The sequence below is a fragment of the Ambystoma mexicanum genome, chromosome 3p, assembly GCF_040938575.1.
Source record: "Ambystoma mexicanum isolate Mex_15411 chromosome 3p, UKY_AmexF1_1, whole genome shotgun sequence".
In the NCBI taxonomy this organism is placed as follows: Eukaryota; Metazoa; Chordata; class Amphibia; order Caudata; family Ambystomatidae; genus Ambystoma; species Ambystoma mexicanum.
Genome location: NC_090925.1, coordinates 765,369,227 through 765,513,405, shown reverse-complemented (window position 1 = coordinate 765,513,405; position 144,179 = coordinate 765,369,227). Strand labels below are relative to the sequence as shown.

General features: G+C 45.9%; 1 long non-coding RNA gene across 1 annotated transcript; it reads left to right on the top strand.

The window, feature by feature from the left end:
* Positions 1–42,735: 42,735 nt before the first annotated feature.
* Positions 42,736–122,830, top strand: LOC138579600 (uncharacterized). Its single transcript, XR_011304091.1, has 3 exons — positions 42,736–42,791; positions 42,980–43,106; positions 121,133–122,830. It is a non-coding gene; the product is annotated as an uncharacterized lncRNA (long non-coding RNA).
* The last annotated feature ends 21,349 nt before the right edge of the window (positions 122,831–144,179 follow it).

The following is a 144,179-nucleotide window of genomic DNA, read 5'->3' as shown; positions in this document are numbered from 1 at the left end:
CCTGCTTTTCTGGGCCTATTTGCAAAAGCAACTTCCATGATATAAAAAGGATATCAATACATCATTCAAATGTAAGAAATCTAGTGTATAAAATATACTATGCAAAATGTCAAGCTTCAGAATTAGCAATTAAAATAACACTCTTCTGCATGGTACACCCAAATACTTACAAGAAGAAATTGACCGTATTCAGAGAAAGTATTTTGGAAGTGAAAGCCACTTTAGAACATAGTAGCAACAATTCTGCACATTGCAACCTTCTATTATATACATACAAAAAAGAAATAGTAAAATTTAAAAGATCATCGGCTGAAGTACCAAACCATGTGTGTTGCCGCAGAACGTTTTACAAAAGGAACACAAAAAATGTAAACATGGCATACATGATAGAAGACAATGAAGATTCTAAATGGTTTGAATTAGCTCTCTACCTTTTAGCAGAAAACACATATGAACTAACCGAATGCCTAATATGTTGCAGTTACTGTACTACAAAATTAGACAACCACACTCCTTCACGTACTATTACAAATAATTTGGAATTGTTCCCACTACCAAACATCCTGCAACAACTCAATTTGTATGAGAGCATAATAATTCACAGAGTTCACCCATTTCAAGCAATTATACGCCTTCATCCAAAAACAGCAAAATTACCTTCCTCTGAATTGGTGAAAGGCATGCATGGCAAAGTAGTTTATTTGCCATTAGATCTAACGGAAAATGTACACACTCTAGGAGTGCAACGTTCAATAGAGCATTTTTAATAGTCTTGGTAAATGGTGTACCAACAAAGGACAAAAAAATTTGGCAAATGGTGGATTTACATAAAGGCATTGCAATATCTAAAAGACAATAACGAGTACTACAAGGAAATAAATATTGATGAAAGCTTAAGGGAAACAACTGAAATAATTCAAGAGCCATCAGAAACTGGACAATTCGAACTTCTGGATCCTGCTACAGTATCCACTCTTTTGGACCATTACACAATTCATCCATTGCATTCCAATAAAAGCATAGATGATGCACTAGAAACTTACCAAATGCGACAAACCAAAGGGTCACCAATAAGTATATGGCGAAAAAAGTATAGAAGCATGTGCTTTTCCACTGCTATTTCCTACTGGCAAAGGTGGAAGATACGATGTAGAACCACTCAGATTGGTGCATCAGAAAACCGCTCTTTATGAATGTATTTGCAAGATCCCAGATTTAGACAAAATGTGGAATACATATTCCACCTACTCTATGAAAGTGAATTAGCAACACTGTTACAGAGTTGCACACATTTTGATATCTGGAACCCACTTTCAAAATATGTCAGCTATGCAGTTAATACAAAAGGTTCAGGAAAAAGATGAGGTTTTACAGTCAAGTATAACAAATTTGTTTGCAAAAGTGCGTGGTACAAAGGAATACTGGTTCCGACGGCACGGAGACGTGCGTTGTATGATCAGACACCTTGGACCACCGACTTGGTTTGTTACGCTAAGTTGTGCAGAATATGCACAGGAAGATTTACATGAGTTCCTACGCATAGCAAACAACAACAAAAACATTGATATATTAACACCTGAAGAACTTTGCTCTCTAGATCCAGTTAATGTGTCACGATATTTCCATCATCGTTTCATTGCCATGCTATACTTTATTTGCAATAAAACTGTCTCTCCCCTCGGAGAAGTGCAACACTTCTTTTGGAGAAAAGAATATCAAGCGAGAGGAGCACCACATATTCACATGCTGTTATGGATCAAAGGTCACGACAGTGATAGCACTGTTTTGCAGTTTCTCCAAAAATATGTCACTTGTGAAATCCCTTCACAACAGACACATAGTGAGCTGCATGGGCAGATTTTACAATTTCAAAGACACAAATGTGGCAAATACTGTCACCGCAAATACAAAAACAAAGGTAAATACTACACCAAATGCCGCTTTGGTTTCTCTAGACGAGTTACAGAAACAGGTGAAGTAAACAACTTCATGTCTTCAGTTCGACATAGTGTTAAAGGTAAATCACCTAAGAACACATATTACATAAAAAGAAGGGAAGAATCAAAATATATCAATGATAACAATGCAATCATTGCCCTCTTATGGAATGCAAACATAGATGTGCAGTGCATTGCAGACAATTCAACTGCTGTTGCACGATATGTTACAGCCTACTTAACAAAAGCAGAAAAAACAGAGCTTTAAGACCTCCGGGATGACCTAGCATCAGACAAAACATTATCACAGAAATTGTACAGCCTAGGCATAAAAATGCTCTCTCATAGAGAATGTGGCACCTATGAAGCAGCAGATTGTTTAGCCAGTACTGCTTTGTATGGAAAATCAGACCACATAGTATGGCTAAATCTTGGTCCTGCAAAATCTGAAAGAGTGCTGAAATCATATGAGGACATAGAAACAATTGCTAGAAATGATTCCAACAGCCAAGACATTCTAAAAAAACAATTTACTGGACACATACTATCCGAACAGAAGTAGCAATTTGGAAAGCATGTGTCTATACCACATAGCTCAAAACTTTGCATACAAAAATAATGTAAAACCCGATGAAAGCAAACGTAGATATAGTGACTGTTTTTTTTATTTTTATTTATTTATAATATATACAGAAATACAGAAACATATAATATATCAACAAGCAAAACTACAGAAAAAGAATGCACTAAAACAAAAATTAAAAGAAATCGTTAAACACGTTCCAGATCTTCTCATATGAAGACAATTTACATTTCAATTTGTAAATCAACTTTTCCGTCCTCGACGGGCTGTGCATCTCCTGGATCCATTCCTCGAAGGAAGGAGCGACCCGACCTTTCCACCCATAAAGAATCAGCCTCTTGGCCACAATGAATGCCCGAAGAATCCACTTTTTAAGGGTGGAGCTGACCTCATCCAACCCAGAATCATCACCCAGGACTACCGTCCTAAAATCAAGGACACACCCTCCACCAACAATCCTGACACACACATCACAGACCTTACTCCAAAAATCTCTGCCCCTCAGACAGCTCCACAGCATGTGTTCCAGTGTCCCAACTTCCTGAACGCAACCCCAACAGTCTTTACTGTCAGACATGCCTCTCTTATGAAGTGTTTCAGGACACCAATACTCGCGATTCAGGATCTTGATTTGTCGAGACCTTTCACTCGGATTCAGCGAACACAGAGACGTTACCACACATATTCTGCCAAGCATCGATATCAATCTCAGATACAATCATCTCACTCCAAACTCTCCGTAAATTGTCATTCCGATAATGTGACACAATTGGCTTGTAAAGCCTACTGGCCAGACCACCACTCTTCCCACTGGAATCAGTCAGAAAGGCACTCAAATCCAAAGAGTCAGACCAGTCCACCTCACCAACAGCCCTCTTCAGGCGTCTATAAGCGGAGTCTGATAAACCATCAAAATTCCATCTCTCTCTCAGCAGCAGTCAACCACCGATCATCATTCCCCAAATCGGAGACCTGTTTAATATCCATCAAAAACCATTCGGGACAAAAAACTGTCCTTGAATTATCTGTAATCCTTGGATTTAACCAGATGGAGGCACTCCTAGACTTAAATGTGTCACGACAAAGCAATGACAAGACTGCAATCCATGAATTGCGCAAAAATGATGTTGCCAACATACTACCACCAGGAACCTTTGTATTAGTGGTTAACAAGGCTTCCGGGCCCAGCGGCCCCTAGGCACTCGACTCCCCCACCGCCCAGCTGTCCAATTCACCTATCAAAAATGGAACAAAAGAATGAACAGAAAAGGCCAAATGGTAGGCCTGAAGGTTCGGTACCCCTAAACCACCCAAATGGACTGGAAGCTGCAACTTCCATAGACTAAGTCTTGGAGGTTTTTCGTCCCATAAAAATTCCTGAACAAGACTGTCCAAATCATTCCAATAACTCTTAATTTTCAATGGAAGCATGCTAGATACAAAGTTAATCCTGGGTGTTGTATTCATTTTCAGGGCATTGACTTTACCCCATAGGGAAAGATTAAGCAAAGACCACATTTCCAAATCCAATTTACAATCTCGAATAACCACACATGTTCTCATCAACCATCCTGGAAAGAGGATACGTAAACCATACCCCCAAATAACGCAAGCGTACATCACACCAAGTAAACCCCAGCCCCATAACCAGAGTCTTATCACACCTATTCGACAGAGGCAACACTTCTGACTTCAAGCGATTAATTTTGTAGCCTGAACAATCATGATAATCAGACAAAATCCGCATCAGACAGGGCAAGGCCACTTCCAAGTCCTTCAGCACCAACAGGAGATTGTCCGCATAAAGCAAAGCCTTTTGAACACCCCAACAATCGACACCTTGCAAATTCGGTTAATTTTTGATGCAAATGGCAAGAGGCTCGATCGCTAAAATGAACAGAGGAGAAAAAGGACAACCTTGACGCGTGCCGCGCTCCAAACAAAAAGGTTCCGAAACCACCCCATTAGTCTTAACGTCAGCCGTTGGTCTGGCATACAGAAGAGCAACCCAAGATATGAAATCCTCACCCAGATTCAGCCTCAGTACCGAATACAAGTAATCCCAACTAACCCTGTTGAAAGCTTTATCTGCATCAAGGGAAAGGACAGCGGCATCACAGCCCCTCCTATCCGCGATTTCCATGGTCAGTAACAACCTCCTGATATTACTAGATGTACATCGATTTTTCATGAATCCAGACTGTTCCTCATCAATCAAAGCAGGTAAGAACTGCACCAAACGCATAGCAAGGACCTTAGCAAGAATCTTATTTTCGGTATTGATAAAACTGATCGGACGATAACTTGCAGGAAGATTACAGTCCTTTCCTTTTTAAAAGAAAACGATATAGAAGCATGATTAGTACTTTTAGGCAATACGCCATCCAGTCTGCTAGAAACAAACATATCTCTCAAAAGCTCTAATGCCGAGTTCGGGAGGACCCTATAAAACTCTCAAGGGAGACCATCTGGGCCCAGGGATTTACTCACATTCATCCCTGAAATCACACTTTTAATCTCATCAACCGTTATATTACCACCAAGAAGATCACGCTCATCATCTTGAATCTTAGGCAGGTTCAAATTGCCAAAGAAGTCCTCACCCCTATCAGTGATACCAGCCTCATTTCTATATAGATCCACGTAAAAGTCACGAGAAATTGAGTTAATTTTTTTCAGATCAAATGTAATTCTACCCTCCCGGTCTACCATAGAAGCAATTGCAGTCTCCGAGATTCTTTTCTTCAACCGGTATGCCAGCCATCTGTCACAACGTCCACCCTTTTCGAAATAAGAACATTTAGAATAGAACAAACCACGCTCTGCCCTCAGCGACAAAAAGTCTTCCATTTCTTTTCTAAGTTTTTTCAAAGCCGCTAATTTTACTGAGTCAGTTGGATCAAGCATCAGATCCTGAGATCCCACCAATACGTAGATCAAGATCTTGCCTTTTACGCTCCTCCTTTTTCCGTTTACCACTACACAGCCATAAACAGACACTGCACATACAGCATTTAAAGGCTTCCCATGTGTTCGCCACACTGACGACTTCTGAGCGGTTCTCCACAACAAAATAGTTGGCTTCTGAAACAATCCGCTCCAATATATCATCCAATAAGATAGAGGTGTTCAGTTTCCATGAAAAAGTCCTCTCACATCGAAATTTAAGTCTCAAATGTATCATAACAGGGGCATGATCACTCAACAAAATATTACCAATATCACTTGAGACAATACTTTCCGACACATTCCCACCAGTAAAAAGCATGTCTAGTCTAGAAAACGCACCATGAGCACTAGAAAAGAAACTGTATTGACATTTGTCCTGGTTCTCCAGACGCCACGCATCCTTCAAATTATGTTCCTCCAAGAGCGATCTAAGCGCCCGATAATGATAATCACAACGTAGGACTCGCCTGACCTGACTTCTATCTAGCATAGGATCAACTACAGTATTAAAGTCGCCCCCAAGTAGAATATTAGAATTATTCAAATCTAAAAGGGACTGCGCTACCATTCTAAAAAAGGAGCCATCTACTGTAGGAGCATACACATTGCAGAGTGTCAACAATTCCCCCTGAATCTCAACCAACAAGGCAATCATCTGACCATCCTTATCCGCACAATCTCTCAAAACTTTAATAGGTAGTTTCTTCGACACTGGTCTGCGAACACACATCTTTCGGAGAGGAAGAAGAACTTATGTGGTGGAACAGGTTAATGTCGGGAGAAAAAACCAGATGGACAATCGCGACTGTCAAAATCCTGGAGTCTGCCTTTGAAATGATCAGTTCCAGTTCACAAACCACGAACGAGAGCAATACCTCCAAAGCCACCACTTTATCACCATAATGGTAATCAGGGAGACTAAGCTTCCTCTGGTATCTTTTACGCATTCGGCCCTTTACGTCCGCTTGAGCCCAACCAACTCCATCTAAACATTACATTGACCTGGAAGAGGTAATCCTATTCTCACCAGGAATCTGACATAACTACATGAAAGCTCGCGGCGCATCTCATTAAGGGTTGCTGTCGCTCTCAACTGTTTGTAAAAATTCATTTCATTGAATTGTAAACAAATAAATAAAAAAAAAAAAAAAATAGGTAGTTTCTTCTGAAACAAAATTACCACGCCCCTTGACCTTGATGAAAAGGAAGCGCCATAAGCAGAACCAACCCACTCCTTTTCCAACCTAGAAATTTCATCCACCAAAATATGAGTCTCCTGTAAGAAACAGATGTTAGCATCCATGTCCTGTAACTTGTGAAACACTTTTTTTCTATAGCAAATTATTGACCCCATTCACATTCCAAGAGCAACACATAGATCATTGGCTTCACGCACAGGTGGGGCAGTCATCATTAAACCATGTAGGTCAAAAACCTCAAAAGCATTAACAGAACAAAAAAAACCTGAAAAATAACGCACATTAACATATAAACAAAAAACAAAAAGTAAAAAACAAACAGAACAGATAAGACTGCAAAGTCTATTCAGCCGAAAGAACAATTTAAACAACATTCAGAACCATCCCCAGGACCCCTCCCAAGGGACCCAGAATCCAAAAATATCGCATAAAAAAAAAAGTTAAGTCCAAAGAAAAGATTATCAGAAAAAGTGCAGAAGCAAAAACCCAGGAAGAAAAATCACAAACACACCCAAGAGCCCCCCCCCCACCAAAAACCAAAAGAACATTTTGAATCAGGCACCAAACTGAATCTACGAAATAGTTGAATGACAAAAATCTACTGTGATATAACATGAATCACACCAAAAAAAAACTAAAAAGGTGAGCCTAGTACTGTAACCAAAAATACATAAAGAAAAACATGCAAAAGAGTAAAGAAAATGTAGTGTAAAACCCCATATATGAGGCAGAAATCTGTAGTCCTCCTCTGTCATCGCTCCAAAACACGTAAACATCCAATTAGGCCAAACTTGGAAACCAAATCCCAAAACCAGCATCCTTGTCCCTTGTCCAAAGAACAAGATGATCCACAGTTGCTGCAACTGTCAACGGTGCCAGAATGCACTTGTCAGTGTGGCAGCCATAGGCGAGGGCCTTGCATGCAGCACAAGAAGCCCTTCCAAGCGAAGGATGAAATGGATCAGATCTGTTACTAAAGAAATGTGATGCAAGAAACATGACGCTACAAAATTTCACTTCAATCCATGCACCGTAAAACTTGCGTAATGATGCAGATGTATTTCCAAGCCCTTGTAGTGTCTGGGGCATGTCCAGTTATGACACCATCCCGCTCCACCTCACGAGTCAGGCAGACTGTGAGCTTCACCAACTGCACAGCCGACCATGATCCAAGCGCTCCACTGTTGTGCGGCCGGCCCGAACAGCTGACTTGGGCCTCGGAAGTGTGTGGTTACGTCACAAAACTCCAAAGAAAGGTCCTTTACTCAAACAGTGGCGAAAGCTGCATGAAGCATGGACCGAGTCTCGAGAAGGAATCCTGAGCAAGACGTAAATCCACATGACAAACAAAGGCAAGATGAAGTTCCAAAGCCTTATTTGAAACACCAAAACGTTAACTGTCATCCATACACGGCGCCATTTTAAAAGTCCAAACGTACAGTAAACATTGTGAAAATAAACATGTTAAGAGAACAAAAAACCAAAATACCATGAGGGGGATGGTGGAGGGGGGCGTAAGCAGGTCCCAAGTCACTCCATAGTAAGGGAAGGCACAGGAAGGCCCCTCTTATGTTTCCAGCCACTCTAGCACAAGTGCAATTTGTTGTGCTTTTCTCACCATAAGGAAAGGCAATAGTAAAGGCATTATTCTTACTAAGAAAAGCCCTCGGTGCAAGCTGCCTGGCCAATTCTTTAGCCCCCCGAAAGGATCTCCTCAGAATCAGGATTTCCTTAGGAAAGTCAGGATAAACAAAGACAGCTTTACCTTTAAATGTAGCATTCCCAACCATCCTGGCAGCTTTCATCAAGCGTTCCTTAGATCTGAGATTCAAAAAAGATAACAAGATATGCCTTGCTTTGTCACTCAGGTGTTTACCAATCCTAAAGAAGTTATCAATGTCTTCCAACTTGATAGTAGTGTGATGAAAACTTTCCCAAAAAACTTGAAAAACCAAGGAAGACAAGTCTTCACCATCATCAGCAGAGTCCTCCACACCACCCAATCTGATGTTTCTTGCCCTGATCCTCAACTCCAAATCCAGGCGCTGTTCCTTCTTTCTTCAAATCAGACCTCTCTCAGAGCTCATAGTCAGAGAGGACTTTTCCAAATCAGTGACCCTGCCATCTAGATGCCCAGTTTTCAAATTAAGCTCAGCCATGGTCAGCTTAATATCACTGACATCTTGGGCCACCTGAAGAATAGTCTTGTAGACATCTGAAAGGCTGGGGGTATCCTCCATCCCAGGAACCTGCTTGGGTTTCTTCGAGGCAGGGTTTTCAGCTTCACCAATTTTTTTTTCTTGGAACTACTTACAAATCCTTTATAAATATCTTCAGGGAGAGGTCCAGAGCAGTTGAGTTAAGCTGCTACTCCGCTGCCAGCCATTCTAGAATCCTAGAGTGACCGATTGTGAAGGGAGCTTAGTGAAACTTACCAAACGAAGCTTAATTAATCATGTAAAATTGTCATTAAAAACTCCTCAACATAAAGAACTATATTATGTCTCCGTTACAACTTTTCAAACCATGGAGAGAAGAGGAAGACATAATAGAAAACTATGACTACTATGAAGATGCTTTCAAAGCAAATGAAAGCGCTATCACCGATGTGAACTTTACGCAGTACAAAACACAATGAGCAGCAACAGGAAGAACTTCAGGCCCAACTAGATGAGGACTCTTCCGACAGTAGCCAACCTTCTGTAACAGGAAGTCAAGAACCACTAGGACAACCACTAATAGCAAATGAGGCTGAAGTAGCTATGGCAGAAGTAGAAAACACCATGTTTCAGTATCAAGAAGCTACAGAAGACTTAAAAGTACAACAAGCAAAACTTAACAAAGATCAGGACACCATTTTTGAAGATGTAACCAAACAAATTGTACATGGTGTACAACACGAAAATAAAGAATGTACCTGCCAAAATTACAAACCTATACTGCCGTATGTGAGTGGTGAAGCTGGATCAGGGAAAACATTCTTAATCAAAATCATCAGCAGGCTCCTTCAACAATTGACAAGCAAAAAACTGTCAGCTGTTGTAACGGCCTACAACATAGGCGGTGTCACTTTACACCCATTACTACTGCTTCTAGTAGAGCATCAAAATAAATTAGACTATTACAAACTTTCTGCAGAAGCTGCAATGGAATTATGCAGAGTACTAAAATAAATGAAAATGCTACTAATAGATGAAGTGAGCATGGTCTCCAACCTAATGTTGACTTTGATTCACCTCAGATTGCAAGAAGTACTTAAAAGGAACAACGAAGAACTCTTTTTAGGGAAACACATTATCGTTTTCAGAGATCTTCTACAATTGACACCGGTGAAAGGTGAACCTATTTTTAAAACCTTAGGCCACAAACTCTGCCGGAAAACTGTTGGTAGCATAGGTAATGTCAACCTTTGGCAACATTTCCAATACAGAGAATTCACTGAGAACATGCAGCAATCTGCAGATCTCACCTATGCCAACATCTTAAAAAGTATTAGAGTTGGTGTACTGTCACAAGACGCACAAGTTGGATTGAAAAACCCGCACATCCATGCATTTTATGGGGATAATGCATGTGCAACTGATGTTATGGAACAAATAGCGCACAAAAATGTCAATTGTATGGCCTTACTGCAAACTCTTGCAAGCTGTTTCAAATTCAATGAAACAATGTTAAATAAAGAAATGCAACCAATAATGGAAATTAGCGCCACAGACAAACTAGACGTACATGTTATGACAGCACCCATGTGTGAGCAAGCCACAACAAGACTAAATAGTTTAGAAAATTCAATCTCCAACACAGCTGGGTTGGAAAAAATATTAAAATTATCCTCTCGCTCTTCCTGGGGCTCCAGACTCTCGGAGCTCACATAATGGTTCCCCAGCAGAACGGCTCTATGAGGACTAAGTTTTTTGGTTTGTTCCTTTTTCGGGGGGGTGGGGATGTTTGGGGTGGGGGAGGGGGGGGGGTTTGGGCCTGTTACTTGCACAATCTGTAAAAATGTTCTGCGCCCTTTCGTTATATTATGAAAATGCCAATAAAACAAAGTTGAAAAAAAAAAAAATTATCCTTAAATTGTAGAGTAATGCTTAACCGTAACCTTGACGTCAAGCAAGGGCTAGTTAATGGAGCACTAGGTACAGTTGTTGGCTTCCAATTTTTTTTTGTTATTTTTTTTTTTAAAGCGCTTACACAACCTACAGGCATTGAGGCGCTGTTACAGGAATTGTTTGTTTTGTATTTGAGTAATTGTTTTTCTCTTAGTTGCGTATTTATAATGCGCTTAAACACCCAGAGGTTTCAAAGCGCGGACCCGGGGATCAAACCGGTGTTGCTTCGTGTCATCTTGCTTCCAAGGCGCGCACGTTGCCGCTGTGCTATCCTACCGGGACATCAATCATACCCATGTGACAGCAACATTCAGTTTGTCAATATTCGCTTTGATAAAGTTTCAGAAGTGAAAAGGATAGGGCGCTCAGTTGCTCGATTCCTTCTCTTCAAATGAGCTACGTAGCATTATCACGCTTACGTACACTTGACGGTCTATTGCTAATGAACTTTGATGCAAGTGAAGTCAAAGCTGATATTCCTTGCATTCTAGAATACAATAGACTGCGTTCACTGTACACCCCTCATCTGAAACAATATCCTGTTCCAGATAAAGTAAAACGTGGTGAAAGAAAACTAAATGAAACAGAAATGCAACAGAATCCAACAGCAAATTCCTCAAAGAAAAGAAAGAAGCTAAAGTTTCAGCAATTACCACAAACAAAGAAGAACCTATTAGGGAATGTAAACCAGGGACGTCGTCAAAAAAGGAACAAATTCCGAAAAATGCACTCGCATACAGAACTAGCTGGTCCATTCAAATTTGCAAATGAAAGTGGGGTAAGTTGCTATGCAAATATAGCAATGAATATTCTATTTCAATTGCCACCAATTAACAGTATTTACTTGCACAGTACAGACCAATTGTGTTAGCAAATTTTAGTGCTTTGCAGAAATGCAACAAGCAATCCTGACAACACATAGTGTTCATGGAATACGGCATGAATTGGACGACTGTGCTGGGATGTTGAGATTCACTGTGATCTCACAAGAAGATCCACACAAATTTCTAATGTACTTACTATTAGTATTGGAAAACAAAAGCATACCTGTAAATTAAATCTTCCAGATTTCGTACATGTGGAAACATACATGCACTCTCTGTAGCAATGTGATACAGGAAGAAATACCAAATGAGCGATTTGTGTATGTTTCCATACCAAATTTTGAAAACATTCCATTTCAGCAACTTGTACAGAATGCAAACCATGGCAGATTATGTACTATTTGCAATTCAGACAATCGCTCCATGTTAGGGAGAATTCTCTGTTTAGGCTGAATTTCCTAACCTAGTGAGTCCCCCAGCAGCTTTGCTGGATTTTTGGGGTTTATTTATTTCTCCTGCCAAGAGTGAGACTCTTTTACCCTCACTCTTGGGCATGATTTGAGTGTGTTTCTTTGAATCTAGATGTGTTTAATGGGCTATGGGGTCTTTTACTCCATAGGGCTTCATGTGTTTTTGTGATGTGTTACACAGCACCCTCAGTGCAGTGACACAGGGGTGTCATAGTGACCCCCCAGTATAGACTCCATACCCTGGGACTGACTACTGTCTCCCAGGGCATGTAAAGTCACCATTGACTTTACTAGTCTTAAATTCTGAACAGAACCAGTACAAACCATCATATTGTGGACATACTGGCTGGGGCAATTCGATTGCCCCAGGGTCTGTTAGTTGAGGGGGCACGTCTCCGTCCCCCCTGATCGAGTTTTGGCTGGTGGCAGTGGATACTACTTTTTATATCCAACCGCGAATATTTTCCTATGGGATTTCCCATTGTTTTAGGCTACTATCTTTATTTAATTATTTACGGTAGCCTCGAACATACCGCCGGTTTATTTAATTAGTATTAATTCTCCGGTTGGTATTTTTTGCCAAAACTTGATTCTAAAATGGCGTTTGTGTTCTCTTCTGTGACTCCAACCCAAGTCGAGCCCTTTGTTCCACTTTTTGACGGGCTTCTCCACAGAAGCCCTCCAAAGTGGTGCCACTCTGGGGTACTTAGGAGGGGTGAAGGGGGATTTAGGCACCCTGGACTGAGTTGCCTAGGCAACTCAAGTTGCACTCCGTCCTGATTGGCTCAAGTGGTGAGCCGGCCGGCTCACCACTTAGCATGTTTGAGTGACAGCTAGGCTGAGTGAATGGGGGTTTTCTGCATAAAAGCAGGGCTTTGGGGACTGGAACTTCAGAAGTCGCTACAGGACCTAAGGATCCAATGAGGGAGAAGCTGAGCCGACCTGCCACGACACCACCACCGGTGGAGCCCTGCTGGACCACCTCACCACTTTTCCCAACGACAGAGGAGATCTCCCGCCGGAGAGTCTTCTTCCTTTGACTGGTGGGGATAACCAGTTTCACCGCCTTTTCGCCTTCCCAACATACCTCGTGGCTGCCTTGCCTGTGCCAAGCACCCCGGCAACCGGGATACCACGTTTTACCACGACCACGAAACAAAGGTACCACCTTTAACTGGAAAACTCTGCGGCTGGTTTCTTCCCTGGTAGTGCAACGACCTTCATCTCTCCTCCAAGTCGAGATCTTCTCTTCCCCTGGACGATGACGCAACTTGCACCCACTACCAGGAACAACTGCCACCGCTGGAGGATCCTTCCCACTTAAGGTACCGTGTCCCGCCTGGCTTCCCTTGCTACCGACTGTACGGGGTAGATTTAGTCCCCAGCTTTCGAACCTGGGTTAGCCTGGGACACACTGGCTAAATTTTCCTAAGCCTCTCTAAACTCTTTTTGAACTCTCTGCAAGACTTTCTAAGCCTAGTGTAACTGTGTGATCTTGGGTGCATTTGTGCTCTGCTCTCTCTAAGAGTGGGCCCAGCCTTTGGACTTTGGCTCACCAGTGACTTTTGCTCTTCTGCCTTGCTAGCAGTGTTCCTGAACCTTAGAGTGGTGTACCTTTCCATATTCTGCCTTTTTCCCTCCCTTTCTCACAAACTTATTAGAGTGCAATCTAGTTAAGCGCTCACCTCTGTATGAAAATAAGTGGTGTTTTACTGTGACTTATCTGATAAGGAAAAAGGGGTGTACATATTACAATAGTAACTGTGTTTAGAATATTTTACAAGAGTGCTGGAGTGTTTCAGTGTGTTTTTAAATAATTATATACTTTGATACCCAAGCTCTGGTCAGTGTTTGCTTGTATTATTGTATCTGAGTGCCTATTGTGCATACTTTGCATACTGCCTAACTCTCTTGAGGGAAGTCTGACTGCTCAGCCACAGCTACCAGGTAAATCTGGGTGGTACAGACTGCTACCAAGTGGGTTTACTGCCAACATATGTAGTCTTAAATCTTTTGCAGTGTTCCCTAATGGAACTGCACAGGTTTCTGCCTAACACTCCACCTTAATGATACAATCACATAGTTCCTGCATAATACTTATGCTTCTATGTTATAATGCAGATGGCACCAAAAACAACTGAAAACTGACAGGATTCACACACGGTCAAGTGTCACTTGGAAAGAAAACCTTTACAACAATAGGTATAATCTACCATGCAGGAGCTACAACCAATACAGGTCACTACACTGCATATATTAAAAAGAAATGTGGATGGTTCGAATGTAATGATAGCACCATTACTCAAAAGCAGAGATTGCCAGCTAATCTTACAAATGTGTATTTAATCTTCTTAAAGCCAAAATTTAATAAAAAATGTGTATTTCAAGATTGCCAAAAAATTATGTGAAAGACTACAAACAGTTAGAATACGCCAAGAGCTATCTAACTGCCCAAGAGAATATAACGACACAAATAAATGAATATATCAGATTTGTGGGAACAAATGCACAGTTAGAATATGCCTACAGGTATCTAACTGGTGTTCAAAATCAGCAGGAAGGCAACAAACATAACATTAATCAGAAAGATGAAAGAAACACTCAAAGGAAACAAGGAAGTAGTTAGTACCATAGCAAATTAAGGTTTTTTTTAATCCTGAAGGATTGTTTTCCCCAGACCCAATGATTAGAAAAGCAAACACAGAAACCGAGCACAATGCACAGTACACTGGTTTGTAAACTAAATATGAGGGTAAAAAAAAGGTAAACTGACTGTTATGCAATGTAGTAAGTTTTCATAAAATGCAAAGACTAACATACCTTTTTCTTTTGTCACAGAAATTAAAAAAGGGATACTTCCGCCAAGTACGAAAGGCATTTAAAAAATGTATGTCGATTCTGAACATAGTAAGGAGTAAGTATATTGGCAGTCATTTTCCACACATCTAATCTATGGTAGTAATATGCTGCAGTGGCTGTAGGCTGGCCCTTGCATCTTCGGTGTGTAACCTACGACCTACGCCTTACGACCAAGGTACAAAGAGTGTAGTTCCTAGCCACAACCATTGCTGCATATCGAAACCATGGTCCTTGTAAATTAGCTACTTATAAATTTACTTTTGGGACCATTGTCTGCAGCCAAGACATTAGGGTGTGGACACAACTATTGCATTACACCACACCCATATTCACTTATAACTGCACTGCTTATGACTTCAGTCTTGGGTGCATGGCCTTTGGGCATGTAGTCAAGACTCTGGGTGCTCCCAAAATGCTACGCCCTCCCCACAACCATCTTAATGATGTTGCATATTACAAGTGTACCAATAGCTGTGATATGGTGCAGTAGTTTGTAGCCACAGGCTACAGACGTGAGTTTGAGGCCATAGAATTATCAATGTATGGGTGTACAGTATATAAAATGCACAGTTACTTACAACTTCAGTGCGTATTAATTTGTTCAAATACTCTGCATCCTGGCCACTACTACCACACCATATGACATCCATTGCAGCATATAACTACACTACATACAAATGTGCTTTTGGGGGCATGGCCTTCGGCCATGCACCCAAGACTGTACACACACCCCCCACAACCAAGCAATCGATACGCATTACTATGAGTGTATCCATGGGTGTGTCATGCTGCAGTGCTTGTGGCCAGGGCCTAGAGTTTTTTGGAAGTAAGGCCTTCGGCCTTTGGACGACAGCCATGCATCCAAGACTCTAGGCCCTGGCCACAACCACCGTAGCATGTGACACCCATGGCGGCATACTAATGAATACAATACCCATAGGAAAAAGTAATGCAATTACGGCATGTTGGCAATTTCAATGTTCCCTACCACTACGCGTGTCCTTACAACAATTACAAGTTTCCTGTGCACTGCATGGACTGAAATACTGCCCTTATTGAGCCCCTCATTTTGTGTGCGTACAAGGTGGCCATAGAAAATACAACATGAAGAAGTTATAACTTTGTTATTGGGTGCATGGCCTTTGGTCATGCACCCAAGAGTGCAGGGTCTCCCTACAACCACCTCAGTGATGTGTGGTAGTGGGAGTTTTTCTATACGTGTGGTATCCTTCACTGCTTCCGGCCAGAGGCTTCACTCCTAGCTGTATGTCCATAGATATTACATGGGATGGGTGTGCAGTGGCTTGCACGTCCAGTGCTTATAACTTTGTTCTTGGGTGCATGGCCTTCGGCCCGGCCATGCACCCAAGACTGCACACACTCCGCACAACTTGGCAATCGATATGCAATACTACGGGTGTATCCATGGGTGTGACATGCTGCGGTGGTTGTGGCCAGGGCCTACAGTCTTGGAAGCAAGGCCTTCGGTCGACGGCCATGCATCCAAGACTCTAGGCCCTGGCCACAACCACTGTAGCATGTGACACCCATGGCGGCGCACTAATGAATATAATAATACCCATAGGAAAAAGTTATGCAATTATGGCATGTTGTCAATTTCAATGTTCCCTACCACTATGCGTGTCCTTACAACAGTTACAAGTTTCCTGTGCACTGCATGGACTGAAAGGCTACCGTTATTACACCCCACATTTTCTGTGCGTACAAGGTGGCCATAGAAAATACATCATGAAGACCGACCCCCAGAACAAATGCATTCACCCATGTCTTACTGTCTGAACCTGTCCCAACGCTCTGTGACACAGCAAAAGAGTTTTATAAATATAGCATGTGTGCGCTGGTTGTTGCTCCGCTATCGGCGGTTCCAAGATGTCGGGCGCAGCCAAACAATATGACGCAGAACACGTCTTGCAGCAGCCAATCAGCAGAGACGTCGCATGTCCGCGGTCATGATGCCAGCCCCTTAGCCAATCAGTATCTTGTCCGTGGACCGAACAGGGATGTTTGACCACGAAGCGGACATGTATCACAAATCTTTTCAGACCTACTTTTTGGTCATTTTAATGAAAAGTACTGCACGGAAGGTCACCAAATTTACATGCTTTCTGGACCAAGCCCCTGTAACCGCTGCAAATTTCGTGAAAATCCGTCCAGCGGTTTGACCTGTAGCCGTGCGCAAAATGTTTCCCCCATTCAGTCTATGGGAAAAAAAGACCTTTTGGGACCCCCCTTATAACTTTCCCCCCCTGGACCAAACACCACCAAACTTTGCAGAAAAATTCAGAGTGCCCCATATACTTTTTTTGCAAAGTTTGGTGAGGATTCGTGCAGGGGAAGCAGAGTGATAGGCCGCCCAAAAAGTGCTCTTCCTATGGAAACAGCAACTTAACCATAACTACACGGCCACTACCATGGCCGTGTAATATATATATATATATATATATATATATATATATATATATATATATATATATATATATATATATATTCTCTCTGAGGCTTGTGGATCTGCTTAGAATCTAGTAGTAGGCGCAGCGTATTGCATATGTTTTTGAAATTCGAAAAGGGCCATCGACTGGGTGCGTTTGTAATCTTATCCCTGGTGTGACATCTACTGTACCCATGATCCTCGCGCATTGAGGTTCCACAGATTTCCTTCTGCCTCATGGTTAGGCATGTTTTTGCAGAGTCCTATAGCTACACTGCGTTCAAAGTTATTTACCTCTTCAATATTTTAATGGTCACCACTCGAACATTTTGATGGATGACCAATAGCGAATGCAGCAGGGAGAGTGGGGTGACTGATTCCTTTTTTTTATCAAAGAATGCATTCCTCCACTACTTAAACTTGGGGCATTTGTCTTGCTGCCCTTAACATTCACAATCACCATGGAGCAAACTCAATTTTAAATTCTGTCCCAACTGCAACAGAAAATATCTGTGGAAGGACACTTGCGTGTGAAGACCCTAAAGGAACATCGCACTAAGCGGTGGGTGGCACATGCTATGGTGGGCATGTCAGAAACTGCTCCTGGTGTCCTTGAGTCAGATCCGAAAGGCCAGGGCAGAGATGCCTCTGGTTCAGAGCATGAAGACCTTGCAAGGGAACCATCCGGCTCCCACGCGTCAGTCAAGTCCCAAAAGGCATTGGCAGCACTCTGACATGGGGAGAGCCTTTGGCGAGAATGACGCACGCACACGTACACCTAAACACAAAACCCCAGGCTGCTCTTCGGCTGAGCCATCAAATGTAGGCACACGCCGGCGGAAGGCCTTTTGCGGACTACTGACCATATATCAAAGAAGCCCGCTGCGATTCTGTGACTGTTAACGCAAGGCAAAAAAGAACAGGCGGCAATAGTCCTGTGTAAAAATCACTCGCTGGATAATTTGGAGGTGTCGAAAAACAAATGTTGAAAAAGCAAAAAAGTCAGATTTTGACAAACTGCAAGAAAAATCCCACACTCCTGCCACCCCAAACAAGGTGCCATAGTGCAAAGAGGCATGTTCCCCTTTGTCCAAATCTCTTCAGAAGTAGCCTAGAGAAGACTCTGAAGCAATTATGTACCCCTTAACAAACACCAAGAACATGGTCTTCGACAAAAGAATGATCTGAGGAGACCAGGGACATTTCTTATTTTGTTGATTTCATGAGTAAATTCCCCATTCAACAAAAAACATTAAACTTTGAGATGTCTTGCCCTTTAGAAACAGGCTATCCTTTGCCTAAATCTCCAAGGCTCTTTCCTTTACCCTCTCATACAGTCATAGGCACTACCTATGACTCCCTTCAAGGGGATGATCAGGCAGATCAGAATGTATGGTATGTGGACCAGGACATTCCTTGGCAGGCCCCTGATGGTTTTTGCCAAGGGGACAAGCACAACCCACATGTCGCCATTATTGACACTCCAGATGTTGTTGCACCTGAGTGGGCATTTGTCTCCAATTGAAGATCAAATGTTGTACAATGACTTGCTTAAAAATGCAGCCAACCATTTCCATATTCACACCGAAGAGACAGTAGTTGAGAGCAGTGACTTTGTGGAAGACATCCTGAAGGAAAAGAAAGCCATAAACCAGGCTATTGATGTGTTGCAATCCACAAAGAAAATAATTGCCCCAACATTTACTATGCCTTCTCTAACCAGGGCAGTAAACCAGAGTAGAAAAATATTCAGGTTTTACATGTCCTCTATATATTGGAGGACATGTAAAACCGGACTCCCTGGTAGTCACCACCACCGGAAAGAGAGCTGGTGTTGCACTCTCTAGTTCAGAAGTGCTATCTACTTTGTGCAAACTTATAAATAGCTCTGGGGCGTACATAACTAGAATTGTAAACAATACCACACTGCTTGCAAGTTAAAATAATACACATTGGGATGAGGTACTCAAACACCTTGACTCAGTGTCTGAGCCTGCTAAGTCACATGGTATCAAAATCTCTACAGAGGCTAAATAGGTGTCTCAAAACCTACTTAAAACGTTTTAGTTTCGGCTGACACTTCAGGAAGAGTAATTGCTGAAGGGACCCTACTTAAATGGCACTTGTGGCTCTCTGATTCCAGGTTTAGGCCCGAAACTCAAGCATCGCTTATCAATATGCCAATTGAAGATGCCGTCCTATTTGGAAAAGTGGTTGATGTTGAACTTGAGACTTCAAAGGAGCACAAGATGTTAAAGACTTTAGGACAGATTACAAATAACCCTTGTATACAAAAGGCTGCCGTTCAACACACACTGCACTTTTCGCAGCCAAGGAGTTACAAGATCCAACAAATTTGGATTTGGAACATCTTGCTGGTTCTACATTCCCCATATTCAATCATCCTCTGATCAGTTGAACCAACATAGGGGGTTCTGCAGAGGAAAAGGGTAGGACAGAGTTGCCTTTAGAGGCTCAGCTGCTCCCGCCAACAAATGGCATTCCAATTCATGTTCCCTCCCATGCATCCCCAGTAGGGGGTTGTGTATCATACACCCAGGAATGGCCGGGGATAATGTCAGATGGCTGGGTGCTCAATACAGTAGCCAAAGGGAATTCAATAGAATTCCTAAAAACACTACGCCACTGTCCTCTTCGTACAAGAATGTCTTCGGAACATTTCCTTATTCTAGAGGAGGAAATTCAAACTTTACTGGAAAAAGGAGCAATAGAGCTGGTACCGTTTCTAGAGGAAAACTAAGGTATTTATTCGGTGTACTACCTTATGCCAAAGAAAGATCTAACAATGTGCCCAGTTCTGGATCTGTGCCATGCAAACAGGTATGTCAATCCACACAAATTCAGCATGACTATGCTGCAGGAGATCATTACTCTAATAAACCAAGGGATTACATGGCAGCATTGGTCATGAAAGATGCATTCGAAGGGATTGTGTCCTCCGTATTCCTCATCTTTGATATTACCCATTCCAGCTTTCTGGCCTCGGAAATTTTTTCAGTAGAGGGTGCTGCGCGTCGGTGTCCCTCTACAGCCTCCGTATCGGTGCCGACGTCATTGTGCATATAAATAGACTTGCGCAGCGTCCGTGGTTCAGTTCTGTTTTTCCGCGCTTCGTGGGCCTCGGAAATGTGACGCTCAGTTCCTTTCTTCAGGAAAATCCTTCTTATTCTCCGAAGATGATTATCTTAATACGATGGCTTCTTCATCCGAACCATCGACTCCACGGTCCGCCTTCAAAAAATGTTGACTGTGGGAAGAAAATGTCGTTAACGGATCCTCACAGGATCTGTTTGTGGTGCCTGGGATCGGAGCATCACTGTTCGGAATGTGAGAACTGTATGTCCATGACGGCGAAAGCCTTGAAGAAGCGTAAGGGGAAGTTAGAAAGAGGTAAGAGCTTTAAAACTTCTACTCCCTCGAAAGTGTCTCCTCGTCGACAAAAGAAACATTCCCATTCAAGATCTCGAAGCGGTTCTCATCAGTCTTCGAGATCAAAACACTCTAAGAAGAGGTGTTGTAGATCTCCCTCTACTTCCTCTACCTCCCCAGAAAGGGTCACCTGCCCCACGAAACACAGCTCTCCAACTAAGTGGGAGGAATTCGGTAAGAAAATGCTTAGCGTCTTTGAGAAAGCGGCCTCGACCCCCTCGGAGAAGTCTAAAGGTGATACTCTGGGTGAAAGACCTGAAAAATCAAAACGCCGTGAGTCGTTGAACCCAGCGAGAGAAACTACTCGAGCGTCATGAACCCTCGAGTGAAGGTAGTAAGACCGCGTCATCGACGCCGTTGTCGAATGTTTCTTCGACTCACAAATCTGCGTCATCAACGCCTTTGTCGAAGGGTCCTTCGCATAAATCGGTTGCATCGCGCAGTCTTCAACGCCACTGTCGACTCCGATAAAAGACAGACCTACAACTGTCACTACGTCTCAGACAGTAGAGGTGTCGAAGGCTTCGACCATGACGTCAAGGGTGCCATCAACAATCTCGACGACGCAGAGTAGGATCCCAATCCTCTCGAGTACATTGAGGTCTCTTCAAACTTTCTTGATGCCTTTTTCAGGATTGTCAAAGCCTATGATGTCCACGTCGACAACCTCGATGTTTTCTCAGCCAGTGACAACCAATTTGGCTCCTTCTGCTCTAGAAATGGGTTTTAAACCATATCCTAGGTCTGACTACTTTAGAGCCTTGTCTCTATATATGAGGAAGGGGAGGATTTCGACCATGAGATCTTTCGGTTTACAAAGGACTACAATACCCATGCCAGAGGAATTAATCTCTGAAGAGAACAGTTTAAAAGACCTTCAGGACTCTCCACATGAGGCAAGTGGTTTAGATACTTCTCCAGAAGTAGTTTGCTAAACCAGACCCTGGAGAGCATGCTGAGACCCCTTATAGGATTCTGATGGCCAGAATAATTGAATTCATGGGGTGGTCTACACCTACACCTTCTTTTCAGCAGGATGACCTTACTGATATTTTAGATAAAGGTCCACAGGAGGATCCTGTTCCTTTTCATACTGCTCTGCAAAGAAAACATTCTGCAAATTGGGAAACTCCTGAAGTTATCCCTGCAGTAAATAAAAAAACTTTCTGCTAAATACAGGGTATCTGCTTCAGATCCTGAATATCTGAGCAAGCATCCAACTCCAGAGAGTTTAGTTGTACAAGCAGCAACTTCATCAAACAGTAGGTCGGCATACCCTACTATTCCACAGGACAGGGATGATAAAAGATTTGATGCCATGTCAAAAAAGTATTTTCAGCATGTAGCATGGCACTTAAATCTATCAAGGCCACTTGCACGCTAGCAAGATTCAGCCACACACTTTGCGAGTGTGCTTCATCTGTGGCTGACTGTCTCCCAGAAGGAGAAGGGAAGCATTCTTAAACATCAGGGATGGAAAGGATGCAATGTGCGAGTCCTTCCAAACAGGCATTGATTCTGCTGACATCATCAGCAGGGCCATGGCGGCAAGTACCACAATCCGCAGATTTGCGTGGTTGCGGAAGTCTGGTTTTGCTCCAGATGTACAAGCCAGACATCTGAACATGCCCTTTGACGGAACTTATTTATTTGGTAAGAAGGCTGATGACAGCCTGGAGAGATTACAAACATCCAAGGCAGCAGCGGAATCTCTTGGGGCTGCAATCCGGAAGACTCCGAATCGTCCCTCAGGAGCTTCCTGGAGGGGTAGGTCCTTTCGCTTTTACTCTTTACTCCGCATTCGGAAAAGGCAGAGGACAGCCAGCTCAAAGGGGCCAGAAACGATTCACCCGTGGTGGACGGGGAAAAGGTACAAAAGCCGTAGCAGCAGGTGCCACTTTACCCTCGGCATCTGCGTCAGCTGCTTCTAAACCCCTCTGAGGTCTCCTCTCACAAGACACCAGTAGGGGGCAGGTTAACTCAACATCTGGCAGAATGGCCGGCTATTTTGTTAGATGCTTGGGCATTGGAAACAGTTGCCCAAGGTTACTGCCTGCCCTTCCTACACACCCCTTAGTCATCCACCGGGGAACAACTCTTTGAAGTTTCCAGATCCGCTCCTTATGCAGGAGATTGTAGACCTGCTAGAGAAGGGAGCCATAGAACCGGTACCCGTAGCGGAGAGGAACAAGGGTTGGTATTCCCCCCCTACTTCGTAGTACCAAAGAAGGACAGAGGACTGAGACCCATCTTGGACTTGCGAGAATTTAACAAATTCCTCAGGAAAGACAAGTTCAAGATGGTAACCCGTTCTCAGATCCTTCAGGATGCTTATTTCCATGTGCCAATCCATCTCAAACACAGGAAATACCTGAGGTTTGCAATTGGCAACTCTGACTATCAATTTAGAGTTCTGCCATTTGGGCTGACCTCGGCCCGAGGGTCTTTACCAAACTAATGTCGGTAGTGGCTGCAAGTATAAGGAGGGAAGGGATCCACGTCTACCCCTACCTGGACGATTGGTTGATCAGAGCAGTATCTTCGGAACAAGCTCAGATCCAGCTAGATTATGTCTGCCACTTCCTTCACAAGCTGGGCTTCTCCCTCAACTTAAAGAAGTCACAGATGATACCATCACAGAGACTCCAGTTCATTGGAGCAGTCCTGGACACTTCCCTGGGAAAAGCCTCGCCACCAGAGGTGAGGGCTCAAGATATTCTACAGATGGTGACCAAGTTTCAAAATGCCCAACATCTACCAGCCTTTGACTTTTTGAGGTTGCTAGGCCTCATGGCATCCTGCATCTTCCTAGTGCCAGAGGTTCGCCTGAGAATGAGAACCCTCTAGTGGGCACTAAGAACCCAGTGGTCGCAATTCTCAGGAAGAATGTCAGATCTCCTTCAAGTCCCGGACAGAGTAGCTCGAGACCTTCAGTGGTGGGCCTGTCGGGAGAAAATCTTGAAAGGAGAACAGTTTAGGCAACCATGGCCGGAGATAACAGTAGTCACGGATGCCTCACTCACGGGGTGGGGAGCCCATGCCAACGACTTGACCATCAGTGGTCGTTGGTCTCCATTGGAGTCCAGACTACATATCAATCTGTTGGAGCTGAGAGCAATCAGACTAGCGCTGAAAGCTTTTCTGCCATCAGTACAGGGAAAGAATGTCCTGATAATGACGGACAACACAGTGGCAGTGCACTATCTCAACAAAAGAGGAGGCGTAGGGTCACTGCCACTGTGCAAAGAGGCAATGCAGCTCTGGTTTTGGGCAATTCAAGAAGGAATCTCTCTATCGGCAGTTCACCTAGCCGGAGAGAAGAACTTAACGGCGGATGCTCTGAACAGGCAGAGTAAAGTTTCCCACGAGTGGGAGCTAGCTCAGGAAGTCCTTCAAGGGATCTTCTCCCTTTGGGGAACCCCTCAAGTGGATCTGTTTGCCACCAGCATCAACAGGAAGTGCAATCAGTTTTGTTCAAGGGAATTTCCCCCAAGAGGAGCTCTAGGAGACACGTTCGTAGTGGACTGGGAGTTTCCACTCCTGTACGCGTTTCCTCCAGTGCCTGTCATTCCTCAAATGATCACGAGGTTGAGAAGCTTCTGGAAAACCATGATCCTAATTGCCCCGGATTGGGCCAGGAGAACGTGGTACCCGGACTTTCTGGACATGTCCATCTGCCCTCCAATTCGTCTTCCGCAAAGAGAGGATCTTCTCTCGCCGAAGGGAGGTCAAGTTCTCCATCCAGACATCAGAACCCTCAACCTTCACGCTTGGTTTCTGAAAGGTTGAGATACAAGGATTGGGATCTCCTGGATGACGTCATGGAGGTGTTGCTTTCAGCTAGAAGGCCAGCAACAAAGACTTTATACCGCTGCCGTTGGAATACATTTTGCTGCTGGTGTAGAGAAAAGAATATTGAACCCTTTTCATGCAATAAACCAATGGTGTTATCTTTCTTGCTTTACTTAGCAAATTCCGGTCTTCAAATTGGTACGATTAAGGGCTAACTCGCAGCACTGTCAATCTTTAAGCGTACTGCTGAGGAGCCTTCATATTTCAAAATACCCTTGGTAATCCAATTTCTGAAAGGGTTAACTAATGTTTATCCCCCAAAGCCTTTTCACTTTCCATTGTGGGACCTAAATCTAGTCTTAAATTTTCTGATTGGTACTCATTTTGAACCACTCCATTCCTGTTCATTAAGATTTCTCACTCTTAACAGTCTTTTTAGTGGCTCTAACATCTGCCAGAAGAGTGAGCGAATTACAAGCTCTATCTTGCAAACCACCTCATACAATCTTTCATAAAGACCGGGTTGTTTTACAAGTGAAGCCTAATTTTCTCCCAAAGGTGGACTCTGAATTCCACATTACTCAGAAAATAACTTTACCTTTGTTCTATCCTGCTCCCCACCCAGGAAAAGAGGAAGAGAGGTTACATAGGCTGGATTGAAGGCGTGCCTTGAGTTTTTATATTGGCAGACGTGCTAGGATAGGGCAAGCAGACCAACTATTTGTAGGATATGCAGGACACAAATTAGAATTGCCAATCACGAAACAGACCATTTCAAGATGGATTATTTTAACCATTCTAGAATGCTACAAATTGGCAGGAAAAGAACCCCCTCAACATCTTGGGGCTGATTCAACCAGGGGTATCGCAGCCTCTTCGGCTCTCCAAAGAGGAGTTCCAATTCGAGACATATGTGCGGCTCCCACATGGTTGCCCGCACATACCTTTACAAAATTTTACAGCCTGGATTCCTCCTCCTAGGCAGGAGACAAGATTTGGGAAAGCTGTGTTGCATTCTGTATGTTCTTAAAGGGAAATATTCCAATTTTACTCCCACCTCTTCTTTGCACCACTGCTATGGGAATCTATCAAAGATAAGGAATACGTCGGAGGACACAATCCCTTCGAAGAACAGTTACTTTCTTGCCTTGTAATGTTCTTTCGATGGGACGTTCCTCCGTATTCCTTATCGCCCCTCCCATCCATTCCCGCAGTAAAACTTCCCTTGTAGTTGCAGTTTACGCTCCTTCAAGGTCAATAACCAATTCATGCAAAGCAAATTTAATCTTCAAAACGGAACTGAGCAATGGACGCTGCGCAAGTCTATTTATACGCACGATGACGTCAGCGCCGATACGGAGGCTGTCGAGGGACACCGACTGGAGGGAGGTCAACGCGCAGTGCCCTCTACTGAAAACATTTCCGAGGCCAGCAAGCTGGAATGGGTAACATCAAAGATAAGGAATACGTCGGAGGAACATCCCATCGAAAGAACGTTACAAGGTAAGAAAGTAACTTGTTCTTCTTTCATATTTAAATGTTGGTAGCCCACACAAAAATACCTAAGATTCAAAGTGGGGGACAAGCACTACCAGTTCAAAGTGCTACCATTCGGCATAGCCTCAGCATCCAGAGTGTTTACAAAAGTCTTAGCAGTAGTGGCTGCACACTTGCAAAGGCAGTCCATTCCATTGTACCCTTACTTAGACTGGCTAATAACAGGAAACACACCTCAAATGTGTCAGCAAAACCCCCAGCAAACGTCAGCCTACTGTTCCACTTAGGATTTTCCATCAATGCAAAAGTCAAGTCTAGTGCCCAGTGAGCAAGACAAACATGGTTCTCACACCTGCAGATTATGTCCCTTTGTTCTCCCATGTCCAACCAATATGTTGTCACAGGATCAAGGGACAACACTCCACCCGTGCCCTCAGACATTAAATTTTGAAGCCTGTCTCTTCAGGTCATAGTATTTGGTCACTTACAACCGGACCAAAGATGCATGGAAATTCTTATAGGCATGTAAACCAACCACACAACATTGCTATTTTAACAAATCGAAGAGTTGAGTTATGGTGCAAGTCACGTTCACTCGATCCAATTGATCACCATCAAACATAGTTCACTATCTACTATACCTATTGGATTCAGGATTAGTCTTTAACTGACTGAAATTACACCTAGCTGCTCTTTCAGCATGCATCACTTCAGAGAGCAAAGTTTTGTGGTAAGTGCCAGTAGTTAAAGCCTTCTTGGAAGGTGTTAAGAAATTATACCCTCCAATTTCTAATCCTACTTTCGGCTGGGTCCTGAATATTATATATACAAGGCTCATGGGTGCCCCCTTCAAGCCCATGCACAAAGCCACCCTTAAACATCTCGCATATAAGACAGCTTTTCTATCAGAAGGGTCAGTGAACTGCAGGCACCATTGGTACAAGACCCCTTTGTTATTATCCACAAAGACAAGGTAGTACTAAGCACTTGCCCATGGTTTTCCCCAAAATGTATATCTACATTTCATGTAAAATAGTCCATAGAACTTGCTGCGTTTTTCCAAAACCCACAAACTCGGTAGAAAAAAAGCCTTCATACACTAGATGTACGAAGGACTGCCAGGTACTACCTACAGACCCGCAAGAGGAACGGAAACAGCACGACTATCCATCTGGGACGACCTAAAAACCAATGCAGACTCAAACACCTCAGCCCCCATTCCACTCTACCTCTCTGCAGCCTTCCACACAGTCATGACACACCAACCAAAAGACTAGAAGACATGGGCATAACAGACACAGCACTACTCTGGACTAAATCATTCCTAGCAGACAGAACAGAAACCGTATGGATTACACCCTTCAAATCCACTCCAAGAGTTAACAACTGTGGAGTGCCACAAGGATCCTCACTATCACCACTGTACTTCAACACCTACCAGACTCCGGTTATCTGAATCTTCAAAAAGTACAACATTATATGCTACAACTATGCAGATGATACCCAAGTCACATACAAAATCAATGACACCCAAGCTGATCATTCAACCCTAATTAAGTGTCTAAAAGAAGTCTTCAACTGGATGACTGCCAACAACCTGACAATCCAAGAAAGACAGAAATCATGATCATCTCCAAAGACCAAGAGAATGAAGCCGCCATCCCGTGGCCAATGTAAATGGGAACCGCACCATCACCATCTAAGGTAGTAAAAAATCTGGGAGTCCTGATGGACAACACCCTAACCATAGAACCACAAGTAAATGCAACAGTCGAATGTTTTTGCCTCCTCCACACGGCAAGAAGAATCCTACCTTTCCTTTCCTTCACGCACAAACCACACTATCATCGCCCTCATCATGTCAAGTATCGACTATGCAAACGGCCTCTACCTCGGAATTCCAGAATACCTCCTGAAGAAACTACAACGGATCCAAAATGCAGCAGCCAGACTACTCCTCAAACTATCAAGAAGAGAACACATCACTCCTGCCCTAAAAGCACTACACTGGCTCCCAGTAAAACATTGCATCACCTTCAAAGCAATGTGCATAACGCACAGGGCAATCAGTGGACAAGGAGCAGAATTCCTACAAAAGAAAATCTACAAGCCAACAAGACCCCTCAGGTCAAGCAACGAAATCCGCCGGGGAACCCAAACCATACCTCAAGAAGAAACTGGGAGGCACCTCCTTCTACCACTTAGCCGCAAAAACCTGGAACAAAGTCCCAAAAGATATAAGAAACACCAAAAATCACCTAAAATTTAGGAAATTACTAAAATCCTGGCTCTTCAACACCACAGACTCAAACAGGAAACCGAAAGGAAAAGGGATGAATAAACAGGAGTGGACACAGACAACCCCCACTACCGACTTTGGACATCTCCCTATGTGTATAAACTCCAAAGGCACCTGGACGAAGGACGCTGATTAGAGGGGAACACAGGCGACACCCAAACTGAGATGGAGTCAACATCCCACCCAACACCCACACTCGCCCCAGGTTGCTACCAGGTACCACAGTGTAGTGGAATTATCGGGATATTATCAATGACCACACTATCTGAGCTGTGGACGTGGGCAGGTACGCTAGCCGTATGAGTGGGAAGGGAAGACTGGAGGAGGAGGGGGGCCAGATGTGAAAGGGACCTCAAAGGCCAAACAGACCCAGATCAGAACAGAGACGCAGGGATGTCCCGAGCCACACCTGGGGAGATTACAGAAGCCCAATACCTCAATTCAGGATAAAGATGCCAACTAACCAATTGCACTAACAATTTCCCTCCTCTGCATACACCTCTCAAACTCCAACTCAAACACGACCACAAACCTACAGCACAACAAACCGCACAAACTTAACTACATTGCAACAAAACAAACTCATACATAGACTTGCACAACAGTACACGACGACTACCGGCCGCAAAACACCCACGCCGAGCCAACAGACCCACTGGGCGGAGGCCGCTAACAGAACATCACTGCTCTCTTGCACTTTTCCAGCTTCTTCCCACTAACCACCCCTCCCTCCCTCTTTCAGAGCCGCCAGAGTGCCAGGGGACCACCCCGGTGGTGATAGTGTGCGGTACAAATGTCCTTTAACAATAGACAAGCAGACCTTTTTTTTGTGTCCATAGCCACTGACCTAGGTGATCCTGTCTCTAAATTAGCAATTTCAACTGCATCCAACTGTGCTATTCTCTTTCTAAGAGAACATTGCCATTCAAGCCTTGAGCATACTCAACTCGAGGCACAGGGGAAACTCTAGCTTTAATAGCCCATGTGTCCTTGGATGCAGTTTGCAAAGCTGCCACCTGGAGTTCAGTACACACTTTCACCTAATATTACTGTCTAGAGACACATTCCACGGGTGATACAGGTGGGACAAGCAGTGTTAAAACTTCTTTTTGCAGTGCTACCTTCCTTCAAACAACCCACCTCCTTGTCCAAGTATTGCTCACTAATCTATGCAAAGCATGTGATTCTAAGCAGATCCACAAGCCTCCAAAGACACATTACTTACTGTAATCATATTTCTGATACTTGTATCTGCATGGATTCACATGCGTCCTACACTTCCTCCCCTCTTGAAGTTGAAGGTTCTTGGGCAAACTGAATTTTGACACCTTATGTTCTCTACCTACACTCCCTGCTTACACTCCTTCTTGTCAGAAAGAAAAAATCTGAGGGACCTTGACGCGCAAAGGGATCATGGGTACAGTTTGTTCTACAAACCCACCCATTCAACATCCCTTTTTGAACTTTGAAAACTTCATGTGCAATACACTGCAACTACCACTTTATCTAAGCAGATTCAAGCATCAGAAATAAGATTGTGGCAAGTAATGTATGCAGTATATTTCTGAGGCTTGTGGATCGGCTTAGATCACATGCTATGTATAGGCCACCATCTAGTGGGAGTTGCAGAGTATTACATGACTTGTTTTCGAAACTCAAAGGGACGTTGACTGGGTGTGTTTGTAATACGATCACTATTGTGATGTGTACTTTACCCATGGTCCTTCAAATGTAGAGGTCCCTCAGCTTGTTTTTTTTCCCGCCATCATAGTCTGTCACGATTCCTGGCTAAATGCCTTTATTATTACTAAGTTTATTATATCTGCCATTCCATCTCTTGTTCGCCTCTTGCTATCAAGAAACCCTTGATGATGCTTTTGTCCCTCTTGCATTTGCAAGTACCCCTGGAAGGACACACACTGTGTGTGCTGTCACTGTTTTCCACAGGACCATGACGAAAATCATTACAAATCGTGCAAACTTTTCAAACCAAAAACTTTAAAATATCTCTGTACCAAGTACTGGCCTCCCACGCCATGCAGGCGGAGGCGTCCATCGGCGTTACAGGCAAATCTGACAAAGGCAGCTACAGTGCACACAGTGATGCGGCGGGCAATTGAGGTTCTGCGGATCCCCATGTGCTGGCCCCTGACTCCAGTAAGCAGGCCGGTGGCCCTGTAATGGAGACGACACCTGGTGGCAAAAGCACACAGCCATAGACATTAAAGAGACCCCGAGCCATACACTGACCACATCTGGAAAACAAGGCCACGCAGTGTCAAGGGAGAAAGAAAAATCAAAACACCCACTGTCCTCTGGGTCCTTGCGCTTGCGTTCACCACAAGACTGAGCTCCCAGAGAGGTGCCGAATAGGCGTGTTTTTGACACTGCGCCTAAAAAGGCCCTTTTGCACACTGAACAGACGTCAAAACGAAAATCTTTGCACACTTTAGGCCCATTGCAAATGCGACAGTTAATACAAAAACATGTCCCCAAGATACTGCATAAGGGCAAAAACATCAATCTGCAAATATTTAGACAACGAAAAACAAACGACTCAAGAAAAACATTATAGACCTGTCATGGCCACAGGCCCCAGAACACAAAAGCCACAACATCTAGTGCTGGGGGGCAATCAGTCACTTGACTCACTTATGTCACTTTGGGACCTATAAACACAGGGGCCCTGGCTAGACTCAGTCCTGGTGTCTTCGGTGCCAGGCTTCTATAGAGATGTGAGCAGGAACACTTTATTTCAGTGCAGGAGTGCTTTTATTTTACAAGAATTTTCCAGGAGCTGAAAGCCTTTATTCCAGAGAACATCCTCATGTGCTGACTCATCGGGTGTGGCTCGCTAGGCCTGGTCTTCATGTGCTGACTCTTAGCGTGTGGCAGGCAGGCTGAACCTGGTGGGCATGGCTTCAGAAGCTCAGTTATATAAGCTGCTCCATCCTTTAGGCCGGTGCTTCGCGTTACTGTGCACTTGTATGCAACATGACGCTCACCGCCGCTTGGACCAGTTTACTTGCCTTTGAAACCAGGCGTTCTCCTGCATACTCACCTCCAGGAAACCGCTGCTTCATCACTTCATCTGCAGACTCATCTCCTGACATCCAGTGATCTTGATCCCGATGCCGCAGCACCGCACTCCGCATCCACGAACTTGGACCCTGTGAAGAAGAAGAAAGACCAGCTTCGTTCTTCATTCCCTCCGGCTGTCTCCTCGAGCTCCGCAGCTTCTGCCGGGCCGCAACATCACCTGCAAGGGAGGAAAGCAAAAGAGCAAGCTTCAAAATTGGAACGGACAGCAATACAAGACAACGAACTTTACAATACAACAAAAACAGACGAGGAAAGACAAAGGCAAACAGGAACACTTGCCTGTAGTATAATGGCTTAGTCGCAGCAGGACTGGACTACCATGTACAAGGGACCTGTGAGGGAACTCTGTCCAGATCATACAAGCGCCCCTGTCAGAAGCAGCAGGACGGAGTACTCGCCACAGGTCAGCTTTCCAGGGACGATGCATCCCACGGGTACCACGGTTTGGGAGAAAGGGTCTGGAAGGGGATCAGGGGCACAAGCTGGCATACTCACGCCCCCCATTCTCCACGCAGGAGCAGTCCCGAGCAGCATCGCCTATTACCACCAGTCACCACATAAGGGCAGAGGGCGAAGTCTGACCTGAGCGACCTCACCCCCGGGAGGGCTGCAACCGTGCCCCAACGCCTCTGCAAAGACCAGGTGAGCGTAACAGGACCCTCTCAAGACACTTTGACAGAGGCTTTACTCCACACTAAACAGGCTTCTCACCCAGAAACCTCTCACTCGGGGCAATACCCCCATGTCCACGATCCACAGAGTGGACCACTGAAAAGCTGGAGATGGTAATTAAGAGCAGTTCTTGCTTTGTTTATTTTATAGACGGGCATCCAGAAAAATTCCAGCACCCACAGGGTACTGCAATGCTGCAGGGTAGAGGGAAGGCAAGTGGGGATGACCACCTTGCATGGTACAGTGACTAGACAGCTCACAACCCATCGCTTCCCCACGCCACCCCTTCACTAGTCGGTCAGGACATCTCAGATGACCTGTACATTGTTGACCCCTCCCATCAAGGTGGCCAAATCCTGCAAGATGATCAGTCTAACCAGGATCAGTTCTAGGATGACGACGATCCAGACATATATAGATGTCCCCCCGCAGACCACGATCAACCAATTTCTGACTCCCTTATTGATAACCAACTACAATACAATTAACTACTCATTAAAGCTGCCCATCGCTTTAAAATGGATATGCAGGAGAAACAAGATACTTTGTAGATGACATTCTAGGGGACAAAAAAAATCTGTGGGCCAGTTTATTCCCCTTCTCCAGTCTGTACAGAGATGCATTAAACGTCTCTAGCAACTCACACCCTGACGAGTGGTTAACCCCTGCATGGAAAAGATTTTCAGGCCTGCTCCAACTGGCCCCCTTTATCTGGGGTCTACTAAAACGGGACTCTTTAGTGGTAACTACCACAAGAAAAAAGAGCAGGCACTCCGCTTGCTTCTATAGAGGCACCTCAGACAAGGAGAGTTCGAAAATCTATACTTTCAGCAGGAAGGTAGCATCCTCTATGGCATACCAAACCCATATTGCCAATAACACCACCCTATTTGCCAGTTATAACTGCCATTTATTTATTGAGAATTTGCTAGGCGTCTATACAACAAAATAGTGTTTCCAGGCGCTACAAGGCTAGTGGGGAGGGAACAAGGGGTGTTAATAATATTGGTAAAGACATGGCTGGAATACAACACAGCAACACATTGACACTGTTCCTGAGCCCTTAAAATCTCAGCTCCTAAAGACCATCTCAGAAGGAAAGCAGGTTGCCAGCTGTCTTGGGAGGATAGCTCAGGAGCAACCTGCTCGCCTTTGAAACAAGATGACACGGAGCAACACAGGTTCGATCCCCGGGTCCGCGCTTAGAAGCCTCTGGGTATTAAGCGCATTCTAAATACCCAATCGTATATCCTATCCTAAAGAATAATTTAGATCCAGAAGACAATACTCAATGCAATATAGCAGAAGGCACCCTGATAAAATGGCATGCATGGCTACGACAGTCTGGTTTCAAATTAGAAACCCAGGCCACCCTTTTAAATATGCTGATAGAAACCAATGTGCAAGGCAGTCGATGCACTAAAAAGTGCTAAGGGGGCGCATGAAACTTTAAAATCATTGGGCCAGGTAACAAACCCTTTGTTCAACGTGGGGGAAGAGGTGTTCAAAGAGGATATAAATGAACACGAAGTGGTGGTAGAACCTCTGCCACCAGAGGCCACCCTACATCTAAACAATGACACCCTGATACAGGCTACCTCCCATGCAACCACAGTCAGAGGTTGTATTTACCATTTTACCCACGCATGGGAGGGGATCACATCCGATCAGTGGGGCATCATCCACAGTGGCAGGGGGTTACTGCATCGAATTTCTAGAAGAAAAAAAACATCCTCCAAAACATTGGACTGTTGCCACAAGAGAAGCAGAAGGGTGCAATCGAATTAGTCCCAACAGACCAGGTGTAAACAAGGGTATCTATTCAACATACTGCCAAATAAAGACATGATTATGCGCCAGGTATTAGACCTGCATCCAGCAAACATATTTGTCAAGTCTCAAGTTTCGCATGACAAGGCTGCTGGAGATGATCCCTCTGTTGAAACAGGGGGTTTCATGGCAACATTCGATAGGAAAGATGTATACATTAATATTTCAATGTTGCCAGGGCACAGAAAATACCTGTGCTTCAAGATTGCAGACAATCACTACCAATTCAAAGTCCCCCCTTTTGGCATTTCATCAGCACCAAGGGTTTTCACAAAGGTACTAACAGTAGTAGCACCGCACCTATGTAGAGAATCAATCCCAGTGTACCCGTATCTCGACGACTGGCTCATAACGTGGGAAACTGGGAAACGCCACAAATTTGCAAACACAACACCCAAAGAACAATTAATCTTTCGTTCGAATTAGGGTTCTCCGTCAAGTAAAACCATTCCTCTGAGCAATTATGGAAACTCAAGAGGAGTTTGTTTTGCCCTCAAATGAAAGCATGTACCAAACATGTTATTTCAAGTACCTCCCTACATAGCCGGTCGTCGGTTAACTGTGCGCAAGGCAATGTCCCTGCTTGTGATGATGGCTTTGTGCATTTATCTTGTTTCACGCACGCTGCTGCGCAGGCACCCGATGCAAGAGTAGCTAGCGAAACAATGGTCTCGGGCAAGCAGTCAGTGAGATGATCTAGTGGTTGTTTCGCTAACCTTAATATAAGCTCTATGCTGGTGGAAAAAAAAACATGGTGAAAAGGAAACCTTTTTGCGACCCACCTGTACAAGCCACTCAACAGACGCCGCACTATCAGGATGGGGCTCTAATTACCTTCATCACACTGCGTATGGACACACAGCAAAAACCACATAAACCTACTAGAATTGCTAGTCGTTCTCAAAGCCCTGCAAGCTTTTCAGCACTACCTAGTAGGGCAATCATTGTTGGTCCTCACAGACAGTACAACTGCCATGTTCTATCTAAACAAACAGGGCAGGACACCCACTCTAAGTCTGTCAAAATTATCCCAAAAGCTTTGAAAGTGGTCACTCAAACAAAACTTGTTCAGTGTCTCAACACGTTCCAGGGCAATGCAATTCACAAGCAGAGACACTGAGCAGAAGTCTGCAACTACCTGCAGAACAGGAGTGGCAAATTCACAAGGATATTTTAGGCAATATCTTAACGCAGTGGGGGCATCCAACTCTAGAATTGTTTGCAACAAAGCAAAAAGCACAATGCCCAGACTTCGCCTCCAGGTTTCCCCAACCAGAATCCAAGGGGGGGGAACGCCCTGTGGATGAGTTGGTCGGGGAAGTTTGCTTATACTTTTCCACCAACACCACTCCTGAACAAAATAGTGCACAGGATGCACCAGGAACAAGTCACACTAATCATGATAGCTCCAATGTGGGTGTGACAACCCTGGTTTCCACACCTACTCAAACTAGCAATGTGCAAACCAATCAAGCTTCCGTGCCCATTCAACATTCTGTACCAACACAAAGGGACGACATTCCATTCATACCCTCAGACTATGAACTTGGCAGCTTGGCTCCTGAAGTCATAGAATTGGGGCATTTAAATCTTACACAAATGTGTATGGATATTTTTAAAGAAGCATGAAAGCCTAACACTAGACGCTGTTATTTTAACAAGTGGAAAAGATTTGTCATTTGGTGCAGGTCACGCAACATAAATACAATTGACTATTCTCCATCGTGCATGCTTCACTATATGCTTTACTTAGTAGAATCAGGATTAGACTTTAATTCTATTAAAGTATACTTGGCAGCTCTATCTGCTTACACTACTTCTCAGAACAAAATATCTTGGTGGAAAGTACCAGTTCTCAAAGCATTCATGGAAGGAGTAAAAATACTATACCCTCCCATTTCAAATCCACCACCAGGTTGGGACCTCAATGTTATCACAAAACTCATGGGCTCCGTCCAAGGCCAGTCTAAAACATTTAACTTACAAGACTTTCTAGGAGCTATCACTTCAATAAGACGAGTGGTTGAACTGGAAGCACTTTCCGTACAAGACCCTTTCGTTACCATCCACAGTGAAAAGGTGCTTCTTAGAACACATCCTAGGTTTTCACCAAAATTAATTTCAAAATACCATGTTAACCAATATATTAAACTTCCTACTTTTTTTCCAAAATCCTTCAAATTCAGCAGAAAAAGGCCCCCATACCCAAGGTGTAAGAAGTACTACATAGACAAAACTATACCACTAAATCAAACGGATCAACTCTGTTTCCATAGCAGCTGGCAGGGAAAGATCATATTTCTAAACGCAATCTTCTGATGGATAGTCAAATGTATCCAGCTTTACTACCACTGTCAAAAAAGACTACTTTTTACACCAGAGCTCACTCTACACGGGGCACAGGAGCTACTTTGGCATTTGTTGTAAATGTTAATTTAGATAAAATTTGCAAAGCTGCTACTTGAAGTTCCATTCATACTTGGCATTACTGCCTAGACACACACTCTGAAGCAGATTCACAGGTGGGGCCAAGCAGTATTAAAACATCTATTTGCTGCTGTTCCTTCTCACAACCCACCTCCTTCTCCAGGTACTGCTCACTGATCAATGCATAACATGTGATCTAAGCAGATCTACAAGCCTCAGAATGCATATATTACTGACCTATCGTATTTCTGAGATGTTTTTCTATCTTTCCTTTTTACTTTATCTTTCTTGTACTCACACAAACACTTCATGCACCCTCATGTCAGAAACTAAACAATCTGAAGGACCTAGACGCGTGAAGGACAATGGGTACACTAGACGTCACACTAGGGATATTACCTTTTCGAGTTTTGAAAACAATTCATGTAATACTCTGCGACTACCACTAGATGTCTGCCTATGCATAACATGTGAATCTAAGCAGATACAAGCATCAGAAATAAAATTCCGGTGAGTTATGTATGCCATATGCACACTACCTGTTGCGATTCGTGTTCAGAAGGCCTATAATAGTTGTATTTTTATAACAGACTGTCTAAATTGAATTGTGTGCTACACTGTGTGGACTCATTGAGGGCTCTGATCCCATGCACACTTTCCTGTGAAGTCTTGACTGCTCATCCACGTACCTTGATTAGGTTTTGGCAAACCTCCGAGTTACCTGTTCACTATAACTAGGGTGGCCTCCTAAAATCTCTCCACCAGGCCTGATTTTAGAAATCCATCTTAACACAAGACTACTGAGAGGAGAGTCAAGTGGTGCTGCATAAGTTCCTAGCCTAAAGGTAGTGAGATGTATATTAATATTTTGCCCCCTGCTTATCGACAGTACTCATTGATCAACTGATACCACAGTATTTGGTGACGCTTCTTCAGATGACTGAAGTGATTCTTGATGGCTGTCTCGATGGCCCATCACTGGCTTCGGCCTACACCAGCCTGTAGCCTTCACAGTAGGGAGAGTGGGAGGAATCGACATTTCTCTGTATACATTTATACTTCGCTTTTATAACTATTGTCTGGCTGCCCTTATTTTCAGTCCTGGAAAAAACACTAAGTTTTGCCTTTCTTGTAACAGGAAATTTCAGTGGAAGAACACACAACGTGTGCAACCACTGTTTCCCTCGAGATCACTCTTAAAAGTAGTGCTGAACATGTAAACCTTTGTCCAAGGACAATAAAAGATGGATGTACTAAGTGGTGGGCGGCCAAAGCCATGCAGACTGCGGCCTTATCAGATTATCCCACTGACACAGAAGTCTGATGGAGAAGGGTGCAGATACGGCGCATTTAGTGATGCTGACAACACGGAGTCAGCTGACTGTTGCATGCTGGTCTCCAGCTCCGTAGGGCAGGCTTCCAGCTCTGATGTGGAGAAAACACCTTGTGACAAAAGTACCCACAGACACAAACACAGGGTTTCTCATAAGCACACAATCCCCAGCCACACTTCAACAAAGTCATTGAAAGTTGGTGCTACTGTCTCAACGCATCAGATGTCCACTGTGCCTACAACTTCAGGTTTGCCGCATGACTCCAGTATTAAACAGACACTGAGAACGACTGTTACTGCATCAATCATTATAAACGCATATGGTTGCACACGTGTCTTCACCTAAACAGGTGCTGAAACCATTGGTGACTATCACAAGTACGACAAAACATTAGCTGACTGGTGCAAGCATTTCAAAACAGCTGTTGAAAGCAATAGAAGTGGTTTCAAAGACTACTCAGTATATATACAAAAGGCTCATCCACGCTTTCAGAGGCTTTACACAAGGACTCTGATTTACATCCAGAGGACATTGTGTTCCCTTTAAAAGACACAGCCAAGACAGGCACCTGGACCAAGCAATGATTTGAAGAAACAACGGCCAAGGTTTCTTAATTTGTTGATTTAGAAAAACACCCCATTAAACAAAAATGTGTCCATGGAGGAGAAAGGGGAACCTCCAGTAAAATTACCAAGAGTTCACATAGCGTCATTGATGAGAATCAAGATGGATATCTTGATTATCGGGATACAATCTATGATGACCCAGATGAACCGGATGATTACTTACTGCAGTCTCGCGATTTTCCAGATTAACCCACTGCCAATTCCCCAAGAGAAGCCCAGATCCTTTTCAATGATTTGCCAAAGAAAGCTGCAGATCATTTTCAAACACATGAAACTTTTCAAGATAAACTTTTTGTGGATTACCTACTGAACAAAACAGTCTTTGGGACATTATGTCACATTATTATAATCTGTTAAACAAGTTTTGCCATCCTTAATTCCATCTCTTACTAGAGCTATCAATCCTAGAATTGAAAATCTCTTTAAGCCAGCGCCAACAGATCCTTTGTATATTAAGGGACATTTAAACCAAACTCGGTTGTTACTACAACACTAAAGAGAGTTGGTATCCCGTTGGCAACCACAGAAGCTCCTCCAGATAAAGTAAGACTATTTGCTTTAGGAAAGAGAGCTGCAACCCCTGCAGTGTACCAAACAAGAATAGCCAACAACACAACGTGAATGGCTAGCTACAAGAGAGTGCAATGGGAAATAGTACAGCAACAGTTTGACACTGCTCCAGAACCTTTGTGTTCACAAACTTTTAAAACTGTTTCAGAGTGAAAGCAAGTTGCCAATAACCTCATAAAAAATTCATTAGATGCCGCAGATATTGCAGGGAAAGTAGTGGCAGAAGGCACACTACTAAAGCGCTGTTCTTGGCTCAGAAATTCTGAGTTGAAGCCAGAAACCCAAGCCACATTAATATGCCTATAGAAAAGTTTTATTTGGCAAAGCTGTATAGATAACGCCTTTAGAGAATGCTAAAAACAAAAAAGGCATGAGACTTTTAGAACATTAGGCCAAATTACTACTATACCTTACACCCACCATGGGGTTCATAATACCCACTGCTCCTTTCAAAGCCAGGGGTACCGAAGAACATCTGTCAAATTATGGCCGGGGTTCTACATCCTCCCAGTGGTACTTGTCTTGTGGACAAAACACACACTTTCAGTCCTCCTTTCAGATGGGTTATAAGTTAGGAAGGAGTTGGTGTAGAATCCTAGAGGCGCTTCAACCCCTTCTAAGCAATGATGCAAACATTCAGGATCCCTCCCATGTTTTCCCTGTAGGGGGTCACATATCACTATTCACCCACATGTGGCAGGTGATCACAACAGACCAGTGGGTTCTATCCACTGTGTCCAAGGGCTATTCCATAGAATTTTGGGAAATACTGCGCCACAATCTGCTGAGATCCAGAAGAATGTCACAAGAGCATGAGATGATGCTCCAGGCAGATCAAGTCTCTTGTAGAAAAAGGAGTTATAGAGCTGGTTCAACTACACGAGGTAAACAAGGGTAATTATTCAGTGTACTTCCTTGTTCCAAAGAAACACTTAACTATGTTCTCTGTGTTAGACATGTATACTGCAAACACGTGCAAAACCACACCCATTCAGAATGACAACCCTACAGAAAGTAATTCCTTTTTTTTTATTACATGGAACATTAGGCATGAAAAGAAAGATGTATACTTTCATATTTTAATGTGCCCAGCACACCAAAATTATTTGGGTTTCAAAGTAGGGTCCACTCACTACCAGTTCAAAGTGCTACCCTTGGGCATAGCCTTGGCACCTCTGATATTCACCAGTGGACTCCCCCTAACGCAGGCTATCTATCTTAGTGTACCCTTATCTAGACGACTGGCTCATTACTGAGGAGACACAACAGATGGGTCAGTACACTCAGCACACAATCAACCCTCTGTTCCAGTTAGGGTTTTCAACCGAGAACAAATATTCTCGTTCCCAACCAAGTAAAAACAGTGGCATGTGTTTCTAACAAATACTTAAGAAAATGTTGTGTTTTTTATTTTGTGGTGTCCCCACCCAGTGCTCCCTGTTTCCCTAGTTTTATTACCCCCCAAACCTTTCCACCATGTTTAATACCTCAACCCGACCCCCATATTTTTTTCAACCAAAAATGTGACATTTATTTTATTTCTTTTTCATTGTAAAAGCTATTAGTAATTTATTTTTCGTTTATAATAAAAGTATACCATGAAAAACATTGGGTGTGATGATTTGAACAAAAGATGCTGTGGTATTCCCCTCCAACAAGGGGGTTTAGAATAACTGGTCGAATACTATACTGTACTGTATACCAGCATTCCTCAAAATGAGTGTCTGGAAATTCTCAAACTTCATCTAGACAAAAGAACCTCCATCAGAGTCCCTACAGAGTTTATACTAGAATGTACCAGATTAGCACTTACCAAAAACTTATTTCAAACAATGTCACGGTACAAGCACGGGTGCAATCTTCACGCCCGACATAGCTAATTTATATATGGACCATTTTGAATTAACCCATATCTACAGCAACACCAATGCTTTTGTAGGAAAAATAATAACTTGGCATCGCTAAATTGATGACATTTTCCTTATCTGGAGAGGATCCATCCTTGATCTAAATGAATTTTTGCAATGGATTAACTCCCGCAACATTTCCATTTATTTCACTGTTAATTCAAACAAGATGCCTATACCCTTCTTGGATCTCGAAATCTATAGAACCGAGAATAAAAGTCGAAGTCCACTCTATACCGCAAGCCCGCATAAAAAAAAACCTTGCTATCTTTCTCCAGTTTTCACCCTGCGAGCTTGAAAGAAATTTTACCCTACGGGCTGTTTCTTCGAGTAAGACGTAACTGCTCGACTATTACAGACTGTGATGACAAGAGCAAAGACCTCATTACCCGCCTGAAGGACCGCGGCTATCCAGCTCACATCGTACAAAGGGCTCGCAAAAGAGCAAGACATACCAATCGTGATGATTGCCTTACCACCAGACCGAGAGAAGAAAAAACAAATAAAAGGACTTGCGTCACGACTTACACACCAATCAGCAATCAAGTCAAGAAAACTGTTAAAGCATTCTTCACACTGACTCGTTTAAACATGAGAAACCACGTTTCGCCTTTAAAAGAACAAAGAACCGACTTGTCCACACCTATGAAGAACCGCAAGCTCAACCCCATTCACAGACCACCCTATGGCAACTACCACCAGTTATTGCACATTTTTGCTGCGGATCCTGCCCTGCTCAATGTGCTCTCTCACAAAAGACCTCAAAAACATTGACCTTTACGGAATTAATTGGCAATACTGCCATTTTTCGAACTGCAAAACAAAATGGTCAGTCTACAGTATAAAATGCCCGTGCGGACTCCTCTATATAGGCAAATGCAAATGAGAGCTCCGTCAACATATAAGTGAGCATCGTTCTTGCTTAAAAAATGCGGTTGAAGATAAACCGATGGTGGCCCATTTTAAAGCCCTAAGGCATAAATGCACAGAATTCATGTGGTTTGTGATACAAAAGTTTGAAACCCATTCCGGGGTGGCGACCATGATTTGTCTTTAAGAAAACTGGAAGAAAAATGGATTTACTATTTAGACTCGGTTAAGAAAGATCTTAATGTAGCAATAGAGTGGAGTCTCTTTTTTCAATAACTGTCCCCCCTATCGCACCAAGCATATTCCATGCAAATTTTATTCTTGTTATCTTTATATCTAGCAAGCTTTTTATGTATCAGTCATTTGCTTGTATACATCGAAACATCCTTGCAATTTTCCTTGTATGTTAAAAACTCTGTTTAGTCATAACAAATGTACTTTCACATGCTGTTGTAAATCTGTAAAAACAAAAATGTAATAATCTGTGTGTAATAACGTCCTGACAATTGCACACTTAGCATGGTTCCATCCACAATTGTTTTTTGTCCTATCATTTTTAGCCAGCCTTTCCTGAATTATATCACCCCATTTTTTGGCCTCCTTTACAAGCCCCCCAAAAAATGGTGTATCAGCCGTACTACGTAACTCGAAGCACACGCACCAGGTGCTTTTTTGATTGGCTGGTAAAACCAACGCCCACTGCTCGCTGTGCCTCCCATCACTTCTGCATGAATCTGGCTAAAAACTACCTTTCACCGCCGTAGGCCTGTTTTTGAATAACGTCTATTGCATTTTGCTCTTTCAACCAATGGCGTTCCTTACGAGTACCTTTCTCACGGCATTTCGAGCGGCGAAACGTCATCCTATGTAGTTCACTCAAGACGCATCCTGATATCCCAATCAGACCAACTCCCACTCGTAGACGCGTCTCCCTTAGCAACCCATCAAAAATAACTCTTACCAAGGTCTTGCAGGCGACTACGCATGCGTAACAGTCAAGACACCGCTCCTGGTTGCAGCAGCTCGCAGTCAGGTAAATATACGGTGCGCTGCCTCTGCTGCCTTCTAGCCTCCCCCCCGAGTTACTGCTACCTGTGTTTCCACGTAAATTGTTTGCTACTCATTAACTACAGTTTCCCTCTCTTTCATATTTGACTATTAAAACAGTCAATATGTCACTAGACTTCTGTAACATTCTCACACTATGTCCTGACTTTGCAGGGTCCCTTTCACTTCGGTCTCCACTGAAACTGAGGCCACCTGTTGTCTTCAACACTCTGCTAGACACTACACTGCTGCCATATTGCGTTGTGGACCATCCTGAGTTTCATCGATTGCTGAAAACCAGGTACAATGCTTATTTATTTTACATAGATGAGCTAGCAAATTATTGACATCTAAGACTAACTCCAATCCTTCCGACCAGACTATTGCAGGTTATGGTGCATTATTTTTGATCACTCGACGCTTGCCATTACGGACCAACGTCCACAGCCCGAGAGCGCCAAAATCATTCATTAGCGGTATGTTAACATGTTTTCCTTATCCAGAGTACAGCCAACTACTTTGGCAACACACATACTTATTTTATCTTGCCTATATTATTTTTAGATGTTTTGAACAGCACTTCATCGAATAGTATCACTCACCTCTGCGTTCTAAAGAACAAGACCAGTTCTGGTGATAGTTCAGATTTTCTCTAGGAACTTTGTTACTAAACAATCCCCTTCGAGAATTTCTACTTTTCTGAACTTGAAACACCCAATACAGTGTTGACAAGTTTTGCCATGAGTCATGCATTCGTTCTTGATGCATTTAACATCTCAAAATGCATTTTTGCACTGTGAAAAGCTTTGTATGGACCTTTATGTTCACACAAAATGTAATTTACTGTTTTAATGTCCTCTTTTAATGCATAACTTTGTATACCAGACTGTCATTTTTCCACGTGCCTATTCTGTTTTTCTATTTTTAAGTCAGAATTTCTTAATCCAAATTAAAATAGTTTTTCTTATAATTTGTGTGCTCCTCTAGTGTGGTCTAATGTCTCCCACTAAACTCTAGATACATGTTATTTTCTGCTTAGCGCTTGAAAGGAGCGGTAGCTCCGACTCATTTTCCTTGTTCCTAGTGTTCAAAGCCCGACAGGTTTTCAACGTCAACTCTCAGGTAAGGCAGTTTTAGTCCTCACAGAGAACAGCCATGTTTTTACATAGACAACCCTGACTGAACACATTCTCCAAGTCTGTCCAAACTAGCTCAGAAGATTTGGAATTGGTCTCTCAACAAGAGCATCTTCTCCTGTCACATGTTCCAGGGGAACACAACTGTTTAGCAGTGGTGTTCAGCAGAAACATGCAGCTTCTCACAGAACACAAATGGGTTACATTCAGACATTCTACACATCTTCAAAGACTGGGGGCATCCAGACATAGATCTCTTCCCAACACAAGAGAATGCCAGATGCCACGATTGCCCATCTGGATTTCCCCAGATTGGGTCCAACAGTAACGCACTGTGGATCAGTTGGTGAGGGAGATTTGCATACACATCCCTCCAACCCCCAAATGCCTCTTCTCAACAACAAAATAGTTCACAAGATGAACCAGGAGCATCTCACAAAGATCCTAATAGCTACAATGTACGCACATCAAACCTGGTTCTCGCACCTGCTCAAAATGTCTCTTTGCCCACTTTCAACATGTCCCATGATCAAGGACAACCCTCCATCCACAGCCTCATACACTGACCTTTGCTGTTTGGCTCCTGAAGTCCTAGAATATGGACATTTGAACTTGCCTCAAAGATGCATGGACATCTTAAAGGAAGCACATAAACCTTATTTCAACAAGTGGTAACACTTTATTTTATGGTGCAACAGAAGTAATGTCAACCCCTTTGACTGTTCACCTTTTAAAGTAATACACAAACTTCAATACTTACTAGACTCCGTGTTCCACCTAGCTGCGCTCTCTGCATACACCATGTCTCAAAGCAAGGTATCATGGTGGAGGGTTCCTGTGGTTAAAGCTTTCATGGAAGGGGTGAAAAGACTGTATTCCCCAATTAGAAATCCACCCCCAGGGTGGGACTTAAATGTCATTCTTACTAAAATTATGGGGGCCCTTTTTGAGCATAGTCATGAAGCTAGTCTTAAGCATGTCACCTACAAGACTGCTTTTCTTACAGACATCCCTTCAATAAGGATAACCTGTGAACTGCAAGCTCTATCGGTCCAAGATCCATCTGTAACCATTCATAAAGACACGGTAATGTTAAGGCCACATCAATGTTTCTCACCTAAATGTATGTCAAAGTTTCACGTCAATCACCCTAACTTCTGGTGTTCTTTCAAAACCTGCAGAACTCAGCAGAAAGGACCCTCCATACACTAAATGTCACGAGAGCTGTAATGTACTATCTAGATAAAACAAAACCAATAACGAAGACAGATCAATTCTTTGTCTCCTTAGCTGCTGGAAGAGAAGGAGATCCTTTCTCTAAATCGGCTATTTCAAGATGGATTGTAAATTGTACCCAACTTTGCTACTCTGTCCAACAAAACATTGCCATTCATACCCAGAGCGCACTGAACTCAAGGTAACAGAGCTACTCTAGCATTCATACTCTATCAGCAACATGGAGTTCAATCCACACTCTCACACAGCATTACTGCGTAGATACTTGCACAAGTGTTTCTCAGGTGGGACAAGTGGTGTTAAGACAACTTTTTACTGCTGTACCTTCTAACAAGTAATTCCATACTCTACACTTACAACTGGATGTTGGCCTATGCAAAACATGTGAATCTAAGCAGATACATGCATCAGAAAGACTATTACAGGTATGTAATATTTGTCATATTAGTATTTGTTGACTATGCTACTAAATACCCTGTGGCCTTTCCCCTAAGGAACAATACTAGTCAAGAAATATTGTAACGTCTTATTCCTTTCTTCTCCAGGGTGGGCTCCCTGATGGAAAACCTTACTGATCAGGGTACTATGTTTACATTACGGCACATGCAAGAGGTCAAAGAAAAATTAAATATCAAGACCAATTGATAGCATCTCCCCAGAAAAAACCCTCATCCCATCAGTGGCAAGATGTGTCATGCCCAACCTCAATAGAATGGAGAAACATAAACGTGAACAAGAATGGAGAAAAAACTATGACCAAGCCAAAAGAATAAGTTCTCCAAAAACAAATCTGAGCATATGAAAAGTTAACTCCTAAAGCAAAAAAGAAATACTATGACCGTATCACAAAAGCCACCAACAATCAGAACTATTCAACAACGAAATCCCCCCAGATGCATTAACATACTGGTGACTTTCCAAAAATTTCCAATGATCTTGCAGATCATTTAAAGAATAAAATCACCAACATACACCGGATCATTCAAAGTATAGACCAATCAACCAGTCCGTGCAACATCCCCTACCAATCCCAGGACCACAGAACTGACTAAACCGCTTTGCCCAAATGTCAAGAAAAAATCTCCAAAGCTTGGTGAAAAAAAAAATGCAGCAAGGCAGACTCTTCAATCCCCTGCCCACCAGACCTCGATAAGTCAATACTTACACAGGGTACACCATCGGAATGATACCTAAACCTTTTCAATCTATCACTCAATGGGGAGAGTACCGCCAGGCATTCAAATCTGCCTACATCGAACCATTCTGCAAGGATACAATGGACAATGTGATCTTTCAAAACTACAGACCGATCTCAAACATGGTTGCCAGACATTTCGTCGAAAAAAATTGGTCGACCAGACAAATGGTCGAACCAATTTGGTCGAAAACCAAATGGTCGAAATTTTTTTTTATTTTATTTTAACCCTTTTTTTTTTTGGGGGGGGTCCCCCCCAACCCCCTTTTTTTTCTCTAAAAACCCCTTTTTTAACTAAACGAAAACCCGAAAAATAAATATATAAATAAAAAAAAAAATTTCGACCATTTGGTTTTCGACCAAATTGCGTCGACCAAATTGCAGTCGACCAGTTTTTTTTCGACGAGTTGTCTGGACACCCTCAAACATTCCTTATCCAGCAAAACATTTAACCTACTGAGCGGGACAGAGATGACACTTCTCTCTATATGTGACGACCTAAAGACAGACTCCAACATAAACTCGGCACTGATACTACTGGACATCTCCGATGCAATCGACAGTCAACTATAACATCCTCATCAAGAAATGAGGATCACCAACAGAGCGCTGCTCTGTGTTAAATCTTTCCTGTCTGAAAGAACAAACGGTATGGTTTAAACCATTCAAATCTGCACCGCAGGACACCACCTCTGGAGTACCGCAAGGATCCCTTGTCATTCAATATCTATATGACGCCACTACTCACCCTCATCAAAAGACATAACTTCATCTGCTACAGCTATGCAGATGATACCCAAATCATCTACAAAATATGTGATAAACAGGAGGAGAACACAACGCTAATATACTGTCTTAAAGAACTCAAGCAATGGATGAACACCAACAACCTCAAAATCGACCCAGACAAGAAGGAAATCATGATTACATTCAACAACGAAGGAAGCAACCAATACATCATGTGCCCACAGAACTGACCTACACCATCCAAAGTTGTCAAAAATCTTGGATTCCCAATGGTCAAAGAGTTAACCCTAGAACCGCAAGCGAATGCGATCATTAAGAAATGTTTCTTCCGTCTGCATACGATCAAAAAGATTCTTCCATTCCTCTCCTTCACACACACTAATCATCTCCTCCCTCATGTCCCGGATAGACTACGCCAACAGCTTATACCTTGGTATGCCATACTATTTGTTGAGGCAACTACAACTAATGGAGAACGCAGCTGCCAGACTTCTCCTCAAACTCTCGTGAAGGGACCACATCACACCAGCGCTAAGGATATTACATTGGCTCCCAGTCAAAAAATGGATCATCTTTAAAAAAAATGTGTATAATGCACAGCGCAATCCATGGCCTTGGAGTGGAATTCATACAAAAGAAAATCGCTACCTACCAGCCGACTAGAACACTCTGATCCAGCGACGAAATCCACTTAGAACCTAAGCCATACACAAGGAAAACACGTGGTGGATCAGCATTCTCCTGAGTCGCTGGAAAACGTTGGAACTCCCTCGCCAGAGAAATACAACCTACGAAGGAACATCTAACATTGAGAAAACTTCTAATAACCTGGCTTTCAGCTCTGAACGGGATGCAAACGATTGACCAACATCCATGCCCCATGAAGTGAACACACAACTGAGAACGAGTGGGTAGTAGGCCGGACCTGAGTGGAGGGCTGGGGAGAGGAGAGGCGTCTGAATGGAAGGGGTTGTTTTGAGACGTTGGGTGTGCCCATCCCGTTAGAGGGACAAAGGGGAAAAGGGGGCGGGAGATGGGGTTAGCCTTAATTGGACCACTGATCGAGCCTAATACGGAAAGAGACGGGTGTCCCACTCTTACGTGGACGGACCACGGGCACGGAGAACACACCCCCCCCCCTGGAGGAACCCATGGTGTGGTCACTGTGGCACACCAGAATGTACTAAAGGGATATGGGTGGCACTTGGTCAGAACAGCGGGGGTAGAAAATGTACTGCCATTAACTAACCGTACTAAAAACTTGCCATACTGCAAACACCTCTCAAACTGAACTAAACTAAACCATACGTCTACAGCGCAACAAACTGCAGGCACTTCACACCACCACCACCATAACGTTCGGAAAGTTTTCCATTTTATGTGTCATTTTCCATCCAGTTGTGTACCCCCCCAACATTTTGGTTTGTTTAAACACCATAGTCTGACTTTACTAGAGGAGCCCAGACTTCTGCTGCACTCCTATCGGCTTTTCGCTCACTTTTTTATAGGGAATATAGGGAAACTGACATGCCCTTAAGACAGTCAGTACTGGGAGACTTTGTTTCCCTAAGTCCTTTCCAATGTTGAAACATTTCTGCAACATGTAACAAGTGTACAATGTACCTTACAGTGCACTTGGGTCTAATAGTCATTTCCAAAGGCCCTAGATACACTCGGATTTTTTAGGAGAAGTTCAGATGTGCCTTGGACAGGGCTGGTGGCAGCTTATCATTTCACATATCTTTAACCCTTTCTTGCCAGGTAAACCGCGATTAATGTGTTTGGCATGGTTAGGTGGCCTGGCTCCAAAATGGCCATGCCACGAGGTACTTTGTCCTGTCCTTTGGCCATCTTGCCCCTTCACCTTCCCCAGGTAAGCGACCCGGGCAAGTCCTTATTTGGGCATGCATTTTCCCATGAAGCACCAAGCTTTCACAGGCTTCTGCATGCCTTGTGTGCGCGCCCCCAGGATGTAGACTGGAACGTCTGGTTCCAATACACACCCTGGGTGCCAGAGAGTCTGGAGTGCTATGAATGCCTGGGACCACCATGGTCCATGATTGGTCCACGTATGGTATTCCTGTAGGTGAGCAGATCTCCTATTGGGTCCTCTTCGTTTTGGCACGAAGGAGATTCTGGATAAGAGAAGGCCCTAAACACCCATACCATGTCTATCTCTGGAGTTCTCACTGAACGAAGGATAGGATCCAAGTATCCTGAAATTAAGAGGCCGAGTCGAGGAACCGCTGGTGACCCGCTGGAAGGTTTGGCACCCTTAGCCCGCTGTCATCCCGCTGGACCCCTCTGCATCTGGTTGTCCTAGAAGGACTGCGAAGACGCTTCATCCCATTAGAATAGTGGGACCAACTATTCTCTACGCCTTCATCTTAACCTGCAAGTAAGCCTTCTCGGAAGTGTCCCTGGGCTAACCAGTGGACTGACCAGTGTGTGCAGACGTTTTGCCCTAATACTGCTGCCGTTTCAAGGAGGCCCTTGAAACTTGGCAGATCGCAAGCTCTGTGTTCACGGCGCACTCGCACCGAATTTCCTATACTTGGCGTTCCAAGGTCTGGAGTAAAGCGAGTGTGCCCGAACCAGAGTTTGTGGTTGCTGTGTTGCCCAGCCGTGGTGACGAACTTTGCAAGTTCATTGCAGCTTTGGTCCTCTGTACCCTGAAGCCTGCTGAAGTGAAACTGGTCTGATTGTCCACCAGGAGTGGAGAAATCGCCACTGTCGCATGGGGGAATCAACGCTGTATCTTCGTCGCTGAAAGCCACATAGCAGGGAGATTGCCGCACTTGAACATGCAACCAAAGTGGATTCGACTGACGAAGTTTGGTCCGGAGTGCGCTGAAGGTCGGAGAGTAATTGCAACCCTAACCGGTGGCCCCTAGCACATCCATCCATTTTTTTATGCACAAGTGACCCCCGGAGGGCCTCTCTCCTTTCCAATGCTAGTGCGAACTATTCCCAACTCTTGGAATCGACTCTACCCTCAAGTGGAGGCCCTCCTCGAATAGTGGGAACCTATTCTTCATTGCTTCACCCACCTTCCTGAGCTGCTACAGACCCTTGAAGAGACCCCATTTTGCCCATCTGCATTACCGTGTGCACCAGCATTGCAAGTACATTTGAGCACTAGGCTCCACTCTTCTTAGGGATTGGACTGCCTCTTAGTTAGGAGTGTATTAGATGCAGAAGGTCGGAGAGTAATTGCAACCCTAACCGGTGGCCCCTAGCACATCCATCCATTTTTTTATGCACAAGTGACCCCCGGAGGGCCTCTCTCCTTTCCAATGCTAGTGCGAACTATTCCCAACTCTTGGAATCGACTCTACCCTCAAGTGGAGGCCCTCCTCGAATAGTGGGAACCTATTCTTCATTGCTTCACCCACCTTCCTGAGCTGCTACAGACCCTTGAAGAGACCCCATTTTGCCCATCTGCATTACCGTGTGCACCAGCATTGCAAGTACATTTGAGCACTAGGCTCCACTCTTCTTAGGGATTGGACTGCCTCTTAGTTAGGAGTGTATTAGATGCAGAAGGGACTAATGACTATTGGCACTGCCTGTTTCCTTCCCCTTTTAGGTTGTGGACCCATTTCGTGCATTAACCCTTTAGACCCCATTGGTCTTGTGTGTGTGTGTGTGTATACATAAATATATATATATATATGGGTTTATAGACATAATTTCGAAATCAAAAATTTCGAAAGTCAAAAAGTCGGAAAAAAAAATGTCGAATTTATTTTTTCACGTTTTTTTTTTAAATGGGGGGGTTCCACCCCAACCCCCATTTTTTCTTTTTTTTTTTCTTTTTACCTATTTTTTTATATAAACTAGAGCCCAAAAAAAAATATCGAAAAAAAATAAATAATTCGACATTTTATTTTTCGACTTTTTTGGCATTCGAAATTTTGTATTCGATATTATGACTGGACACCATATATATGTATTTAGATAGGATTGTGTTGGCCTAAAAGTATTACTGTGAATTTGTTTGTGCGTTGAAACTCAAAGGCCTTGAAATAAATGTATTTGTATTTTTGATATAAAATAACTCCCAGTCAGGTGTATATATAAGTGTCCTTTGCTCTGCGTGCTCATTGAGGTCTTTCAATCACCCTCATCCCTCCTGAGACCTAGTCTTGACCGCCGCCAAGCTACCTTGATTGGTCTGGCTTGTCCAGAAGGTTACCCTGTTGCAAGAAACTAAGCTGGCCTTCTGAACCTCTGCCCACCAGGCCAGAGTTCAGAAATCAGTCTTAACAAATTGGTGTACAGCGGTGGGAAAGGACTGAAGGTATCCAGTGTTGCACACTAGTGAAGGCATTTCAAGTTATTACTACCCAGGACACAGTGACTTTGGAGTGATAACTGTAAAGGACATAGACCTATCTTATATAATGGAAACAAGGACCTTTTTATAACCTTAAATGCTTGTAGATCAGAAACATTGAGAAAGATGTGGACTGAGAGGGGTTTACCTGCTCAAGGTACAACATTGGAAATGGTCCAGAGTGTCATGGAATGGCAAGAGTTGCAACTCAGTGCCATAGCTTCTGGTGAAGGTGCAGAAGGAGGTGGGGCTGCTCCCACTGGCAGAACTGACAGTTCTGTCGCTACCCTCATCCATGGTGCCCATGAGGATCTGGGTGATGTCCAATGTTTCCTCTGCAAGTGCTAATGCTGAATCCATGCTGGAATTTAAGACGCAAGAGCTGCTGTTTAGGCAGAAGGAGATTGAATTCCACATGGCTAAGCTGAAGATAGAACAGGCAGAAAAAACAGAAAGACAGGGATCACCAGTTGGAACTGGCCAAGCTTCAAGTTTCAAATGCATCCAAGGGATCTGGACATGGGGCTGTGTCCTCTCATCCAAGATTTCCTAAAGATCTGCTCAGTGTGTATGATGAGATGAATGACATAATGGACTGGTGGTTGAATGCATTTGAGTATGCATGTGAGGTTCAAGAGGTTGTAAATGCTGATAAAATTGCATGGTTGCTCAGCAGACTACCCCATTCTGGCTGCAGTGCTATTGTGGAAAGCTGAAGGAGTAGATTTTGCAATGTTAAAGCAAACTCTCATCTTAAAGTTTGGGAAGACTCCTGCCCAATACTTGAAGAGGTGTAGAGCACAATAAGGAAGAAGGAAGTACTTGGGTGTCATATGTGATTGATTCTTTAAATAACTTGACTGGCTGGGTTGAAGGCTATAAGGTCTCCACCTTTGAGCGTATAATATGTCTTGTCAAGCTTGAACATATTTTTGCATCTTGTTCCCCTAAGCTTAAGCAGCATTTGGCAGATTCAAAGGAGTTAGATCATAAGAAGCTGGCCATTGCAGCAGATTTGTGGCTGTCACGGAGTGTCCCATGAGGACAAGACTCCTCCTAGTAAGCAGGAGGAGAGGAAAAGGTCCAAAGATAAAGAGTGTGGGGGATCTGATAAAACTTCCTCCCAAAAGAGCCACGAAAAGAAATTTAAGTGTAAGTCACAAGAGAACGCACAGGGTAGTGAAGGTTATCCTCCAAAACAGAACTCTGGTTACAATAAGCCTCCCTATGTCCAGTGGATCTTGTGTGGCTTGTGGAGCAAGTAACCATGTGAAGATGGACCACAGATGTAAGGTTAAAACCTTGGGGGGTCCACTCTGCTAATCTGGCCTTCTCCTATGAAGAAGAGATTTCAGGGGCATCCTTCTCCTCTGACTCCTTACCCAGTGGGATAGATTCTGAGGTAGTTTGTTTCCCTGGGTTCCTGAGAGCCTAAAGTCTCAGAGGCTTATGCTAGGATGTCAGTTAATACCCAGAGCTCCTTTGTCCTCCACTAAATTGGCCGATGGCCCACCTCTCAAGTTCCCAGTTATGCCTGTAAATCTTACTATAAATGGTACAGTGGTCAGGATTCCAGTGAGCATTCAGAGAGATGTGCCAGGAAAGGTCTTGCCGGGGAATGATCTCGGAGCTTTAGGGCTTGTGGGAGACACAGCAGAATGATCCTGCACAAGGTTACAAACAAGGGCTGCCTTGGCCAAGTCCAATGCCCAGCCCAATCCAAAGGGGAAACCCAAGGCTGAAGGAATTGGAAAATGTCCGGATCAAGCCAATCAGCCCCGGGAGCAGGCATCCGGATATTTATTAAAACCCCAGCAGCCCCGGCTGGGGGCTGTCTGGGTTCAGTCATGGCGCCATAGACGCCAGGCTCATAGGCATTACTTACCTCATGCAGACCATGCTGCAAATGAATCCAAGCCAACGTGAGGCCTGGAAGGGACTATTTTACTACAGGGACTATTTTATACTCGGGTGTGGTTCTTGGGAACTTCCTACCTGGGACTACTTTGGAGGCTATTTAAACCACGCCCGAACAGCAGCACACGCTTCGCGTTATTCTGCACTCAGCAGTGTAACGCTCACCGTGCCTGCAAGTCAGCATCCAGCCATGCCCGTCTTGAATCCGGAGCTCCTAGAAGAAGAGGAAAGAAGAGGCAAGGCTAGAAAACGAACATTATTCCGTTCCTCACCTGATTCCGGATCCATCACGTCTCTGAACCGGGAAAGAAAGTTATTTCTGCACGCGTCGCATCGCCAGCTGCAGCGCCGCGCCATACTCACCAGTCCTCACAGCATCTTTCAATTCGGCGCTGCCTCCATCATTTCTTCGCCGAACTCTGGCACCTAGGGGACAAAAAGAAACAACAAGGTGAGCCGAGAGAGCCAACAAATACAATCTCTTTTACCATCATAGACTTACCTGATTTACCACCAGAGGCATTATTCTTTAACTCTCCACATCCTCATACGCCGCACCTGTAAACGGAGAGAAAACAACACGTCAAATACATGCATCATTTTACCGGACAGCGTCGGGTAATACAGACTCTTACCTGCACGCCATCAGCTGCCATGAGACCAACTTCTCTCGGATTCAGCTGCAAGATAAGATAGGAATGGGACAAGAGTGAACATCGGACATATTGAACTCTATGAACTGTATACTTACTGGTCCTCGCCAGGAACCTGAGAGTCAATACTCATCCGGAACTCTCCCAACGCCTTCGAGCCAGTGAAGTAACTGGTATCTACGCGCCCCTGCAATCCACGCAGGATGGAGAGCTCATCTTTCAAGAATATAAAGTGAGATTACTGAAAGGGAATTTCGGAAGTGATTGGTGGGGAGAACAGCGGGGGGCCATCGCTAGAATCCACGGGTGGCTAAACTCTTCTCTCCACTTCCAGGAGAATACTTCTACGGATCAAGCAGACGAGATTAGGAGGGCCAGTCCAGTCTGTCATCTCTGCACTACGCATCACGTTGGTGGAGTCCGATGCTGTCCGAGTCCGATCGACGCCCCTGTGGGAGCCAGGTGAGCGTAACAGAACGCAAAGCCTTTCTACAAATCCCCACCCGGGCGTTATGGAAACCACAGAAACCGACCAACTGGCCCAATTATTGGGGGAACTTAGAGCGGAAGTACACTCCGCTCGCCAAGAGACTAATGCCCTCAGGAGAGAACTGATTGTCTCAAAGGAACGCACTGATGATCTTGCTAGGCAACTGCTGCAAAACCAAGCTGGGCAAACACCCCTACCTGGACTCGTGTGGGGGGGGGGGACATCCAACTCCTGTTTCATCGAGCAATCCTGTGCAAGTGGTTTTACCAGGGGCTATTCCTTTAGCGCCACCCGTACGCTACGCTGGGGACCCAAAAAGGTTCGCCGTGTTTATGAACCAATGCCGCTTGCACTTTTTATGCAGACCTGGAGCTTTTCCAAATGACCAAGCCAAAGTAGCCTTTGTATTATCATATCTGCGTGGCAGTGCAGCTGATTGGTCAATTCCACTAGTAAACCAGGATGACCCTCTTCTTCGGGATTTTCAGGGTTTTCAATTGAGCATGGAAAGACTATTCGCTAGACATTCACAGGGACAGGCCCTGGATAATGAACTTTTATCCCTATGACAAGGTAACCAGGATCTGCTAACCTATATCGCAACCTTCAATAGGTTGGTGGAAACTGGATGGCCAGAGGTAAAACGAATTACATTATTTCATCGTGGACTTCGGGGAGAACTCAAAGATGTTTTGGCCCAAATTGTGAACCCACCGCAGGATTGCACAGAATATATAGACTTAGTGGTCCAGTTAGACCACCGACTTCAGAATAGAAAGGCTGATCGAGCTAAGTTCGAGAATCGGGTATTGGTTAAACCCAACGTTACCCCCAAAGGAACAGACGCATCAGAACCTATGCAGATCGGGGGGGTTAAAGGACCCTTAACTCAAAAGGAAAGAGAAATGAGACAGCAGATGTAATTGTGTCTGTACTGTGGAACCTTAGGACATTTTCTACGGGATTGCCCTATAAAACCACCCAAGAAAGTGGTCGGAGTTGCTGACAAAAGCCAAATAGAGCCTGATTCAGGAAACGACCACGCCAGACAAGCGTAGAGGTCCGCTTGCCGAGCTTAAAGAAGGAAACTCGGACCTCGCACCTAATCATACCAATGGTCCTTATTGATCCAAAGCAGCCATCAAGTATGCACGCAGTAAGGGCATACATTGATAGCGGGCCGTAGGAAACTATATGGACCACGAATTGGCTTCAACGATGAATCTCCCTCTTTGCAAAAAGACCACTTCGGATGTCATCACAGTCGATGGAACTGAAATTGCCTCTGGGCCTGTAACTCATTCCACTACAGAGATGACACTGTTGGGTCAAGATGGGCATCAAGAGACTATTGTGTTTGATTTAATCAAAGCCCAGCAGTTCCAAATAATACTGGGGATCCCATGGTTGGAAACACATAATCCTTGTATTGAATGGCGAGCGAAGAGAATAACCTTCCCGGATTGTGCACACACCTGTTACCCGGAAAAAACCTTGAACAAAGGCCTGGCCACAGTCGCTACTCCAATCGTGCAGTTACCTCCGGAATATCAAGAATTTCAGGATGTTTTTAAAAGAAAACAGGCAAACACATTACCACCTCACAGATCATACGATTGTCAAATCGACCTCTTACCCGGTGCACAACCCCCATGCAGTAGAATCTACGCCCTTACGGAACCCAAAAATCTTCACCTACGACAATACTTGAACCAATACCTTGCTAGTGGCTTTATTTGTCCCTCCAAATCTCCTGCATCCTCAGCTTTATTCTTCTTGCCTAAAAAGGAAGGTGACCTTCGAATGTGCATAGATTACCACACATTAAATCAGATTACTGTAAAAAAACTGATACCCATTGCCTCTGATCCCCGAATTACTAGACCAAGTAAAGGATGCTTGCATTTACACTAAATTAGATCTCCGAAGGGCATATCATCTGGTACGTGTAAAGAAAGGCGACAAATGGAAGACTGCCTTTCGCACCAAGTACGGATTATTCGAATATCAGGTGATGCCCTTCGGTTGTGCAATGCACCAGCAGCCTTCCAGTATTTTATGAACAATGTCCTTCGAGAACTCATTGACGTCTGTGTTGTCGTATACGTAGACGATATTCTAGTGTACTCCTCCTCAGAATCAGACCATGTTAAGCACGTTCGTGCAGTCCTTGAGAAATTACACCAACACAAGTTATATGCAAAATTGGAAAATGTGTTTTTCATGCTACAGAAATTGAATTCCTTGGATTTATCCTGACTCCAAAAGGAGTCCGAATGGACTCTCGAAAGGTGGATGCACTTCTCAAGTGGCCATCACCCAGTTCAGTTAATGGGGTACAAAGCATGCTTGGATTTGCTAATTTCTACCACAGATTTATTCCTGAATTCTCACATGTTGTACACCCCATCACAACACTTTTGTGAAAAAACTTCTTCTTGTGGACCGAAGAGGCTGCAAAAGCCTTCCAAGAGCTGAAATTGAAATTTACGTCGGCACCTGTCTTAAAGCATCCACGCCCCAAGCTACCATACATAGTTGAAATCGATGCATCCAGTTTAGCCATGGGGGCTGTCCAGTCCCAGAAGGATCCTGAAACCGATCAACTTCATCCAGTAGCATTTTGGTCCAGAAAGTTCTCGGCACTCGAGTTAAACTATGCGGTTACCGATAAAGAGTTGTTGGCCATCAAATCCGCCTTCAACGCTTGGCGGCATTATCTTCTTGGTGCCAGGCATACCATTACTGTAATCACTGATCACAGGAATTTGCAGTATTTAAAAACAGCCAAGGCTCAATCATCGCGTCAACTTCGATGGGCATTATTCTTTGCCGAATTCGATTTCGTGATCACTTATCAACCAGGTTGTAAAAATGGCAAGGCAGATGCCTTATCCCGAATAGGGATGGGAGAAGCATATTCAAACCCGGAACTGGTGCCTATAATTCCAGAACAAAGAATTCTTGGCATAACTACTCTACAGACTCTAGAAGATATTCATTTAAAAATCCAACAACTTTTCGACCCAGCAGCCCTGCAGGACTGGGTAAAGAAAGGCCAAGATTATTCAGTCATCAATTACCTAACTTACTATCAAGGGTGTCTATTTCTACCACACAAGAAACTACAGGAACTAGTCATCTCCAATTATCATGACGCTCTTATGGAAGGACACCCAGGTATCGCAAAAACTGAAGCTAAAATTAAAAGACAATTCTGGTGGCCCACCTGGCGAAAAGACGTAAAGTCATTTGTGATGTCTTGTGGTATCTGCCCCCAAAACAAAAGTCAGAAGAAAAAACCAGCTGGACTTTTACAACCTTTGGATATTCCACCTACACCATGGCACACCTTGTCTTTAGACTTTATTACAGGTCTACCTCCATGTAATGGATTTAACACCATTCTAGTTATTATGGATTTTTTTTCCAAGATGGCCCACTTTATTCCTTTACCCGTATTGGTCTCTGATCGAGGTAGTCAATTAATTTCGCAATTTTGGAAGAAATGCTGTCAATTGGCGCAAATCGACGTAAGGTTATCAACCAGTCACCATCCCCAAACCGATGGTCAGACGGAGAGGACCAACCAGACTCTTGAACATTACCTACGTTGTATGCCACACCAAACCGAAAGCAGTTGGAAGGATATTTTATGGATTTCTGAATACGCATACAATAACTCTGTACATTCAGGAACCGGACAAAGCCCCTTTTATACCATATATGGACATCATCCTCGAACCTCAGAACTCGATTCGCCTTAACACTTAGAAATGCCGGCAGTGACTCATCTGCACTCTACTATTACACAAGCCTTTAAGGAGGCAACAGAACATTTGAAACGAGCAAAAGAGAAATACGAGAAAAATGCTGATCAACATAGAAGTGAAATTCCACAATACCAGATTGGAGATCAAGTTTGGCTAGCTACAAAACACATACCTCTAAAGGGAACTCAGACTTTCAATCCTAGATATTTGGGACCTTACACCATTAAGGCCATTATCAACCCGGTGACCGTCAAATTGGAATTACCCTCTAATATGCGGATTCATCCTGTCTTTCATGTTTCACTTCTAAAACCACTTCAACCCGGGACAAGATTAACCAAACCACCTGACCCCATCCTAATAGATGGAGAACCTGAATTCGAGGTAAAAAATATCCTGGACTCTAAGATGGTTAAATCAAAACTTTTTTATTTAATCAACTGGAAGGGTTACGGACCACAAGAAAGGTCATGGGAGCCTAGTGACCACGTTCATGCACCTCGGTTGGTGAAGAAATTCCATCGGAACTTCCCAGACAAACCAGGACCAAGGGGAAGAACAACTTTAGGAGTTAGGAGGGGCCTTGGGGGGGGGGGGTGTAGGGGAGAGTGCTGTCATTCATGATGCCTACCCCTGGGCATCCGGATCAAGCCCATCAGCCCCGGGAGCAGGCAACCAGATATTTATTAAAACCCCAGCAGCCCCAGGTGGGGGCTGTCTGGGTTCAGTCCTGGCGCCTTGGGCACCAGGCTCATAATAGAATTCAGTCCTGGCGCCACGCCATAGGCGCCAGACTCGTAGGCATTACTTACCTCATGCAGACCATGCTGCAAATGAATCCAAGCCACCGTGAGGCCTGGATGGGACTATTTTACTACAGGGACTACTTTTTTTACTCGGGTGTGGTTCTGGGGAACTTCTTACCTGGGACTACTTTGGAGGCTATTTAAACCACTCCCGAACAGCAGCACACGCTTTGCGTTATTCTGCACTCAGCAGCATAACGCTCACCGTGCCTGCAAGTCAGCATCCAGCCATGCCCGTCTTTAATCCGGAGCTCCTAGAAGAAGAGGAAAGAAGAGGCAAAGTTAGAAAACGAACATTATTCAGTTCCTCACCTGATTTCAGATCCATCACGTCTCTGAACCTGGAAAGAAAGTTATTTCTGCACGCGTCGCATCGCCAGCTGCCTCCATCATTTCTTCGCCGAACTCCGGCACCTAGGGGACAAAAACAAACAACAAGGTGAGCCGAGAGACCTAACAAATACAATCTCTTTTACCACCATAGACTTACCTGATTTACCACCAGAGGCATTATTCTTTAACTCTCCACATCCTCATACGCCGCACCTGTAAACGGAGAGAAAACACGTCAAATACATGCATCATTTTACCGGACAGCGTCGGGTAATACAGACTCTTACCTGCACGCCATCAGCTGCCATGAGACCAACTTCTCTCGGACTCACTGAAAGATAAGATAGGAATGGGACAAGAGTGAACATCGGACATATTGAACTCTATGAACTGTATACTTACTGGTCCTCGCCAGGAACCTCAGAGTCAATACTCATCCGGAACTCTCCCAACACCTTCGAACCAGTGAAGTAACTGGTATCTAAGCGCCCCTGCAATCCACGCAGGATGGAGAGCTCATCTTTCAAGAATATAAGGTGAGATTACTGAAAGGGAATTTCGGAGGTGATTGGTGGGGAGAACAGCGGGGTGCCATCGCTAGAATCCACGGGTGGCTAAACTCCTCTCTCCACTTTCAGGAGAATATTTCTACGGATCAAGCGGACGAGATTAGGAGGTCCAGTCCAGTCTGTCATCTCTGCACTACGCATCACGTTGGTGGAGACCGCAGCTGTCCGGATCCGATCGACGGCCCTATGGGAGCCAGGTGAGCCTAACAGTTACAGAGGGAAAGAAAACATTCCCCACAAACTCACCTACCACTGAGGTGGAGGTAGTTGGCCAAACACCTTAACCTGACAAATGAAGAGATGTTTCCTGAAATTCTCAATCCCCATGATCATCCTGAAATAGAAAGTTTGTTAGTGGAAGGTGGTCCTGACAGGGCTGAGTTCAGTAAGGGCCATCTCTGGAAGGCCTACGGAGACGGGCCTGCTCCCAGCTTGAGGGTGAACCTCCTGGGAAGCGCAGGATTTATTGGGAAGGTGGGCTCCTCTACAGTGGACCTACAGAGTCTGCAGAAGGAGGCCATAGGAGGTTGGTGGTTCCCCTTGCTGTAAGACCCTTCCTCTTGCAGTTGGCACATTAAGTGCCCCTTGCTGGTCACCTTGGCATGAAGAGAATCAAGCAAAGGTTATCCATGCATTTCTACTGGCCACAGATGGGGTTGTAAGTAGAAAGTCACTGCAGGAGTTGTGCCACATGCACCTTATCTGGAAAAAGTGGCACAACAATCCAAGCTCCATTAGTAACACTCAAATAGTTGTGGGGCCTCCATTTGAGAGGGTAGGGATCAACATTGTTGGTCCCCTTGACCCCAAAACATCCTCAGGCAGTAGGTTTATCCTGGTGCTCGTCGACCATACCACCAGGTATCCTGAAGCCATCCCATTGAAGTTTTGACTGACAAGTCAGTTGCAAAAGCTTTACTAGGCATATTTACTAGGGTTGGCTTCCCTAAAGAAGTTGTCTGATAGGGGCAGCAACTTTATGTCAAAGTATATGCATGCCATGTGGAAGGAATGTGGTGTCACCTATGTTTTTATCCGCATACCACCAACAAACCAATGGTCTAGCGAAAAGGTTTAACAGGAGCATGATTGGGGCTCTGGAAGAACCCCAAAGAAGAAAATGGGATCTTCTGTTACCATGCTTATTGTTTGTCTACAGAGAGGTACCACAGGAGGGTGTTGGCTTCAGCCCCTTCGAGCTTCTGTTTGGTCACCCTGTAAGGGGACCCTTAGCCATAGTCAAGGAGGGGTGGGAGATGCCTACTCCCCCAGTCACTACCAATGTAATGTAATGTGCTATGGCTCAGAAAAAGGATGGTACTCCTGATGGGTCTGGCTAGTGAAAAAAGGAAGGCAGGACAACCCCTGGTGAAACATTGGTATGACCTGAAGGCTGCCCTCATCAATTTCACACCTGGTCAGCAAGTACTGATCATGAATACTATAAGGCCTAGAGCTTTACAGGACAAATGGTCAGACCCTTACACAGTGGTGGAGTCACTGGGTGAAGTCAACTATTTAGTGGACCTTGGAAGAGCTTGTCAGGCTACAAAAGTGTTCTATGTAAGTAGACTGAAGACTTTCATCCCAAGAGTTGAAGTCGCTGCACTGCTGCTGGCTTCAGATGATGAGGAGGAGGAGTCAGAACCTCTCCCTGACCTGTTCCAGGGCAGTCCTTCAGACCGCTCCATTGAGGGTGTCCATGTGGGCCCCTCACCTGACTGCTGATCAACAAGCAGAGGTGAAATGTTTGCTGAGGCAATTGTCCCCCTTGTTTTCAGTCTCCTGGTTTGGCACCTTGGTGCAAACATGATATTGACACAGGAACAGTGTACCTACCAAAAGTAGGGGATACAGGATGTCGGATAAAGTAAGGTCTTACATTAAGACAGAGGTCAACAAAATGTTGGATCATGGGTTGATTGAACCCTCTAGTAGTCATTGATCCAGCCCTGTGGATTTGGTTCCAAAGGCAGGTACCTCTGAGTTGGTTATGTGTGGATTACAGGGCTTTGAATGTTGTCACCAAGACAGATGCACACCCCTTGCCTAGAACATATGAGCTGGTGAATGCTTTGGGTGCTTCCAAATACCTCAGCACAGTTGACCACACTGCAGGCTATTGGCAAATAGCCCTTGAAGAACATGCCAACGAGAAGATGGCTTTCTCAACACCAGAGGGCCTTTACCAGTTCAGAGTAATGGCTTTTGAGTTGAAGAATGCCCCTACCACTTTCCAGAGGCTTGTGAATCATGTCCTTAATGGGTTGGATGAATTCTGTCTAGCATATCTGGATGATATAGCAGTTTTCAGTGTCACCTGGGAGGATCAAATGAAACGCCTCAACATTGTGCTGCAGGCTCTTCAAAAGGCCCACTTGACCATAAAGGCCAGTAAGTGCCAGACTGGACACGGATCAGGGGCTACCTTGGACATGAAGTAGGAGGAGGGAGAATACAGCCTCTACCCAGTAAAGTACAAGCAGTACAAGACTGGCCTACCCGCACCACTCAGACCCAAGTGAGAGCCTTTTTAGTACTCACTGGGTACAACAGCAATATCATGGCAGACTATGGCACCATAGCTGCCCCTCTGACTGCTCTCACCACTCCGAAGAAACCAAAGAAGGTAGATTGGTCTGAAGAGTATGGGAAGGCCTTCAATGGCTTATGACTCCTTGTGCCAGTCCCCTGTTCCTAGAGCCCCCGATTACCAAAGGCCTTTTATTGTGCAGACAGATGCCTATGACACTGGCATAGGAGCTGTACTATCACAAGTAGATGAGAAGGGTAAGGAAAACCCTATTGGCTTCATTAGTTGCCAATTTAAGGACAGAGCGCTCAGATGGTCCACAGTAGAGAATTAATGTTTCTCTGTTGTGTGAGCCCTAAGGATGCGCAGGCCCTACCTCTATGGGACCCACTTCACTGCCAAAACTGACCATAATCTCTTAAAGTGGCTAATGAACTTTAAGGGAGAGAATCGAAAGTTGCTCAGGTGGTCCATAAGCCTTCAAGGCTTTGACTTCACTATTGAGCATAGGCCAGGAGTCAACATATCAATGCTGATGGGTTGTCCAGAATGTTTGACCGACCTGAACATGACTCGTCCAGGGGTGGATGAATTCCCCCTGTCCTTGGTCTGGGAGGGACGAGTGTTAGGAAAGATTTCCATTGCATGTGTAATTTTCCCTCCAGTTGTGTACCCCCCAACTTTTTGCTTTATTTAAACACTATAGTCTGACTTTACCAGAGGAGCACAGCCTTCCGCTGCACTACTCTGGGCTTTTCGCTCACTTTTTATGGGGAAACTGAAATGCCCTTAAGACAGTCAGTATTGGGAGACTTTGTTTCCCTTAGTCCTTTCCAATGTTGCAACTTTTCTGCAACATGTAATAAGTGTACAATGTACCGTACAGTGCACTTGGGTCTAATAGTCATTTCCAAATTCCCTAGATACTCTCGAAGGATTATTTTAGGAGCAGTGTAGATGTGCCTTGGACAGGGCCAGTCGCAGTTTATCATGCCGCATATTTTTAACCCTTTCTCGCAAGGTAAACTGCTATTACCATGTTTTGCACGGTTAGGTGGCCTGGCTCTAAAATTGCCATGCCACAAGGTTCTCTGTCCTATCCTTTGGCCACCTTACCCCTTCACCTTCCCCAGGTCAAGCCGACCCAGGTCCGTCCTTATTTGTGCATACTTTTTCCTGTGAAGCGCCAAGCTTTCGCAGGCTTCTGCATGCCTTGTGTGCGTGCCCCCAGGATGTAGGCTGGAACGTCTGGTTCCAATACACACTCTGGGTGCCAGAGAGTTTGGAATGCTATGAATGCCTGGGACCACCATGGTCCATGATTGGTCCACATATGGTATGCCTGTATGTGAGCAGATCTCTCATTGGGTCCTCTTCGTTTTGGCGTGAAGGAGATTCTGGATAAGAGAAGGTCCCAAACACTCATACCATGTCGATCTCTGGAGTTCTCACTGTACGAAGGATAGGATCCAAGTATCCTCAAACTAAGAAGCAGAGTCAAGGACCCGCTGGTGACCCGTTGGAAGGGTTTTCACACTGAGCCAGCTGTTGTCCCGCTGGAACCCTCTGCAGCTGGTCATCATATAAGGTCTGCGAAGACTCTTTGACCCATTAGAATATTTAGACCAACTATTCTCGGCACCTTCATCTTAACCTGCAAGTAAGCCTTCTCGGAAGTGTCCCTGGGCCAACCAGTGGACTGACTAGCTTGTACAGACGTTTTGCCCTGATACCAATGCAGTTTGAAGCTCTGTGTTCACGGCACTCACACCGATTTTCATACACTTCGCATTCCCATGTCTGGAGTAAAAGGATTGTGCCCAAACCAGAGTTTACGCGGTTGCTGTGTCGCCCAGCCGTGGTGACGAACTTTGTAAGTTCATTGCAGCTGTGTTCCTCTGTGCCCTGAAGCCTGCTGCAGCAGAACTGGTCTGATCCATCCACCAGGAGCAGAGAAATCACCACTGTCCCGTAGGGGAATCAACGCTGTATCTTCGTTGCTCAGAGTCACGAGATTGCCGCACTTGAACCTGCAACCGAAGTGGACTGGACTGCTGAAGTTTGTTACGGAGTGCGCCGGGGGCTGGTGAGTAATTGCAACCCTAACCGGTGGCCCCTAGCTCATCCATCCATTTTTATGCTCCAATGGCCCTTAAGAGCCCCACTCCTTTCCACTGCTAGTGCGAACTAGCAAACTATTCCGAACTCTTGGAATTGATTCTGCCCTCAAGTGGGGGCCCTCCTCGAATAGTGGAAACCTATTTTTCATCACCTCACCCACCTTCCTGAGCTGCTATAGAACCTTGAAGAGACCCATTTTGCCCATCTGCATTACCGCGTGCGCCAGCATTGCAAGTACATTTGAGCAATAGGCTCAATTTTTCTTAGGGATTGGACTGCCTCTTAGGAGTGTGTTGGATGCAGAAGGGACTAAAGAATATTTGCATTGCCTGTTTCCTTCCCCTTTTAGGTTGTGGACCCATTTCGTACATTAACCCTTTAGACCCCATTGGTCTTGTATATATGTATTTAGCTAGGATTGTGTTGGATTAAAAGTATTACTGGGATGTGATTTGATTTGTGTGTTGAAACTCAAAGGCCTTGAACTGGATGTATTTGTATTTTTAATATATATACACACACCTGAATGGGAGTGATTTGCAAGTGTCCTTTGCTCTGTGTGTTAATTGAGGTCTTTCAGTCACCCTCAACCCTCCCGAGTCCTTGTCCAGAAGGTTACCCTGTTCCAAGAAACTAGGCTGGCCTTCTGAACCTCTGCCCACCAGGTCAGAGTTCAGAAATCTGTCTCAACACATGATACAAACCACACATAGGGCCTCATTACAAGGTTGGCGGTCCGGTAACGATACCGGTAAGGGAACACCGGCATTCTTTACCAGACTGGTGCATTATGACCTGTGATGCTGATGATACCGGCATCTGCAGGCACCCGTTGCGACCGGGTAGCACCTACCCGGAATGGGTGCGGGCACGCGGCAGCGGGCCAGTAAGACCGACATGCCGTAAATAAGTGCACATTACAAGGTTCACGGACATGCACTTACCGGCATAAAGATGCCGGTAAGAATGGGTACCATGATGCCATTAATCTGCAATCTGCTGTGTTGAAACCTGCCACAGGAGCACACGATCAGCACAGGTGGAGGCAATGAAGTCTGGCACAGCACACAAGGAGCACACCCACACACCACACCCCTTCCAAACCCAAAATGCTACCATTAGCAGTTGGAATACTGGGGCTGGAGGACATGCCTGCACTGCTACTACTCCAGCAGGCATTGAACCAGGGAATGCAGCGGAGGAGAAGGAGGGTGAGACAGGGCCAGCACATACCACCAGGACAGGCAGCCACCAATACCTCGCCTAAGGGCCAGTCCATTTGACCTAACCCCTGCACAGATCCACACCCTGTACCGCCAGCACAGGGACACCGTATGCACAATAGTGGACCTCATCCATGACGACCTGGTAAGCCTCCAACATTCAGACAGGCACCCCCTCCCACCCCCCTTGCTGAAGGTAGTGTCTGTGCTGCACCTCCTTGCCACAGGCACCTACCAGCACACAGTGGGACAGCTGCATGGCATCTCACAACCTTGTTTCTCCCACGTGCTCAACCAGGTGATAGATGCCCTCCTGAAACATGGAAGGGACCACATATATTTACCACAGACTGTGGAGGAGGTGAATGTTAACAAAATAGCATACTATGCACTGGCAGGCATGCCAAACGTAATGAGTGCCATCGACAGCACCCATGTGGAGCTGGTAGTCCTGCATGCCGAGGAGGTAGTGTACTGCAACAGGAAGCTCTACCATGCACTGACTGGCCAGATGGTGTGCGATGCAAGGCAATTAATCACGCATTGCTCGGCAAGATTTCCGGGATCCACACATGATGCCATGGTGCTACGCAACACCACACTTCCCTGCTACATGGCACGATGTGCTGCACAACGTACCTGGCTGCTGGGTAAATCCAGCAACAGGGCAATGAGGGGCGTTGCCTGGAGAGGGGACCACAAGCATAGGCAACCTGTCTGCTGGCTGGGGTATGAGGGGTGTTGCCTGGAGGGAGACCACAAGCATGGGCAACCTGTCTGCTGGCGGGGTATGAGGGGTTTTGCCTGGGGGTGACCACAAGCATTGGTAACCTGTCTGCTGGCTGGGGTATGAGGGTGTTGCCTGGGGGGAGGGAACACAGCGACCTGGGTGGCAAAACTGTGACCCCAATCACCTTGACAGAATGTTCGACACAGCCAATGGATGCAGATGTGGCATGCCTACACAGCTGTGCATTAATGTAAGCAACATACACAGCGCCCACCCCAGCACATGCACCTTGAACATCGGACATCGACCAAGGTTAACACGATGCACCACCCTGCAGGCACAATGCCTGAAATACATGCTGCTGCCATGCCTGGGGCAAATCCAACTGCCACACATGGAAATCCCTGTCACTGCACCCACCCCACAGGTTCACAACGCAGACCAGTATACCGGGACAGGCATCTCAAGGGACTCTTACAATTGCAATGGTGCAAGCAAGGAAACTTATGTAATCACTGATCAGTTACCACCACTAACATGAGCGAGTGGGGCAGGACCCATTCACAGTACCTCTGCTCCAAAATGCCAGTACACACCCAGCCCCCTTACAGAAATGTTTGCTGTCACTGGCGGACCATTGGGCCTTGGTCATATGGGGGAAGCATGTGATGGACAAGTACATGGGGACATCAAGTAGTCGTAAACATGATTAGCAAACCACTGTGTATCATGAAGCACATCAGGCAAACATGTCATGATGCATTCCACATGTATAGTACAAATTTCAAATGCAACACACCCATCAGATGTCAGCAGGTATGGTCATTATCAACTCATTTGTGTGAGTGCTGTACCCGATGGAAAGGTCCCTTGGACGTGAATGGCACACATACCCCCCAAGCATGGGTCATCCCCTAGTACACTTACCTGGGTCTCACTACAAGGAAATGCCAAGTGCAGTCATGATGAATCTGTGGCATGTGACCATGAACATTGTCCAGGCATTGTACACAAGGAAAGACAACAATGTTCACAAATACACTTTCCATTGCTCCTGGGCAGGTGATGCTGGGTATCCCCTAAAGCCGTGGCTCCTGACCCCATCAGGCAACCAGTCAACCGGCACGTAGAGGACTACAACCGTGTACATGCATGCACTCGTGTCACAATCGAGCAGACTTTTGGCCTGTTGAAGGCCCGTTTTCGCTGCCTCAGCAGGTTGGGTGGGGCACTAATTTACAGGCTTGAAAAGGTGGGCAAGATAGTGTTGGCATGTGCCATGCCGCACAACATGTGCATACCGCGCAACATACCCCTGCCCCCTGACATGGACCAGATTCCACCAGAAGATGAGGAGCATGATGGTGAAGAAGCATATCGACCACGGCACAATGTGAATGAATGACGTGTTGTACAGCAAACTTTGATTGCACAATACTTTTGATGGACTGGGTGACACAAGGCACTCGGAATGGGGGACACTGAGCACTGGGCACTGTTTAGAAATAAATTGACACACACTCAAGAAGCAATGTCCAGTCATGTGTTTTTCCTATGCACACCTGGTGTATTAAAGGATTTAAAACTAATTACAGTGACCAGGAACCAATGTGGACCCCTACCCCACAATATACGGGGTAGGGGTCCACATACCGCTACCTCCATGCAAGTCCAATCGCCCCTCCAAGTCCCGGATGGATTCCGCAGCTGGTGGTTGCACGGGAGGTGGTGGTGTCTGCGTGGTCCGGGGCTGCATGCTACTACAGGCAGGTCCTCCGTAGAGCTGTGTCCATCAGAGCCATGTTCGGAGAACACTGGTGTAGACAGCATGTTAGGGGTGTGTGGCATTTCCTCAGACATGCAAAAGCCTGCGGTGTCCGCCTCCTCCAGTTCCTCCTCCGTGCTATGTTGCTCAGATTGTGCCGCCTCACCAAGGTCACTGGTGGCCATAGACTGTGGCCCCTCGACATCACTGCCCGCTGGTGATCCCGCCTCATCCACCTGAGGTGTGTATTCTGTGGCACAGGAGGTTTTCTTGATGCCACCTTGGTGGCAGGTGTGCCTTTTGGCATGGGTGCATTGATGGCACCAGTGTGTTGTTGCTGGGGCTCCTGCCTAGGTGTTTGAGCTAGGTGCTCATCTGGTTCTCCAGCCTGTGCGCCCTGTTGGGTGGGGGGTTGTGGCTTGGGAGCGGTGGTATGCCTCTGGCCAACCCTCGATGTCGACCGCCTGGAGGTGTCGTCTGTCCCTCTGCTCAGGCGTGATGTTGGCTTTTTAGGTGTTGCGGTGTGTTCCACTTCGCTCTCTGATCCCGTGTGTGTGGGGGGACAGAGAGGCATGGCATCAGTCATGGGTGAACGTACATCACATATACATTGATGCTAGAACATTTAGAGTCCTGTGCATTGTTGTGTACATGTTGGAAGGGCGGCCATGGTGCTTACATGGGTTCGGGCTTGGGGGGGAGGGCGGGGCAGTGTCTGGGTATCCTTCTGGTGCAGCCATGATGGGCATGGTGTCTGTTGGGTGGGCTACAGGTGTATCGTGGCTTGCATGCTGTAGCCATGCCTCAGTGGCTGTGTGCCATGTGCTGTTTGGATGTGGGCACATGTGCAAAATGCAATGGGATGACAGTGGTCAGGCATGTATCTTTACGGTGATGTATATATGTGTGTGTGTGTGTGTGTGTGCATGCAGATGGTGCTTGTGTTTGCAATTGGGGACTCATGTGGTTTGTGTCACTGGGGTTAGTTGTGTGTTGTCATGGCAGGGATGGTACGGTTTTGGAGGGGCTGTTTTTAGGTGGGAGGTGATGGCCCATGTATTTGCTCTCATCTGCTTGCCATTTGGACTCCACCATTGTACTTGGGGTATTGTGTGTGGTGACTATTGTATTACGCTAAGGGTCACTCACCGTCATCCGCCGATGATGGGACTCCCATCTCGGAATGGCCAACACCTCGATGGCCTCCATGTCTATCACAGAGCTGCAGGTTTCCTCCCAACGTGCCAGCTTTATGGGGGATGATGCTCCACCACCTGTTGCCTGGGCCTGGCTGCGGTTTGCCTATAGGATATTGCGGACACGCAGCTGCAGATCGTCCCAACGTTTCCTGCAGTCTTTAACTGTGCGTGGTGTTGTCCCCACCGCAGAGACCTTCTGCACCACCTCCTCCCAGATGTTCTTTTTTTCTTGTGCTACATTCGCAGGTCTGGGCAGAATACATCTGCATGCTCGACCAGAGTGTCGGTGAACATGTTGAGTTCCTTATCAGAGAAACGTGGCTTTCGCAGCTGCACTGTGCCTTTTCGGGTAGCCTTGGCCATGTCCTTTCTATCACTGTCCAGTTTGCCAATCCAGGAGCTGTAGGCAGAGGATTGCAATGGATTGTGTTTTTAAAGATGGCTGCTGAAGCATTTCCCATTCTGGTGCAATGATGTTGTTTCCGGTACTGGCACTTCCGTTGCCGGGATGTACGTTACCGGTATCAACAGTGTCATTCTGTGCAGCATGGATGATGCTCGCTGTCTGGTGTTTGGAGGGCGTTACCGGCATGCCGGTATGCACGTGCCCGCTTACTCGGAATCAACCGTTGATTCCGGCAGAAATGCAACACCGACATGGCTGCACCGGCATGCTGGTAATTTGATTTTATTTGATTTTTATTATTTTTTTTTTTTACCAGCCAACTCGTAATGAAGCCCATAGTGTCCCTGACACCACATGGTGGCTACCAACTGAAAAACACACCTATGCTCAGTGAACGGTGTCACCAAACTGAAGTTGCCAACAGCACATCAGAGTGCTCTTTATTCCCTTCTGAGCCCTATTAACTTACCTGCCCCCCTCCTTGCCATACAGATCTGCCAGTGCGCCAAGAAACCATGCAGCTGGCAACAGTGAGCGGTATAAGAACCTTTAACAAAACCCTGAGAACCTCAGCCACCACACCCAGACTGACTTTCCTTTCTATTGAAACACTTTAATCAAACTCTAAAGCGAATATTATGAAAGCTGGTAGAAAGCGACAGACATTTTGACCTGATTGTCCCCATGGCCCTTTTTTCTATCAGGAAAACTCCCCAATCCTCTGAGATATTCCCTTTTGTGCTCACCTACATGGAATCCCACCCCAGGATCTGTTGGACATGCTCAGTGACCTGGGAAGAGGCTGCTCCACCTAAATCCCAAACCGCCCACAAACCTAAGGCTCACATGAAGACAGTAAGTGAAATTATCAACCAATATCTTTCCAGGCTGCTCGAACATCAGAAAAATTTGCATGACTGACCGAGAATAGCAAAACATTTTTAGTAGGGGTGGGGGGGGGTCAGTCTTGGCTCTCTTGCCAACGTCTGAGAACAAGATATCATCAAAATGTATCACCCATATAAGATATTGGAGAAGAAAAGGACCTTTTGACAACCTAGTCTCCCAACCTGAGAGGTGGCAGATAACAGGACTAAAATATGAGTCTCCTGAAAGCATTGAAGGTCGACCCAGTGGAGCAGTGTTCGGTCACTGTGGCCACTTTATTGGTAGAGCGAGAGAGCGCATAAACTGTTTCATTCCTGAGAACCTGAGTACTACCCAAAAAAAACGACCTTCATGACCTGTTAAAGGCATGGTCTAGTAAAAAATGTTATTGTCCCTACGGGTCGGCCATGTTTTTTTTAAGCCTAAGTGGCTCGATTTTAGAAAACTTTCCTATGGACCTTACCCGAGTTTTCGTCCATTAAACACACGCGAAAACAAGCACCAGGGAGCCGCCATTTTCTGATAATCCTATCAGTTCCCCCATCACCCTGGCTGAACTGCTTTTGCGGCACTAAATCAATTCCCCCGCCCCTGAGCCTGTCATCAGCAGACTCGTACTGCCCATTTCCCAACGCCAAAGCACGTCTCGTGTCAACATTCGCTGCGCTTCAGCTAATGACGTGTCGCCATGGAAATGGCAGGATGCCTCTTTCCTCAATAAGTATAAACAGACCGTTTCACAACACACAGCAGCAGATTTTCGATTCCATTCCTCTCTCTGTGTTACTTTGAGTATTCTGTGACTCGTTTCAGTGCTCTGATCAGCTACCTTCGCCGCTTGTAGCCCGTGTGAACAGATACCAGTACCACCACTATAAATTATTTTAGTTTGTTTAACACACAATGGCTACAATAATGCCCTACATGTACGAGCCCGAGTATACCGAGGAGGAACTACTGGAAAGGGAAGCACGCGAAAACGATGGGGATTCGGACGGCAGTTGGCAGGACGAATCAACAGATGAAGAGCCTGGGCCTAGTCGAATGGACGGCGTCTCCACCTGGTGCACATGCAATCGGTGCGAGCTAATGCCAACTGAGGCCAACTGAGGACGAGAACTGCTGCTGCCGAGAAAACTCGGGATGCCTGGCCTACATTTCGGAAGGCGAGCCACGACCACAATGCATCACCGAGCTGCCAGACTTCAGGGCAGCCTGCCTCACACGGGCCGTGTTGAGAATAATGATGGTGCTTATGCACGAACTTCGCGCAACTGTTCGTCCTCGTAATCCGAGTGCTTGTCATGCCACTCCTATTTCATGTTCTTCTACTATATCCAAAATTACATCTACATATCATTGTAACGCATGTAAGTCGTTCAATAGTGTGCATTGTCTAGATAGCATTTGTCCGTGCAGAATGCCATTAGTTACAAGAATTGTCATTGACAACAAACGTTTATTAAACTTATCTTGGTCATTTAAAAACAGTTTGTTTCATTCCTTTTCACAGGTGGTACAGGCTGGTGGCCTATCGTTCCTTTACATGGTGGCTCCACGGGAGGCTTGGGCACCGCGTTCGAAGAGTGATACCAGCCTGTGCCGTTCGTGCCATTAGAGAAACGTTCCCAAGTGACAGCGGTCAGTACAGGGGATTTTCTCTCGCTGTGCTGCAACCTGACCTGTATAATTTTTAAAGTCTTGTATTTTTGTGTCATGAAAATAAGATACAAAATAAAACACCACATATATTTTAACGTTTCGATTTTTTAAATGAATCAAGTGTGTCTCCATTCAAGGATGGACGTCAGACATCTGTGCTCCGAATGGGTGAAGGTCTGGTCGCTGTGAAGCAGGGTGGTCACTATCTATCTAAGCTAACATAACATATTCTCAATAATGCATGCACTAAATAACACTTGTTCAAAGTCTTTCAGTAGGTTATGTCTCTATAAAAGTCACACATATATCTATACTAACAATTACCATTGGATTATACAGGCCTTAGGGTCTTGACCACTATAATACACAGGTTGAAGTGTGGGTCTGTGCTCACAAGAATCTCCAGTATGTGGCATTTGTTATTGATAAGCAACAATATATTATCATTGATATAAAGGCGATATACTATATATTGATATAAAGGCGGTTCGTGCCAGTGTCTGAGCGCTGGCATGGGGGGGCTGTCAGGGGCGCGAAAGGCCAAGGTGCCAAACTACATGTACACTTCAAAAGGTGTCCCACGCCAAGGGGCCATCGGTCACATGGCCTCCTCAGACCCTGTGTCTCCAGCTAGGCCTCCCCTTGAAGCAGGTCGCCCCCCTGCAATCCACATAAGTGTGTCTCCATTCAGCAGTCTTCCTGTGCCTTATCTGCACGCCCCATGCCCATCCATCCCACCCCCCTGTATCAAAGGCGGTTCGCGCCGGTGGATGCTCGCTGGCATGGGGGGCTGTCGGAGGCGCGAAAGGCCAAGGTGCCAAACTACATGTACACTTCAAAAGGTGTCCCACGCCAAGGGGCCATCGGTCACATGGCCTCCTCAGACCCCGTGTCTCCAGCCAGGCCTCCCCTTGAAGCAGGCCGCCCCCCTGCAATCCACATAAGTGTCTCCATTCAGCAGTCTTCCTGTGCCTTATCTGCACGCCCCGGGCCCATCCACCGCACCCCCCTGTATCAAAGGCGGTTCGCGCCGGTGGATGCGCGCTGGCATGGGGGGCTGTCAGGGGCGCGAAAGGCCAAGGTGCCAAACTACATGTACACTTCAAAAGGTGTCCCACGCCAAGGGGCCATCGGTCACATGGCCTCCTCAGACCCCGTGTCTCCAGCCAGGCCTCCCCTTGAAGCAGGCTGCCCCCCTGCAATCCACATAAGTGTCTCCATTCAGCAGTCTTCCTGTGCCTTATCTGCACGCCCCAGGCCCATCCACCGCACCCCCCTGTATCAAAGGCGGTTCGCGCCGGTGGATGCGCGCTGGCATGGGGGGCTGTCAGGGGCGCGAAAGGCCAAGGTGCCAAACTACATGTACACTTCAAAAGGTATCCCACGCCAAGGGGCCATCGGTCACATGGCCTCCTCAGACCCCGTGTCTCCAGCCAGGCCTCCCCTTGAAGCAGGCCGCCCCCCTAAGACCACGACATACATACGTCATTCATTCACAAACACACCCCTGTTTCTAATACTTTATAAACCACTTGATATGTCTCATGAGAACATCTTTGTGCTTTGCAAGTCAACTCCTGAACGTGTTACCTGGCAACCACTGAGATCTACGCTAATCTGCTCGTCGTCGTGCTATCGGTGAACTTCTGTGACCGCTTAGAGCAAACCCATCAGTGTGCTACCTGTGGCCACCCACCTATTCTCCTGCAACATACTGCTCTGCTTGCTGAATCCAACTGTTTGTTGGTCAAGGTAAGGCCATGTATCCTAGTCATATTTCGCAGATTTTTAAATTTCTATCTATTTGCGAGTTGAGTACACAATAGTGCTAGGTTCATTGGTCTCATTGCTATTGACTTGAGTTTACATTGCTATGCTATCAATAGATCTATTTATTTTCATCTGTCTATTGTCCTCGAATTGCACCCTTCGGGGGTCCAGTCTATAATGTAAGCATGTTTCCTTCTCGTGCAATACAGAACATCGAAGGGATGAGTCACATGTTCAGTTTTTAGTCACATAATTTATACATTTCTGCAATTTATGCAAATACTAAGCCGCACATCATGAACTGGTATAGTTCCTGCGACCAAAACAAACCATGCATTGATCATTGTATGATTCATTTACTTTTGTATCAAATCTTTATTCTTAAAGATTGTATAATAATGTCGATATTTACTTTTCAGATTTATCAACAATGCCTGCCTGTTCGATTAGCGGTTGCCCTTCGAAGACCCATGCTAAATCTGAAGGCACTACGATGCATGTATTCCCGAAAACTGTTGATCGAATAAGAGAATGGGTCAGACATTGCGGATATCCACTGGATGAGCTGGAAAGTAGAGTCCAACAAGTCTTACAGGACAAGAGGGGTGATCAATACCGCATCTGCAGCCGGCACTTTTCCTTGGACATGTACACAACATCTTGGGTAACAAAGAAGAATAAACGTCGAACGACACGGAAATTGCTCAAACGCTATTCCCACTCTATTCGTCCACATTCCGCCACCGGTGAGTCAAGTGTCTGGATTTAGCTTTAGGCCTTGCGGTAGTGTGTAGGTATCCGAACGGATTAATTGATATTGTAGGTGTTCTATCCCTTGCAGTAATTTCGATATTGATATGAGTGTATAGTTTTTTGAATAATGACATTTACCAATATATTCTTTTTCGATTTCATAACCCACAAACGCAATGTATATATATGGGAACAGGGAACTGTGCTGTATTGAGCATTTTACAAGTATTCTGTCGCCTTACATGGCTATTTTTAATATTGGCATTTCATTATCAATCATTAATTTACCTTTACAACTTCTTGACTATCCCTTGAATCTGAAGCAAGAACATTCTACATCCTTGACGTGGTTGCAGTTATCAACCACTTCTAGTGCGTATCAGGTAATCTTACTAGGCTAATCCGCTACAGACTTGTTTTATGCATGTCAAGTAATATTTTTATTTTATCGTGTAATCATGTTACCGAATGTTTGGTTAGTGCTTTCCAATTGGTATACACCTTAGTTATCGTCCACTGGTGTTTGTTTTCAGTTATAATTAGTGTTATCCATACTAATGCAAGTACTGTCTTTCAGGGAGATGCTGAAGCGTCCGCCACATCTACAACATTTCTAGATGTTGTTCAACGGCAGGAGGTATGGATACTGACAGCTCCATCGAGCGTCATCATCAGAGCTAGAATTCTTGTCGTTTGATTGTTCTACACAATGTTTCATTCGTGGTTAGCCGTTGATATGTACCTGTGCTGTCGACTCCAGGTGTGTTATGTTTTCACTATTGTAATCCTCACTAATGCAAGTACTATGTTTCAGGCAGTTGATGGAGCGTCCACCACTGCACTTGATGCAGAGCCTGACATTCAAGTAAATCCAGGGGAAGTGGAAGCGGGAACATGCGTATACGAATCGGCGCAACAGCTTTCGGAAGTGCGCACTACATTTGCAACATCCATAGATATTCTTCAGCAGCACGAGGTATGGATAATGACGGCTCCATCATGCGTGATCATATAATGTGATTCCATTTGCTATACTTTCTTCCCTATTAACGCAAGTGCTGTATTCCAGGGAGACGACGAAGCTTCCACTACAATCACAACATCCAATTTAGATGATGCAGATGTAAATAAATTGGAGAAATAAGTCGATGAAATGTGATCATATTTAGATTTTCCTTGATTCTTTTGGACAATGCATCATTTGCGGTTATCTCTTTATATGTACCTGTGCGTTCGACCCCAAGTGTGTGTTATGTTTCCAATATTGAAAACCATACTAATCCAAGTACTGTGTTTCAGGGAGACGACGGAGCTTCCACCACAATCACAACATCTCATTTAGATGATGCAGATGTAATGGAATCGTTGAAATAAGTCGATGAAATGTGATCATATTTGGATTTCCCTTGATTCTTTTGGACAATGCATCATTTGTGGTTATCTCTTTATATGTACCTGTGCCGTCGACCCCAAATGTGTGTTGTGTTAACAATATTGAAAAGCATACTAATGCATGTACTGTGTTTCAGGGAGATGCGGATGCCTCCTCTCCAATACAACCATTCATGGCAGTCCATGCAGAGCCAGAGGGATGGATACTGACAGTTCCATCGAAATAGATCATCACTGGTCGAATACTTGTCGTTTGATTGTTGCACACAATGTTTAAATTGTGTTTGGCTATTGAGATGTACCTGTGTGTTCGTCCTCACGTGTGTTTTATGCTAACAATATTTTGATACATAGTAATGAAAGTACTATGTTTCAGGGAGACGATGGAGCCTCATTCCGTGCTGTCTACGCGGATACAGAAAATATAGTCATTGCAGCGCAAGAGGAAGGGAGGACATGCGGAAACGAATCGGAGCTACAGCGTGCAGATGTTGAAGGTCGAGCCAAAAAAGTTGCAAAGAAAAAAAAACAAAAAAAGGTTAGTTACAAACAGTTCATAACTTGAAAAAAATGTTTGTGCTGGGGACTATTTTGTTTTTTTCCAGTCAATTCTACTACACTCAATCTTGTGTTTAAACTGAACATCCCTTTTCCAATCTCTCCTCCAGTTACCCGTGGGTGTCAGAACTATACACACACAGACAATGAAGCGAATGAGAGATGTGGCTTGCCAGAACGTGTACACTATGGAGGAACTATTAATTGAGGCGAGGCGTGTTCAGGCTCGAGATGCTCATGTCTAATGGCCAGAACATGAATTAACTGTGTTTGGAGACTACAGCAAAGTTGCATTGGACCATAGCTACAGTGCGACCGCACCACCACAAGAAGATGTTATTGAATGTATTGAAGATAGCTCTGAAGTAGTTGCAGATCAATTTACACAATCTACACCCGCCAGAAATTTGCCACCAAAAAACCTGTCGACATTGTTGTGTTCTCCCATCAATGTTGAAGTAATAGATGTTGAAATGACAGAGAATAAACCAGCCGCAGCATCCATAGACGCATCAGAACTTGATATCAGCAATATTACTTTCCAATGTGTTGAAATCTCCACAACGTCACAGGCCGAAACAACGTTGACGCAGGATGACAGTCTAATGAAAGAGAGCAAATACATTGTATTCGACAGTTGTTTGATGGAAATTATAAGTATGCTGAAATGTGTGCATTCCATTAGAGGGAAAGTATGTGGGAAGCCATTGATTAATGTGACTCGTCAAATAAAAGCCAGTAACGTCAAAATAAATGCCGCCAGTAGATTAAATCATAGGTTCTCATGGTCTGCACAACCGATGCTGGGGAAACTGACAGCAGGCAATCTACTGTGTGCAGCTGCATCACTTTTTAGTGGCTCCAGTTTTAGAAAGTTAGAGGCTTTCTTTCAGTTTGTGGGACTCCATTTCATTTCTAAAGCGCTTTACTACATATACCAACGTGATTATCTGTTTCCGGCCATTAGTGATGCTTGGAAAATTGAACAATTGTCTCTAGCAAGTACATTCGAAGGCAAACGATTCAGGCTAGCCGGCGATGGACAGTGCGACAGCCCTGGATTTTCTGCCAAGTACTGCACCTACCACTTTCAGGACATGGATAGTAGGAAAATTGTGAGTTTGGTGGTCGTGCAGGTAACACAATGTACATCGTCAGTGGCCATGGAGAAACTAGGATTTATAAAATCAGTGGAATATCTACAATCAAGGGGAATGCACATCGACCTCATAGCCACGGATAGACACGTTTCAATTGCCAAGACAATGAGAGAGCAGTTCCCACATATTAAACATCAATTTGACGTATGGTATCTTGCTAAATCAATCAATAAGAAAATCTCGGCTGCAGGGAAAAAAAAGGTTTTGAAAGTATTTTGCAGTGGTCACATTCAATCACCAACCATCTTTAGTGGAGCTCAAAAACTTGAGGGGTCAGTGGAAATACTACTTGAAAAATGGCGGTCACTGATGCACCACTGTACCAACGTTCACCGCTGGACAGCAAATGAACATTTCCACCAATGTGAACATGGCCCTTTGTCCCCAGAGGAGGCACGGAAGAAGAAGTGGTTGATTCCAGCTTCACCGACACACAAAGCCATTGAGAAGATTGTTTTCGACAAAACTCTATCAAGAGATTTGAGAGTACTGACAGAATTCTGCCACACAGGAGATTTGGAGGTGTTCCACAATATGTGCCTAAAGTACAGGCCAAAGCGCTTGCATTTTAGCTTTCAGGGCATGAAACATCGCACTCTACTAGCGGTCTTGGCCCATAACAGCAATGTCCGACGTGAACAATCTAGGACTAGGAGTAAAGTAAGGATGCCTCGCTACACTAAGGTGTTTTCAAAACGAAGTACGCAATGGGTGATCAAACCAGTCTATGATGAAATGCAGTTCGACTTTGTGAAAGGCCTTATTGTTGCTGTGTTAGAGAAGCACAGATATGGAATTTTGGACGTTTCTGTGCAGAGCAGTGATCCATTGCCACCGAACATTGCGACTGTGCCATGCCCACCCGAAGCACAGCTGATTGTGAAGTACAAATCCCGGTTTAAATAATTGCAATACGATTGTCTTTTTGTAAATAAATGTTATTGTACAGTGTACCTGTAAACCTAACCCCTACCTTCACCCTCATGGGTGGCGAACAAGCTGGGTGTCATCTTTGAATTATCTCTATTCACCTCACATATGTGTATGTATATATTTTTCTCATGTCTCATCTCATGTAAATGTAAATGCTGCGCACTGTTAAGGGAGGGGAGGCTTGCGTATTGCAAATAATAAAACAAACAATAAATCTCACTTTTAACTCAACTCCTGTGGTACTTTATACTTTCCCTGACCTTCCTCCAAAAATTAAATGTCTCAATTTGGGCTGCAAAGCTCGCAGACAACAGGGACAAAATTGGGGCACTTAGAACGCGCCAGCCAAGCGAGCCGTGGCATTTGGGAGAGAAGCCAGTTTGCATTTGCACATTGAGGCGCACTACATAGACGGATTCTAAACTTCAAGTTCTCACAGATGCCTATACTACGTGATGTTGCAAATAAAGAATGCGAAGGACAGCGCCCAGATGAGGCCCACAAGTCGCACTGGAAGTATAAGGGTCTATTGTTTTTTGACCTTGAGACAGGGACCATGCCGAAAGAACTACATTTCAAGGGAGTGCTCAATAACGTAAGAGACGATAAGGCAGAAAATTCAGAAACTAGACCGAGTTTCATTTTAGTTCAGTATACGAAAAATCATTGTCAAGAGCACGGTCCCTTTTACAGACTGCATTACGAAGAGACACAATGGAAATTTCAAATATAATATAAGTAAATCTTTACACGCTTTTATACCGGAATGAAGATTTAATGAATGGATGCATGAATGAATGAATGAAGAGCTAGGAAAAGCAAGTAACACATGTTCGTAGTGGGCACATGGGCATGCAGGTCCACTGGTCTCACCGATCTCGGTCCTTGGCCCAGCCACTTTTCCCTGCACTGCCTACCTGCACTACGGGACTGTCTCTGTATCCTTCAGCCCCTTCTCCCGGCATTTACCTTGCACTTGCCACCAGCTGGCCCTATTATTTAATTTGTATTCAACTAACCATGTACAGCCCTTCCCCATGCGCGATCAGAAAGACACCTGGCCTAGTAGGATCGTTGTCTGTCTGCCCTTGTTCCCCACCTGCCTCTTCACGCCTAGAAACACTTGAGTATAGGCGCGTTACAAATGCCATATCATATATCATATCATTCCTCACGCATGTAGACTAACTGTCGTTTATCATTGTGTGTTGGCCTCGATTTATCTCGTTACTTTTCGCATTGATTTTAGAGACGAACATACTCCATTGAACTATCCTTGCAAGCAAATAGTTTCTGATCGGCCGTAATAAATAAAATGAGTAATATTAATGAAGTTCGGCTAGCGAGACTAATTATAATTTTTTGTTTTCATAACAGGTATTTGATCCCATTCTGCCACTGCCATCTGTTTGAGACACCGGCGGGTGGATTCTTCAGCAGACACCTGCAGCTTCGTGTCAACAACTGGAGCACGATCACCATATTATGGGACGATCGCTAAGGGCCCACATGCCCTTATGCTGTACTAGTGGCTAGAAGCAACATATCAACCTTTACGCTGGACTAGTGCCTAGTTGATGGAACAGCCTTGCGGTTCACCATGCTTCCAAAGTGATTCTTTTTACGAAAATGAACACCCTGTGTACCATAAAGCCACCCTGTGTACCATAAAGGAACAGCGCGTGACTCAAGATGAAACGGAACAGTTATTGCGGATACAGATAAAAGAAAATAAATGGCTTTCGGAGTTCATATGGCAATTGCTGAATATGCTCTAAACATTTAATGTCAAATAAATGTACTTTACCAAATGTACCGTGTTGCTGTTTCATTTTAAAGTACAGTTTCATATTCCGAATTGTGGCGCGCTGTGTTGAGTTGATCTGTGTTGGTTTCCGGGTTCTGTGTGGAGTCGCGCAGAAGACGACCGGGCGCGTTTGCCTACGCAGCACAGTAACGTCACGGAGAGAGGTGGGGAATATGAATGTTTTGATAATGTCAGGCTCGGGGGCGGGGGAATTGATTTAGTGCTGCAAAAGCAGGTCAGCCAGGGCGATCGGGGAAAAGATAGGATTATCAGAAAATGGCGGCTCCCTGGTGCTTGTTTTCGCGTGCGTTTAATGGATGAAAACTCGGGTAAGGTCCATAGGAAAGTTTTCTCAAATCGAGCCACTTAAAAAAACATGGCCGACCCGTAGGGACAATAAAAATGTTTACTAGACCATGCCTTTAAATCCGTTTCTGAAGGTCTTTTCTTTTTTTTTTTACTTTGGTGTTTATTGGCATTTTTGTGAGTTAATACAAACAAAACAAGTTTTAGCAATAACAATCACCCTCCCTTTTTTGCCCCACCCCCTCCTTTGAACTCACCCCCCTTCGGTTGCTCAACCATAAGCATTCCAGCTGACAGGACGTTGGATTGACTACATAAGGCTGGAATAAAAACATTTTTAGTGGCAAGGGTTCTTTTTTCGCATTTCAATATTTATTCCATTCATGTTTCTCATATGGACCTGGGATACAATTCTAAATAAGAGTCAGGTCATGAATGAAGTCATGGATCAATCAAAGTTTAGGGTTTCCACTTCCCCATTTCAACATGAAGGCTCTGCAATCAAGAGAGAACGTTTCCATATGGTCGTTAACCACTGCTGCTAATATCTCATACGTAAATATGCCCCACAGTTTGCACATCCATTCTTTCCTTGATGGGGAGGCTTTTGTCCTTCCATTTCAGGGCCAGGGCTACCCTTCCTGCTCTCAGCATATATTCAGTAAGTTTTTGGGAATCTGGGTTCATCACGGTCAGTGCGTGGGACGCCCAATAGCATTTGGAGGGGGATCTAGGTTTGGGGATATGCCAATTGTGTCTCTGATCCAGCTAAGGACTTCGGACCAGTAGATCTGTGCTTGTGGGCACTCCCACCACATGTATATATGGTACCATGATCCTGTTTGACTGCATTATCTGGGAAAGAGGGGGGAGGAACCCCTAAACATTTTTGAGAGTTTCACGGGGGTTTGGGGGGGAGTGCCAACAGTGAAGCACTTTGAAGTTGTGCTCCATTGCTGATGTATAAGGATTAGCAGAGAACATCAACTTATATATCTTGCTCCAAGTGTTATCTGGAATTTCCCTCCCTATCTGGGCTGCCCACACTTGCTAAAACTTCTGCCTACCCGCTAGTTCTGCCGTGACAAGCACCTTGTAAATTCTAGAGAGAATCCTCTTCCTCGAGGTGGCTTCGCTGAGGGTCTTCTCAAAAGATTTAAGGGGTCATGAGATCTTAGAGCAACATCTTGGGTCGGACATGATGCCTATGAAGTAGAGGTACTCAAAAATACTCTGGAGTTTTCTCCCAAGATCTCAGATAAGGCCTCATAATAGATAGTGACCTTCCGGAACAGTTGGCCCGGCTTTCTCTAGCCCCCTGTCTGACTAAGTTTGTTTGTGACGGAAGCCCCTCTCTCCTATGTCTATTGGGTTGCCCCATATCGAGCTCAGGGGGAGAGAGTGGCATTAGCTTTGCCCTCTTTCCATAAACTCCAGAGTATCGCCAGGGTAGGGTGGTTTTTGATGAGGTTGGGTATCGCTTTGCCTGGGGACGAGATCAGATATCTGACTTTTTAGGGTGGGTAAGCAGATATTCGACGTAGGTCTAGTAAGTGCCCATATCGTCTCGGAGATTTTCCAACATGATTCGCAATTGTGCAGCTTTGTTGTATTGCTCGAAGTCCGGGAGACAGAAGCCTCCAAAGACCCTAGGGAGAGGTAGGGTATCTTATTTAATTCTGGGCTTCTTTCCTTTCCATATAAATTTAGATACCATGCATTTTAATTTGGCGAAGGATTCTGGGAGGGGTGTGGGAAGTGCTGTGAACAGATATAGGAGGCGGGGGAGGATATTCATCTTTACAGACACCATGCACCCAAACGAAGACCATGTAAGGGGTGCCCATCGGGAGAGGTCTTAACTAATTTTTTCAAGTAGCGAGAGGAAGTTAAGCTCTACCAACTTCGGGAGGTCACTGGGTGGTGTGGCCGAGTTGTCAATTCTCATCCCACATATGGAGTTTCTACCTCTAGTTGCGACGTCATTGACTCTGATGGGCATCACATTCGACTTGGAGATGTTTATTTTCAGGCCTGAAAATCTACCAAATTGCTCTATTTGGCCAAGGAGTTCTGAAAGTGACTTTGCAACGTTTGTCATGTAACATAGGATGTCATCAGCAAATAGGGACAGTTTAAAATCGATTTTGCCACATTGGATTCCTGTGATCCTGGGTTTTCCCTAATTGCGTTTCTAGGGGTTCCATAGTAAGGGTGTACAACAGGGGGGAGATGGGGCAGCCCTGTCTCGTACCTCTGGTCAAATGGAGTGGGGATGAGATGATGCCCTTCACTGCCACCTTTGCAGAGGGGTTATTGTATAGGGCTGAAATCCAGCACCTGAAGTTACTACCAAGGCCCATTTTTTGTAAGACATTTCCCATGTAGCCCCACGTCACTCAGTCAAAGGCTTCCTCTGACTCTATGGAAATCGTTATGCCCTTGTTCCCAGGCTTTGTGCTTCGTGCATTAAATCTATAGTTTTCGTTACATTGTCGGAGACAAGGCGGCATGGGATAAACCCTACTTGGTCAAAGTGTACCAAGGTGGTCATAAGGTGGTGGAGTCTATTGGCCAGTACCTTCGCCATGATTTTGACATCCGTATTAATTAAGGAGATTGGGCGATAGAATTGGCAATGGGACGGGTCTTTCTCGTCTTTTGGGATGACCATTATCAATGATGAGAGCATGGAGCTCGAGAGAGTGCCCATGTCCATTGCGTTGTTAAAAAAATGTAGTCAACAATGGGGCAAACAAAAGCATACAGTGAAACCATCCTCCACCAGGGTAGTGCCCCCCTTCGGTCCTCTGATAGTATCAACAACTTCCTGCTCAGTGATTGGAGCTTTCAGGGCAGCTGCCTTATCTGGGGGGAGATTCGGGATCGGAAGGGAGTTCAGGAAGCTGGCCACATCGGCACTGGGCTTTCCTCTGTTCCCTCAACCTCCAGGCCAGTATTTTATCGGCTCGTTACCCCTTTTCCATGTATTTCTGTTTTAGGAGTGCTAACTTACGCTCGGTTTGGCTGATCAAAAGGGCTTTCAACTTTGCTTTATGTTCCTGGAGCTTGTTCCATTCCTCAGGAAACATCTAGGATTTCAGTTTCCCTCCCAGTTGAACTTCAATATCCCCCCTAATCGCTCCCTCCTCCGCTGCTCTTTCTCATCCCATCTCTCTCATCTTGGCGACCATCCCATCTCTAATTGCTTTCAGCAGAAGAGCGAGCTTGTTATCTCTCAGCAAGAGGTCATTGCATGACCATCTAGATTTGCGTTTCAATGGGGGTAGTTCACCCATTTTGACCTTCACCAGGTGATGGTCGGACCACAGGATGGTTTCCGTTGATTCCCGTATCCTATTTTGTAGCGGTGTATCATCAAGGATGTAGTCAATCCTCGAATGTATTGTGTACCCTTCGGTAGTTTGTGAACCTCGGTCTCTGCCACATATCCACTGGAAGGCAGAGGCCTTCCTGAACTATGATTGGGGTGCTACGTGAGGGTCCGCCCTTTTCCTGTCTAGCTCAGGATCTTGGACAATATTAAAATTGCCTCTTATTACCAGTGAACCTTTGGATCTTACCCTAAATTGAGTCCCAGTACTGCTCTTGGGCATTGTTCGGGCAGTATAGGGAAATCACAGTTAATGCATGGCCTCTAATGTCCCCCTTCACCATTACAAAGCAGCCATCATGATCTTTCAATTGCGCTTTCGGGGTGAAGTTAAGATTATTGGCTACTACCACTGCAACCCCTCTTTTTGTTAGATCAGCATAAGGTATGGAAGACCCCTCCTATGGACTTTGCTTTAAGGGATGACTCTCTCCCCCTATGCCAGTCGTTCTCCTGCAGGAACATGAAGTCTAGCTTCAAACAATTGAACTCACAAATCATTAAAGATCTCTTGTGTGGGGAATTTAGCCGTCTAATGTTTAGGGAACCCAATGCCATACTATTCAGTATCTATCATTTTAGGGTCATGACCCAGGCTATGAAACTCCTCTTATTAGTGCAACGAAGTCTGTGGTCTAGTGCCCTAATTTCGAATTGACTCCTTTTGTTTACCCTAACCTCCTGTCGAGCGGTCCTAACTTTAACTTGTACAACCTGAAAACTCTTTGAACAACAAACAACCTCCCGACAGCTGCCAGGAAGTTGCCCTGCTTGCAATGTCAAGCTAGAGCATGTGTTCTGCAATCTCTTGGGATCCCGACAAGTAGCATTCTGATGCCCCCTATGGGGGGAAGAGGAGATTGGGTTCAGTTTCTTAAATTTGCGATGGCCTCTGACACGTCTCCTGTCAACAAAGCCTTTGTTTTTCGGGGCTTCACTCTGTGATCTCCCATGACCCCTAAGGCAAGGCCATGGAGCTGATTCACCCATAATTTCTTGAGTCACTCTGCTGATGTCTTCCGTTGTAAGATTATATTTATAGCCCTCAAACTCGAAGGCTAGGGAGAAGGGAAAGCCCCATCTGTATTGTACTCCTTTGGCAGTGAGCCATTTCTTCAGGGGTGCACAGTCTATTCCTGGTCAGAGTGAATGCCGACCGGTATACTGTGATTTGCGAGTCTCCCCAGTCCACCGGGCCTCTCTTTTTCGCCATTTCCAGAATCTTTGATTTCTCTGTATAATAGTGGAATCTAACCAGCATGGATCTTGGGCCTTGGGCGCTTCCACCCGCCCTGTGTGCTCTATTGATCGTGGGCTTGTTAGTGTTGTCCTAGTTGAAAATCTTCCTGAGGACCTCGTTTATGGCCTTGATAATGTCATTCTGTGTTTCTCCTTCTCGCTCCGGGAACCCAAAACATCTTAGGTTATTGCGGCGCTCGCAATTTTTAAAGTCATCCATTTTCAATGCACACTTCTCCTCTCTCAAGCTCACATTCTTGTATCAATTTGGGTCTCTAGTATGTCTATTGATGATTGATTTGCCCCAAGCCCTTATCCATGGTGTCCACTTTCTTATCCAGCCCGTCCAGTCTTTTGCTGATATTCGCCCTGAATCCTCTTATTTCGTCAAGGAGCACTGCCATACCATTGCTCATTGATTGGGACTCCTCCACATCTGGCGATGCCATGATGGGCATGGTTTCCTGGGGTCGCTGGGGCTGTTCAAAGTGGAATTTCTGGGGAGCGGTTGCCCAACGCACGGGTGGGGTGCTGCTTCAGGCACTTGCGGGCCCGGGGGATGTGGGGGGAGGTCTGCCAAGGGGAGTGTGAGGCCAGGGCAGAGGTGTCATGATCTCTGCTTCCAAAAGGTCAGGGTTTTTCCCAACTCCCTTGGAAGCAGATCCATAACCCAGGTTCCGAGTGCCAACCAGTCCCAATTGGGACCTTTTGGACCCAGTCCTGGCGCCAGTGGCGCCAGGCTCATAAATATGCCCAGTCCCAGCGCTGGAAGCGCCGGGCTCACAATGCTTGGGTGGACTTACCTGCAGCAGACCATGCTGCTTACTTGCCTGCCAGTTGAGCCTCTGATCCTCTTCTGTTTGGAACTACTTTTCCTGTTGGGTGGGGCAGGAGCCACTCCCTAGATTGAGAACACTGGAACTCTTCTGTAAAGCAGGAACTCTTTTCTTACCTAGGCGTGGCTGTGGAAGGAGACACCTAAGCACTACAGGAGGCTATTTAAACCACACCCGATGGATGAATCTTGCTTTGCGTTATTCTGCATCCTCTGCAGCAGAACGCTCATCGTGTCTTCTGCATCTGATCCTGGGCCTAAGGAAAAAGACTTACCATCCTGAATCCAGTCTTCAGCAACACCTATAAAGACAAGAAAGAACAGGTTAGCATTACGGTCTTCAGTGACAGTTCTTCACTTACCTGGTCCATCGGCTGTCACCAACGCCTCGCGCTGCATTCCGGCATCTGAAAGACAAAAGCTTACCAACTCTTCGCACGCTCCGGAGGCCTTCGGCGCTGCATCCCGCATCTGAAAGACAAAACAAGGTGCGTTTAAAGACATTGGGGAACTTTAATACTCACGTGCCATTACTCCTTTCCACATCTAACCCAGTGGGTATTCCGGCACCCTGCAGCCGCTCCGAACTTGTACCTGCAAAATAAAAAGACAGTTAGAGCGCATCGTGAAGCAGGCAACAAGCGCTTACTTACGTGCTTCCAGGCGCTTCTATTCATCACACGGGCTCCATCTTCAACTCACTTCAGCCCGTCATCCGCCATCGCCGGAACCCTGCAAAACAAGAAACATCATTACTAAAGACTTTAAAGACATTAGAATTACTCGAAACTTACCGTTCGTGCAGTAAACAACGGACAGCAGTCCTCTGAAGTCAAGAGGCCTGATCCCCTTATCCAGTGAAAAAACTGGTTACAGCACCCTGCCCCGAGGCAGATGGAGAGCACGGCGTTCACTTACCTAAGGTGAGAGCGTTAACCTTTGGGGTTCTACCGGAGAAGAGAAAGGGAAGAAGAGAGAGACATTCAAAAACCCAGTTCCTTAATCCCATATTTTCTATCTGCAGACATCTTACCCTTCGAGTCAGACATACAGTGCACAGAGGTCCAGCCCAAAGAGCCAGCCGTGTGTTACACATCACCTTTGAAGATACGGTATACGCCCAGTCAAGACCGGCGCCTCTACGGGAATCAGGTGAGCGTTACAAGAGGATTTTCCTTGGGTGTGCTACGTTCAGGGTATGGTGTGTGTAACCCACTGCCCAGCTGTGGGAGACACCGGGACCTTCCTCTGGACCAGCTTGTTTTTGTTTCTTTCACCCAGGGTCCCCTCCTGGGCTTCAGATGGAGGAGGGGAGATAATGCCTGTAGTGGACCCTAAGGGGAGTGATGACCAGATCTCTTCTTGTAGATATGGTGGCGTGAGGCCGTTTGGTGAAAGGAGGCTCTAAGAGGTATCCAAAGGAGTTCACTTGCTGTTCAGGGCAAGGCGGGGGGCTCCCAGGATTCTTTCGCGGGTCCAGGGGGGTGGTGGGTGGAGTGCACAGGTGACAGGGGGTCAGGTTTCCCTTAACAGCAGCAGGGGCCCTCAGCGCTAATTGCCCTGTCCTCCACACAGTGGCTCACGGAGTTCTTCATGGTGCAGAGGAACTCACTGGCCACAGGAGGTTGTTTCACTGGGTTGGGTCGGATTCACAGCACTTGCCCAATCGCTTTCTCCGTCCTCAGGGGGCCTGGGAGGGATGGGTGGCTCTTGCGCCATTTCGGGCTGGGGGTGAGTATTCACCGTGCTTCAACGGGTTGCTCTTCTGGGGCCTCCAGGTATCTCCCACTCTGAGGGGGACCGTGAGGCTCAAGATCTGTGTAAGGGGGCAAAATGAGTCCAGCGTCCCTGCTGTGGGGGCACGACATCTGGGCTGTCGCCTACCTTCACGTCCCGCTGTAGGATTGCTGGTTCTCAAGGGCGGCCCGGATGTATGTTTAATCTTGCCGCAGCCAGCAAGGTTAGCTCGATGGAGTCCTCTGGGCCGTGGTCCTCGGGATTTCACTGTGCCGGCACTCCATGAGGTGATATACACGGGTGGGAGGACTGATCTATAAAGCAGGTCGGGGTGTCTGGCCTTCCGTGTTCCAAATTCTCCAGCCCTGTCTCACCCCTGACCAGTATTTCAAGGGAGGACAAATTGTGTGATAATCCCAGTTCTCCCAGGATCAGAAGGAAGGTTGCTGGGGGATCGGGGGGGATGGGGGTGGGGCGGTGAGGCACGCAATCTCACCCTCTGGTGCTCAGAGTGTGGAAAGGAGTGGGGGCGGCGTGCCTCCGACCCCACCACCTACCTCCTCACAGCCCGCCGTCTTGGACCCGCTCCAAACCGCACTGACGATTGAGGGATGCGTGGTGCTGCATATCGGCTCAGGGACTGTCAGCACTGCTGAGAATGTCAGGACCGAAACTCAGCCAATCTCTGGCGCTCCGGGTCTGTTCTTTTTCCCCCACGTTGCAATGAGTGCATACTCCACAGGGGAGTCACATTGGTAGCACTTTGGAGGCTACCTGGGGGGGGGGCCCTCTTCTCCTCAATGTGTCCTACTTGTGGGGAGTGACAATGAAGTGCTAGGTCCTCTGTGCCCCATGGTGGCCAATCCCCAAGGTCTTTTCTGATGCACCAGGGAGGGTAAAGAACTTCTACAATTATATACGTACTCCTCAGTGACAAGTATACATTTAAAACCCTATCGTATCCTGAAGGCACGTCGAAAGACCCTTGAAGAGATTACAAATATATTAAAATTAGGGGTGATGGAACCCTCGAATAGCCATTGGTCCTCTCCAATTGTACTGGTAGCCCTGATGGGTCTTGGCAAAAGCTCAACTTGATCTCCATCTTTGACAATTGCCCCATGCCAAGGATTGAGCTAATTGAACGGTTGGGGAATGCCCAATATGCTTCTATGTTAGTTCTTACCAAAGGCTCCTGGCAAGTTGCACTCTATGTCTATGATAGAGAAGACCTCTGCACCCCCTTTCCCAGGGTTTGTTTCAATTCACTGTCCTTCCTTTTGGACTCCACAGCGCCCCAGCCACCTTTCAGAGGGTTATGGATTAAGTGCTCACGCCGTACTCTTCTTTTGCAAGTGCCTACTTTGATGACACTATAGTAACAGCTGGGAGGAACATTATTCCACCTATATGTAGTCAAAATGGCCTTAAGGAAAGCGGGACTCTGTGCCTATCCAAAAAGGGCCATCTTGCCCACAGTGCAATGATCGTCAACCCCAGACCAAAAAATTAAAGACAGTGGCATTGACACATCACTCTAAGCCCAAACAGGACCTTAAAGCTTTTGTGGTTGACCGGATATTATAGGAGATTTATCTCCAAATACTGAACCCTAATGGCAAACTTCACTAATGAGCTCAAATTCCCCACCGAATAAGCTCAGTTGAAAACCGTCCGTATCAGAGGAGTTTTGATGGGCTAAAAAACCTCCTTTGTGATTAACCTGTTCTGAAGATGCCAGAATAAAATTGAGAATTAATCTTAGTCATCCAAAGGTGGTCTGAGGCAGTACATTCCCAACAACATGATGGACGAGAACATCAGTCCTATATACAAGTAGGGAACTGTTCCTCGAGAGAGCAATCTTATGCCACCATAGAACTAGAAGCTCTGACCAAAAAAATTGGCATTCTCCAGCATTGGAGCTTTCATAATCCGCGGTAACATTGAACAGTTTGAACTTAAACTGAAAACTTTCAGTCATTTTTAAGCTTAGTCATTTTTGGATCATACTGCCCACAGCCAATAGGAGCACCTCCCTTAGCTCCTCCCTTAGCTCCTCCCACGTCAGCCATCTTCAGGTGTTTTACAGCACGTTGGTGTAGGGAGTCCTCATAAATCATCTCTTCAATTTTTCTATGAAATAAATTCAAATTTAACATCTTTTTCATGAAAAATAGATATTTTTCGACGTCTACTCGATGGCCGGCTTTAGCGGTAACCGCACAGCTACCGTTGACTGTCCCGCCGGTATCCTTTGATGAAGCTACGTCTGCATAGTTGGAAGGAAAAGCCTGTTCAAGGCCTGTGCCTGCTGTTCACCGAAGAATGTCTAGATAGAGGATCACCACAATGATTGCCTCTACTGCCTTCATCCACACCATGTCATCCAGGACTGTGAAATTTGGCAGTCGTTCTCCAACAAAACAATGAGGGATCGTCACCACCATCTCGTTGCTTGGCAGGGCCTCTGACTCTGCTTCAGTATGGAGTCATGCTTTGTTAGGCCGGGGTAGGTCAGTCCAGCAAACCACCTATAGGAAGAGTTCTAAGTTGCACAAAGTCCAAGCTTCCAAGAAAAAGCACAAGGATTACTCAGCCGACGGGCCCAGATCCTTGCACAAGGACCAGTATTCAACAAAGGTCAATGCCCAAGGGGTGTCAACAGGGGATGAGAGCCGATGCTCCTTCCATCACCGCTAGGATATAACATCCACGTCCAAATCTGGGGGGCACTGTTAATCTTCAGTGACGGGAAAAAAAAGCTCCTTGTGGTCTAAATTTGCTACGAAGACCTAATCGTCGACGACCAAGCCTCACACCAGGTAGTCTAACCCGAGGCTGTCGTCACCGCTCTCAGCGACCATCAACAAAACGGTCTACGGCCATGACCACTACTACTGCATCACAACTGTCAATGAAGCAGTCAACGACCATGACTACCTTGTCATCAACTAAACATTCATCAGCTATGACTACCACGTCGTCAATGACTACTCCAACGACCACGAGAATCTCGTCGACATCTGCATCCATGGCTGTCGCACACTTGTCAACGACACCGACGGACAAAAATGACCACCACGCCTTTGTAACCACGGCGATCGTCACTGCCATTTCAGACACCACTACAGTGTCTGCATTGACTGCCTGTCCAAGAGCATCTTTCCCTAACCCTGGGGCGGCCTTGCTGACAGGTGGCATTGTTGTGTTGGAGCCAGCTCTCTCCCACTCTGGAGAGGAATAGGCCATCATATCACTGCCATCCTCGCTGGAGCACATGACATTGCTGCTCAGAAGAGGGGATGAGGCAGGCAGTATTAGGCTACCACCTTTACACCCTCTGCATTCAGATCAAGCCATCGCTCCTCCTACACAGAGACATGTTTTTGGACATTTTATCTTCTCTCGCCACTCTGGTGTCAACCCTGCAACGACTGCCTGCACCGGACCCGGTTACAGCACTGGTCAGACAACCTTGCACCGATAACCCTGGCCCTTCCAGGGAGATATGACTCCCCCACCCACAGAGGGATAAACACCAAAGGGGGTGAGCACCAGTGAGCGCTGCAGAGGCTCTTGGATACTGGGACTGACACAGACCCTGACGATGGGGCCTCTACACACACTCCCAAACAGATGACTTGAGGATTTCATCGCTGCTGATTGGAAGCCAGATGACGTTCCACTCAGGGACCCACCCCTTGAGGTAGGAGCCATCTACGCTCTCATGTCCAGGGGGTGGCCATGATGTGCAGCCTTGCGCCGGATGAACAACGAAAAGAAAGTCTGCTGTACCAGCGCAGAGAACAGCGCAAGAAATCAGTCCTGTCTAGCCCACTGTTGGAAGATGCCTGGGACGATGGCCTAATCACCTTAGCACATCCTGCAACTGCAAAGGCTAAAGATTACAGAGCCCCAGAAAGTGCTGCCTCCGTACACAACCCACACCAGACTCCGGTGTCTAGGCTGCAGCCAGAAAAAGGTCGGGTAATCCATTCTCATCCGGCTTTGTTCCACCAGACAAGGAAGGGAAACACCTTGACACCTTTGGTAACAACATTTTCACCACTCCAGCCACGACTATTAGGGTGACAAATCCAAGCACCATACTTGCACGTTACGATCGTGAGCAGTGGTACAAGTGGGTCCCTTGCTGGAGTTCCTACCAGACAAGAAGCAAGAAGCCTTAGACATCTTCCATGAAGATGAGTTGGCTTCTGACCATGCCATTACGGTCTCTGTAGACATCGCAGACACTGGTTTCTGCCAGCTGGGGAACTGAGTGGTCTGCGTCGGCAGCATTGGCTCAAGGCTACAGATTTTCGACCAGACGTCCAGTACAGGGTTGTAGATATGCCCTTCGATGCATCTGCCCTCTTTGGTAAAAAGCTGGACGAGGCCCTGCTGTTTATAAAAACAAACACAGAAAGCGCTCTCTCTTTGGGCACGCTTCAGCAAAGCAGCCAGTCCTTTAGTTCAGGTAAAGGTTGCTATGGCAGGACTTTGTGGGATAACCTCACCACGTACCAGTCGTCGTCCTCTTACAAGACTCTGTATTCATCAGGGGACCAATACAGGAAAAAGATCCGAGTCCTACAGGAATTCACAGCGACGCTGTGGCTCAGTCCAATCAAGGGGCCAGTCCGGCAAGCAGACATGACCAGCCCAGGGTCAGGCCCCTCTCACATCAGCATCCCAGTGGGAGGACATCTGTCAAAGTTAGTCAACGAATGGACACTAATCACATCTGGAGAATGGGTACTATCCCTCTTCCAGCAGGGCCACTCACTGGAATTCATGGACTATCCACCGGATATTCCCCCCAAGCACAAACCGGAAAGTCTGCCACCTCGTGCTTCAGGAAGTGCAGGCTCTGCAGTGGAAGGGCGCAGTGGAAAGGGTTCTGAGAAACGAGCTGGGTACGGGTGTTTACTCCTGCTACTACTTCCTAGTTAGGAAAAAAGCACTGCACAAGTCAGGGTGTTGGAGACCCATCTTAGACCTAAGGGTGTTCAACAAGTTCTTAAAATCACAAACATTCAACATGGTTGCGCTACAGCAGCTGTTGTCGCAGCTACAACAAGGAGATTTCTTGACGTCCCTCGACCTCAAGGATACCTACTTCCACATCCCTATTCCCCTCAAACAGCAGCAGTACCTATGCTTCGTGGTGTCAGGAGTACATTATCAGTTCAAAGCCATTCAATTCGGCCTGCGGTGTGCTCTGAGTTTTTACCAAGTGCCTTGCACCAGTGGTGACTCGCCTGCGGCGGAGGGGTCTCTGTCTACCCATACCTAGAAGACTGGTTAGTGAAGGCCCCCTCTTTTCCGCTTGCAGAAACCAACACTTCCGTCACCATCCGGTGTCTACAGCAACTGGGGTTTTTCATCAACTTCTCAAAGTCATGCCTGGTTCCATCACAACAGGCACTCTATCTCGGAGCACCACTCCACACCCAGACCTGCACCGCCAGACCCTCGGACAAAAGGGTGGCAGCTCTTTTACACAAGAGCGCTGCCTCCATAGCGCTCGAGTGACACCAGTTTGCAATGACAAATCCCTGCTGGGGATGTTGTCGTCATGCATCCTGCTAGTCTGCAACTCCAGATTACACATGAGACCAGTTCAGGAATTCCTTGATGCCTGCTGGGTCCATTCCTCAGGGCCCTGGGATGTCCCCATTACCCTAACACCAGCTTTCAAACAAAGCCTTTGCTGGTGGTCAATAAGGGAACACCTGGTGCAAGGCTCCCCCTTCAGACTGCTGGACCACCAGGTGACGTCACGACGGATGCTTAAATGGAGGGCTGGGGTGCCCACTGTCAAGACCGACACAACAGAGCCCTTTGGTCGGAAGAGGAAAAGAGCTAGCATATCAATCTGCTGGAGCTACGAGCAATTTTCTGTGTCCTGAAGTCTTTTCTCCCCCTCCTGAAGGGGAAGGTGGTGCACATTTACACCGACAACACAACATCAATGTTTTATGTCTGCAAGCAAGGAGGAACAAGGTCCCCACAGCTTTCCAAGGATCCCTGTGACACTGGGCCCTACCGCAGGGCATGTTTCTCATTCGCCTCCATCTACCCCCACACTCTGACAAACTCCCTCAGCAGGGAGTTGCGCTCCTGCCATGAGTGGGAACTGCACAGCGACCAGCTACACCTGTTTCAGATGTGGAGCACTCCAGAGATCGACCTCTTTGCCAACCATGAGAACAGATCAGGCAAAACCTTTGCCAGCCACTTTCCCCATCCTGAGAGCTTGAGGGATGCCTTTGCATTCTATCGGAGGAAAGTTTTTTTATGCATTTCCCCCCATTCCTCTGGTTCCTCAAGTCCTGCACATCTACAGACTGTATCCGTTCAAACTGATATTAGTGGCCTGTACATGGCCGAGACAGTTTTGGTACTCAGACCTCATTGCCCTCACGTCGGCCCCTCCGATCAAGCTGTTTCCTCACCAATTGCTCCTATCCAGGAATCAAGGAGCAGTACTGCTTTAGACCCGGACCTTTTCATTCTGACAGCCCGGCTCCTGTCTTCTTAGAGTTCTGGGCACTGACCCTTCTGCAAGACTGCCAAGCTGCCCTGGCCAAGGCTAGAGTCCCGAACATCTTGAAATGCTACAAGAGCAAGTGGAAACATTTTCAACTGTGCAGAAGCCAGCGACTGCATGTCAAACCATCCGACTGGACGAGCTGTTGCCATATCTACTGTCCCTGGCTCAGTCTGGGTTAACTAATGCCTCCATAAAGGTGCACCTTGCGGCGATTTCTAGGTACAGCTGCGCGGCGGGTGTGCCTTCCCTGTGGTCTCACCGGCTAGTGAGGAGTTTTTACGGGGGCTCTTCTGGTCCTTTCCACCGGTACACCGGCCGGCGCTAGCGTGAGAGCTCAATGTGGTATTTGCAAGATTCATGAAGCCACCCTTTCAGCCCATGCACGAAGCATCCATTAAACACCTTTCCTGGAAAACTGTATTCTTGCTTCGGCCAGACGAGTGAGTGAAATCCAGGCATTTTCTGTGCCCTATCTAACGTTTCATAAGGACAAGGCGGGTCTACGTACCAACCCGACATTTGTGCCGAAGGTGCCATCTGCTTTTCACCTGAACCAGCAGGTGATATTGCCTATGTTCTTTGGCACACCGACTTCTCCAGCAGAACATACTCTGCACACGTTGGATGTGGTGCTTGCCCTCAAGTACTACGTGGCACGTACTAAATCTTTCCCCACAACGATCAGTGGTTTGTTTCTGGAAGGCTCTCTCGAAGTCCTCGATTGCAAGATGGATTGCTACCTGTATCTCTTTCTGCCATCAACAAGCCGGCAGATTGCTTCCTGGTAGGCTCCAGGCTCATTCTACGAGAGCAGTGGCTGCAACCACAGCTTTTTGCCCCAGAATTCTGCTGCCTGACATCTGCCGTGCAGCCAGCTGGAGATCGGTTCATAGGTTCACCAGATTCCACTGTGTCGACAGACATTCTGAAGAAAAATCTGGAGTCAGCCAATCTGTTCTGCTGAGGTGGATAAGTCTCCACTGGTAAGTTATGCTGGGAACTTGCCTCCACCCATGGGTATTGTTGTAATGCTGCTTTGTAAAATCTATTCACAGTATGTGAATCTATGAAAGATCCAATGCTGGATAAGGAATAACTTAACTGTAACTCCTAGTATCTTTCATAGATTCGCATGCGACCCTCCCACCTACCCCGCATGGCTCCTCTTTTGCCTGTTACTACCACTCATGTGCACTGCCAAATCTGAATATGGACGACAGGGGGGGAGCTATGGGAGGTGATCCTATTGGATGTGGGCAGTATGACCCAAAAATGACTGTAATGGAGCATAAGTGACTGAAAGTTTTCAGTTTGTTTAAACTGCTCTTTGTTACCGAGGATTCCCAGCCTGACGATGGGGAATATTCACAGCATGTGAATCTATGAAAGATATCAATGCTGGAGAACAGGAGTTACAGGCCAGTAACTCATTCTTTACCAGTCTAAGGTACTACCTAGCCAGATGGAAATTCTGACTCGACTGGTCCCGGATCATTCTCCCTTAACCTGGGTGAATCTCTGGAAAGATTAAAATGTCTGAGTAATTTTTTGCTTCTCTGTAGAACACAGAAAAAGGAAAGGGTAAAAGAATGAAGATTTCTTCAGTCGTTTTCCATTGGGACATGAGGAGGGGAGCCCCATTTAACCGAAGGGGGTATGTGATGAATCCAAGAAATCATCCCTTTTTCCCAAGGAGGTGCCACCACTTTTGAGACTAGGAAGAGAAGCCTGTTACTCAACACACTCCCTAGCATCTGCGCAGGCAGAATTTCACCACGATTGTGCCCCCACCCCCTTCCAGAGTGAACTAGTATACACCATCTCCACCAAGGTGTCAAGTGTTTTCATTCTATATGGGAACCAATAATGATGACAATGTAGAGGGACTTTAAATGTACTTGTTTTTTCTGCTGACCCATCCTGAAGACCTGACCCAGAGGACCCAATGATGGTCTGTTTCTCATTGCATGGAAAGGCCTAAAAGGGCAGAGACTCCAACCTGGGGATGAGCTGCTGGAACTCCAAGCCCCGGCTGGGAGAGGGCCAGCCTGAGCAATGCTGCACACAGCCAGAGTCTAGGCTGCACCGTAGAGCCTGGAGGTTCATCACATGCCATACCTGGTAGACAGAGAGCCCATGGAACGCCGTCAAGCCAAGGGGGGGGAAGCAAGTTAAAGGTCTCCAGCGGAGGGAGACCGAACCGCCGCTAATGGGACATCTGGGAGCATTTGTATCCTGATGCCCGTTCGGAGAAGGAAGAGCGACTAACCGAGAGGAACAGTTCTGATGTGATCCAAGCAGCTGCCTTACCTGATACACCACAAAGAAGTTATGCAGATCCTGCGAAGAATGGGCAGGAGCGCTGCTGAGATCTGGCATGTTTCAAAAGGGAACAAAACAGACACAAAGTTGAGGGACGTAACAAAAATATATGGTGGAGGCATCAAAAACCGGAGACAAGGGACAGACTCAAAGGGGGTGAACTATAATGCAATACCCGGCGAGTGGTTAGAGGAAACCTGAAGTTAAGGAAAATACCAAAGAGGAGAAGATAAAGGACCATATGTTAGAAGGGGTTACCAGAAGGCAAACCAAATGCCCAAAGTGGGAGTGTCTGAAACTACCGCCCTGAGAAGGGTACTAGAAAGTTGAAAGAAATGGAAGGACAAGGTCTGCCCTGGTGGGCAGGATGGCACTCACCTGCAGACTTTCCTGGACGCACCAGCCAGCACAAACCAAACAAGTGGAGTAATACAACTTAGAATTGTTATTAACAGTGCCAGTGCTTCCGTCATCCCCATTCCATTTGAGTCCTATAAATGAGAATGAGGATTAACAGTTTTCCAGCGCCTGACTTCTAAGAACCACCAAGCTCATAATCCTGCTGTTTCCGTGGAGCCAGGTGCCGGAAAAATGCACGAGTCTGGTGGCAGTATGCCAGTTTTACCGGCACGGCTACCGGCGGACTCGTAATGAGGCCCATTGACTCTGGCAGTGGGAGTCATTGACGCCTTTACCACAAAAATCAAAGGAAAAGGAAAGAATGTTTAAAACTTTACCTAAAAATGACATTTTCAAGTCTTTAACCTCAATATATGAGGTTTATGAGACGTCAGATGAGACCCCAACTTTTGGCCTTCAATTGGATACTCCTTGTATACATAGGAATACTCCTAATGCTCCACAAAGTTTAATCTCAAGAGGAAACCAGAGTTGGGGAGCTACATGATTTCCTACAAACAGCTAGTGGTGTCGACACTTCTCCAGAATTAGACTTTGGGAAGCCAGATTCAGCTGATCATGCTGATGCATCATACAGAAGTCTTATGACTAGGGTTACAGATATTTTAGGATGGAGTAGATTTGCCCCACTATTTGAGCAGGATGATCTCGCGGACATATTGGACAACGGCACCCAAAATTATCCGATACTACCTTTTCATGTGGCACTCCAAAAAAGAATAATGGCAAACTCGGAGGTTCCGGAATCTATTCCTGCAGTTAACAGAAACCTCACCAGGAAATATAGGCCATCCACTACCGACCCAAGCTACCTGTCAAAACATCCGACACCAGGAAGTTTAGGGGTCCAGGCTGCTAAATCTGCTTCAAAGCAAGCTGCGTACCCTACTATCCCTCCAGATAGGGATGATACATGTATTGATTCCTGGGTCAAAAAGGTTTTTCTGCTGGAAGCATGGCATTAAAGTCTGCTGACTCTAGATGTGCACTGGCAAAATGTACATTCACCCTGTGGGACTGTGCAGCTATGACGGCTGATCACATCCCCAAAGGTGAGGAAAGAGACGGCTTCATGAACCTGATAAACGATGGCAAAGAGGCTATGTGTGAGTCTCTTCAGGCAGGTCTAAACTCTGCTGACAGCATCAGCAGAGCCATAGCAGCAGGCACTGTAATACGCAGACTTGCGTGGTTGAGGAAGTCAGGATTTGCACCGGACTTACAATCTAGACTCGTCAACATGCCCTTTGACAGCTTTCATTTATTTGGTAATAAGACTGACGAAAGCCTTGAAAAGCTGCAGACCTCAAAAGCAGCAGCCATATCCCTATGTGCCGATCAGAGGGAATGGTCCCCTAGTGGGTCACCTGCAAACCTTTCATACCAGGCAACGGGGATATCCCCGATAACAACCGGGGAAACAGTGGTGTTCAATCTGTCCAAGCACCGATTAACCATCGCCGAGGAAAGTGTCTTGGGAAAGGGGCAGAGTTTTGTGCCGACCAAAGATAATTCAATATTTTCAAAAAAGGTAGCATGTTTTAAACTACTAATTTGGAAACTGAATTAATGTGATTTTTTAGAACCATAAGATTGAGGGCTTTTTTCATGGACAAGCAGGATAACACTGACCTTTCTTTAACTGGTTTTAGACCAAAGTTGTCTTTTACACCCCGGGATCAATGATATCCCACCAGAGATAATTACTTTTGAAAGAATGGTTCTAAAAGCCCTACCTCAGATCACTAATAACCGTAATACATCACGGTACCTGCAAAATTTGACCTATGAAGGAAACGCTGCCTTAAGAGCTTTAGCGTGCAATAAAACAATAGTAATCAAGTCTGCAGACAGGCGGAGGGTTGCTGGTGATGGACAGAGAACTCTATGAGAAGATGGTATATGCTTAAATCAATAATGAAAACCACTATTCTAAAATTCGATCAGACCCGACAGATGAACTTATGAAAACTTTACAAGATCTCTGTACATAGGGGATTGAATCAGGTTTTCTGAACACAGAGGAAGCATGTTTCCTTACGCTGAGAGAATGCAGATGACCAACAATATATGCACTACCCAAAGTTCATAAAAACTGCTTAGATCCTCCGGGCAGACCTATTGTCTCGCTATGTTGATCCATTCTGGAACCCTGCGATAAGTATATAGAAAAGGTCATACACAAACTGGCTGAGGGTACACAATTCTTCCTCAAAGACACTATGGCCACCATAAAATACTATGAGGGCGTGGTTTTTTAAGGTGAAACTGGTCTATTGGGTACATTAGACATTATAGCACCATACACAAACATACTGCAAGAGGAGGCTTTGTTGTGCATAAGTTAAACAACTGCCCGATGCCACAAAATATACCCACTGATTTTGTATTGAACCATCTGAAGATTGCTTTGTGCAAAAAAAAAAAATCACATTTCTGGATAACATCTATATTCAGAAACGGGGCATGGCCATGGGGGCAGCCTTTGCCCCAAGTCTTGGCAATATTTATATGGCAGACTTTGAAAAGAAATTCATCTAACAATCCATTTGCCAGTCACGTTTCTAATTGGAAACTTTACATAGAAGACATTTTTTTCACTTGGAAAGGCACAAGGGAACATCTGGAAACATGCATTGGCTGGCACAATCAGTGCAACAGTAATCTTATATTCAATGGCCATTCAGATAAGTTACCTTTTTTGGATTTAATCCTCTCCCATCAGGTGGACCGCATATATACATCACTGTATCGAAAGCCAACTGACCGTAACATTCTGTTGGAATACTCAAGCCAACATCCGCATTCCCAAAAAGATAATTTGCCCTATGGGCAATTCCTGCGACTCTGACGAAATTCCACAAACATCCGCATTTTTGAAAAACGTGCCAACGCATTAGGCGATAGACTTCTGGAAAGAGATTATCCCCGGAAGCTCGTCAAAAGATCAGCCAAAAGAGCATCTATTATGCCCTAGGAAGAAGGAAACGGCCACTGATCGGATTGTATGTGTGACAATATTCTCGCAGCAAACCGTGCAACTCAAGAAATTGATTTAAAAAACACTGGAATCTAGTAACAAGTACAGGTTGCACCAGTGGGCTCCCTCCTTTTGCCCTGAAACGGGCTAAAATCTTCGATACAGTGTTGCACATTCTAGATTAGAAAGAACAAACACGATTTTTCACAGAAAAGCCTGAGAGCAGCATAGAGTCATGAAAGGGAACAGATATTGGGTCACCATATATGCGGCAAATGCAGCGTTTGTCATCTAACATTCAGATCAACCACATTGAATCAAGGGAACTGTAACTGCCAACTCTGGCAATTTACTAAATGCCAATCCTGTAATGTCATTTGTCATTAGATGTCCATGTGATATGTTATACGTAGGGATGACAACAAGAAAGATTGTCACAAGTATTGACAAACCTAGATCACAGATCAGGACAGAAAATCTCACAGCGCCATTAGTGCAACATTTTTTGGCTACCAACCATACAGAAGAAGAGATACATAGGACAGTGATCAACCAACTGAAGCAGGATACGAGTCAATATTAATGCAACACAGACTATTAAAGTTAGAGGAACTCTAGATACATTGACTAAGAACTCAAGAAATTGGTCTTAATGAGGAAATACAATGGCCCACTTCATTACAACATTAAGTATTTTGTGAATCTGTGCGGCAGAATTATCCTTCGCTTGCAGAATTTAAAACATGCACTCAGTGTTCCCATAACAATCTCAGGCTCCACTAATACTTTGTAATGACTACATGCCGGCTAGGCTCTTGATTGAGAACTAGAGCAGAGTAGCCTGCGAGGCGGCATGCGTCACTGCTGCAATAGGTGAATTCACAATTGCAAATAAACAAGACTGAAACTACTCCCCTGTTACCATTTCGAGGGGTCACCCTTCGATGTGTAAAGGTTTTTGACCAGCAATGTGTGTTCCTTTTGGTTTTTATGACCCGCATTTGGATCTCCTGATGGCACCATGACTGACAACTGTGACTCAATCCAATATGGCAGTAGTAACTACCTTACGGTCTCCAAACAGGGAGTAATGACATTATGTGGTCAATATGGGTGTCGGCATGGGGGGGCGACATAATTATTCCTTGCTTGCAGAATTTAAATCATGCAGTCGATGTTCCCATAATAATCTCAGGCTCCAATAATGCCTTGTATTGACTACATACCGGCTAGGCGCTCGATTGAGAACTAGAGCAGAGTAGCCTGCAAGGTGGTATGTGTTGCTGCTGCAACGGTGATTTCACAATCGCAAATAAACAAGACTGAAACTACTCCCCTGTTACCAATTTGAGGGGTCATCCTTCGATATGTATGTTTTGACCAGCAATGTGTGTTCCTTTGGTATTTATGACCTATTTTTGGATCTTCCGACAGCACCATGACTAACAATTGCGACCCAATCCAACATGGTGGCATTAACTACCCTACGGTCTCAAAACAGGAAATATTGACACCACGTGGTCAATATGGGCATCGTTTTAACTAATTGCGATGCTTACCGGTAACACCATACCAACATATATAAATACACCGCTGAATACGATACTGGCTGCTACAGTTTTTCAAACGGCTACTTACAAGCCAGTGGACGTGCATGCGGCACTGCGGTCACGGAAGGATAGCCATCAACCGGTTAGCGAAGGGCATGATTTTTGGGAAGGAGGGTAGCAGTCTCCGTGTTTGAATTGAGGCCTGATGTGCTCCCTGCCCGTTCTGTATTGGCATCGTAGAAGTCGGCACAAGCAGATCTTTTTTCACGTCCACGTTGAATATTAAATGCCCTGAGAGTCGGGAGGGAGTCGGGGAGCTTTTTCGTTCTTGTGTTTTTCAGGGAGCAGCAATTAGCTTGCTGTTTCTGAAAATCTGAGAGAGTTTGCCCATCCCGTGAGGTGGGTTAGGGGTGATTCAATCACAGTTTATGCCCGGGGGCAGAGGCACCATTAGGCAAGACACCAGAATTTTGACATCAGGCACATTATAATTTACTCCCGCATATACAGAGCATACCTTGGACATTGGATCCCTGTAGATATCAAGTGGGCCCCCAGGGACTCGAGATGCGTTCGGCAGACAGCAACCAGTGTGCTGTCTCCCTTAATGCCCTTGGCCACCTAACTAAATATTGAGGGGGGTCCAAGAAACTCTTTCTTAGATGGGATAATTACTAATGCAAGTCCGCACATTTTCTTTTTCTTTGTTTTTGCTGATTTTGATTGGTCTAGGCCATGTCGGCCAGCAGGCAACCGCTTACAATTGACAGGATTGGGAATTTAATTTCTGCTTTTTTTCGTGCAACAGCACCCAGTCACAATAACAAGGTAACAATAGTACAGTTTTTCAAGTTGGTAGAATCTTTTTTGCCGTAGGGCAAATGGGAATATGAGAATGAATTGTGTGCTCCATGTAAACTATAGGTTTAATTCTTGACGGAGGGAATTTGTGGAGATGCTGAGCCGGTTATATTCTAACATCGGTCTTATCTGTTGTTGACAAATAAAGACAGTTAACTCTCAGTTTTAGAGGGATGCCGTCAAATGAACATTGCCAAGGAAGCTTTTAGGTAGGTGACTGTGCTAGACAGTCATTAAGGAACTTGAGACTAACACTCCGTGGGCGTTTCACATGTGTGCTGGGAATGACCATATAAAAGGCTTTTTTGAATGGGGCAGGCCACAGGGCAAAATGTCTTTCTCTATCTTTGACAGTTTGGAGTGTTAGCTCGTGAGTTGCCGGAGAAATCGCAAATGTGGCCAGTTCACAACCCTTCTTAGATAAATGCTTTTATCTTTTTTAAATGTCCAAGATTGTTGCTAGAACCGGTAAAAATAGAGATGGATCAATTTAATACTAAATGTATTAATGCTCAAGGACAGTTAAGTGGGTCATTCTTTATAACTTAGAAGTGACCTCCCCAGGATTATAAAAAACAAAATATGTCTCTGTTTACACACTTGAATTATTGTTGGCTTATATATTGATGGCGATATCTATGGAGATATCTATATTTTTTCTCCTTTGTGTTTTCTTGCTTATTTTGCAAATTGGACCGCAGTAAACACAGACAAGACAGAGAAATTATTGGCCAAACTATTCAACACACTACCAATGTGATTCTTTGTCCTGATGAGGGCAGTGGTAGGAAAATTACATCAAATACCATGCCTGAAACTCAACTCGACATTTTAACAGCTCAAGTTGTATTTAGGATCTCGATTGTGTTGGTTTACATAAACGCTTGTGGCAATTGATTGTATTTGAACAATGACATAATATATGCCAAAAATATTAAAATATTGATGCATTTATGAAAAAAGAAATATTACTTTGCATTGAAGGTCTAATTGTTTGGCCTATTGTTTTTTGACAAACTATTCTTATTGCCTGGTTTGTAGAAGTATAACTGGTTTTATTAATGTGTATGAATGAAATCGATATGGATGAGTCGGTGTGAGATCACACTATGGTGTGTAGTGTTAATTCGATAAAATTGTCTGACTATAGAATTAGTTGCACTGTTTCATTAATGTTTTAAAATGATTGTCTTTTCGATGTACACTGTCTTGATAAATTCACTAAATGTTCCAGATCCATTCCTGTTGCAGGAAGATTTGAGCCTGCTAGAGAAAGGTGCTATAGAGCCAGTACCTGTAATGGAGAGGAGCAAATGATGGTACTCCACTTATTTCCTAATCTTCCCACCCCAGGGGACAGAGGACTGAGAACCATCTTGGATTTAAGAGACTTAAACAAGTTCCTCAGGAAGGACAAGTTCAAGATGGTCACACTTTCTCAAATTCTTCAGGCCCTCCAGTTCTAGGATTGGATGGTGTTATTGGACCTTCAGGATTCTTTCTTTCATGTGCCAATCCATCACAAGCACAGAAAGTACCTGAGGTTCGCCGTTGGCGGTTCTCATTATCAGTTTTGAGTTCTGTTATTCGGGCTGACCTCCGCCCCGAGGGTTTTCACCAAATTAATGGTGTTGGTGGCAGCAAGTCACGGGGGAGGGGGTATTCACGTCTACCCCTACCTGGACGATTGGCTGATTAGGGCCTGTTCACCCGAACAGGCCCTGGAACATCTCAGCGTAAACTGCCACTCTATCCACGAACTGGGCTGCTCCCTCAATAACAAGAAGTCCCACATGATACCATTTCAAAAGCTCCCATTCATTGGAGCGGTCCTGGATGCATCCTTGGGGAAAGCCTCGCCACCCGAGGTCAGGGCTCAACACATTCTGCAGATGATCTCCAAATTCCACAGTGTCCAGCTATTCTGGCCTTTGGCTTTTTGAGGTTGCTCGGTCTCATGGCATCCTGTATTTTCTTGGTGCCAGAGGCTCGCCTGAGAATTAGATCCCTTCAATGGTCTCTCAGGATACAATGGTCTAAATTTTCAGGCAGAATGTCAGACCTACTTCAGGTTCCGAGCAAGGTCGCACAAGATCTCTGTTGGTGGGCCTGCAAGGACAACTTTCTGAAGGGGGAACCTTTTTGGAAATCATGGCTGGAGATAAGTTACGGACGCCTCACTCATGGGGTGGGGAGCCCACGCCAACGATGTGACAGTCAGCGGTCGTTGGTCTCCATCCAAGACCAAACTACATATCAACCTTTTTTGAGCTGAGGGCAATCAGACTAGTGCTGAACGTCTTTCTGCCCTCTGTTCAGGGAAACAATGTCCTGATAATGACGGAAAACACAGTGGCCATATACTACCTCAACACGAGAGGAGTTGTACGGTCACTACCGCTCTGCAGAGAAGCAATGCAGCTCTGGTTCTGATGAATTCAAGAAGGAATATCTCTGTTGTCAGTTCACCTAGCTGGCGAGGAGAACACGGCGGTGGACGCTCTGAACAGGCAGAGAAAAATCTCACACGATTGGGAACTAGCTCAGGAATTCCTTAAAGAGATCTTCACCCTATGGGGAACCCCTCAAGTGGATCTGTTTGCGACCAGTGTCAACCCGGTATTTCAAACTATTTTGCTCCAGGGAATTTCCCCAAAGAGGAGCTCAAGAGACGCGTTCGTGGTGGACTGGGAGTTTCCACTATTGTATGCATTTCCTCCAGTCCCCGTCATTCACGTGATCAGGAGGTTGAGAAAGTTCAGGAAATCTATGATCCTAATTGCCCCAGATTGGGCCAGGAGGACGTGGTACCTTGACCTTATGGACATGTCCTTCAGCCCTCCAATGCATCTTCCACAAAGAGAGGACCTTCTCTTGTGAGAGGAGGGTCAGGTTCTCCATCCAGAGGTCAAGACACTCAACCTTTATGCATGGTTTCTCAGAGGTTGAGATATAAGGATCGGGACCTCCTGGATGATGTAATGGAGATTTTGCATTCAGCCAGAAGGCCAGCAACAAAATCCTTATACCGCTGCCATTGGAACACGTTCTGCAGCTGTTGAAGAGGAAAAGGATGTGGACCCTTTTCAATTTGATACACCTACGGTGTTATCTTTTTGTTTTGCTTACATTTAGCAAATCTGGGGCTCCAGATTGGAACAATTAAGGGTTATCTGGCAGCGTTTTCCATATTCGAGTGCACCTCGGAGAAGGCATCCTACTTCAAAATACCTTTAATAACTCTATTTTTTAAGGGACTCACAAATGTGTTTCCTCCTAAACCTTTCGAAGTCCCAAGTTGGGACCTTAATTGGATTTAAAGGTTTTGATGTGTGCTCATTTTGAGCCACTCCACTCCTGCCCATTAAGGTTGCTAACTTTCAGAACTATTTTGTTAGTTGCGATAACTAACATCAGCTTGCAGGGTGAGTGAGTTGCAGGCCTTATCCTGTAAACCTCAATTTACCACCTTTTACAAGGATAAGGTTGTCCTTAAAGGCGATTATCATTTAGCACAGAAAATTGTGCTTCCAACCTTCTATCCACCACCTCATCCTGGCTAGGAAAAGGAAAGATTTCATAGACTCGACCCAAGGAGAGCTGTAAGCTTTTATGTTTCAAGAATGGCAAAATTACACCAGCATGACCAACTCTTTGTTGGGTATACAGGACATAAACTAGGTCTGTCAGTTACCAAACAAACCTTAGCCAGATGGACACTACTGGCTATTTCAGAGTGTTAAAGCCTGGCTGGAAAAGATCCCCCAATAGGCCTAAGGGCTTATTCTACTAGGGGCATAGCAACTTCCTCTGACCTTCAGAGGGGAGTTCCGATAAAGGATATATGCGAGGCAGCTACCTGGTCTACCACCCACTTTTTTAAAAGACATTATTGTCTAGATACTTCTAACAATGAGGGAAGATTTGGGAAGGTAGTTCTGTGCTCCATTCTTGACAAGTAACATTCAAAATGTATATACCCTCCTCCAAAAATGTAATACTGCTTTGGCAGTCTATCGTAAGATGAGAAATACGTGGGCGGACACAATTCATTCAAAGAACAAGTTACTTACCCGTGGTAACGGGCTTTCGATTGAATGTTCCTCCGACGTATCCCTCATCTACCCTCCCAACCTACACCGCTGTAGAATTTCAAGACATTAAACTTTACGCTCTTTTAGAATTTGATAAACTAAAGGAAATTGATGATGTCGCTAATTCTGCATATTGTTGGCGTAAAAAACAGAACTGAAACCAATGGGCGCTGTGCGTGGTATATATACACAACAATGACGTCAACCGAGATGGAAGCCCTCGAACATCGGGTCAACCGTGTTGACTCTCAGTGCCCTTTGCCGAGAAAAAGAAAATATTCGGAAGCAGCTGAAGCTGGAAACAAAGAGATCATAAGATGAGGAATACTTGGTAGGAACATCCAATCGAAAGAATGTTACCATGGGTAAGTAACTTGTTCTTCTCTAGGTTAAGTTTTGTTTCCCTTTATTTGTGGTAGGGTCAGTTAGCAACATAGCATACATCTGGACAGAGGACAGGTTTTTATTCATGTAAGACTTCCAGACAAATGTTTTTTCTTTTCTAGAATAGAAAACCTTCATCGCAGCAATAGGGCTAGGTGAGGCATTTTCTTTATTTTAATAAAGTTAAACACTTTGAGCCATGTCTGGTTGCCCATCTCCTGTGTCTGACCTACAACACTGGATAGCATTTAAAGACTATTCTACAAAGGGTTTCTGACATTCTCCTCAGCAAGACAGTATTACAGTTGCAGCTAATGGTACGTTTTAAAGCACAGTGGTGGACCAATTATATTGTCCACAACTGTATAGTATCAAATTGTCAGCATAATATTTTGGTTAGGTTATGTTAATTGGCACACCTAGTAGCCCCATAAATCACATATCCAAGGCACATATTGGTCCCAATGTCAAAAATATGAAACATTAGCAGGAGATTAAGACTGTTTCCAAATGGCTTTCAACATGTGTCAAATCCAGGGAGATCATCACCGCTTCCCAAGGGCAGCAATCCCCTTTGGGACTAGGGAGGTGAGCCTGCTACACTTAACAGGGGACATGGTAAGAAGGATCCTTCACTAGGTGACTACCACTTGGGGATAGTAAAGCCTCAGAGAGGGACTCTTGTCACCTTCCCCAAACACCAACACCTGTCTAAGGTATGGAGCTAAGGTGTATGATGATCGTATAACCTCTTCAATAGTTTCTGACTCGGCTTCTGATCCAAGCTGTCTTCAGTATTGATGACAAAGACCTGCCTTCTGGAGGCATGTAATTTAAGGAACCAATCAGGAGAGAATCTGTGCAGGCCTGTGGAGCTTAAGTGTGCTGTACTGTGCAGAGGTGGCACAGCTGGCACGAGAGGGAGGACGCCAGACATGGTGTCCTGTCCTGCAGCAGGCAGCTAGAGAGTGCAAGCTGGTACCATGGGGGGCAACTGGGACCGTCCGCAGGAGCCTGAACGAGACCAAATTACCCCAGTGGCTTGAGGCCAAACCCTGAGATGCCGCTAAAAGAGCATCGCCCCAAATGAGTGAGGGATAGGAGACACCTGCCGGTGCAGTTTCCAGGTGACAAGTCATGTAAGTGGCTCCATGTGAAGAGAAGAGCTATAAACACTGCAGAACCCATCCAGAGAGCGCTGCCAGCCACAAACCGGTTTGTGGTGGCTCTGGCGACACACACGACAGGCAGCAATGCAAGTGAAAAGTCCCGGTGTAGGAGGAAACCAGAAATCCCAGAGTGGGGAAAGAGAAAGAAACCAGCCCCGAAGTGGGAAGTGAACCAAGAAACTGCAGAGTGGGAACCGAGAAACAGGGGTCCCAGAGTCAGGCACAAGACTAAAATCCCCAGAGTGTAAAAAAAGAAAGCACCAAGCCTCAAAGAGGGGAGCGAACCAAGAAACCCCAGAGTAGAGAGAAAGACTGCAATGACCCTAATTGGAGAGCAAGATAGACAAAAGTTCCCCCATAGGGAGAAAGACTGAGAGACTTACAACTAGAATGGCAAACTGTTGTACAAGAACTAGATCCTTGACCTGTGGGCCTAGGCCAAAGCCTGTGGTAGAGACACACAGGTGTGAGGTTCAGAAGCCAGCAGTACTTCCTTTCATTGGGCAATGCCTCAAAAGTATATCTAGTTTGTTATTCTTTTGAGTAGTAGGGAAAGAAGTTGGGTATAGATTACGATTTCAGACGGAGGACTTCATTTATTTTGATACCTTGACGAGTACCCTTTTGGCTCTTTTGTATAGAGTAGGGTTTAGAAGCATAGATGTAGGAAAGGATTATACCTTTTTACACATAAATAAGACTATAACTTGTGTGAAACATGCCTCCTTGTCTGTCTCCTAATTCTGAACTATCACAAGTGGTGTCATAAGTGTGATGCGAACAACCGGACACAGGCTTTACCCACGTGTTAGTCAAGAAGTTAGACTGGGATGTAGCTACTTCAGGGAGTCTACCTCTAGGGTCTATTTGACCTCTTCAGCCTGATAGAGCTGTAGATGCCCCCCCACCCCAAGAAAGGGGATTAGTGTCTACAGGCCTGGCCCTCTCAACCCTGAAAGGAACCAGTTGAAATGGATTTATATTTTTTAAGAATCTGGCCTGGTTGACTAGGAGGCTACCCTACATATGGTGAACAGGAAGCTTTCAGAGTTTAGCCAAAACCCAGTCATGGTAACAATGAACGGCAGCTGAGCCTGAGTCTCAGGATAGTGTGAGCGGTGGGGTCAGGAGTCCTTAATGAGTCCACACAGAATAACACACAATAATTCAACTTAAACAGTTATACAAATATTTATTTAGGCTTTTAGAACAGACTTAACAATGAAACTAGCAGGTAGTAATAGCACACAACACTCTATAATGCAAATGTATACAATCTTCAGTATGTTCATTGACAATACATCATCAAATAACTAGCCATGTAAAACAGGTAAGTTATGCAGATGTAGTTCAAATAATTCCCTAGACTTTAGAAGTTCAATCCTAAAATGTATGGGACCTAGTGCCCAAATGTCACAGGTTCCAACGCAGTCGGTCCCAGGTGTGTATTCTCTAAAGGAATGTAATGAACTTGTGTTGGTGGTTCAGAATATTTTCAAATCTATTTAAAAGTTCTGCAACAATTTACTAGAAGACTGGCAAGCTCTCCTCTCATCCAGGTGGAAGGCTAATCCAGAGACCGGATACTTAATGCAGGTTAAACAATCAAAGGTAAGTAAGAGGGCAATAGGAGACAAATTGCTGTTCCCAATGTTATCCTATGGAGGACGGGCTGGGAAGGACAGGCACAGGTATGCTTACTTACCCACCTGACTCTGATTTTCCCAGGGATCACGATGGGTCATCTGGGAGCATGATCTTCCATCCTTTTTTCGGGTGAGAGGTGCCCAGGGGTTCCAGGCTTCAAGTCGGGTGCAACTGTAAGATGCAAGCCTCGTCGATGACGAAATGCAGACTTCCATGCAGACCTCTTCAGGACACTTCATGGGATGGAGGAAGGCGAGTTCCAACGATGATCACTATTTGCAGGCAACATCTGGTGTCCTTACAGTCACGGTCAAAGAAGCAGCTTGAGAACAGGTTCTGTTGAGAAACAAACTGTTGGAGGAGAAGACCTATGGCAGAAGCTGGCGACTACCGAAGTTCCCGGTATGAAAGCAAACCAATGACAATTTTGGCAAGGTAGCCTACGAGGGAGCTGGTCAGTCCACCAACACTTCCAAAGGCTCTGATGGGCTGGATCCTCAAATGACATTGTTAGTTGGTCCCACTAATCCACGGCCTGAAGCACCACTCAGGGTCTTCGAAAATCAGGCAGGGGAGCAAGGCATCGCTGGGGAGGACAGTGGAGTGGATCTGTGCCACTTAAGGAGTAGTCTTCAGGTCATCAACGGTGTGCTCTACGAGGGATTCTTGGCTGCAACGTAGATCTGAAGAATAGCTGTAGAAGTCATGCGCTTAGCTAAAATCCAAGCTGGATGCAAGTCCAAGCCCACCAATGGAAAGTATCTGTACCATTCAAACAGCAAGTAGTTGTTCAATCAGGGACAACTGCTGGTTTCACATCCGCCCCAGTTTCCGACTTTCTAACCCCAGTGATTTGGACTGGGAGTCTCTCTCTGTCTCTCTCTCTCTTTCACTCTGTCTCTCTGTGTCTCTCTCTCTCTCCCCTGCCCCTCCAGGTACATGACCTGAGAGGACCAAAAGGACACACTATGATATGGCCAAAGAACAAGTGACAATCTTGGGTCTCTGGCCACGTTTAGTATCCATTCACGGTAAGCATGAATGTGCACACCAACTGCTTCCCCCATCTTGCCTTTAGGCACATATACAGAAGTAACCAAAATCCCAAGTGTAAAAAGCTAGGGTGATACAAAAGTATCCCCATTGCACTGCATTGTAAGAAGGTTTGTGCAATGTAAAAATACAAGAATTCCAAATGGAAACAAACTTCCCAGTACTGATAGTCTGAAGGCCTGATCAGTTTCCCCATAATAAATGAGCAAAAGGGAAGTGAAGCTGAATGCTTTACTTCTCTTCAAAAGGCCAGGACAGGAACAAAACTGGAGCAAAAAGAATAGGGCTCCATAGGAAACTATGGAGAGTAAGTTGCAAAAAAAGAATCTTTCCTAACACTTAACACTCCTAGCGGGCAGAGTAAGTGGGATCCCTCTCAAGGTGACTCCACCTTAAGGGATAGGAAAGCCTCAGAGATGCTCTGGTCACCATTCCGACCCCTAAAACACCAACAACTTTATGGGGTATGTAGGAGCTAAGGTGTATGATATCATATGACCTCTTTAATAGTGTCTGACTCGGCTTCTGACCCAAACAGTCATCAGTATGCCTGGACAACAGCAGAAAGGCCAGCCTCCAGGAGGCACATAATTTAAGGAAGCTATCAGGAGAGAGTCTGGTACAGGCCCACAGAGTAAGTGTGCCTCAGCGGTGGTGTGGCATCTTGCCACGTAGCAGGCACATGTGGAGTATAAACCGGTCCCACAGACGAACAACCGGGACTGTCCACCGCAGGAGACCAAATGAGACCAAACTACCTCAGAAGCCCTGGGCCAAATCCTGATGGGCTGCCAAGATTGCATTGCAGTGAGCGGAGGAGAGGAGATGCTGGCCGACGCAGAGCCCAGTTGAGTTGTTAAGCGGCTCCACAGAAAGAGAAGGGCCAAAAGGAATGTGGAACCCTTCTAGGGAGCACTGCCAGACAGACATGTACTCTGGCTACAGAGACATGGGAGGTGAGTGGCAATGCAGTAGACAAGCCCTGGTGTAGGCAAAATACCCAGAAACCCCAGAGTGGGGGTGCGCAAAAGAAAGCTTAGTTGTGGGGAGGTAACCAAGAAACCCCAGAGTGGGGACAGGAGAGGTGCCCCGGAGCCAGAGAATAATCCAAGTAGCCCTAGAGTGGGGAAAAGGAAAGCAGCAAGCCTCTGAGCGCGGAGCAAACAGAGAAGCCCCAGAGTGGGGAGAAAGAGACTGAAAGGACCCTGATTGGGGAGCAAGACAGTCTCCCCAATGGGAGAAAGACAGACTTATAACTAGAACGAGAAACCATTGTATATGTACTATATACTTGGATGTGTAAGCCTAGTCCAAAGCCTCTGCTGGACAGACACAGGGGTAGCAGTCAGAAGCCATCAGCCATACCTTTCATTGGGCAATGCCCCAAAAGTACATCCAGTTTATCATTTTGAGTGGTAGGGAAAGAGGGTGGGTGTAGATTAGGATTCTGGACAGAGGACTTCATTTATGTTGACAACCTGATGAGCCCACTTTTGTCTTTTATTTTTTTTAGATTAAGGTTTATAAGCATAGTCTTAAGGAAAGATGGGACCTTTTTACACATTACACAAGAATAAAAAGTGTGTGAAACATGACTTTTTGTTTGTCTCCTAATTCTGACCTACCACTGTCAGGAAAGAGTTTTTTTTATTACTTCTGCTTTCCCTCTATAGAACTATATTCCCCCCCCCTAAACTACCCACTCTTTTTTTCTCTTTTTGTTGAACCTGTCCTGACTTTTGAAGGTAATCAATGCAAGGGGACTTCTACCGCACCCCACTGTAAGGTGATGTGTCCAGTGTGAGTACTTTATATCCCTTTCTCTTTTGTTTTTATAACTTTAGTTACTTTTGTATGCTGAATGGGCTGTTGGCAGCAGGTATTTTACTTTCTCGTTTTCACTTTTAGCCTATAATGCCTTGTACAGTACCATATACTCAAGTGGCAAGATTTTGCCTCGTCTTTTGGCCATCCTGCCTTTTGGCCTTCTTCCTGCCCTTTGAGGGCCGGATATGCCAAGTACGGTAAGCCCTTTCATAGGCCACACCTTGGCTTTTCTGGGCAAAACAGAACTGTGTGTGTTGCTGAATGTTGGGGTCCAGGACTGTCTGGTCCCAGTTGACTTCTTGGTCAGTGTCTGGGCAATTGTGGCAGCAAGAGGCTGTCGATCATTGGACAACCCCTGCCAGTTTGAGTGGTACAGATCCCTTATATCCGGTAGGCCCTGGGGCGACAAGCTCATATTTAGTATAAAAGTACTACTCCTGCAACCATTCTTCTGATCATTGTTTGAGTCAAGAATCCTTCAAAAGGGAGCAACCCACTATTGTACTCAACCAGCATTGCCTTCAGAACCTGTTCCGACAAAGCCATACTCTTTTGTTGCCCCTAAGACTTTATTGGTGAGGATCCTGGCCTTGGAAGCCTTTGGAAGTTCCCCCGGACCACCCTGTGGATGGACTAGCTCCTGCCTAGACTACCTTGCTGCATTGGTCCCTTTCTCTAGTCAGACTTGGGACTCTGCAGACCCTCAGCCAATGAGACAAGGGGCTTTCCCCAGAGGTTACAGTTCGTCAGCACGAAGAGGGGCCTTGTAGCACTAGCTTCTTTGTCTCCATCACAAGGGTCATCTTTTGGCGTTGGATTTCGGTAGCCATTGTGGCATCCTGCCTGGATTGTGTCTTGGGGCTCCTCTGTCAGAATTGGAGTAGTTCTTTCATCATCCCAGGGTCATCCAGCTGCCCAGTGTCAGGAAGTCTCACCTTAGTAAGAAACTGCCAACTCGACTGACCTAAATAATGATGCCAAAAGTGACCTCTAGATTCAATCCAACGGATCCAAGACACAAAGTAAGTGGGCCCAGCAGAGCCCAGAAGCCTCAGAAATAGTTTGACAGATCCTGAGTACAGGGGTTGGGTTTCTGTTTCTATTCCCCATCTCTACATAGGATTTAAAGGGTGCTAAATCCTAACCCTACCCCTCACTTACCTGGTCATGATCGGTGGAGTTCTGCCCAAAGATCCCCTCCCTGGGCTTTCATTAAGGTGGGCTGATTGGGAGAGAGGACCTCTTAAAACGTTGGTTTGCTTTGTTCCTCATTGTTTGAGAGACACATGTTAGCTTTGTCAACACTTGTTCAGCCTTCTTAAGATTTCTTCTTCCTTGCAGGGGTTTAACTTTGTGATTTGTGATTCTAAAGCCACTAGATCCCATCTTGTTTAGTGATGGAAGAACTTTTGCCATATGGCTTTGTATTGTTTCCAATGGATTGCATTCCTCCACAGATTCCCCATCTTGATAGATATCCAGCATCAGCCGCTCTGAAAATGTCAACAGGGGACATAGTGTGACTCAGCGTAGTCTTTGTTAGCATAGTGTTCGTCCATGCCACTCCTAGATTTTGGACTTGCCGTTGATTGCCGTCCTTCAGGGATGCACTACGCCCCCTTACCTCAGTTCCTTTATTCCGTGCGATCTGTTTGCTATTTGGAACACAGCTCCATATTTTTTTATTTTTCTCTAATTCGGATTAAAAAATCCTCAAGCCAGAATGTCAGGTCCTAAACTGTCCAGTTTCAGGCAGTGAGGGGAGCGCTTGGCTCAAATGTTATTGGCAGACCTCTCCCCCCGACTCTGTGTGGCCTACCCCCGGTAAAGAATGGTAGGGCAGGCATCATAAGAAATCTAAGAATCGATCACGATCCCGTAGCGAGTCCCACAAATCTTCCTCGTCACACAAGAAAAAGAAGCGCCAGCATGAATCCGATTCGTCTGATGACAGAGGTAAATCATACCCTGTGAATGGGGCTTTGAGGGTGGAGTGGGAAGAATTTAAGAAGCAAATGATGCAGTTAATCGAAAACACAGTGGCTGGTACGACTTCAGACTCTACTATGGCAGAGTCTGCACCAATCACATCGGGCTCATCCGGCACCAAGGTAGCTAAGGGAGGTCCAACGCCCTTGACCTCTGGAAACAAACCTGCATAGATGTTGACGCTGCCATCGGTGCCTGTCTTGGATCACACTGAGATACCATGTTTGTCGGGGCTACCGCTGGATCAAGACTATGCCCGAGACCAGGTTGGATTTCTTTGATTCTATGCAGTCTTGATAATGATGGGGGGTCTGATCCCTTTTAGGATGGAACCACTAGTCCCATTGGCCCATTTATATGTCTGATCAAGCAGGCCTACTGGAGTTGGTGGAGGGCCTACACGACACAAGCGTACTGGACACATAACCTGACATTGATTTGCAGCAGGTGGGCTTGTATGCATGCCAGAATGCCCAGTATTGCAAGGTGGTCATCGCTCTGGGTCTCAGCGCTCTGTCGAAACTGCTTCAGTAATATGACCTGACTGACATTCTCAACAAAGGACTGCAATTGGAACAGGCTTTACCGTTCAGTGCCGCCATCACAGACCCCGTCATCCGTCTGTGGCAGCACCCTTGCTCGATGAAGAGCTTGTGAAGAAATATAAGCCAATGAGGGGCAACCTCCTATTTTTATCGGCTTATTCTAACCCGGAGGACTTGTATTGCAAGCCGCTATGGTGAATTTGAGACCCTAGACTTTGACATCTAACCTCCCAACAAATCAGTCAAAAAAGGTTGTTGACTTGTTCAAGAGCACGATGTGGGTGGCTGTGTTCTTCTAGGTTTTCAGAACGCATTGAAAGTGACAGAAGTCTACACATCAAAATTGACATGCGTATGGTGTATGACAAATGTTTGTCTTACATACAACATACAGCTTAACCAATGTTACAGTCAACAACATCTTTAATTACAGTACTGTTTCACTTTTTTGTTAAAATACTCTATCTAGTCCTGGCTGTTGGAGTTTTGATCCTCGTTACAAATGAGGTATAGTCACCATTTTCGCGGGCTCCCACACCATTCCAATATGGCTGCCCCTGTTGAAGCACTCCAAGCATACAAGTCGTTTCCATGACAATGGAGGTCAAGGCTCTGTACATATGGTGCGCACAGCGCAGATCCCAGATCTATACGGATACCAGCGGAGAGTGTGCATCCATGCCTTCTATATGACACACTTAGAGTTTTGATTGTGGTAAGAGATGTTTCTGTCCCAATACCCTTTATGCCTCCGTGTAACTTATGCATGCAAGAATGCTGCACTAGACCATACTGCAGGAACGGATCACTTAGCATGCCACTTAGGATCGGCACATCGCCCCAGGTAACCACCTCATTACGTGAAAGTGATATTACGTGAACTTAGATTTGGGACAGATCGGGTTTTCAAGATCAAACGCCATGTTTTTTGGAATGTTCCTTTCTCACTGTAGAACATTTCACTTCGGTCTCCTCACATCCGGTATGAGAATCAGAGAAGCATGTTGTGTATTTACTGCACAGGATGACAACATTTTGGCTCCTTTGATTTCCCACAAGCGCCACCACTGAACACCATGCACTGGCAGGGTGCTATAGAGTGCAGCACCAACGACCAAGATAGCCACCTGACTTTGGTGTTTCTTTTGAGACTACTGATCATATTTCAGTGGCCTCACCATGACTTCACCACTATAACTGTCAATACGGTGCAATCATAGCTTGTGGCGATTCCTGTTAGACTAAGGTGATATTCTTGTTTCTGTTCTAACAGACTGCCAACTACAAGACATTTTTGAGACTCATTCCCTAGCCTTGAAGGACCCTTTACAACCATCATTAGCAGAGCCCCACCTACACTGTGTTCAACAAGGAACACACAGTAAGCCCCTTACGGGTCTCTTCATTAATCAGAACAATAATAGCTTAATAATTAATGATATACCAGAATGGCACCAAGTGACTCTAACATGGCATCCTTTTAAATTCCACAGATACACATAGGACTCATCATTCATTGTCTCTCCACCAACTTTTCTCCCATCCTGATGAAGGCCGCCCAACTCTAAGCAGCTCAAATCTGCTAATAGTGACTGAAACACACCTGTGTCGACAACCCTTTCTACAGTGTCAAAAGTCAACACTGTCATTTTCAAGCTGTTTGAATCGGTTAATGTAATTGAATTTGACTCCCAATAGATGTGATGGGACCCACTTGTTTTGTAAAACATGTTATGTAATATGAAGAAAAAAAGTGTGTTCTTTCCTATATATGCATTGTTTTGCCGATCCCACCGGATCATATATATATATACATATATATATATATAATGTTTTGATTTGTCTTGTGTAAATATCAAGTTTAAGGCTACTACCCACAACTAGGATGACCTCTTGTTTTATGCAATGTATTTCGTTATGACACCATTATTCTGCAAACTCTGAGTAAAACATTCAAAATATTAATTCAGAGTCACTAGAGTTTTTTTTTTTACATTCCGGATGCCCTGACCAATTGTGTATATTATCACAGGTTACACTGGTGCAGAGGCTCCATTTTAACAGAGTGGCCCTGGGCACTCAAGAAGGGAATGCTTGCCCCTCCTCCCCTCTAAGAGTCACCACCGTGGCACAAATGGTCAAACTTTTCTGGAACTCCAGTCTTCCGGCGCCTGCCTTCCTGCACCTCTTAGGCCTCATGGCATCCTATATTTACCAGAGGCGAGGCTCCAGATGAGGTCCCTGCATTGGCTCCTCAGGAGTCGGTGGTCGCAGTACTCGAACAAGATGTCAGATGTCTTTCAGGTTGCAAGGTCAGTTGTTCATGATCTTTCTTGGTGGAGCAACAGGACCAACATGCTGGCTGGAAAGCTGTTCTGGGCACCTTAGCCAGAGGTACAGTTGATCATGAACGCCTTCCTGAAGAGCTGGGTCAGGGGCTCATTACGGGTCCCTTCAATTCAACGGTCGCTGGTCTTGGAAGGAGAGTTGTTGCCACATTAATCTGCAGGAGCTACAAAGCAGTCAGACTGGCACAGACTGCTTTCACACCTTCAACCGGGGGAAACATGTCCTGGTTCAAACAGACAACACAGTGGCCATGCAGTAACTCAACAAGCAGGGAGTTGTAAGGTCAATACCCCTGTGCAATGAGGCAATGCGGCTATTGTTCTGGATGCTGGAGAACGATCTTTGCAGCGCATCTGGCAGGGGTGGGGAATAGGCTGGCGGACGCTCTGTGCAGGCAGAGATTGGTCTCCCACAAGTGGGAGTTTTGCCTGCAGATCATTTTTGAGATCTTCACCAGGTGGGGAACCCAGCCACTGGACTTGTTTGCAACAAAGGACAACGCAAAATGCAGATAGTTCTGTTTGAGGGAATTCCCCCGGACTCCCATGGGGTAATTGGGGAATGCTTTCCTGGGGGAGTTGGTCTTCGACCTTCACTATGCATTCCCACGATAAATCCTCCTGTGGATTCTAAGGAGGTTGAGGAGGTTCAGGGCTCACTTGATCCTGATCACCTCGGACTGGGCAAGGAAGACATGATACCCAGACCTTGTGGAGTTGGCAGTTTGCCCGCCTCTCCAGCTTCATCAGAGGTCAGACCTTTTCAACCTAGTCAGAAGGCAGGTTGCTTCACCTGAACCCAGAGCCTCTCAATCTACATGCGTGGTTCTTGGGAGGTTAAGGTATGAGGACTGGCACCTGGATGATTAGGTTTTAGAGGCGCTGTTTTTACTGCATACAGACCTTCTACCTGGTTGCTCTATGTGTCCAGATGGAGAAAGTTTGTGGCATCATGTAAAGTGAAAGGAGTAGATCCCATGATGTGCCCCATCTCCACGGTGATGGTTTCTGTTGGTCTTGGCCATAAGTGGGTACATTTAAGGGGTATCTTGCTGCAGGCTTTCAGTTTGTCATGCCACCAAATTTGGACCACCTAGTCGGTGGCGATGTTCCTCACCAAAAAATAAAACATGAAGAGAAGAATCTTGTTGTTTTTAATAGGCTTCACGTGCCTCTTCCGTGAGGTTTTCTCTCGAAGGCTGTGTCCAGAGGGGGGAAAAAAGATGGGAAGCTGAGATAAGGGACGCAGTGCATCCCTTTACGTTCGGCGATTGACATCCCGTCTGCGCCACCACAGCGGACACATCCTACTGCCCATACAAACACTACTGTAACTGCCCTAGCTGACTCAAATACCCTGGACTACTGACTGCGCCTTAAAACGCCGCTTTTCGCATCACATGGATAATAGATATACCTCCACTGTTACTGCCACAGCTGTTTCAAAAAACTTGGATTGCCGAGTGCCCCTTAATATAACATGGCTCCCTTCAATGCTTGGGAAACTTCCCACCTACCTTGCCTTGTGACGGTATACACCTTACCACTTGGCATTGACAATCACCGCGACTGTGAGCAAACAGCTTTACGTGGCTGCCGGTTGCTTTTTCCCTTACACCCTGGACAATCAATCCACATTATGTTTACTCCCCTGATGAAGATGTGGTAACATTTCCTACTTGTCGAAACCGGTTGGGACTGGTTAACTACAGGATCCCTAAAAAAAAAATTACATTTTTTAAAAAAATAATTATTTGGGTACTCTAACTCCTGAACCAAAATAAATGGATTCATGAGACCATACATTGATAATTATGTGTTTGCTTTGTGTAATTTTGTGTAAGGTTGTGTTGCTGGTATGATTGAGTATATAATTTATACATTTGAGAATAGAAATGTTGCTTGAGTTTTCAATTTCTCTGTTCTAATGGTTTATTGTCCATTGGATCTAGATTTTGTTCTGTGCTTTTTAATTGTACGATTTTATTCTACTATAAAAAGAAACTTAAATAAACATTTCTTTGAAAAATGATGACCTAGAACCCTTTTTCTATTGTTTAATTCACTCTTCCCTGGTTCCAGAATGAGGGACACCAGGTTTTGCGTTTCTATATGCAGACATTTAATTTGTCATGTCACCAAATTTGAACCACCTAATCGGTGGCGATGTTCCTCACCAAAAAATAAAACCTGAAGAGAAGAATCTTTTTGTTTTTAATAGGTTTCAGGTGCCTCTTCCGTGAGGTTTTTTCTCGAATGCTGAGTTTGGTGGGCGGGGTGGGTGAGATGGGGAGCTGAGCTAAGGGACGTAGTGCATCTCTTTAAGTTCGGCGGTCGACATCCCATCCGGAGTTGATGAGTGGCATGGCTGAACATGAGTGAGTCTAGAGACGATGCAGAGTCGCACTATGCCCTCTCTCTCAATGTTCAGATTAATTGACAATGGATAGGATATCTATCAAGATGTGGAATCTATGCAAGAACCCATAGAAGGAACATTACTGGTAGGTAATTTCTCCTTTTTACTCTTTGGATTACTTACCTGTTCTCTAACTGGTTTAAAATGTACATCTGATTTCTACACTTGCTTTACTACATTGGTGTTCTGTCAATCAGATCTGTGTGAAAAGTAGTGTTGGTGCTCTTTAGCCAGAATGACCAAGGTGAATGCACATTTGTTAATAGTGTAGGTTTACTCCTCCAGCATTAGAGCTTTCATAGGTTCACATGCTGTTTGAATGTTCCCTGTCGGCAGGCTGGGAATCCTCTGTAACATTAAACCAGTTTACATTTAAATTTAAAAAACTTGGTTCATTTTGCCCAACAGTCAATAAACTGGTCTCCCTTAGCTCCTCCCCTGGCAGCCATGTTTGGATTTCTTTGCTGCATGTTCAGTGTTGGGAGTCCTCAAACAATCTCTTCAATGATTTGATTTTTTTCTTCGTATTTTCGGTTTTCTTCAACTTTTCAGAATCCAAGAGCTTCCCGTACTTCTCAACGCCCTGTGATGCTGTTTCAGCTTCCTTTCTTTGAGTTACTTGGATAGTGTCTGAGACACCATGGCTGATACCAGGAAAAAAAGCCTTTTCAAGGCATGTTCTACTTGTTATCTGAAGAACGTATATATTGAAGATCTTCAGGACGACAGCCTCTATAGTCTTTATCCTGCTCATGAGATTAACAACTGCTCCATTTGCCAGTCATTTTCCAACAAGACGCTCCAAGACCGTCACTGAAGGTTGGTGGCTTGGTTAGATGATGATGCAGGGGCCTCTGTCCTCAGTCATGCTTCCCTCAGGCAGAGCAGACCCCTAGAGCGAACGCCCCATTACAAGATGCCAAGCTCCCATGATTGATTCATTCTTCCTGTGGGGAAAGGGCAAGAAAGGAGCATACAACCCATGCCGCAACTGCTGCATAGTCATTGACGACTTGGTCTACAGTCTCAATAATCATGACCTTGTCAATAAAGTCTGCTTATTAATCTACCAAATGCCTGTCCACATCTTCTGCGGATCTGCACTAGTCGACAGTCTGCTGCCCCATTGACTGTGTATAAACAAGTAGAGTCTTCTGTCCAGTCGATGACAGTCCATGGTCCCTTCAATGCCCATTCCGACGGTGACCTTGTCGACTACTCTCGACCGAGCAAAATCCTACATCAACTGATATTGCAAGCAAGAAAGTCTGTGGTGGCCATACCCACCTCGCCCATGATTAAGGTGAATACCTCTTCATCTGCGACGCAAGAGGGTCAAGACTTTGTGTCTGCACTGTCTGCCTTGCCAAGGCCAACATATACGCATCCATTTTTTTATGGTTGCTCCATATGTACCTTCTGCTGTCCCAATTCCTTTCTTGGTCCCGTGGAGGAGATATTACAACATGCCATTCACAGATTTTGAGGGTCCTGAAGGTGTTTTTCTGATCACTACGTGCAGTTCCACCAACTGGTCCAGTTGTTGCTCCAGCGATCATGCCTTCCCGCAGGCAGCCCCTGCTCTCTCTGCCACCGATTGTGAATCGAAGTGGTCCTGCGATGGGTCAAGCAAAATCCCACGCCCAATTGAAAGTCTTCAATGTTGATACAGTAAAGAAAGTTCATGGCAAAGTAGATAAATTGGTCCAAGCCCGGCTGAGGGAGGCTGATTGAAGATTTTGTGTCAAAGTGGATCTGATACAGGCTGAGGGGATCCGAGGTGAATGATATATCACCAAAGAAAATTATGCATATGTGAAATACAAAAAGGAAAGGAACTTTATTGCAACAGGCCCTCTGAAAGAAGAGACTTTGAATGGCAAAGAGACTTTGGGACAGAAGGCCATGATGTTGAAGTTTTGAATTGCACCCTCATGTTAGAGAAGCCAGAGACTGGGCTAAGCTGGAGTGTGTCGCTTTGTTGTGCTCAAAACATGGGGAAGGGAAGCCTACGGCTTGAATATCCTGACATATGATTTCTTGAACACTTTTTACTTATGCATAACATTGTAACATTGTTTCCCACACTATTTGTTTTTAGAGGTTAAGGATTGGAAATAGGTTTCTTAGTATAGGCCATTTTATTTTGAAAAGACACCACTAGGACTGTGTTATTATTATTTAATGATCGTAGCTTGCTCCCATCTTTAGATTTAGGTTTAGATAGATGTTTTTCAAACCCAATTGAAGTTCAATAAACACCCTTGATCTGTGGTCACTTGTCCGTCTTACTGTTGATACCATGCCTTCCTTACAGTACCCAAGGTCAGTCATCCCTTCATGGCAAGGGACACAGGGGTGGCACCACCTACACACCCACCATCCTCTTCACCTTTGATACCAAAATGTATTCCGCTGACTACGAAAGTAGTCATCCTCACTCTCGACAACCAAACCTATCCCATCGTCCACTACGACCAAGACATCCGCTTTGTCGATGACAAAGATCAAAGATACATCAACGACAGGTTTTACACAGTCGATGATAAAATGCAAGACCACGTCAACAAGTAAAATGCTGTCAACGACAACTACATTGTCCATTCTGAAACCAAGGGAAGCCTCTGTGGCAGTACAGGATCCTGTACCAGTTTCCTCACAGGACGAGGAAGGGGAGGGTGTCATGTCACCTCCCAGTTCCCACCAAGCTGCTGTAATTCACACACAACACAATTCTGTGGATCCTCATCAGGCACCACTACAGGCACCTGACAAGCCTGTGGCTGCATGCCTTCAAGGGGGTACAGTTCCACCCAGAACGTCCCCACCACCATTTGCACCGGCTCCTACCACACCGGCTTCTAGGGTTCTCTCCTTAGAAATCCTCAACACTCTAACTGGAATGTATGAGTGTGATGGCTTCATCCCTGCTGACAGCGAACCCAATGACATTCCAACCAGGGATTCTCCCCTAGATGAAATCTGTGCATTTCACTTGCTCATGGGCATGGTGGTGAAAATGTTTTCCCTTAAATCAGAGGTGCAAAAGAAAGACATTGCAGGGGGGTTGGGGATTGTTACGCAGTTGGCCCTGTACCCATATTTCACATATTAGGGAAGTCTTTAATTGCGTTCGTCATGTTTCAGTTTCAAAGAATGACGAGAAATTGTATATTCCATTGTGCCATTGTTATTTAATGTTACTAAGGTGCCACACCTTCCCAGTGCCCCCTCCTTGAAGCAGAAAAAAGACAGTTTGCTATACCAATGGTGATAACATCATAGAAAAGCCACTATAGCCATCCCCTTCCTGGAAGATGTCTGGGTAAACAGCCTAGTCATCGTGGCACACCCTGCCACGATACTGGCAAAAAGAACAGATTTGAGAAAAAGTACAGGGTCCCAAACTCTGCTCCTGTCTGCCCACGGGCTCAGCCCACACCTGATTCCATTGTACCTGCGTGGCACGCGAGAGGGCAGCTAATCAGTCTTCCTTGTGCTCCGTCCCTCCAGACAAGCAGAGTAAGCGTTTGGACGCATTTGGCAAACGGTGATGACAACGGCCGCCACCACAATCAAGGCAGCTAATGAAATGACCAGCCTCGCTCGCTGCAATCGCGTGTTATGATATAAGCTGGGGCCCCTGCTAGAGGTCCTTCCTGAGGACAAACATCAGGAGGCTATTGACATTTGCATGACTGAGAGGCGTCGTCGGATCACGCCATTACAGTGTCATTCCGTCAGCTCGATAATGGAGCTGTGCTGAGACAGCAAGTCTGATTTAAAGTGGCCAACTTTCGTCTGGAGGTGCAGGCCAAGATAGTGGACCTGCCCTTTGATGGAGTAGACCTATCGGGGCTTGGGGTAGGTTGAAGAGACTCTACTCTCCAACAAAATGGACACAGACCGCACGCTCTCTAGGCACATTACAACAGCTGCGCCATTCCTTTTGGAGTGGGAAAACCTGGTTAGGCAGGGCATCACGAGACTATCGCCCCTCATACCAATTCTCCTACCTGATCTCCTCGTACAAGACCCCAGCCTACCAGTCGACATATCAGTACAAGGGGAGATCCCAATCATATAGAGGCACTCTGTATTGCCCTGACTCCTCCCAGTCCAGTGGACAGTTGGCTAAGCAGCCCTGACTCATCTAGGACCCCTGCCTCCCACTTCAGCACCGCAGTGGGAGGGAGGATTTTTTTTTTGTTGCAGTTTTTCGACGAATGGTGAAAAATCACATATGACAAATGGGTGCTTTCTCTACTCCAGCAAGGTCATTTGCTGGAATTTGTTACAATAGCCCTGGAGATTCCTCCTGTGAACAAGCCGGAAAAGCTTCACTGTGTGCTCTACCAGGAGGTACATGCTTTGCTATGCAAGGATGTAGTGGCAAAAGTCCTGACCACGCACCTGTCATCAGGAATCCACTCTCATTACTTCATGGTAAGGAAAAAGTCATGAAACAAAAAATTAGGGGGTTGGAGACCATCTTAGATATAAGAGTATTCAACAAGTTCTTCAAGTCACAGGCCTTCCATATGATGACAGAGCAACAAGTCTTCTCTCGGTTGCAGCAAGAGGATTTTCTTGCGTCGCTCGATCCGGTGGATGCATATTTTCACATTCCTATTCGACACTCACACCGCTGATACTTATGTTTTGTAGTGGCAGGGGTGCCTTATCAATTCATGGCTCTGCCATTCGACCTCTGTTCAGCCCCAAGGGTTTTTACAAAATGCCTTGCTACGCTGGTGGCACATCCATACTTGGCAACCCTACCGATTTAGGCGGTAGGATACCGCTTTTTAAGCAGGCCTACCGCCTACCGATTTTTTGACACCAAATACCGATTTTTTTTTTGTAAAAAAAAAAAAAAACTTTTTTTTTTTACTTTTTTTTTTTACTTTTTTTTTTTTCCACGTCAGCTCGGGGGAGTCTTTCAAGGGCTCCCCCGAGCTGGCGTACCGGGAGAATGCGTGGCATGCAGGCTTTTAATGTCAAAGGCACCCACGGCGGTGGGCTAAAGCACCCCTCTGCCGTGGGTGCCTTTGGCAAAAGGCGCCATTAGCCCCCCACCACGCCAGCTCGGGGGAGTCTTTCAAGGACTTCCCCGAGCTGGCGTGGCATGCAGGCTGTTAATGTCAAAGGCACCCACGGCGGTGGGCTAAAGCGCCCCTCCGCCGCGGGTGCCTTTGGCAAAAGGCGCCATTAGCCCCCCACCACGCCAACTTGGGGGAGTCTTTCAAGGACTTCCCCGAGCTGGCGTAGTGGGAGAAGGCTCAGCATGCAGGCTTTTAATGTCAAAGGCACCCACGGCGGTGGGCTAAAAGCGCCCCTCCACCTCGGGTGCCTTTGGCCAAAGGCGCCATTAGCCCCCCACCACGCCAGCTCGGGGGAGTCTTTCAAGGACTTCCCCGAGCTGGCGTAGCGGGAGAAGGTGCAGCATGCAGGCCTTTGATGTAAAAGGCGCCCGCGGTGGGCTAAGGGCGCCCCTCCGCCACGAGTGCCTTTCACAAAAGGCGCCATTAGCCCCCCCCATCACGTCAACTCCGGCGAGTCTTTCAAGGGCTGCCCCGAGCTGGCGTGATGGCAGGAGGTGCGGCAGGCGCCTTATTGTCATTGAATGCACCCGCGCCGGCGGGCTCATTCAATGACAATGGGCTGCTGACGCACCCAATTCCTATCATTACCACCTCGCCTATTTTTGAAACTTTAAGATTCCTACAGATTTTTGGTCACAGAATGTTGGCATGTATGCACATCTGTTCTGAGTATGCATACATGTCTACCCACTTCCCATCACGTTGAACGTGAGGTTTGCCGTGGCCTGAGAGACCAGCCGTGAAAACGCAATTTGACAACGGGTTGCAGTGAAATGCTGAGACTGCTGCTGAGGGCCTTAGGGGATGGGTGAACAATACAGGATCCGCCCAGCTTACTATATAACATCTTCATCGCCTTGTTCATCTTCACTTCCTGGTGCATCTACATTCCAATCGGCTCCTAACGCCGTGAAAGCACAGTTCTCAACTGGCAAGGGACTTTTAATCATGGCCACCCCATAGCTCTCAACCATTTGTGACTCAAAGGCGGGTGAAATCACCCGATTGTGTTTTTGGGGGGTGAGACGCCCATTGAAATGAATGGGCGTGCAGGAGGCTTGGCGGGTGAGTCAGCCCTTTACAAGGCGGGTGACACCCGCCAAATGCGTGTGAGTTGAGAGCTATGCCACCCCGCACGGCATGGAAAGCAGCTGACCTGAGGCCCTGATGTGGCCTAGCCTGGTTTGATTGGTTAGCCCCATCTACTTTGCCTTAGCAGCACCGGAACTGCCAGGCGTTTGCCAGCCCCCTCAAGGGCTGCACCTATAAAGGCTTGCATCCACTTGAAAGACTTTCTTTTTAATCGTCTCTTTCTGATGCCTCTACATTGCAATCCGCTCCTAACGTGGTGCAGGCACAGTTCTCAACTGAGGGACTTTTAATCATGGCTGCCCACACGGCATGGAGCACCTGACCTCTGAGGCCTGACGTGGCCTGGCCCGATTGGTTGGCCCCTTCTACTTCTTCTCAGCAGCGGTGGAGCTGGCAATTGATCGCCGGCCCCCTCAAAGGGCCGCCTGAAAAGGTCTAGCCCACGCCTGCCTGTCCGGGCCTGGGCAGGCTGTGTGGGCCCCCAACCCACGTAGGATCACCCATCATTTCCTCTGTCCTCGCACACCGGGTAAGGACCAGCTCTCTTGTTACATTACTACAATGAATATCCATGGCCTTTTCTTCTCCAATGGCCCTCGATCTCACTGGTTTAGCACGCCTGCAAAACACAGCGTGTCATATCCGGCCGTGCTCTGTTTCACACTGTGTGCCCTCCTCTATGATCCTTCCTACTTGTAGCTTTGCTGCACGCTTACCCCCAATCGACACCCTGCATGTCACCTAGCTACTGCAACCCTTTCTGGCAGACCCTGCTCCACCTTTCTGGCAAAACTTGTCCTACTCATCTGCAAGTTCGCCCCTCCACCACAGCCTGTGCTGTGAGTACCTTCACCTTAAGAACTCTTCTTCCTGCCTGATGAGCAGCTGTCTTGGACTTCCTAATCCTCATACTATAGGATGCACCCTGTGAAATGCTCTCTGCTGGTCTTCCCTCCACACACTGATCGTTTCCTGCTGTGTTTTGTGCCTATCCTGATACCATCTTGTGCTGCATTTTGGGGCCCAGCCTGAATTTCGAAGATATAGGCGTGCTTTCATTTGTGCATTCACCATCTTTGCTGTTTTTTGTGCCTTACCTGGTACCATCTAGCACTGCATCTGTGCCCTGCCCAAAAAACGAACTTAGGTGTGCTTGTTAGGGAGAATTCTCATAAATGGCTAATTTCCCCTACCTACGGAGCCCCTCAGCAGCTTTGCTGGATTTCTAGGGTTTATTTTTTTCACCTGGTAAGAGTGTGAGCCTTTTTCCCACTCTTACATGTGTTTTGCTGTGTGTGTTTTTACCATTTGTGTGATCTTGGGCTCTGGAGCCTCACCTACTCCATGAGCATAATTTTTGTGTTACACAGCACCTTCAGTGCAGTAAAACAGGGTTGTCTTTTAGACTTCCCACTGACTCCATTTTTCTGAGGCTGACTACTGTCTACCAGAAACATGTAAAGTTGCCATTAACTTTATGTAAGCTTTTAAACTACAGACCCAGTACACCCCATCTTACATAGAGTATTGGAAAGGGTTAATTCTTATCCTTTTTTGTCTGTTTATCTTGGAGCACTGTTTCGCTCCCTTTTCATCAAAACTTGGCTGGTGGCAGTGGTAACAACCCTATTTCTCCTACTGCGGTTATCTTAAATAACCATGGTATTGTTTTAGGCTATTGTAGTAGCATCGAAGATAAACTTGCTTGACCAAATATATTTTATTTCAGCTCCGGCTTGGTTTATTAGCCATTTCTTTGTGTAAAAGTCTTTCTCGTGTTTTACTCTGCGCACCAAACCATATTTGGTTTCTTTGTTCGCCGTCTTTTCACGGGCTTCTGCACAGAAGCCCTACTTAAAGTGCCTGAAAGTCTGGGTAGGCAGGATGTGGGGGAGGGATCTTAGGACCCCTGCCATGGGTTCCCTTGATAACCGAAGTCACACTCCTGTTTGATTGACAGCCAGGCTGCGTGAATGGGGGAAAACTGCATAAAAAGCAGGTATCTGGGACTGGAAAGGCAGAGTCGCCACTGGAACGAAAGAACCAACGGGGAGCTGACAGAAGTGGACCACTACCATGACTGAACTGCCCGGTGAAGACCTGCTGCAGGTCCTAATCCTCAAACTTCAACGACAGAGAAGATCGTCCAGGAATCTTCTTCCCTTGAGCTGGTGGGACCAACCAGCTCCCCCAAACTTCAAGACAGGACCCCTCCTCTGGTCGAATTCGCTGCACAGAGCTACAGTATACAGTAGGCCGGATAGACAGGAAAGGTCAGACTCTGCTTGGGTTTTATGGAGCGCACCTTTTATTCGTTGCTTTGCTCTGCTGCTGGTTTCTTCCCTGGGTGGTGCAGGACCCTCCAGTCTTCCTACTTGGTGTCAGTCCGACAGTCGCTTCTGGAACCGTGAGCCTTTTCGAACTACCAGGAACGTCCGCCTCAGCTACAGCTTCCTCTCCATTTTAAGGTACTGTGCAAATCCAGTTGTTCGTTTCGTTCAGCTGCGGTGAAAGTGTTTGAAATCTTCCACCAATCCGAGGGCTTGTCCTTCTCTTCTCTTTGAACTAACTTTTCTGCCGACCAACCTCGTCCGCAACCCGTGGCACAAACTTTACTGCGAACTACCCTGAACCGTGTGATCTTGGGCAAAATACTTTTGACCTAGTGACTTTGGCCTTAAGCCTTTTTACCCTGATTCTATCACTGTAGTTCCTCTTGCTCAATTGCCCTGAGTACTTACCTGTTTGTGTGGTTCTATTTCTGCCTAACTTTGTCTTTCCCTCTCTTTTAAATTTCTGGAGCGCCATTTTGCTCTCACTTCATCTTGTGAGCTTAACTTGTCTGGAACTTATTGGGAGTGGTGTAGTGTATTAAGAGTGTGATTTTTAAACTGCTTTACTTTAGTGAAATGTTATATAACTGATGCGTAAATAAATGTATATTCTTTTACTCAGAAAACCTTGAGTCAGTGTTTGTTTGAATCATAGTAATCGCTGTCCTTTGTGTAACTATTGATACTGCTCACTTGCTCTTGAGATAAGTCTGGCTGCTCAGCCATTGCTACCACTTTACTGTGTAGTACAGGCTTGTACCAAAGGTGTATTTGTACTGTCACTTGTAGTCTTAATTGTGTGTGGTGTTCCCAAAGGGTACTGCATATAATTCTGCCTAACAGTGCTCTTTAACTTTTGTGCCTTGACTGTCCTATATTGCTCAACTTCTTCACCTGTACCTGCCCGGCTGCTAGGCCACTTGGTGAGTTCTCATGCATTGTGCAGCTTTCCATGTCCATCTCCCTCTCTCCTCCAGTGTCCCCATGGCACTCACTATCTCTCCTATATATTCTAACTGCTACTCTATCACCTACACTACCTCTCACAAAGTTTGGCAGAAAAAAGCTAAAAAAAACTATCTCCTGGACTCTAATCCAGCCCTACCTATTGCGGATACCATGTAAATGCCACTTCCAGGCAGACTTTTACAGGCATCCTCTTTTCTGTCCCCTCTCCTAATCTATGGACCACACACTTGATCACCACCCTCTCCCCCTTCTCCTCTTCACCCATTAATGGTGGCACTAGGTGGGAAGTACTCCTTGCATACTTCTCATCCTCTAGATGTAGCATTAATGTCTATCACAATGGCACTATCATGGCCCAAGGCGCTCAACCTGCTCTTCTCCTTCTCAACCAGTGCCTGTCTTCTCTCATAAGCTTTCCCCCTTCTCCTGCTTCCCCTTCTTCCTTTCCTCCCACTTCTCCACCACCACCGATGGAAGTACCATGCCCCTGTACACCCCCTCGGAAAAACTTCAAAGGTGGTAATCCGATTCACTTAGCTACTCTGAATGCTCGCTCTGCTGTCAAACACTCCTGACATATGTCTCCTTCTCGAAGACTTTGACCTGGATGTCCTCCCACTTACCAAGACCGTTTCAATCCGAGCACTGTCACTGCTCTTGACACTATCCTTCCAGAGGGCTACAAAATCTGCTCCAAACCCAGATCTAACAGGCGTGGAGGTGGAGTGGCCCTGATCTTCCCCGAGTGGGTCCCTGCTTCCATCATTCTTACCCAATTTTACTCCTCTATTGATTTCCTCGTCTGTAGGCTTGGGGTCTCATATCTCTCCCGATCTCGCTCTTGCTCTCGCTTTCTCTCTCCCTCTCTCTCTCTCTCTCTCTCTCTCTGTCCAAACCCCCTAGCCCTATCTCCCTTTTCCTCTCTGAATGGGCTGACCTTGGTTCTTCCCTCATCACCTCTTCCAAACTCCTCCTTCTGGTGACATCCCTCTCTCTAATCCGGTCACCACACCCCTGCCCCGGTCTGAACACTATCTCCTTTTCTCCCACCCGGGTCCCCTTGGCACTCTATCGGAGCCACCCCCTGCACTGCCAGCCTCCTCTGTCATTCGACCAAAGAAGCGAGTGTCAGTTGCTGCTTTTGGGTCCACCATCATCCCCCCTCCCACACCCACTCCTGACTCTGTCCTTGCTAACCTGATCCTTGCCATTTCTAACGCTCTTGACATCCTTTCCCCGGCCATGAGGATCCGCCTCAAACCTGCCACCCAGAACAACTGGTATGATTCCAATCTAGTATCTCTGAAATGCAAGTGCAGAGCTGCTGAACGGAAGTGGCAGACCTCGGGTTTATCCTCTGACAGACTAGCCCTGCCGCCTGCTCCAAAGGCAATATCGCTTCTCTATCTGCTCCGAGAAGCGGGCTCACATCCAAGCCCACATCTCTGGAGCTAACAACATGGCCGAACTTTTCAAAATCTGCAAGGAACTCGACAATCCACTTGCAGTCTCCACCGTTCTCCCTCCTTCTCAGGCTCTCTGAACTGCCTTGGCCTTCCATTTCACATCCACAACCACCTGCTCTACACAGATACACGGCCTAGGAGGACCACGACTGTATATTATTTTTTTGCCACTGTTATTTCCCATGTTCCCTCCCCATTTAGCATTGTGGTGCTTTGAAACACAATTCTGTTGTATAAAGTGCCTTACAAATGCTCAATAAAATAATCACAGCATGTGAGCATAGGAAAGGTCCAATGCTGGAGAAGGAATAGGTTACTTACCTGTAACTCCTGTTCTTCATCATTGGTGTCAATCATAGATTCACATGTGACCCTCCCACCTACCCCACTGGCTCTTCTTGGCTCATACTGCCACTCACGTGTGCTTATCAAAATCTGAAGATGGCTAATAGGGGGTTGAACTAGGGGAGCCATTCCAATTGACTGTGGGCAGTATGATCCAATGTGACTATACTGAGAGCACAAAAGTGACTGAAGTTTTCAGTTCAAGTTTAAACTGCTCTGTTACCGAGGATTCTCAGCCGGATGGCAGGGAATATGCACAGCATGGGAATCTACGAAAGATACCGATGGAGGCGTTGGCTGCGGGCCACAAGTGTTCAGTCAACCTGTCCTCTACATGCACGGTTCCGCCCAAGATGCCAAATCCATCATCTCAATTAATGCAACAATCATTAAGGCTGCAAACTCCATTCCAATTCTGTCCCGCTATCAGAGGGAGTTGTGGAATCACATTGCCCCCATCTTGGATTTTATTCCAGATGGCAAAAAGGACGAAGTTGTCACCCTCTTTTGCAAAGAGGAGGCTGGCTCTGACCATGCAATCTCTGTGGCAGTTGATATTGCAGACACTGGCTTCAGACCGATTGGCAATGGAACAGTCCTTTGCCGACAGGGGTGCCTCAAGGCCACTTATTTCTGTGCAGAGGTCCAGTCTAAAATGGTAGATTTGCCCTTCAGTGGAGAGGACCTGTTCGGGAAGAAGTTGTACCGGTCAAGTACCTATGCTCCCCCGGACAGTTTATAGGGGCAAATCCCAAAACTACATAGGGAATTAACACTACCGCAGCTCATTGCACACCAGGGGCAATCCTCCAAAATAGGCCTGACCAGTTTCTGTCTTTGTCCTTCCCCTTTCAGACCAATTGGCACGGGGGCTTTTTGAGTTTGTCAACCAGTGGCATTCCATCACTACGGACTAATGGGTGTTGTCTTTAATCCAGCAGGGGCACACACTAGAATTCATAGGGTGATGCCACACGCCTCCACCTCCGGCTGTTCCTACCTTGTCAAAGGTTGAGAAGCACTTGCAGTTATTTCTATGCGACATCCTGTCCCTCCTGTCCAACCGGGAGGTCAAACATGTCCCGTTTCAACAACCTGGCCAAAGGGAAACATTTGAAGAAACTTTCGTGTCCAGAAGAAATCTGGAGGCTGCAGACCCATTCTCAATCTGCATCTCCTTAACATAATTCCTGCAAGTTCAAACCTTCAGGATGGTTCCTCTCCAGCACATTCTAACCCAACTGCAGGAAGGAGATTTTCCTTTAGTCTTTGGACTCGGAAGATGCCCATTACCAGATCCCCATTCATTCACGCCATCAACTGTTCCTAAGATTCACTGTTGCAGGTCAACATTTCTAGTTCATGACCTTTACCCTTCAGCCTCCGTTCCGCACTGAGGGTATTTACCAAGTGCCTTGCCCCGGTGGCAGTCCACATAAGTTGCATCGGTGGTCCATATTTACCCGTCTCTCAACGATTAACTTGTTCAGGCAGATTCTTTTCCTCTTCATCATACAGAAGCCACAATCCATTGCTTGTGATTGCTGGGGTTCTCTGTTAATTATGCAAACTCCTGTTTGACCCCTTCTCGGCCCTCTGTTCTTGGGAGCTTGTCTGGACACAATGTATTCTCTACCCCATCAGAGGACAGAGTGAAGTCCATCCTTGCGAAGGCTCTTCTGCTTTCACAGAGGATGGCTTCATCAGTCCACAACCTGAAGTCCTTGCTGGGAATGACATCTTAAATTCCCCTGATCCCGCTCTGCAGGCTGTGTATGAGACACCTACAGGAGTTCCTTGACACACGCTGGAAGCAGATCTCTAGCTCTTGGGAAGCCCAGAGCCCTCTCGTGCTCCCTTCCACAAAGCTCTTTGCTGGTGGATACTCTGCTCCAATGTTAACCAGGCTGCTTCTTTTCATCTGCTGGGCCATCAGGTCACGACGCATGTGTCTCTAAAGGGCTCGGGTGCCCACACGGTTTCTCTCCCTACCAGGCACCTCTGGTCACAGGAGGAAAAGGAATTTTGCATCAATGTTCTGGAACTGGGGGCAGTGTTTTGGCCTCACAAGTCCTTTCTACAACAACTTCAAGGCAGAGTGGTACAAGTATTTATTGACAACATGGCCCCAATGTTTTATATTCCCTAACAAGGCAATCCCCGTTCCTCTATTGTGTCAGCGGAAGTGAGCGAACGCCCTATGTAGTTGGGCTCTGGCCCATCATATGTTCCTCATTCCATTCCACCTGCCAGGCATTCACAGCACAGTAACTGATTCCCTCAGCAGGGAGCTGCAATCTTGCCATTAGTGGGAACTTCAAAGTTAAGTTTGCCACCTTTTCCTACAGTGGTGAACTCCATAGGTCAACCTCTTCTCTACCAAAGCGAACAGGAAATGCGTGACCTTATCCAGCAGGTTTCATCACCAATGGAGCCTGGGAGATGCCTTCATGTAATCTTGGGAGGGGATGTTTCTGTATGCGTTTCCACTGATCCCTCTTGTAAGGAAACGTTAAGGTATACTTGATGTTCTATATTACAGCCCAGTTCAAATATGTTCATTAATACTCTTCTAGTTTCTCTTTCTACTTATCCCACTACCCCAAAGGAGAACAGGATCCAAGATGAATCTGGGACCCCCGGATGAATCCTGAGGATGGAAGATGCTCTTCCTCCTCACAGTCCCTTGGTTGCCTTGGAAGGCGAAGTGGTGTAGTTTCTCGGTTTCACTTGATGATGCCCTTCAAGGATGGAGTCGTTGCTGGGATGTCGGTGTCGAGCAGAAGAAGGGAGCCAAGCAGTATCGGAATGGCAGTAATGCAGGTCTATCGTGGTGGTCTCTGATGTTTAAGCCATTTGTGGATGTCCCACGAAGATGAAACTTGTTGTGGACCTCGACAAGGTTAGGCTGAAGAAGATAAATCCTTTGGTGGTCGTTGATGACTTTCGGTGGCAACGGGTGCAGTGGCAGAACCAGGTGTCAGGTTTTGGTATTTCGCAGTAGCTGCCTTTTGGTTCTTCTGTGCTGCAGCACGGACAACAGGTTGGACTCAAGCACTGAACTCTACAGACCCTCACTGTCTGGACTCTCCAGACGCCTTCTTCATGGATTGGTGACATGAAACCCACCGGCTGGCCCGACCCTGGATCATCTTCAGTTCGGACAAGTGTATAGATGTCATGGCAGAGATGCCCCTTGAAGGATTCTTCCATTATTTGAAACTTTCGCAGCTCCGGGTGTCGGGCAGCACTATCCCGTTTCAGGGAGAATTTTCATTTAGTGCTTAATTCCTCCCACCGTTGAGACCTCAAGCACTTTTGCTGGACTTAGGACTTTTAAATTTTAACCCTGGAGTGAGTGAAACCTTTTTCTCACTCTCTCGTATTTTTACCTGATTTGGATATTGTGTTTTCACTGTTTTTGGAGCCTGACAAACTCCATAGGCATATGCTTTATGTATAGTGACGCACAGCACCTCCAGTGCAGTGTCAGAGAGAAATCCTTTAGATTTCTCATAAGGTTTAAATACCTTTTCTTGTGTGAACTACTTTTCCCAAGAACAGTAAAGTGAAATTGACTTTACTTCCCTTTTCTCTTTGTAGGTCCAGCACACACCATCTTATGTGGAGTGCAGGTGGGATACCTAGGAGCCCCTTACCCTACATTCTCATGTAACATTTTTTGTTACCCTCACCTCTTTAAATGGCTTGTGGCAGTGGTTTAATGTTCCTACCATTGTGCTTTACTACAGCAGACTGGATCCTCAGCTGCAGTATAGCACTCATCAGTGACCATTTTGTCAAAATGTCCCCAGTCATTTTTTTCCACTATTTTCTGTTTGTGAGGTCTTAATTGGGTTTTACTTTGGGTTTTACTTTGCACGTTGAGCCAGGTTTGAACCCTTTGTTCATTTTGCCTTTGGTGGGCTTCAGTCCTGAAACCCGCCTCTTGTTCCAGTGTGTCTAAAAAGGCAGGATGTGAGGGAGGTTCCCAAAACTCCCCTGTCCTTTGTCTCTAGGAGTGCCTGAATTCAACCAGTCCTGATTGGCTGCACCCTGCTGTGTGATAGACAGCCTAGGCTGTGCATGAATGGGGGAAACCTGCTTTTGGCAAGGATTTTGGGACTAGAAGCAGAGTCAACCACTGGGAGAAACACCCGACGAAGAAACCATGAACGAAGCTTGCTGCATCCTCCGGGACCTTTGAATTGCATGGTGAAGCCCTGCTGCTGTGCTGGAACTTCTTTTTCTGATCGACAGGAGAAGCTCCGGAAGGGACAACTTCCCTTGGGTTAGTGGGACCAATTAACCCAGAGATGAACTCCACTGGACGACCTTCCCCGACTGGCTTTACTTTGTTGCTGCAAGAACCGAGTGCATGGGGTCGAGAAATCTGTAATTAAGTGCAACATCTGCTGTCGGGGTGATTTCCCGGGGGTCAGCAGGGCCGTCGGCGGACCTCTGGGGTTGGGGAGGCCCCAACTCCTCCCGCATCCCAAAGGAGTATGAGGCACACACAAGAGCAAAGAGTTACTGCTGTTTATTGCACAAAACAGACAGGGACAGGTTCTCGGAGCATAGGCCCTTTTTCTAATCGGATGACGCTACTACGTGGGTCAACTGGGAAAACTATCCCCTAAACCTAACGCTACTCCAGGTTGGTTCCCCGAGTGGTAGGGTCAGTAGGGATCAGTATAGGGGAAAATATTAGTGGTCGAGAAGAGGTCAGGTGGGACGCTTGGGTCGTCCTTAAAAATGGCTACATAGAAAGTGTTACATGAAGAAAGTTAGTGATTGGTTGAATTATAGTGTTGTCAGTGGTTAGCCCCTGGTATTCTGATTGGTACATCCATGAGCCCCCAAGCCTGGGACCATCGGCGTTCCCAGCTCGCAATATACCTGGCTTTGGCAACAATATATGACTGTGTCAGTGGCGGACAATGGACAGGTCTTACTACTGGCTGTTGAGCGTCCCTTTCCCATTGCCGCCGGTGTCCAACTTGTAACTTTGTTGTTACAGTCTGCGTCCCAGAAGTGAGACCCCAGAGCTTCTCTGGTCCTTGGAGCTTGGCATTGTATCAGGTCGGCCTGGTCACGTGTTGAGATACAGTGGCTGAAGCAGAATTACAGGGATTTGATTTGTATTTCGGCTCCGAGGAGTGTTTAGCAGTGGCAGGTGTAACCTTGGCGCTGGGAGCGCGGCGTGTAGATTGCAACTTCGTGGCCTTCGCTGTGGGGCTCCTGTCAGGGTTTGTTCTGCATGATCAGCTCTTTGCAGCCCTGTCTGAGGACGCTGGCTTGCGGCCTACCTTGACCTGGTCTATGGGTGGTAGCATACAGTCCATAACACGGGGGTTGCGAGGTACGACTTGGGTCCTTATATATTAGTCCATCTACAGGGTGACCTGTTCAGGGTTTTTAGTAGCAAAAGCGTCTGCAAGCATATACACAAGCTCTTCTGGTGGCTTGTGTTTCTGCAGTGCAGTAGTTGGCCTATGTGAAAAATAACAACGATGCATGAGTGTAAGCGGTCCTCTACGTCATAAAACAGAGTATGTTTGTGGGTGATATGCACATGCAAACTTATGCTTGATCCCCAGAAGTGCAGTTACGTGCTGAAATAATTCATTGGCAAAGTGGAGACCATTGTCTGACCTCAATACTTTGCAAAACCCCCACCTGGGGAAGACCTCCCTTACTTAAAATTTAGCTGCTCTAAATGCATCTGCATGAGACCACCGGCCGGCCTCAATCCACCTTGAAAATGAACACACTATCACAATCATGTATCTGTATCCTTGACATACGTTGATCATGTCGACGTAGTCAACGTGTAGGTGCAAAAAGGGTCCTTCAGGCTGGGTATTGTACCATTGATCACTTGCAGCGTGTGACCGGCCGTAAATTGTTGACATATGAGGCAATTGCTAATGATATTTGCAACATGTGAGTTTAGCTTGGGGCAGAACTATGATTCTTTTATTTGTGCTGCAATTACTACTTTCCCTGTATGAGTGGGGTGGTGTAGTTGGGCCAGAGCTGTTTTCAGTAGGGCCAGGGGCATCACAACTTTCCCTGTATTATTCTGTCACCATTGTGCATCTGTGGGGGACATGGTACATCCTCTTTTAACCCACAGTTCCTTTTCTGCCATTGGAGCTGCCGCCTGCACTTCCATAATCTGTGTCTCTGGGATGTGGGTGTACCCATCCTTCATTATCATCTGTCTTACCCTCCCCTTATCTTTTTGTTTTTCTTGGAGGTCCCATGTCTTGCCAAAGTATGCAGCATATTTTGCATGTGCGTCTGTTGTTCCATTACCTCTTGATATTGGATCTTCCCCATTCGTGTGTGCCGGACACTTCACCAGGGCTACCTCTGCTAGGTATGTTATTACTTCTATTAGTTCACCCAGGAGGAGAGCATGATGCACTGGAGTAACATCTGCTGTCCTAAATCCTCTTCTTTGCCACTTTATTAATCCTGAATGTACTGTGACATATGCACTATCAGAGTATATTGTTACTCTTTTCCCGTTGCTTTTTTCTAAAGCTATGATCAGTGCCACCAACTCTGCTGCTTGTGCTGAGTATTGTTGGGGTAATCTAACACATTTGACCGGAACGTATGTCCAATCCTCCCTCAATCGGACTACAGCTGCTCCAGTCCTCCTTGCACCATCACTTTGGTCAATTGTCGATGAGCCATCAATGTTTAACACATCACCCACCGCTAGGGCATTTTCTTCTACTTTTCTAGTGGATGAGAAAAATTCAATTGAATGTGTACAGTCGTGTACATATTCTCCTTTGGCCACTTCCTCTGCTATGAACTGCGCTGGGTTGACATTGCTACACCTTACTATTTTCAATTCAGGTCTAGAGAGAATAATCTCATAACCTGTTGCTCTCTGAGTAGTCAGTGTGGATTTTGGTTTGTTTAATAGCAATTGTTGCATAGGCCAAGAAATTGTTGATGTTCCCTTATCGTTTGTGGCTGTGGTGTGCTCTTTATTGCTTGCGCCCTTTGTGGTGCAATGTTCCTTCCCTTTTGTGAAATGATCTGCCCGATGCATAGTACTTGCTCCTGACAGTACTGCAGTTTTTCCTTGTCAACCTTGTATCCTTTCTCAGCCAGCACTGTGAGCATCTTTACATAGTCCCTCCTGCACTTTTCCTCAGTGGTGCTGCAGATGATATCAACCACGTACTGCAGCACTGTGCTCTCCAGGTTGATGTTCCCTAGGTCCATTTGTATTACTCTGTTAAAGATGGATGGTGACTCACAATACCCTTGGGGTAGCCTAGTGTGTTTCCATTTTGTGTTGCGGTATGTGAAACTTATTAAATCTTGTGAGTCAGGGTGCAGTGGTATTGAGAAGAACGCATTTTTGAGGTCGATCACGGTGAACCGTGATGCCTCTGCTGGTATTCCGCACAGTATCGTGGCTGGGCTAGCTGCTATCAGGTACTCTGCCTCCACAAGGTCTTAAATCTTGTATGAAATGCCAAGACCCTCCCTTCGCCTTGCGCACTAGGTATACCACAGTATTGCATTGTGACCCTTGTCAGTGAAGGATATAGTCATGTTCAATCTGCTCATGATGTCTCTCCCTAGTATATTTACTAGTGATTGTTTTGAGTATAGCAGTGGCAGAGATAGGTTGTGATCTCTAACAGATAAGGAGATGTTATCAGTAAAAGGAACCAGCCCTCGAGCTTCAGAGAATCCTTGAGTGTACCTGGCATCGCCTGACAAGTTGAACTTCCCTTCCCTAATACATGATCTAGTGTCTCCCGGGTCAACTAGGAAGGAAAATGTTTTGTCACCTTTATGCGTAGTTCCTCCACAGGTTAGGTGTTACCGACAGGATGGGACACAACAAGGACGTCTGTGGGCTGTCCTATTGGGGATACAATGATTGTCCGTTCCCTGTGTATGGGTTGTGACCCAGTATCGTTAGCTTCCCCATTTGCGTCTGTGGTATTGGCGTGTCTGTAGGTGGTTGTGTGGTGTCTTGTATTTTTGTGAGTTGTTGTACCGTTTGGATGTGTTGTTGTTGTGCTGTCATTTGTTGTAGTGCTTAGTGTTGGGCTGGTTGGTGCTGTATTTGTTGTGCAGTGGGTGTCACATATGTTTGCTGCTGTGGTGGTTGTGGCACTTGTTGTGTTAGTCCCTCTTGCTGTTGCATGTGTGCTTCACCCATTTGTTGTAGCTGCTGTTGTTGTTGGTAGTAGTTTTGTTCCCTGTTGTAACCCTGTTGCCCTTGCTCTCCCCATCCTGCTTGTGTCAGCCTTGCCCTGCCTGTGCGTGATACGTGTCCTACTAGTCCACAAGTCCAGCACATTGGTGGATCTCGTGCTTGCCACGGGTATCCTCCAGTGTTGTCTAAATACCCCTGCTGTTCGTGTTGGTTAAACCCTCAAAACCCTCTCCCTGAATGGTGTGCCGCTGGACCAAATCCCCTTCCTCTTGTTAGCCCACCCCTCCCTCTGTAGTTGGTTGTGTAGCAGTTACCCATTGACGTGTATCCACCCCCCATTGGTGGTGGGTATGTGTGTTGGGCTGTGTATGGGGATGGTGGTGGCAATTGCTGTGTTGTAACTGATACTTGCTGTGACAGTGTTGCTGGTGGTTGTGACTGCTGTGCAGCGGCTGGTGTCGGTGGGGCTGGGCTTGTTATCAGTGCCCCTCCCATGGCATATTTTCACAATTTCTTCTGAACCCGTTTTGCTTCATCTGCTTTCCTATCTTCTTCTTTCTGCTTCATCTTTTCTTGCCATAACCTACAATGATGTACAATTGCCGGCTGTATTTCTGGCCATGCTTTTGCTTCCATTCCCACCATTTTTTCAACTGCCTCTGTACTGGTTCTGGAAGCCCCTGTACCAGTATGTGGTAAAATATTGCAAAAGTTTTTTCCCATGGCTCCCGCGTTTCCAGACGCCACTTCTTCTGAATTTCCTGGATGTAATTAACAGGGTCCTCGTTCTCACGCATTTTGCGTGAAGTTCTTGCCCCCATGTCTGAGGTGTCATTGTGCGTGTCTGCAATTTGCAAATGGTGCCCGTCATGTGAAGTGTCACTGATGGTCACCCCTGGGAATCCCACCCTCTTCCAAATGTCATCTGCTGCGTCACCCAATATGGAAATTAATAACCCCTTCACATCTCCAACCGCTACCTTGTGTCCTGCAGTTAGCTTCTACATTTCATATATCCATTTTCCTGCCCCTCTGCTCAAAGATGGTAGCCTGCATTTAATATTCTCCTTGTCTGCATGCTTCCATGGGACATATTGTGGCCTTGCCCCCCCCCTCTCTAATAATGGCATTTATGTATATTCTCTTATTTCCTCTGGCGTGCGTCGTTGTGGTAACTTGTGTGTGCTCACTCTCCTCTTCCATGTCAGAAAATTCTTTGATAAATTCAGTAAGGTGTTGTGCAAGCCGTATGTCCCCTAGGACCTTATGACTGCTCCGTTGACCCGCCTGGTCCTTGTGCGTGGTGGCTGGTCCTTCCATTTGGCGTCCTGGGAGGTCTCTAAGTCTGTTGACATATGGCGTGTGTTGGGCTGGAGGCGTCATTGGTCATAATGTCCCTTCCCTTTGTGATGTTCTGCCCTCCCATCCTGTCCTTTCTTCTTCTTGTGCCCTGCACTCCCATGGCGACCCTCAGCCTGTGCGTGTGATATATAGTTTACTTAGCCCTTCTCCACTCCCATCACTCTGTTCTCCGCAAGATCCCTCCTCCTCACTACTAAAGCAGTCTGAGAATGTCAATTTTTTGCGTGGGCGTGTTCCTACCACTGTTAGTTTCCAAATCTATATCTGTGTACTCACCTGTCCCCTCCGTGTCTCCCCGTACTTGTGTTACCACTACCTCTTTACTACTACATGCATTGATCTTACTCCTAGGTGCTTGGCTAGTACTTCTTAGCCTTTGATTGCTTCTTTTGTGTTCTTCATTCTCTAACTCCGTTCTCGCCCCGCGAAGTTCGTTTATTATCGCGTCACTTACCTGTCCTAGCACCCTTGCGTCTCTGTCTTCATCGTTCCACGTCCCGCCCTCTTTTGCCAACATACTTTGTATTATTCTCCCTTCCTTGTACTTCTGTGCGCTCCGATATAATTTTCTTTTTCCATAGTGTCATCCTCTTGTCGTTCTCTCCCCGTTCCTCTTCTTTGCAGATGTATATACCACTGTTACCTGGCCCCGTAATTTGGGGACTTCCGACTTTGCGCTGCAAGGAAAAGCAATATTGTTATTACAGTACTTTCGTGCTGGCCACCACCACTCTCCTGTTCTTCACAACGCTAATGCCCCCTTGACACCCCTCCTTTCGGAGCTAGGGCCCCCTTCGACCCGTGGCGCTCGAGGCCCCCTGCGTCCTTGTGCCCGGCACGGCGTGCTTTGAGCCATCCCCCTTCTCAGAGTGGCCGCTACTCTGCCCCCTCCCACTGATCGCCCCGCTGCTCAGCGGGACCCCCTTTGGTTGAGGACTAGCCGGCGTTCTCCGTGCGTGGCCGCCTGTCCCCGCTGGCCCCACCTTAGCCGTGTGTCGTTGCTCCAATTACGCTGAAGAAGACCGCAGTGTCCTATGTAAGCCCTATGGGTGACGTCACCATCTAGTACAATGCGTTACTGGTACATACAGTTGCAACATAAAATGCGTGCCAATTTTGACAATGATATTTCCCACAATCCCCACAGCTGTCTTCCCACCGCACCTGGAGTGGAGTATTCATTAATCACTTTCGTTATTATAATTGCGTTGCACCCACTGTGTCGCCTCGCGTGTGATACGCCACCTCCCCAGGGGAGCTTAACCAGCCAACTATCTTACGCACTGAGAAACAATCGAGCTGCCTCTTGCGGGAATACGTCATCTATTCACAGAGCTAAAACACTCAATAGGAATCCTCATCTATTCATCAACCTACAACGCACACTCATAGGAATGCCACACCCCCCGTACAGGTGTCCGCGATCTAGACCAATCAGCGCGATCTAGACCAATCAGCGCGATCCGCCAGTCAACACTTAGGAGCTCAACGTCCCACCCAGCACGCTCTGTAACACCAGAAGGGACGGCTTTCGCTCCGTTCCTCACTACACCTCATATATTGATTGCCGCTAAAGGACCAAAATCTTTTCTTATCACACTGTAAAACCACCCACCACCCTGTTCACAATTGCTCCCGCCAACCGCACAACATTACACTGCTGGTTGCGTGTGCCATATTCGCATCGGGCTCTCGCCTGCCGGTGCCGCTCGGCTGCGGGCAGCCCTCCAAATCAGCTCACCACCTCCCCTTCTCTGGACCAAGTCTGGATATTCGCCAACCGCGGGTGGGGAATTTCTGACATTGGCTCCCGATGGCCAATCTCTGGATTGCGCTGTCTGGTCGTCTCGCAGTTCCGCTATGGTCCTGCAGTCCTCCAAAGGGGGCAACGGCAGAGGGGGCCGCGTTGCCGGGCCACCTTGACGCAAATGGTCTCGCTCGCTGTGGTCTATCTCACCATCTATCTCTACAGTGCCTCCAACTTGTTGGGATGATTGCCCAGGGGTCGGCAGAGCCATCTGTGGACCTCCGGGGTTGGGGAGGCCCCAACTCCTCCCGCGTCCCAAAGGAGTATGGGGCACACACAAGAGCAAAGAGTTACTGCTGTTTATTGCACAAAACAGACATGGACATGTTCTCTGAGCATAGGTACCCAATGAACATCTCAGCAGTGATGGGCTCGCAGGCCCTTTTTCTAATTGGATGACGCTACTACGTGCGTCAACTGGGAAAGCTAGCCCCTAAACCTAACGCTACTCCGGGTTGGTTCCCCGAGTGGTAGGGTCAGTATGGATCAGTATAGGGGAAAATATTAGTGGTGGAGAAGAGGTCAGGTGGGACGCTTGGGTCATCCCTAAAAATGGCTACATAGAAAGTGTTACATGAAGAAAGTTAGTGATTGGTTGAATTATAGTGTCGTCAGTGGTTAGCCCCCTCGTATTCTCATTGGTACATCCGCGAGCCCCCAAGCCTGGGACCATCACTGTTCCTAGCTTGCGATGTACCTGGCTTTGGCAACAATGTATGACTATGTGTCAGTGGCGGACAAGGGACAGGTCTTACTACTGGCTGTTGAGCGTCCCTTTCCCATCGCTGCCGGTGTCCAACTTGTAACTTCATTGTTGCAGTCTGGGTCCCAGACGTGAGACCCCAGAGCTTCTCTGATCCTTGGAGCTTGGCATCGTATCGGGTCGGCCTGGTCACGTGTTGAGAGACCATGGCTGA